The sequence below is a fragment of the Acomys russatus genome, chromosome 7, assembly GCF_903995435.1.
Source record: "Acomys russatus chromosome 7, mAcoRus1.1, whole genome shotgun sequence".
In the NCBI taxonomy this organism is placed as follows: domain Eukaryota; kingdom Metazoa; phylum Chordata; class Mammalia; order Rodentia; family Muridae; genus Acomys; species Acomys russatus.
Genome location: NC_067143.1, coordinates 68,326,806 through 68,448,701, shown reverse-complemented (window position 1 = coordinate 68,448,701; position 121,896 = coordinate 68,326,806). Strand labels below are relative to the sequence as shown.

At 48.4% G+C, this 121,896-nt stretch overlaps 2 protein-coding genes across 2 annotated transcripts; one reads left to right on the top strand and one right to left on the bottom strand.

The window, feature by feature from the left end:
• The first annotated feature begins 1,614 nt into the window (after positions 1–1,614).
• On the top strand, positions 1,615–11,840 carry Knop1 (lysine rich nucleolar protein 1). Its single transcript, XM_051149296.1, has 4 exons — positions 1,615–2,822; positions 4,912–4,980; positions 6,448–6,525; positions 10,422–11,840. Exons 1-4 carry the CDS (start codon positions 1,860–1,862, stop codon positions 10,734–10,736), a joined length of 1,425 nt encoding a protein of 474 aa, XP_051005253.1. The 5' UTR covers positions 1,615–1,859; the 3' UTR covers positions 10,737–11,840.
• A 3,137-nt stretch (positions 11,841–14,977) lies between these two features.
• On the bottom strand, positions 14,978–120,717 carry Vps35l (VPS35 endosomal protein sorting factor like). Its single transcript, XM_051149295.1, has 31 exons — positions 120,492–120,717; positions 117,094–117,193; positions 115,169–115,336; positions 112,083–112,205; positions 110,491–110,515; positions 106,210–106,286; positions 105,160–105,288; positions 98,260–98,344; positions 94,370–94,429; positions 87,542–87,638; positions 86,720–86,767; positions 85,415–85,508; positions 82,680–82,757; positions 82,121–82,243; positions 74,282–74,328; positions 72,665–72,776; positions 71,690–71,806; positions 71,047–71,100; positions 68,158–68,238; positions 65,072–65,134; positions 64,176–64,261; positions 60,193–60,273; positions 59,180–59,243; positions 56,116–56,214; positions 54,166–54,243; positions 52,583–52,697; positions 38,020–38,159; positions 24,320–24,485; positions 19,004–19,122; positions 15,796–15,942; positions 14,978–15,271 (listed from the first exon to the last, which is right to left on the bottom strand). Exons 1-31 carry the CDS (start codon positions 120,590–120,592, stop codon positions 15,173–15,175), a joined length of 2,976 nt encoding a protein of 991 aa, XP_051005252.1. The 5' UTR covers positions 120,593–120,717; the 3' UTR covers positions 14,978–15,172.
• Positions 120,718–121,896: the final 1,179 nt, after the last annotated feature.

The following is a 121,896-nucleotide window of genomic DNA, read 5'->3' as shown; positions in this document are numbered from 1 at the left end:
TGTGTTTGCAGGTGATGCAGTGTAGGTTCATTTCCACTTCCCGCAGGATTGGATACCTGCACAGTTAACAGGGATGGAAAAAGAGGCTGTTACAGGGTGCTGGATGAGTGGCAGAGCTGAGAAGAGGGTTAAGCTGACTCCTGGGGCTTTTTTATCCTGGTCATCCCTCTTGACCCACTCCCCGCAGTCCTGTAGCATGGTCTTACTTGACGCAGCCCTGTAGGGACTTGTATATTTCTCTCCTTTGTATGTCCCTTTCTTCTGTCATTCTAAAAGTCGGTATGTCTTGAGACCCAGTCTGTTCTCTTCCTAGTTACCATCCCCGGGGTCCTGTTTATGTCATCCACGTTGACCAAAGTCAGTCCTTTGCCTCAGACTTACACCTAACACCTGTTCAATGGGTTATTTCAAAGCCACTGGTTTTATCCAGCTGTCCTGTCACCTTCCACTCTTGTCTCAAGGGTTGACACCACCGTCCTGTTGCCCAAGCTGGGAAACCATGTTCAGACATTTTCTTGACAACTGGACACTGTTGGTTAGTTGTGTCGACTTGACACAAGTTAGAGTCATTTGGGAAGAGGAACTCCCAGTTGAGAAAATGCCTCCATAATATTGGTCTATATGCAAGTCTGTGGGGGCATTTTCTTGACTAACGATTGATGTGGAAGGGCCCAGAACTCTTCTGTGGCCCTAAAGTAAGGTGTGAATGGACTAGAACTATATAGCTCGGGCCTGGCCTAGATCACTGAAGCTGCCAGGAGTGAGCTGAGTCCTCTGTGAGCTCTGAAGCCAAGGAGGGGGTGCAGGATGGAGAAGCTCCAGGCCTCCTCCTTTCCACCTCCCCGCTTAGAAGCCTCCCATGTTTTGTCCGTAGTCCAGGAAGTAACAAGAAGCCATATTCTGCATTCCCTACCCGCTTGTCACAGTGCTTCTATTTTCCTGAGGGAAAGTAAGTAATCAAGGTCTCTATGTGTTACATTATGGGCACTCATTCATTCCTAGCAGTCACTTTGGAATTGAAGACAGGGAATTGGGCTTGCAGACTGAGGCAGCCCCCGACTTGTGTACCTTCTGCTTCATTTTTTTTTTTTTTCTCGGTTTTTCAAGGCAGGGTTTCTTTGGACAGCCCTGGCTGTCCTGGACTCGCTTTGTAGACCAGGCTGGCTTCAAACTCACAGAGATCTGCTTGCCTCTGCCTCCCTAGTGCTGGGATCAAAGGCGTGCACCACCACACTGGCTGTGCTTCAGCCTTTATGTGGATGATAAAACTGAGGTCCAGAGAAGCTAAGGGCAAGAAAAGAATGTACCAGTGTTTGCATTTGAGTCAAGTGTTTGGCGTTCTGGCTGGGGCTTGTTTCACTGCACTACCCTTTTAGGTGTCTTGGAATGGTAAAAGATGGGGGCAGGGTTCGTTTCTAGCTCTAGAGCAAGAACACCCTGCGGGTGAGCCAGGGAAGGCACAGAAGCCAGCTAATGGCGCGATCTCAGTTGCGCTTTGCAGTATTGGCTTGGGTAGGTGCTTGGTGAATATGTGTTGAATTTCAGTCTGGGGGTTTCAGGGAGATGGTGGACAAGGCACCAGCAGTGCTCAAAGCCTTTCCTGTAGATTCTCTTTGAGGATGGATGTGTTATTTCCTCCCAGAAAAAGAAACTGGCATTCAGAGAGGTTAAGTGATAGAGTCAAACTGAGTAGTTTGAGTTTGAATGTAGGGCCATCTGGATTTACACTTCCTGACATTTAATTGCCTTTCCTCTGCTCCCAAGGAATGGGAGCTATTCTCCCTTTCCCCTCCCCCACATGTCAGGCCACCACTCAGAGAAACTGAAGAAATTTGGGACCAGAGCCTGGACTGAGTAGAATGATAAATTGCATTATTATTTCTGTTTTCTCCTCAGGAATGGTCAGCAAGACTCAGAAAACAGACCTGGGTCTGAGGCTCCCAGAGAAGAAGAAGAAGAAGAAGAAAAAGAAGGTGGTTACAGAGGTCCCAGAACCAGAGACTCAATACTCAGTTTTAAATAGTAATGATTATTTTGTAGATGTTTCTCCTCCGAGGGTCACATCTCCCTTTAACAATGTGGGTGAAGGGCAGGTCTTCGAGGTGCCACTGGGCAAGAAAAAGAAGAAGAAAAGGTCCCCTGGCACTCACTTGGATGGGCACCTGGAGCCTGAGCCCACACGGGCAAGGCAGAGAAAGACATCCAGTCCTAGAAGGCAGGTCCTTGAGCAGTCAGCAGAATGCCTCATCAGAGAGCAGAAAAAGAAAAGGCGGAAGTCCTTACTACAGACCACCTCCCGAGCCTCTGGGCTGAAGACCTCCCCAGACCCCAAGCATCCCGAGGAGGTAAGCAAAGCTGGTAAGAAGTCAAAAAAACACAGGAAAGATAAAGCAGTTCCCCACATCACGGCCTTTGCCCCCCAGGACTCTTGGTTCCATGGGGCTGGGGATGCTCTGCACCCACACTCAGAGTGGGCAGAGGCTAAGGATCAGATGGCCTTGGGACAGAAAAGGAAGCAGGGGAGCCCCAGAGATCACAGCATGAAAAAGAAGAAGAAGAAGACACACCAGGAGGGAGACATCCTCCTGGTCAACTCCAAGCTCTCCATGGAGAACAGCCTGAGGAAAGGAAGTAAGAAGTCAGTCAAAAGTGAAGCTTTGGAGTTCATCCCGATAGACTGCCCAAAGGCCCCTGGGAAGAAGAAAGTAAAATCCAAGAAAAAGGTGGAGCAGCCAGTTGGTGAAGGGCTGGCTGTGAAAAGGAAGAAAAAGAAGAAGAGGAAAGAGAGCGGAGTAAAGGAAAACCCTTGGCAGGAGAAAGAGGTAGGTTTCCTTGGGGCCTGGGCGTGGGGTTACCATAAGGGTGCCTGCATACATGTTAGCACTTGTGCATTTAGTTGACAACCCAAGAGAGAGAGAGAGACAGACAGACAGTGAGAGAGTGTGTGTGTGTGTGTTTGTGTGTGTGTGTTAATATGTACTGGAAAAGGATAGGAGTCATCTATTGTCTAGGAAATGATTCAGGGCTCCTATGATGTCACCAGTAGTGCAGGTGTCCTCCACTATCCATAAGTGGGGATCATCTTTTACATAAATGCTTTATGACTTATGTTCTTTCTACTTGCTGTCTACCTCCCAGAAGCCTGATCGTCTGAGATAGCCTGGTATTTGTGGCTGTCAGCTATGGGATATAGGGATTACATAGTGTCCACCTGGTGTTCTGAGCTCTTAGCTTCACCCACAAATTTGGTGAAGAAGCTCTCCTGTTTCTCCCCAGCTCACAGACAAGGATAGCATGAGGCTGAACAGGACTTGTCTGAGGTCACCCAACTGGGACCAAGTAGAGTTGGAGCTCAAACCCAGGCAGTGTTGCTTCTGGCTCAGGAGATCCCTGAGTGTGTCAGGAGATGCCAGTGTGTCCTTTTCCAAAAGGCAACCCAAGAAATGACCATTTTCAAAGGGAACAAGACCTGGCCTCTCCAGCTGTATGCCAGCCATGGCACTGTGGCCCTCAGTGATGATGGACATTTATTAAGGAGTGCCTGTGGGAAATGGCGTCCATCAGGAAGATGTTGCTGGCGTGCATGTACTTTCCTAGGTGGGGTTGGGATGACAAAGATGGCTCCGTGTTGGGGCCTTCAAGGTGGCCGTGTTTGCTGGCATTCTCACAGCTTTGCTCTCATGCATTAGGCTCTGTTTCTCCACACACAGCCCCTATGTGGAAGTCAGAAGACAATTTGAGAGAGATCGGTCTCTCTTTCATAACGTGGATCCTGGGAAACTTAGGTCAGTCAGTCATGCTGGCAAGCTATCCCTATTCTTCTTTCTTCAGAAACTCAGAGCAAGGGAGGTGGTTCAGTGGGTAAGAGTACTTGCTCTGTAGGCATTGAGACCAGAGTTCAAATCCCCAGTAGTCACCTAAAAAGCTGTGCATGGCAATATGTGCCTGTGACCTTAGCACTGGTGGGGAGGGAGAGACAAATAAGATTCCAAGAGCTATGGGAGACCCCCATCTAAAGGCAGCGAAGAAGAGAGTGATGGAAGAAGCCACTACTTGCTTTCACCTATGTGAACCCCCTCCCCCCAGGTGCAACACACACAAAATTCAGAGCAAGATGAACCCAGAGGTGTAAAACTAGTTCCCATTCAATTTTAGGGCCTTTCCACCCCAGGAGACTAGGAAAGGTATCCCCTCCGCCTCACACCTTCCAGAGTCCCACAGGCCAGGAGTAATAGTGTAAGGAGGGGTAAGGAAAGAGCCCTCCCCATCTCAGGTGCACGTGCAGGACGCTGGAGCCAAGTACAGCATTCTAAGGAAAGAATGCACTGGGTGTGGAGGCGCACGCCTTTAATCCCAGCACTCTGGGAATCAGAGGCAGGCAGGTCTCTGTAAGTTCGAGGCCAGCCTGATCTACAAAGTGAGTCCAGGACAGCCATGGCTACATAGAGAATCCCTGTCTTGAAAAAAAGAAAAACAAAAAAGAAAAGAAAACAAAAGCTGTTGGCAGTTGTCCTTCGTGATGGACTAAGGGTATCTTAACAACCTGGTAAGAATGGTTAGGGAGACCCTGTTAGGACATCATCAGGCCAAGGGTAGCTCAGCTGCACACCAGCCATTGAGTCAGGAGACCTGGATTTAAGCTAGCCCTGTCACTGAGCTGCAGGATTATCTGGTTGTTTCCTTTACCTTTCTGAGCCTCAGCTTCTTTGTCATATGGCTTAGTGCCACCATTTGCTGGGAGATGCACGCATGGGAGAGTGGGCAAGGCTTTCTTGGCTGAGGTTCTGTCTGACTGTCAGAACCTAGTACTGCCATGTTCTTGGGCCTTTCTTGGACCAAATGACCTTGCTCAGTGGCTGCTGGGCTGGCGCTGTTCACGCTTGCCTGAGCTGCTATCTGTCTTCTTCGCAGGAGTCAGACACAGACTTGGAGGTGGTACTGGAAAAGAAAGGCAACATGGATGAGGCCTGCATAGATCAGGTATGCCCTGTGCCCTCCCTTACCCCTTGTCACCCCTAGATGCCCTCATCATCCATCAGACCACAAATCCTGGGGTCAGAGGGATCAGCATCTCTGTGAAGGCCTCCATTACACACCTCTAGGGGCAGGTAAACTCATGGCCCCCTGCACCTCTGGCCAGGGATCCCAAAGCTGCTGTGACTATTCTTGAGTGTCCTGACAGGCCCTCTAATGTCGCCCATTGCAGGGTGTTGGGAAGATGAGGGCCTGTGACCCTGTAACTAGAACAGGTGCGCGTGCCCAGCCGTGCCCGTGCGCATCACCACTAGTTCAGGAGCTTGAGAGAGATACCTTAGAGACCAGTTTCCACTCTGTCACGTGCAGATCCCTGTGTGAGATCTAGGCTTTGTGGAACAGAGATGTGTTTATGTTCCTTAACCCTAAGGGCCTGGCAGGACTGAAGAGCTGTGGGAACCTAGTGTTAGTCCGTGCTTTGCTGGCTGCTGACCCTTCTCTCTTGTGAATCAGCATGGGTCTTTACAGGCAGCCATGGTGATCAAGCCAGGCTTGTGTTAGAAGAAGTCACAGTCCCAGATAGATAGCAGCTGGTCCCCAGCGGTGCCTGCTGAGGTAGCCCTGAGATAGAGATTGGACAATCCTGCCTCACAGGTCCTCACGCCCACATTAGAAAAGAAGGGAAGACAGAGTGTTTAGAAGTGAGAGGGCCATCCAGAAGAGATGGTGATGTGCCAGACCTGCTGTGGGCGTGGGAGAACTGTACTTGGAGGGGGGTGATGCATTCTATAGGCAAGGGAAGGACCGGGGGAGTGATGTGCCAGGGCCTCTGCAGGGCGGGCCTGCACCACTGGCCTCCCGAGCTCCTAACCTTTGCTCTGTGATCCCTGGAGTGTTCATCTGCAGAGCGGGGTAGCTGGGAACCTTGAGGTCTAGGGAGAAGCAGCGCTGTCCTCAGGGAAGTGGCTGCAGCACACCCCGCACGAGTTCCACACGTCACTGTTACATGGTGTTCTCTTGGTAAAGGTGGATCACCCTCTGTTACAGGAAAATCACTTGCCATGAAATTGTGCCCATAAGCCAGGCACAGTGGCGCACACCTTTAATCCCAGCACTCGGGAGGCAGAAGCAGGCGGATCATTGTGAGTTCGAGCCCAGCCTGGTCTACAAAGCGATTCCAGGACAGCCAGGGCTACACACAGAAACCCTGTCTCCAAAAACCAAAAACCAAAACAAAAAACAACAAAAAAAGAAATTGTGCCCAAGACAAGTGTTTCAGGCCAGGGAACCAGCTATTGACCAGAGTGCCCTGTGTGCTCTGCATCAGAGTGAAGCTCTTGTTCTTCCGCCACCTCAGTAGAGAACGTCTGGGACTCATTATTCTCTCTCTCTCTCTCTCTCTCTCTCTCTCTCTCTCTCTCTCTCTCTCTCTCTCTCTCTCTCTCTCTCTCTCTCTTTTTTGTCCTTGCGTAGGTGAGACGGAAGGCCTTGCAAGAAGAGATTGATCGTGAGTCAGGCAAGACAGATGCTTTAGAACCCAAGAAGTGGACGGTGAGTTTGCTGTGGTGGCCTTGACATCCAGTCACAAAATTAGCCTGAGCCAGCTTGACCCCCTCTAAAGGGGTGCTGCCCTCTTTACTAAGAAGCTGGCTACTAAGATATGGCCCCTGACTTGATATCTTGTTGTGGACGATGGGGTGACTTGCAGAATAATCACAAGGGGGTCTTTGTAGCTGTGGGAAGTGCCCATGGAAGGCTGTTAGGAGCATGCAGGAGGTGTGGGGGGCGGGGCCGGGCCTCTTAAGACTCCATGGGAGAACATCCAGACCCAGTCTGAGAAGGTAGGCTAGGTAGGAGATGGCATAAGGGTCATGGACCTGGCTGTGTCACCTGGTATGCACTGCCCCTTTGTGCCTTCACTCAGCTTCATAACCCCATCGCCTCACTGGCCTCCACATGGGCTGGTACTGGGCTGTGTGTGGAGGTACACAAGACCCTCATCGTCACCTTCTGTGCCTAGAGGGTGAGTGTGAGCGTGGTGTTCTGCTGTACTAGATGATTAGAAGTAAGGCCTCTTGGGACAGCTGACACTTATCCTAAGACCCTGAGACTCCTGGCTCAGTTGTTGTCTGGGAGGCTTACTGCCTCCTCCTGCTAACCTAGGCCTAGTCCTTGCAGCCTCTAGCCTCCATACAATATAACCTGGGCCTGGAATGTTTTCAGCCTCTGAGACTTACTGCTTAATAAGCTCACCCTTACTTGTTCTTTCTGAGCTCTGGGCTGACTGGTTCAACTCAGTGGTTCTGCCTCAAACTCTTCTCCCAGCTGACTTATTTAATCTGGCTTCTCTCTGGGCCTGGAATTGCTCTGCTTGGCCTCAAACTAATTCAGCAATCTGCTCTAATCTGGCTTCTTCTTATTTTCTGGCTCATTCTGGCTTCATCTGAGTTTTCTCTCTGCAGCCCATCTATTACTATCCTGGTTAAGAACAAAAAAACAAAAACTGCCTCCTCTCTGTAGAACTACCACTTACATAGCTTCCCTTTCCTCTCTTTTAGGTGTATCTTATTCTGTTAAATCTTCTGATTCTTTACCTTTTCTGCCACTGAATTAGATATCACTCTCAAACATGGGTGCTTCCTTCTACAAACTAACTACCTTTGTTTGGAATTAAAAGCATGTAACACCACACCTGGATCTCAGCTTTTCTTTATCTACTAGTTGCTCTATACCAGGCTGGCCTTGAACTCAGATGTGTTTTGTCTCTGTCTCCTGGATTAAAGGAAGGTTTGTATTCCAGCTGGATAATACAGACCTAGAGGATCTTTGGATGTGGTCTCTTGCCAGAACAGCCATGTTCTGAATTAACATTCCTCTACACCTGAGAGTGGTGGTGCCAGTCCTTAGCAGACAGGGCACTGGCAAGTGCAGGGGCCACTCTAGACTCTTCTCCTTGGAGAGCCTCAGTTTCCGTTCCTGTGAAATGAGGCTCCTATTGTGGCCCCAGAGGACATGTTATAGTTCTGTGTGTTTAGATAAGGCCTCCTGTAGCCTCTCATACTCACTGTGTAGGCAAGCAATAACTTGAACTCCTAATCTTTCTGCCTCTACCTCCCAGGGGATGTAATTACATGTATGCATACTAGGCCCAGTTTATACATTGTGAGGGATAGAACCCAAGGCTTTGTGCATGGGAGACAAGTACTTTGCCACTGAGCCTCATCTCCAGCCCTGGATACATTTCACTGCATCCTTCCCTCAGGGTGTTTTTTCTCTCTCCTCTTAAGCTGAGCAGAGCTGATAGGACACAAGTTGGATAGTAGGACAAGAAACATGGCAGCATTATTCAGCCAGTGCTCCAGACACCATCCTCTAGTAACTTGGCTGCCGGGGCATGGGGATTGGGGCCAGCCAAGGGTACTCAGATGTCCTCATCTTCTAGGACCTTGGTCACCTGGGTACGGAGGCACTGGTGGGGATTCCAGACTGGCAGGACCAGCAGTCTTGAGTATATCACGCCTAATGGGCCCTTAGCTGTGGGCTTAGATCTACTTGGTGTCACAGGCAGCCCCTGCCTTAGAGACTGGAAGCCTAGAAACCAGGACTTACTCCTGCATGTGGGTCACATAAAGCTAGGAGAATGTTACCAGTTCATCTAGGGAAGCTGTAGTGGCAGCTGTTCTGATTGTTCCCCCAACATGGACCCAGAAATGAGTGCTAGGCTGGCGTCTGGCTCTCAGGCGGTTACCAGGTAGTTTGGAGGTCAGCTGTCAGGAGTACATTGTGGAACTAACATGTGCTGAGAATTGTATGCTGGGGCTTTGCCATAAGATATGACTCTGGGAGGCAGAGGCAGGCAGATCGCTGTGAGTTCGAGTTCAGCTTGGTCTACAAAGCGAATCCAGGACAGCCAAGGCTACACAGAGAAACCTTGTCTCAACCAAAAAAAAAAAAAAGTGGCTCAGTTCCTTCTGATGCCTTGTGGGGGTGCAGGCCCATCCTTTAGAGGAAGACTCTGAGGCTCAGAGAGAGAAGCTGTGACTTGACCAGCCACAGAGGTGGGGGCTTTATCCCAAGCTGCTTAACCTCAGGTCATAGTCGGGGGTGGGGGGGACGTGAGCCAATCTTACAGACCTGAGGTAGAATGGGTCTTGGTGAGCGCTCACATTTTCTAGCACGGGAGTTGCGGGGGTGGTGTTTGTATACTGGTGATAAACACAGCACCTCTGGTTCCTGACCCATCTCTTCTTGTCGAACTAGAGGAATAGCCAGCTGGCTGGTGACTGCCGTGTTGTGGGAAGGTTTGCTATGCTGAGGGTGATGGAAGGGTGGTGCTGACTCTACGCTATGGAGAGAAGGGTGAGGGAGGTGGCTCAGTGGATAAAGCACTTGCCACTCCACTAAGCATGAGGACCTGAATTTGAATCCCCAAAAGCAGCATGAAAGCCAGACACGTAGCACAAGTGTCTGTGATCCCAGCACTCCCATGAGGTGATGAGACTATTGTACGGCACTGATCTATGGAGGGACAACCAAACATCTGCCCACCTCATATAGGGAACCAGTGTCAGACCAAAGTAATGACACTACCAAAGTCAAGCTTGCTGAACAAATTAATATGTTAAAATTACAGGAGTATGGGTTACATAGAGTATGGATAACTGAAGGGCAGCTGCATTACCAAAAGTCCACCCGAGCACAAGTGAGAGCTCACGAAAGCTAGAACTTGCAGGCAGTTTAATAGGTCTACAGTCCTTACTGCTTAGGTACCCTTGAAGAGGGAGAGGCCTGTGAACCTGTTAATTTTCAGGGACAGCCTGAGACTCGTGAGTTGATTACTTCCTGGATCATCTCAGAATGAACTACTTAAGCTCAGAGGACCGCTACACAACACAGGCTATGTAGGAAGATCTCTGGAAGCTTCTGGCCAGCCAAGCATATGCAGAAGAAAAATCAGTAGAGCTCTTGTCTCAAATAAGGTGGAAGGCAACAACCAACAGCTGAGGTTGTTCTCTTACTTCCACATGTGTGCACACACATTGTATATGAACACACACACAAAAAAACAAAACATAAGTTGGACTGTGGAAAGGTTGAGATGTGTTACAAAGTCTGGTGAAGTGTCTTGTGTTTTGGGTATGGTGTGTGATATATGAAGTTCATGCTGTCACCGTGTGTTGGGAGAAAAGAGTAGAGTACGGAATAGCTTGGTGTGCAGTGGTATATTTGTTGGAAGCCAATGGTGGGCTCTCAGGCTGGTCATTCTTGAGTTGGGAGTCGTCTCCCACCCCCATTAAGCTGTAGGCCTCATTTCCTCAACTATAATGTGGCAATGAGTAGCTATCCCTCAGGGCTCTTTAGGATAGATGAAATGGCCCATTGCTTGGCTGAGGGTGAGGGAAGCATTTGTCTTCAAGGGCAATGACAGACTTTTACTCTCCACCCAGGGAACTCAGTTTGGCCAGTGGGACACTGCCAGCTTTGGAAATGAAGACCAGAAACTGAAATTCCTAAAGCTTATGGGTGGCTTTAAGCATCTGTCCCCGTCATTCAGCCATCCTCCCAGCATGACTAGCAGGTCCAACATGGCCCTGGACAAGAAGTCTTCGGACATGCTCCAGCAGAGTCTACAGCAGGACTATGACCGGGCCGTGAGCTGGAAGTACAGCCGCCGTGGGGCTGGCTTAGGCTTCCCCTCTGAGGCCCGCAAGGTCTTCTACATTGACCGCAACGCCTCCAAGTCTATCAAGTTGCAAGATTAAATTTTATTGTCCTGATGCTCAAACTGCATTTCTTGATCAGTTTTGCATCTGTCCAGTTGGCTTGAACCAGTCACCTGCAGCTATTGAGGACCATTCATGATGAGTTTTGGACAAGCTGGTGGAGGCTGCTGTGTGTCAGGAGCCAGTGTGAATGGCTAGAGCCTTAATATTTTCTGTGTTAAACCTCCCACCTCCTTGGGTGGCAGTGTTTTAATAGTAGCTAGCAGTTGTTGATGTGCACACATAGGGCCCTAACTAAAGTGTTTGCCTTGCATTGATGTACTTAAACCTGATTATGGAATGGGTGCTATTCTCATGTCCATCTTACAGATGCAGCAACTTAAAAGTTCAGGGATAAAGTGGTAAAACTGCCCAGGGTCACCCTCCACTAAGTGCCATCAAGAGCACTTCACCCAGAGTCACTCAATGATCAGTGAAAGGAGAAAGCAAGTGTTCGCCATGATCTGCGCTGGGACCAGCAAGTTTGTCTTCCTTTCCCCTTTCCAGGAGGCAGCCGAGGCCGAGCTCCTCTTTGGCAGATACACCTCTGAGCTAGCTTCTTTCCAGCTGCCATTCTTCCATATGACTGCTGTGCTTGGATTTCATGGTTCTGCATTGATTGGCTCTCAAACAAGGCATTTTGGGGTAATCCTGCATAGAGACACATGGCAGGTTCTCAGCAGCATGTTCCATATTTATGTTCACAAGAGAGAAGACGCTGGTGTGATGAAATCCAATGGAAGGAAGGATTGAGAGGAAGGTGCTTCGTCTGCTGCAGGCATCATCCCTGCCCTGAATTCCAGCAAGCTTCAGGGAGCTCCAGACACAGAGACCATGGGACAGAACCTTCTCTTCCACCAGCTTTTGGCAGTCTGGCATCAAGGTTCAGATAAGGACAATTTCTGATCTCTTGGCCTAGCACCTCACATAGACATCCCATTGCAGGCCTGATCTCACAGGCAGAAATACTGGCCAAGGGGTTGGGGCATGGAGGGATTGATGCTGCACTCATCCAGGACATTGATTCCCATCTTCAGGGTTGGTGTCGGCAAGCTGGTAGGAAGATGGCAGAGGCAATTCCAGGCTGCAAATGTCCTATAGCATTCCAGAGATGGGAGCAAACTCTCTGACCAAAGAAACTTAACAGCAGTCCCTTAGGATATGTTTTATGGCTTCATTCAACTCTGTAGTTGTTCTGTATGAGCCCCTTTGGTAAGGGAGATGCCCTCAGGCCAACCAGGGAGAGGCCAGCACAGATGAGGCTCTGCCTGAGGCAACTGCCTCTACTCTACCCTTTCCCCTGACCCACAGGCCTGGGCCAGTCACACTCTACAGGTGTGTCTGCCAGCAAAGACCAGTTTAAGCTATTTTTCTGAGATGAACTTGGCCTTTCATAGATTTAACCTCAAGATACAGAAAAGAAGATCACCTCCAGTCTCAGACGGCAGAACTCCTGTTAACTGTCATCAGAGTGAGGGCCAGGAATTTTTCTTAGCTGCTACACGTCTCGGTGCTAAAGGACTTGGTTTTCTAGCTTGGTACCCAGCACTGACCTAGGCTCCATTTGCTCACCCTTCTCAGTAAGTAAGAATTGAAGTCTGTAAGCAAAGAAAGCTGCAGAGCCTCCTCAGAGTGAGCACAGCCTCATGTTTCTCACAAGTGTGGGGCACCTAAAGCCTGTACTTCTAACTAGGTTCCTCTCTCCTAATAGTGGCTTGAGCTGCCCTATCCCCTTTTCCATGTCTTGTACCTCCCTAGAACTCGGCAGTCTTCTGCATGGTGTCCCCATGTAGAACACTGTCTCTTAGGCACTGAGGGTGCAGATATGGGAGGTAGATGACCCAACACAGGCCTTGAACTTCGTTGTTTCTCACTAGCATGGTAGTCTATAGTGTCCCACGGCCTTGTTCACAGTCAAGCTTCAACGGTCACCCAGAGCTCATGCATGGTTCCTACTACTCAGTTCTTGAGCTGATTTCTGTGCTGTGTCTACTTGAGCTTGTGAGGCTCTGAGGCCACCTTTTCCACAACTTGACTAACCTGTCAGAAGCATCTCCCAATCAGACACCGTGGTCCCTAAAGAAGGATATGCCTTCAGCTTCTCAAGCTGTTTGTCCTACTCAGGTATGGAAGGCAGCACCCACCTCCCCACACTGTTGGTAGAAGGGAGGTAAGGTTGCTAATCACATGATTTTTATTTTTTTGAGACAGGGTTTCTTAGTGTAGCCCTGGCTGTCTGGAACTCGCTCTGTATATCAGGCTGGCCTCAAAACTCAGAATCTGCCTGCCTCTGCCTCCCTGAGTGCTGGGCTTAGAGGCCTGTGTCACCACTGCCTGGCTGCATGCCACCAGCTATCAGACAAATTTGAAATAAGTTCCTGGATTACCTCAGTAGGCTCTTCACAACATTCCTTAACTGGTAGGTAGCGGAAGAGTTAGTGTGGAAGAGACTCGACAGCCACTTGGGAAGGGAAAGGCTACAAGCCAAGAACACAGCCTCTAGACGCTGTGTAACACTTCCACCAGTGCACCCCAAAGGGAGTTTAGTCTTGGTGACACCTTGACCTAACCCAGAGGGACCATTGAGTTATGACCAACAATTGTCAGTTGGTAAAATCACATGGAGCCACTAATAACTTGTTAAAGTAATAACCATCAACTTAAGGGCATGGAAGCATCCCTGGGGAGTAGATGCCACCTGTGGAGACTACAGAGACCAGCCCATCAGTAACAGACGATGGAAGCTGCTCCAGCCCACGCTTCTGCCCAGGTCAGCATGCTTCAGAAGCCCTGTAGTGTGCACCTAACGTGTCGCCAGCTGAGGTTAACATGGGAGCGCTGCTACTCTGGACCAATGCAGGGACCTTGGGCAGCCTTGAGGCAGGAGAATGACTTACAAAGCATTTATTTGTTTATTTGCCAGTTATTTTTCTTTTTGGTTTTTCGAGACAGGGTTTCTGTATAGCCTTAGCTGTCCTGGACTTGCTGTGTAGTTATTTTTCATAGAATTAGTAGAAACAATTTTGTAAAGTAAAGGCCACTTGGAAGTATTTTGAACAGTAAGTACCACAGTGCCTTCTGGTTTCTGGCATGTTCCCAACAGAAGTGTTCTTCAGCTTGTGTTTCTGTTTTGTTTTGAGACTAGGGCTCATATATCCCAGTCTAGCCTCAAAGCATGTAACTGGGAACCCTGAACTCCTGATCCTCCTGTCTGTACCTCCCAAGCACCGGGATTATAGACCTGTACCACCACACTCAGTTTTATGTGGGGCCTTGTGTGTGTCGGGCAAGCATTCCACCAACTGAGCCCCATCCTCTGGCTCATCTGCTCACTTTTTTAAAGACAATTTTCTCAGTTCCTTAGGGTGGAGGGGGACTGTCATCAGACTGGCCCCAAGTCTACAACAGTAACCCTGGTGTTAACACTAGTAAGCACACAGATTTGTATATAAATGATTTTAACTTCTACTTTATGAGATTAGTCATGTATAATGTTTCAGAATTAAAATAAAATAAAATCCATGCCTAAAACAAATAGTTTTGAGTGTGTGTTTTGCCCAGGCTTTGCTTCAAGCAATCCTGCCTCATCCTCCCCAGTAGCTGCAACTTGAAGTGTGTGCCACTAGGGCAGTCTAGCTGGGAGCACAGCTGAGCCAGTGACTGAAGTGCAGCCCAAAGCCACCAGCCATAAAGGGCAGCCAAACTCCCTGAGAAGCACTGCCATGGTGCCCAAAAGTGTGTGGGTCTGGATGTGCTCTCTAGGAGCCAGAAGTGATCAGCTAGCAGGCGGGGGCACAGCTGCTCCTTGAAGGTAATTTGCCCAGTTACAAGAAGGGCATTGCAGTCTTCATTGCCTAAGCTGGCATGAAACTTGTAGCATTATCCTCCACCTCTTCCTCTCTGAAGTGCTTGGGGTTACAGGTGGACACCTCCATGCTCCACTATTACAGGACATTTTTACTGAGACTACAGGAAGCCCCAGATGACCTCACTTTCTGCAGTATTCCAAGACCAGATGTACTACTTATGACTGGAAAGGAGTCCATGGGTAAACTGGTATTTATTAACCCTCAAGGTGTTTGTTTAAATGTGATGTGCAACCGGGGGCTGCTTTTCAGCAAATGGAAACACCCCAGAAAAGAAAGCCCTGTGTCCTTGGCTGCTCCCCTCTGAGTGCCCACAGGTCCCAGGCAGGGAACCCAAAGGCCTCTTGTGCCAACACACACCAAGACACTGCTCTCTGAAGAACAAGACTGGGTTTTAGTGCTCTGGCAGTCTCCCCTCTGCTGTCAGAATAGTCCAAAGCCAAAGATTAAAACAAATCTGTATAAAAGTAAAAATAACAAAGTCTCTACATTCCAGGAGGAGTTAACGGCAGCCAGGGGGGTCTTCCAGGATGTGGCACCAGGGCCCCCAGACCCCTAAAGGACAAGGACTCAGGTCCTGGTTTGCAGAGGAAGCCTCAGCGCCAGCTCGGTCAGATGGTTCATGTCAGGCTGTTTGCTTCGCTTCTTGATGTAGTCCAGAGTTTTCACCTAGAAAGAAAGAGCTCCATTTGGATTTGGCTTCACAGCCCTGACCCAGGAGCTGAGCCTCTTCTGAATCTGCCCTATGTGACCTTGCCCCTGCCTAGCTGAAAAACAAGGCATCATCTCAGGATACCACAAAACTCAGACGTGGGGCCTGGGAACATAGCTCAGTTGGCAGAGTGCTTACATGAACAAAGTCCTGGATTTATCTCTAGCACCACAAAAGCTAGGTAGACACAGAAGGACCACAAATTTCAAGGTCATCTTTGGTTATATAGCAACTTTAAGGATAGCCCACTTGTCTCAGAGGAAAGGAACCAAACTTGGCTGTGGCCAGAAGTGGGTGCATCTTCACGCATGTAGCTTTTCCTGAGAGGCAGTGACTGGGAATGCTTTCTAGTACTAGGAAGTCACTCAAAAAGAATTTTGGGGTCTGGTACCCATCTCAGGGGTGACAGGGCAGATTGAGGTGCTGCTGATGTTGTGTCAAGGTCAGTGCCACTCTGGTTGGCAGGGACCCTGATGCTTACCATGGTCCTTGTGTCTGCACAGCCGTGCCTCTGAGCCAGGTGCCACAGGTTGACGGACAGTTGGTTCAACTTGTTGTTTCGAAGGTCCCCATGGGCGAGGATGCTGTTGAAGAAGGAGAGGCCCAGCAAGCTCTGGCGCTTCAAGGCCTAGAAGAGAGAAGGGAGATTATGGCCTTGCCCTGGCACACTGGATGGGCTCAGTGTAGATGTCCTTGGTAGGGTGGTCATGGCAACTTTTCCATGTGTTTGCTGAGCCCACCCACCTGTAAAACAACAGTGAGAGCCATGACACATGGAATAGGTAAGGACAGAGCACACAGCACAAGTGCTAAGCTCTGCTGCTCACCTGGCCATCATTGTTGTTAGGAAAGGAAGTGAAGCCCAGCAGTGGCGAAAAGGCTGTGCTGCGACAAGTCAAGCTAGAGGCTGCAACATGGCTCTCTGCCATGGTTCAAGCTTTTGAAAGCTGTAGTCACTATTGTTCATCTTAACCAGCACAGCTCCTCAACCAGGGCCCAGATCCTGCCTTTACAAGACATACCTACTGTATGGCATGGTGGTGCACACCTAACCCCAACTCTCTGGAGGAGAGGCAGGAGGGTCAGGGGTTCAAAGTCATGTTTGGGTAAGTTTGAAGCCAGACTGAGGTATATGAGGCCCTGTCTCCAAAAAGAAAAAAGAACCTCCTGACACTGTAACACAAGGCCTTTCAGGACTCCTGCTTTGTTGGATGATCTGAGAGGCACTTAACCACACATGACCAGCTTTGAATGGAAGACACAATGGGGAAAAGAAATAGCACTGCTATGACAGCTTAGGTGAAAGGACACACTTTCACAAGGGGAAACAACACAGAGAGCCATGTCTACAGGTAGGCACATGCTGTTTCAGGACAGGTAGGCACATGCTGTTTCAGGAGGCCCATGGAACGAGGTGTCACTGGGTGCTGCTCACTGACATGCAGAGCTCTGCGGTCCCAAGGCTTTTGCTGTATAAAAGCCTAACAGTCCTGCCAAATACTGCTACCAGGGCAGCTAGTGGGTACTGAATACTAAGCATATGTTAGCACTTTTGCTCCACACTTCACATCTCTGTGGCAGGGACATTCACAGCCTATGCTAGGCAGCCTTCTAGAACTGTCCAATATCCTATCCTCTGGTTACATGTACAGTAATGCAGGTACTGCTGAAAGGGAAACAGCAGCTGAAAAGGAGGCATCTAGGTAGGCTCAATCTAGTGATGGAGCCCTTTAAGGGCAGAATAAAGGTCTGGCCAGAGTCAGAGACAAGCAGGGGAAGATGGTAAATGCCAGCAAGGCTGAGGGCACAGATTAGTAAAGGAACCTCAGTTGGATCCCCTGCACCCATAGAAAAATGTGATTTCAGCGGGGAGACAGCAGGATCCCAGGGCTCATTGGTCAATGACAATACCCCACCACAAAAAAAAAAAAAGTGAACAGCTCCAGAAGAATAACACCCACACTTGACCTTCAGCCTCCACCTGCACACGCACATACTTGCACATGCTTGCACACACATGGAGGTGAAAGGAAAAAAGGGGTGAAAGGGAGGTCAGGGGCTGGAGAGATGGCTCATTGGTTAAGAATATTGTCTGCTCTTCCAAAGGACGCGGGTTCAATTTCCCACCACTCACATGGCAGCTCACAACTGTCTGTAACTAATTCCAGGTGATCTGACACCTCCACACCAATGCACATAAAATTAAATTTTTAAAAAAAAGAAAAGGAGGTCAAACAGACTCAGAGCACAAGAACTTGACCCTCTTGACTTTGAGGATGGAAGAAGGTGGGGCCAAAAGCCCAGAAAAACAGGCAGCTTCTAGAAACTGCCTTGCTTGGTCAACATCCAACAAGGAAATGATCACAACGACAACTATATGAATGCAGGTTCTCCCAGTGCCTCGCAGTAAGAATCAAATCAGTTAACACCTTGTCTTTGGCCTCATGAAACAGAGACACTAGCCCAGCCAGGACTGACTTCGGACCCTGCCACATGACCTCAACCACAGATGGGTGGTGTGTGACACTTTAATAAGTGGTGGCCCTTGGTTGACATGGCAGTGGAGTACAAACACACCTGCTCTGCAGGCAAGCTATCTGAATTCAGGAGTCAGCTCAGAAGAAAGACCTGAGCTCAGAACTCACACTCGACCTGCAGCCCGCTCCATGCTCTGAGTGGCAGCATGGTGGGGAAGCACTGAGCCACTCAAGAACGTGGTGGAGGAGCAGGTCTTGCTGTGGGTGCCCAGGCACGTGAGGAGCAGAGGTATCATGGCAGGAAGAGCCACTAGCACCTCCTAGATCTGTCTTGGTGACTGGCCAGCTGTGGCCTGCACTGCTCTCATCGGGCCAAGTCCAGGCTGTTTCCTTTTGACACCCATTCCCCTCTGGTGCTTGAGGCAACAGAACAGTTGCTTTCTGCTTTGTTAAGAGAATTAAGGTCAGAAAATTCAACTTCAAACATCAGAGTCTCCCCTGAGGGAGGTCTTTTTTGTTTTGTTTTGTTTTGTTTTTTGAGACAGGGTTTCTCTGTGTAGCCTTGGCTGTCCTGGACTCACTTTTGTAGACCAGGCTGGCCTCGAACTCAGAGATCCACCTGCCTCTGCCTCCCAAATGCTGGGATTAAAGGCATGCGCTAGCACGCCCGGCTCCTGAGAGAGGTCTCACCACTACATTTCACTGAAGAGAATGAGGATTTTAAGCAGTCATACCACACAGACTCTAACTGGCTCTTTCTCCCTCATCTCCCCAATAATATTTTATCCTGAAACATTTAATTGGGGTTTCCAATGCCACAGCACATTATAAACAACATCAGTTGAGATTTGAAGGCTTTCGGGGGGCGGGGGGAGGGACAAGAAAAGACAGAATGGCAACTATGTTCAAGGGAAGCCGGATAGTGCCTTGCAGCTCCTAGGATCTCCACAGGTTTTTGAGAGGGGGTCGGGGAGGGAGAGACAGAGACAGACAGAGATGGGGGGGAGGGGAGGGAGAAGCCCTTGCACATTGAGAGCAGCCTCTTAGGTACCAGAGGCTGGAGTGAGCTAAAAAAGAAAGTTGAGTGTTGGGAAAGCACTGTGCAGGCAGAGAACAGCCAAGGCCAAGGGCCTGAAGTACTGGGAATCATGATTCACTCAGATTTGTATCCGCCCTACTGCGGGGCTTCCAGAGTGTGTGGCTAGTACCCACCTCGTCCTTGGCCAGGGTTTTCAGGTGCTCCAGGATCTGAGCCATCACCGCCTCACACAGCTTGCTGTTCTCAGCCAGGAATTTGGAGTCTCCCCCATACAGGCTGTCATTAGAATCAACTGGGTGAACAAACAAGAGCATCATGTCACATGAGATTGGCAGATGGCAGGAAGGCCTGCAGGGTGTATGGGAGCAGCTTTGGGATTCACTAAGCAAACACCTGGCCTGAGGCCAGCAGTGTGAAAGTTATTCTCCCATTGGCCACGCCTGGAGGGGACAGCAATAATCACAGTGGCCCTCTCAGCAGCTGCCAGGTGTTGTGGCAAGCACTCTCTCTGTTATGTAAGGATCCACAAAACCAGACCAAGAAAGGGATGGGATGTGTATCTTTAATGAGTGGGGAAACTGAGGCTTAGAAGCAGGCCTAACTAAGATGTTAAACTTATCCGCTGTACCCAGCTGCCTGCCCCAGGACCCTCAAAACCAACTGGCTCATGTTGCTGGATATTTGATCCCATTGTGAACCCTGAGAGTGTAAACTGTAAACACCTGTTTCTTGTTTAGTGTGACTCAGCCCTAACACACACCTTTAATCCATGAACTTTCTATTTATTGTAAACAGTACCTGATCATGGTGTGATCCAGCCCTAACACACACCTTTAATCCATAGGAGTTAATAAAGTTAACCCTAGGTCAAGAGGCAGAGCAAGAAACCAGCTGACAGGGATTAAGTAGGAAGAAGGGACTTGAGAGAAGAGCATTTAAGACAGTGTGGAGAAGTAAGAAGCTTTTTGGCTTTTACCTTTTTCCTCCTGGGCTGTGGGGTAAGCCAGCAAGTGTTTGGGCTTTGGGCCTTTTGGCTTTTGGGGCTTTTAGCTTTGAGTTTTGGGGCTTTTGGCTGTTTTCATCTGGGATGTGAGCTGAGCAGGAAAGGTCAGGTAGGTGCTTCCTCTGCCTCTCTGAGCCAGCAAGTTTTCACCCTCACATCTGGCTCCTGAGTCTTCATTGGTAAACCAAAAGATAAGATGTTCATTCTTTATAACAGACTAGCTGTGTAGTACTAGAAGATTCTATTTATACTACGAAGGGAAGACAAGTATTCATTCAACAATATTACCCAGATGTAAACCCTGAGAGCTGAAATAATGACTGAGACGCCCAGCAATGCCAACAGTGGCATGAACGCTAAGGGAGCAACCAGCCACTTTCTGATTGGATTTAAAGCCTGCTCCACAAGATGGCACTCATGTCTGTCATCAAATTCTGCAGTCCAAATTACTCCCAAAGCTTTTATGACTGACAGTGTCTCCTTCCTCTCTCATTAAGAAAGCATCTTTCTCTATGGTTCAAGCTGTCCTGTAAAACACTCTGAATCCAGGTTTGTTCTTAACTCACGGCACTCCTCCAGCCTCAGCCTCAGCCTCCAAGTGCTGGGACTACAGGTGTCAGGCACCATACCTAGCTCTTTAGCACAGTCTCAGCTTGTCCACCTTCTATGACAGCCACAGCCTAGAGAAAGATCAATTCAGCTAAGGATGGCCTGAGTACAGTTTTTTCTGCCCTCCCTCCCCCTCTTTCTTTCTTTCTTTCTTTTTTTTTTTTTTTTTTTTTTTTTTTTTTTTCCTTTTCCTTTGGTTTTTTGAGACAGGGTTTCTCTGTGTAGGTCTGGTTGTCCTGGACTCACCAGGCTGGCCTCAAACTTACAAAGACCTGCCAGCCTCTGCCTCCCAAGTGCTGGGACTAAAGGCATGTGTCAACACGCCTGGGTGCCCTCTCTCTTTCAAAGAGCCTGGTCTCTGCTGGGGAGAGGAGACACCATGCAGTCTGCTCTGGTCTGTTTGGATTTTCACTTAAATGATAAATCTTGGGCAATCTGAATCTCAGTGGAGGGACATCTCTGTGGCTTTGCCTGTGGTGGCTGGCACCCTCCCCTTCACAAGGCCCAGAAGAGTTCAGTCTCCACTGTGAACATGCCAGTTTGTTTTTGTTTCTGCAGGGCGGGAGGTGGAATCTGCATGTCAGGCAGGGCTCCAACACTGAGATCAATCTCAGAGACCAGAGATCAATCTTGAGTGTCACTTCTCAGGAACTGTTTGCCTTATTAAAAAAAAAAAAATAGATAGGGTCTTTCAGTGGCCTGGAAACCGCTTGTTAGTCTAGGCTAGCTGGCCAGGAAGCCTCAGGGATCACCTGTCTCTGCATTCCTAGAGGTCCTCATGCTTGAGTGGCCCAGTGCTCCACCAACTGAGCCATTGCCCAGGCCTTCCTCTTTGGTTGGCTTGCACCTGCCTTCACAAACAAAGACTACCCAGCTTTTGCGTTTCAGAGCTCATTCCTTCCCTCCATGCTCACACAGGCTTCGACTCCCATTTTCTCAACTAATCCTTTACCCTCTTTCATCCCAATGCCCAACACTGATGTCCCCACGGCTGGGTGCAGTGTTGTTAGGCCACGTGCCTAGGAGACAGGAAGCACGGACCAATGCCAGAAAGAGGGAAGTCTGTGGCGTCTAATGAATCAGGTGGCCATGCCCAGCCCTCTGTGGAGCACAGAACAGTAATCCAGTCATATTTAGGGAGGATAAAACTATCTGCTGGGTGGGCTGGAGAGATGGCTCAGTGGTTAAGAGCACCACCTGCTCTTCCAGAGGTCCTGAGTTCAATTCCCAGCAACCACATGGTGGCTCACAACCATCTAATGTAATCTGATACCCTCCTGCAGATAAAGCACTCATATGAAATAAATAAATCTTAAAAACAAAACTATCTGCTGGGATATAGTTGCCCTTCCCTGGTAGTCTTGTGTTACCACCTCTAAGGAACACCTGGGGAGGACCTCATGTCACCCACAGCTAAGAGGAGCAGTCATAAGAAACACAGAAGGGCCTCCAATGGGACCCCACTGTACAAATGAAGAACAGAAGAGTCCACCTGCAGATGGGGTAGGGGTGGGGTGGGAACGGGCGGTCCTATTCTGGGATATGTCATAATCTCTCAGTGACTGACCAGAAACAGTCTCTGGATGTGGGCTACAAAGATGGGACTGTTCAGGAGACACTTTCCAAGACCAAGGAAAGCCAGCCCTTGGAACTCTTAAGAAGTGACTCTTTGGACCTAGGTGTGGTGGTGCACACCTTTAATTCCAGTACTTGGGTGGCAGAGGCAAGATCCTGTGAGTTCAAGGCCAGCCTAGTTTACATAGTGAGTTCCAAGACAGCCCTGTCTAAAAAGAAAAAGAAGTCCCCTTCCAGAGCTGAGAAGATGACTTAATCAGTAAAGTGCCAGCAATGCAAGAATGAAACCCATATTTGGATCTTGATGTGAAAATTCCAGATGTGGTTGTACACATCTGCAACTGTAGTACAGGGACAAAAGGGGCAGAGACAGCTGGATCACCAGAGCTCACTGGCTGGCCAGCCAAGCCAACTGGAGCTCCAGGTTCAATGAGAGACCCTGTCTCAATAAGCAAAGCGGAGAGCGTAAAGACACTTGCTATTGACCCCTGTCCTCCACACACATATGCACATACCCATGTACACACTGTGTGCACTGAATGTACGCGCGCTCTCTCTCAAACACACACACACACACACACACACACACACACACACACACACACACTCTGTAGTGGAGCCCCTCCCTACACACAACAGGGTCATGTAGCTATGTGCAGTTCCTAATGTATAGCTTCCCAGGAACTGACTTTAAAAATCATACTCCTTTATTTTATGTATTCATTGTAGTTTGCTTGACTCTCCTGGGGAGGATGGGTGGATCTGCACATAATTAAGCTGGGAGAAAAGAGAACATCACGCATGCTTTATGTTCATCTCTGGGAGCTACTTCACAACAACAGAGCTTCATATTTTCCCCAGCTTTTGATTTAAAAGGACATCAGAAGAGTTCAATAAAACCCATGATGGGAAAGGGGGGGGGGCAGAGAGGCAGAGAGAAACAAAGGCAGAGACAAAGACAGAGAGAGAACTTATGATGGTGGAGACCTGCCTGCCTCTCTCACACACTCACCAACCCATACCCTTGGCCACCACGTGTGCCCTCAGCAGGCGCCCTTTCTACCTGTGAACACTAGTGTGTGTTCTCTGAACCACTTGAAGCCAGTGCAGTACAGACATGAGAAGGGGAACCATCGTGTGTGCTAGCCGGGAATGTGGCTGAACCATCACTGTGGCTGCCGCGAGGCCACCCACGCTCTGTAAGTAAACACAATAAATTCATTGCTTCCCCAGGCGAGCTTCAGTGAAATCATACTTTAGTTTGTTGTTGGGGTGTGTACAGAGCAGGGAGATGCATATGTCTCCCCAGAATAGCAGCTACTGAATGAGGTCCGCTCTGCACTAGTATCTGGGATAGGAGCTGAGGGCTCACTGGGGACACGGGTTACCTGGCGCACCCACACAGACACGCAAACAGGCCACGGCAGTAGCGAGGGCTTGGATGGGACAAAAGTAAAATGGCTGGGGGGGGGGGCTCACATGCTCACACATACTCAGAGGGCTGAGTTCTCACGCTCATGGCCCAGAGTTTGCACATATAAAGCCCTGGGTTTCCTTTTCTAGCACCACAAAAACTGATCCTACAACTCTCCAGGCCTCTTCCTGGGGATAGAAAGTGCCTTAGGAATACAGACTCTCAGGCTAAGAGGTAGATCAGCTGACAGAGGGCTTGACTAGCATGTGTGATGCTCCAACACCACATTGACTGTGCATGGTGATACACGCCTGTAATCCCAGCACTCTGCTTTTGGGCAGCAGGTATCAAGAGTTCAAGATCTAGGGACACAGAGGCAGCCAGGCCTACAGAGTAAGAACAAACAAAGAAAATGTTCAAGGTTATATTCAGCTATAAAGTGAGTCTGAGGCCAGACTACATGAGACCCTGGCTAGAGATACAGCTCAGTGGGTTAAGTGCTTGGGGCACAAGGATGAGGGCCAGAGTCTGTATCCCAAGCATCTACGTAATCCTGGACATGGCACATGTGCCTGTAACCCAGCACTGCAGGATCATGGTGGGCTTGCAGACTGGCAAGTCTTTGGAGCTCATTAGCCAGCCAGAACAGCTAGATTGGTGAGTGCCAGGTTCAGTGAGAAACCCTGTCTGAAAAATAGTGAAGAATAATTAAGGTAGATAACCAGTCCCAAGTTTGACCTCTACATACTTGCACTCCTGCGCGCGCGCGAACACACACACACATGTACACACAACTCATGCACACACAACACAAGAAGAGACGGTGAAACAGTCCCTTTGCTGTCCATGAAGTGGGGGCATGGCAAGGGCTGGTCAGGATGCAGCTACCTTTGTCTATGTGGTAAAGATAGCTGTCCTGGCTCATGGCAGAGAGCAGGTGCAGGACAGAGGTGTAGATTCGAATTTTTTCGTCGCTACTGTCGTCCCAGGTGTAGTCCTGGATCACATTGAGAAGTTCTCGAACCAGAAATAGGACTCCATGTTCTGGATGATCCTGGTGGAGAAAAAGACAGGACAGCTAAACCCAGATATGACACTGAGCAGTGAAGTGCCCACTGACCCAGGGCTTCCCTTAAGCAGGTGTAGAGATTATAATGCTGGATGCCTCATAGGGGTAGGGCCACTCATGAGCCTAGGCAAACAACATAGAGAAAAAGTGACAAGACGTAGCTCACCCACTGATCACACAGTTCAGGTTAGGACATGAACAACAGCCTCCCTGTTGGGTCCGAGGGACCACAAGCCGTCAACTGTCAGCTCTCAGGCCTGTGTCTCCATGACTGTGCCCTTAGTTCCCATGCACAGTGGTGGATGCAAGTCACATCTAATTACAAAAGGAAGACTGTGGGTCCTCTGCAGATGACATGGTGGAAGCCACTGCACTGACTTTAAATATGGCCCTGCTCTGGTTTCAATTCCGTTCCCGAAGTGTGGCTCTCCTGTTGAAACTGCCTAGAGTCCTTATTTGCAGGAAATTAATGTCCAGCTGACCCCACCAACCCTCACATAAAATCTCTGCTCACTGAGTCCAGCCACACCTCTCCTATTCCTAGGCCAGGCTCAGCACTGGGTCCTAGGAGAACACACTCAAACAGGTTAAGAAAAGAGGGAGCAAGAGAGGATTATTTGCACAGCTGGGGCCAGCATAAGGCTAGGCACCAGAGCCTGCAGCCAGCAGGACACTGTTATTATCCTAGACTGAAAGAGCAAGGTGCAGGTATGGGCACTGCTGAAACCCAAAGACCTGCAGCTGGAGGCTGCCCACCACAAGATGCAGCCTTGCATGGAGGGGTGTTGCTGTTATTTAAAAGTATGGTCTAATAATGTTCATTATTAAGCTTATAATTATTACGGCGGTATTAGCTAACCCACTGTCACAATCAGTACAGACACAGACACCTGATAGATTTTAGAACAGCCTTATTTCACCTGGGGCATGGCTGATATTACCTCCTGAACTATCCTTACCTCCCAAGGCCCCGTACCATGGCCCGTGCTTTAATAAATTCTATCTAGGCTATGTCCCACTCATAATTCCATAAATACTTGCTTATTCTCGGCTGCTTTCCTCCATCCACGCCGATCCGCCCATGTGTTTCTCTCTACGCTAACCCATCGTGGAAGTTCCTTCCTTCTTTCTTCCCAACACCTGTTTCTCCCCAGATCCTTCTCTCCCAAAGCCCAAGAACTTTCACCACGCCTGTCTTCCTCTGGCCCTGCCCAGGTATCGGCGTTCTACTGGTTAGAAAAGGTTTACACAACAAGGTCAGGTGTACTGACAATGTGCTCAATGTCCAGGGCAACAACTAGATCCTGGGATTCAGTAATTAGCATCAGAATACATATCTCAGACCAACCCCCAACACAGGGCCAAGGCCATTGGCAAATCATAGCTGGAGATCAGTTGTGAGGTGACAAGCTGAGCCTGGGTGTCCTCAAATACTTCAGTCTGCAGGTCGTGTCTGCTGTTGGCTGGACGAGTCGGAAGGCAGAAGAGTCTGCAGAAGCCGCTCTTCCTGGCACTGATGAGGGTACAAGATAACCAGCACCTCACAGCTCAACAGTAAAGAATGCGCCTCATATGAGTCCCAATCCATTATCAGTTAAAATGGTGACAGCTTTGCCAGTCAACAAGAACACGCTCTTCCATGGCTAGGAAGCCACTCTCCCTTAGAATTAGTTTATTTATTTACTTGGTGTGGGTGTGGGTGTGTCTGTATACACCATCATGCACATGCCAGGGCATATATGGAGGCCGGAGGATAACTTCAGGAAGTTGGTGGGTACAGGGGATCGAACTGTAGCCCCCAGGCTTGGTGGCAGGTGCCATCACCTGGTGAGCCATCTCACTGGCCCAGGAAGCCCTTTTTGTATTTCTTGAGACACTACGTTGCTCAAGAAGGCCTTGATCTTATGATGGTTGCCTCAGAAGTAACTGGGATTACAAGCCTGGGTCACTAGGCCCAGCTTCCTGTCTCTATTTTTCCCCCTGAGCCCATCTTGCTATCTCAAGCCATCTTGTTTACTGCTTCAGAGAGCTGCTCAGTCACATCTTGTGGCCTACATGTGTCCAGGGAGAAGGCAGGCACTACACCTACTGCATCTGCGTTTACCACACACTGCCAGACCTATTCACTTGCGGACTGGGATTCTGAGTTTTGTTTATTTGAATTGGTGTGTGTGTGTGTGTGTGTGTGTGTGTGTGTGTGTGTGGAGGGTACACATGGAAGCCAGATGTTGAAATTAGTTGTCTTCTTCAACTCTCCACCTTATGGGTTAAGACAGGCTCTCTCACTGAACCCGGAGCTCACCAATTGGCTAGACTGGCTAGACTGATCCCCCTGAGTGGGGATCTTCCTATGTCCGTTTTCCCAACTCTAGGATCACAGGCCTGCCACCACATCTGGCTATTCATGTGGATGCTGGGGATGTGGGATCAGGACTCAGGTCCACTTCTATGTGGCAAGCACTTTACTCACTGAGCCATGTTCCCAGCTGGAGGCATAACTCAGACTGGCCTCAAACTCATGATCCTCTGCCTCTGCCCCTTCAGCACTTCTATCACAATCAGCTAAGATCTCCGAGCAGTGCCTCCAGGAGTACACACTGGTATGTCCCTGCCCTGGCCCTGCCATAGGGAGTGGCATACGGTAGGCCATGAATCATGTGCATGGGTGGCTATTTAGAGTACAGGCTCAGAGCTTCCAGTCCTGTAGCTTAGGAGGGCAGTCCAGACAGCAGTGGCCTGATCTAGGATGAGGGCTTGGGCAGAAAAGACAGAGATGTGCACAAGCCGTTCGTATCTATGGGAACTGTTCCTACAGCATCAGCAAGAAAGAGGATGCATGATGCTCAGGATGCAAACAATTCGTGCTGCTCACATCTGAACCACCCAGGCAAGGCTGTTGGCTAGGTCAGTCCCAGCTGCAGCTCACTACTGCCTTCCTCGGCTGGCAGCTGGTTCTAACTAGGCTGTTTTCTCCAACTACGTGGATACTAAAATACATTTTTTTTTTTTAAACTTAGGGATCTGCCTTGGGAATAGGCCACAGTCTGATGAATGTTCCAGCTAATTCAAATCAGCAGTAATGTTCCCACCCTATGGGAGGCCAGTGAACACACATTCAGAGAGGTGGGGCCTTGTGTGATGGAATCCAGAGAATGGTTTGGGGTGAGACTTCTGCGGGCCTCAGCACCTGACCAAAAAGGTGACACCTTATGTCCATGGCGCTGTACAAGAATCCTACATACTTTCTGTGTCTCGGTGACTGAGACATATTTTTTAATATTTGAGGATGCTTCTATAGCTGAAGCCAGGCATAGGTAGATTTTTCTTTTTTCTTTTCTTTTCTTTTTTTTTTTTTAGCCAGTGTCTCTGGCTTCTCATTTTCCTGCCTCCACTTCTTGAGTGCTGGGATTACTTACTACTGCATCAAGTTTTCTGTGGTACTGGAGAAAGAACCCAGGGCTTTGTGCATGCTAGGCAAGTGGTCACTATAGCAACAACTGAGCCCCATTGCAGCCCAGCATCCTTTAAGGCAACATAGTGGTTTCTATTTGTGATTAATATTAAACTAGGAATTTGGTTGTTGTTTTGTATGTGTGGAGTATGTATTCTGTGTGTACACGTATGCGTGCTAATGCATTTACCTGTGTGAACCAGAGGTCAGCATTAAGTGGCTTCCTTGGCCACTCTCCACCTTGTTTTTTGAGGCAGGGTTTTCCACTAAACCTGGACCTCACCAAATTGGCCAGACTGGCTGGCCAGTGAGCTCTGGGAATTTGTCTATCTCTGTCCTGCAATCCCTTGATCTTTTTCACACTGGGTTTCATGGTTTTGCAGTCATTATAAAGCAGGGGCTGACCTTCAACTTTTTTTTGTTGTTGTTTGGTTTTGGTTTTGGTTTTTTTTTTTTTTTTTTTTTTTTTTTTTTGGTTTTTCCGAGACAGGGTTTTCTCTGTGTAACCTTTGTAGACCAGGTTGGCCTCAAACTCAGAGATCAGTCTCCCTAGTGCTGGGGTTAAAGGCGTGCCACCACCTCCCTGTGACTTTGAACCTTTGACCCTCCTGCCATCACTTCCTACAGATTATAGGCATGTACAATCTAACATAGTTTTATGAGGTACAGGTGATTGAACACAGGCCTTCATGCATGCTAAGCACTCTGCCAACTGAACTGAAATTTTTAATTTTAATTTAATTTTTAATTCATTCATTCATTCTTCTTCTTTTTCTTCTCTTCTCCTCTTCTTCTTCCCCAACCCCATGTCTGTGTGTCTGTACACGTTTCCTGGCAATGGAGGGTGCACACGTGTGCATGCCTGTATTTGGGCATGTGGAGGTCAGAGCAGGATAGATGTCTTCTGCACTGCTCTCTGACTTATACTGCCTTGAGAAATGACCTCTCAAAGCTGCCTGTTTTGGCCAGGATGGTGGGCCAGAGAGCCTGTTCCACTCTTCAGCCTGGGATTATAAGATTCATAGCCATGCCCTGTTTTTTATATGGGTGCTGGGAAATTAAGCTGAGGTCCTCATGCCTGCAGGGCAAGGGCTATTACCCACTGGGCCATCTCCCCATACTGTGTTGTACTTTAGAGGAAAAGGGCGTTGGATTGAGATGGCACTCTAGTGGGAAGATGCCTGGTGCCCTTGGCCAGCCTCCCTCCCACTTGGGAAAACTCAATGCCAATGAGGTGGTTCCTGAGAGTAGCCAGAAAGTAAGTCTTCCCTTCCACTGACCCAACAAGGCCTGGCACTGTCCCTCCCAAGTCATTGCTCTCAGGACTTCCTACTTCATCACAGACCCTGGGAGAAGGACCACATGAGAAGTGAATGCTGCTCCTCTCAGAAAGCTGAGCTTCAGGCAAAAGAGATGGCAGCAGCTCTTCTTTGGATCCTGGCAAGGTCACTTACTGGCCAGTGATCTTTCCCCTCTCTGGGCCTATTTATGAACTGTTGGCTGGTTCACCAGAAGACAGATGTCTGATTAAGTCAGGACTGGGTGCAAAGGAGCAGAACACCAACTGGCTGGGAGCATAGCAGGAAAGACAGGGCCCTGGGGTGGGAAAGTGAAACAGAGAGGGAGACACATGCCCAGCAGACAGGCGGCTGTCAGCGCAGGTGCCCATGTCTGTTCACTGCCCAGGGCATTTGCACAGCCTCATGATCCCGGGGGCTCTCCTCCAGCCCCTCTGTTGTGCACAGCACCCTGTCCTACCTCTAGGCCTTCATTCACACTGTGTTCCCTGTCATGGAACCCTCTCCTCTTACCCTGCACCAAGAGCTCAGTTTCCTTCTAATCTCAGCTGGAAAGGTATAGCTCTTGGGTATGGCTTCCCTAGTCACCTTTGCTTTTCGGGTAGAACCTCCCACTGTACCTACAAAGCCAATGGGCAGTGACCTGGAGTCTTTCTTGGTGACTCGTGTGTGTGTGTGTGTGTGTGTGTGTGTGTGTGTGTGTGTGTGTGTGTGTGTCCCCACAATGCCTAAAACCACAACAGTACCCAACCTCAACAGGTGAGGCATTCAGATCTCTCTGCAGTGCCGGTGCTTTTTACAGATGGAGCTAACTATGTGGAACTTAGTTAAGCCTGACTACTTCCATAGGGGCACCTCCTCAATTCTCAGATGAGTAGATAGTTATGGACTAGGACAATGAGTAGGGTGGCTCAGAATCTGGACTTCTTGCTGTCTCTACAGCTGCTTTTAATAGGAAAAGACAAGAAGACATACCTCGCCACTGCAGCCTCAATGATCAGGGCTAGAGAACAGAGCCTAACATTTCTAGTTCCTACAAATCCCAGCACAACATTGGGGCTCTGAAACCACAACACTGAATTTGATGTTGTACGTTACTCATCCTACCAAAGATTGCTGAATGAGACTGTCTGCTCCACTACATGGAGAAGGCGTCTACAGACAGCAGTTGAGGCATAGGGAATAGCTTAGCTACCTGGGACTCTACTTGGCTGTGCCTATATACACACCCCTCTTCTAATAATGCACTTAGCACGTCTGGAGACATGGCTCAGAGGTTAAGAGCACTGACTGCTCCTCCAGAGGGCCTGAGTTCAATTCCCAGCAGCTACATGGTGGGTCACAGCCATCTATAATGTGATCTGATGCCCTCTTCTGGCCTGCAGTTGTACGTGGGGGCAGAGCACTGTATACCTAATAATAAATAAATAAATCTTTTTTAAAAAACAACAAAACAAACAAAAACAATAATGCACTTAGCAACCCATTGGCAACCTAGGACACCCCCCCCACACACACCAACCTGCATGTACATCCAACTCCAAACAAATAAACCAATCTCTATTCCCCTGAAAACCATCAAAAAGTCCCCTTTTGGGAATAGTTTCTATCCAAGTATGGAAGGTAGGAGGCCAAACAAGCCCGAACTTGCTTGGTTGCATGCATGCAAAGTGGGCCAAACTCTGTCCCTTAAGTGAACTTTAGGAAAAATCTTCTATTTTTATCACTTTCTTCTGCCTATGCATATCAAGCATGCATATGATTAAAATAAGATGCATTCTGGGAAAGACGTGAGCAAAAGCTTACATAACCCAAGCCTGTCAACCAAATAGACAGCCACCTACTCTATATCTCTGAACAACTGAACTCCTCTTGAGCCCCATGAAATACTGGGCCCCCTGAGTACCCTTTGTCCTTGGCTTGCTGAAGCTACCGAATGACCTACCAGTACTGTCCGGGTATTTAGGTTCTGGAGGACATACTAGCATCCCTGTGTCTGTGGCAATACTGCTATAACGCTATAATTTCCACAGACGAATGAATAGGCAAAGAAGTCTGTGCACACGGTGGAAAGCCAGGGAACCCAAACAGGAAAGTCTGTAACACGGACAAAACGGTGAGGCTTGAAGACCACTGCTAAGTGAAACAGATTGCTCCTAAGGAGACGCGCTGCCGGAGTTCATCTAAAGAAATCTAAACCGTCTCGTTAATGGCTCCAGAGCGTGAACAGAAGGTGGGAAGGGGAAGGGGGAGTTAGGGACCAACGAGCATAAACTTCCAGTTAAGCAAACAAAAACACCCAAGCTCTACTGGATGCCAGTATACATAAGGTTAGCAACTCTGTGCAGCTCTTCTGAAAGCTGTCGGGAGCAGCACTTGTGTGACATGTTGCTGCCAAAGTGAAATAAAACTCTAAAACAGTGACCCCACCCCCACCCCTGCCCCAACCACAACACAAAGCTGTGACAAGAAAAGGAACCAATCTAAACAAGGTAAACACGGGGGGGGGGGGGGGGCAGTGGGGGGGGCAGGGGGGCAGGGGAGGGGGGTTTCATGCAAATCCATCCTGGTGTTGTGGCTCAGGTGGGGTGCCTCTGACCTCCTCTTGGCTGTGGCTACTCAGATGGAACCTCTCTGCTTACCTGAAGAGCAGACCATCAATCAAAAGTTCCTCTTCTTCCTCAGAGGGAACAGGTTTCTCTGCCTACAAGTCCAGGCTGTAGCACAGCACTGTGGGGAAGTCAAGGGCAGCAGAATGTGGGGCAGCTGGTCACAGCACAGCCGCAGTCAAGAGCAGATGGTGGTTAACCAGTGCAGATAGGGATCAGCTCAGGCTAGCCATCAGCTCAGGCTAGCCATCAGCTCAGGCTAGAGATCAGCTCAGGCTAGGAATCAGCTCAGGCTAGGCATCAGCTCAGGCTAGGGATCAGCTCAGGCTAGGCATCAGCTTAGGGTTTTCATTCTTGGTAAAGTCCAGGATTCCCTACTATGGAAAAGGTGCCACCCATAACAGTTGGGATAATTGGCTAGAGAGATGGCTCAGAGGTTAAGACCACTGGCTACTCTTCCAGAGGTCCTGAGTTCAATACCCAGCAACCACATGGTGGCGCACAACCATCTATGATAAGATCTAGTGCCCTCTTCTGCAAGGCAGGCACACATGCAGGCAGAACACTGTGTATATACTAAATAAATAAATCTTTTAAAACAAAACCAAATAAACTCGTCCCTTCCCAGAATGCATCATATTTTAATCATATGCATAGGCAAAAGAAAGTGATAAAAATAGAAAATATCACAGTTTCTTTATCCATTCTTCTACTGATGGACACTTAGGCTGTTTCCATGTTCTGGCTATTATGAATAAGGCTGCTATGAACATGGTTGAGCAAATTTTCTTGTTGTGTGCTGGAGCATCTTCTGGGTATATTCCAAGGAGTGGAATAGCTCAGTCTTGAGGAAGCCCTAGTCCCCCTTTGTGTGTGTGTGTGTGTGTGTGTGTGTGTGTGTGTGTGTGTGTGATTCTTTTTTTTTTTTTTTTTTTCCTACTTATTTTTTTTGGTGGCACTCAGAGGAAGGACAGCAGGTTACCAAGAAGAGACTTGATACCCTATGAGCACATACAGGGGGAGGTAATCCCCCTCAGGAACAGTCATAGGGGAGGGGAATAATGGGAAAATGGGAGGGAGGGAAGAATGGGAGGATACAAGGGATGGGATAACCATTGAGATGTAACAAGAATAAATTAATAAAAAAAATTTTTTTTAAAGTAGAAAATACAAGATTTTTCTTAAAGTTCACTTAGGGGACAGAGTTTGTCTCACTTTGCATGCACCCAAGCAAGTTCGGGCTTGTTTGGCCCCCTACCTTCCATACTTGGATAGAAACTATTCCCAAAAGGGGAGTTTTTGATGGTTTTCAGGGGAAAAGAGATTGATTTATTTGTTTGGAGTGGGATGTACACGCAGGTTGGTGGTGGTAGGGAGTGTCCTATGTTGCCAATGGGTTGCTAAGTGCATTATTATTTTTTGTTTGTTTTGTTGTTGTCCTGAGTTCATTTCTCAGCAACGACATGGCGCCTCACTACCATCTATTATGAGATCTGGTGCCCTCTTCTGCCTGCAGGTATAAATGCAGGCAAAACACTATACATAAATAAATAAATCTTTTTTAAAAAAAAAAAGTACTGTACTATTAAAAAAAAAGATAATTCCCCAAGACTCACCCCAAGGCCAACCTCATTAGACTGCATTCCCACATGCTTCTAGATTCTGTCAAGTTGACAATTAAACATAACCACTGCAGCTGGGCAGGGTGGCACACTGGGACACAGAGGCAGGAGGATCTCTATGAGTTCGAGGCCAGCCTGGTCTACAGAGTGAGTCTGAGACAGCCAAGGCTACACAGAGAAACCATGTCTCAAAAAACAAAACAACAACAATAATATCTAACCATCACAGTAAGAGACTAACAGTAATTGATGGTAAATTAAAATGAATTTAACAGCATATGGTAATAAAAATTAAGATGTTTTTCTTTTCTAATTGAGTTGAAAACTTGTACCTTTTCACAGAAAGAACCCAATCATTTTGGCAGATCCAAACAGCAGCATCACTATTCTGTGCTTTGTGCACTCACTGACAGTTGGCCTTAGAATGACAGAGCAGGTGGTACATACCGAAGGACCTACTGCACAGGGAAAAACTCACATCCTGGATGGGGTGACATGTCATGACACTATGCAGAATGGCACGTAGTTAAAAATGTCTGAGTTTCTGCAGAGTTCTGTTTAATATACTCAGACAGAGGTTGGATGCTGGCAACTGAAAACAGAACGTAAAGTAACAGGTAAGAGGTGTTTCTGCGTTAACACTACCTCTCCTGAGGAGGCGTGAGGAGGCGTGAGGAGGGATGAGCAAACAAAGCACATGGGAGACTCTCTAGGCTCACATCCTGGGAGGGACCCTGGAGGAGACAAATGCAGACTCAGATCCCTGCTCTGCTACCAAGTACCGGCACAGCCCCAGGCACAGCCTTTTCTAAAGTGCCAGGGAGGATTCTCAGGGTAAGTGCAGATGAAGTGCTTTGGCGTGGCGCCGAAGAAAAGCATGTTCCTGGGGCCAAAATTGGGAGACACCTCGGTAGGTAAAACACTTGTTATGCAAGAATGAGGAGCTGAGTTACATTGCCAGCACCCACAGAGAAGCCAGGAGCAGTGTACCTGTGCCTGTCCTCATGGTGCTGGGGAGGAGAGACAGGCAGATCCTGGGCTAGCTGCCCAACCATTCTATCCTAATCAGTGAACTCCTGGTTCACTGAGTGAGACCTTACCTCAAGAACTGAGGTACAGAAACAAGGAAGATACTGATGTTGACCTCTGACCCCCCTCCACTCCCCAAATTGCAGTTCCTTACCATTGCATAATCATTACTGGATCCCACCAAGTGCAGCCTGACACCAGGAAGAGCAACAAAGTCCTACTCATAGCTGAAGGTACTCTCTTGATGCCTATGTGCCAGGTTGGCGCCTGGAATGAGTTTTTACAATGTGTCCTTAGATGCGCAGGAGTGCTGGGGAGGATGCACACCCTGTGTGTTTAGGGCAGCTGCTCCCTAGATGTAGCTACCTGAACAAGTCATAAAATACCAGCCTGAACACCAGGAGCCAATTCCTCAAGAGAGCCACAAACCCATGTTTGCTTTAACAAGCTACCAAACTTTTAATATAGAAAACGTATTCCAAGTGCTTTCCATCGTCCCATAGGAAGCAAGTGTGACTGTGGGCTGGACTCTGCTCTCTGGCCACCGGCCTGTAACCCCAGCGAAGGGGGGTCTGGTTTACAACACACTTCCACAGGTCTGATGTCATTCAACCCACACAGCAGTCCTGGGAGGTGGGCATTTCGAGAACATGTTTGAAAGTTGACAGGTGAGACTGGGAGGATTACAGAACCATCTCCAAGGCCCAGAGCTATGAGGTCACTGGGTGAGGAATGAACCCTGGTTTGTGATTCTGAGAAGGCTTTCAGAGAGACTCCAGCAGTTTTCAGTACACGGGGAGCACCATGTGCAGGTGTCAAAGCACCTCCCTGAATCAACAATCAACACCAACTGCTCCACTGGAAAGTTGGGTTTTTCCTGGGGTCCTCTTACATGACAACCAGGTCAGATGCACGGGGCCCATAGAGCCCTGGGATCAAGCGTCCAGAAAAGGGACCCTGGGAGCCCCTGCAGCTCTGCCACTTGACCCTCCATCCCGCAGCAGGGTGCTGCCTACCCCAAAGAACAACAAAGCCTCCCCCAGAGCAGGTCTGTGGCTGGGCCTCCTGGCTCCCCTCTGAGAACTTGGAATCTGAACAGAGAGAGGACACTGCTGAGTCATTTTTCTTGTTTTCTCAGCTTGATGGAGAAACATAATCCACACAGGGAACAATTACCCATTCAGGACATACAAGTCAATGACTGTTCCTGCATTCAGAGTTGTGTGGCTGTCACAATTGACTGAAGAAATATTTCATCACCCCTAAAGAAATCTGGGACCCAACAAACGCTGAGTCACTTGCATATGCCAAACTCAGCATGACATTTCTCCAGGTCTGCTCCTGGGCGCACCCCCTCCTGAGCCGCAGAGGGCAATGACCTCCAAAGGGCCAGTTGCAGTCTACTGAGAGAGCCAACCCAGGGAGAACTCCAGGAATGTGTGATTAAAAGGGCAACCCTGACACAGCAGTCATATCAATGAAGGGTTTGGGGTTACTGTGTTGATATCTGGCTTGCAGCTTTTGTTTTTCCCCTGCCCTGGCTTCCCCCATGCGGAGAATGCAGGGGAGCACCACCACACCAACTGGCTGCGCCTGCTTTGTGCCCTCTCCTTGTGACAGCAATGTGAAGCCTATGGAGTCCTGGAGCTGCTACTTGTAACCAGTAAAGAAGGTCCCCCCCTAAAAAAAAGAAGGTCCCCAAGGCTTCAGGGGACATGACCACACCAGTGCAGTCATGTGGCTTTTTGTAAAAAATGCTTTTGTGAAAACCTATGGACTCTTTGTGGGGAGAGGTTATCGCTGTGATTTTTAAGGAAAGGAGAACATCAGCAGCCTGAACTCTCTTTCAGAAGCAAGGTGGGGTGCTGCGTGTAAGGCAGTGTGCTGCACGTCTGTAACCACAGTACTTGGGAGGGGGCTTTGCAGTAAAGCAGCATGCTACAATGGGGGACTGCAGTGTGCTGCATGTCTGTAACCACAGCACTTGGGGGGGTTGCAGTAAAGCACTGTACTGCATGGGAGGACAGCAGTGTGCTACATGGGAGGACTGCAGTGTGCTGCGTGTCTGTAACCACAGCACTTGGAAGGGCGTTGCAGTAAAGCACTGTACTGCATGGGAGGACAGCAGTGTGCTGCATGGGAGGACAGCAGTGTGCTGCATGGGAGGACTGCAGTGTGCTGCATGGGAGGACTGCAGTGTGCTGCATGGGAGGACAGCAGTGTGCTGCATGGGAGGACTGCAGTGTGCTGCATGTCTGTAATCACAACACTTGGGGGGTTGCAGTAAAGCATTGTGCTACATGGGAGGACTGCAGTAAGAGAATCTTGAGTTCCTACACAGCAGGATTCTCAGATAAAAGAAAAAAAAGAAATAGCCCAAAAGACTGATCAAAAAATATGGGATGAGACAAATGGGAAGGGAAGGGGAAAAGAAGAAGGAGGAAAGGAGAAAGGAGAGAACAAAAAAGAAAAGAAAAAAGGAATAGTCTTTGCACCTGAACTGTAACAACAGAATACCTGTTCGTGTCTCTTGGCAACAAAGCCCCAGCCCCAGCCATTGCCAAGGCCACTAAGGCCCAGTGGACTGCTCACAACCAGGTGAAAGGTGAGGGCACCCAGATACTTAAGAAAACAGCTGTCATTTTGTTTTCTTCATCTAAACTCATGTCAGGAAGCAGGTGGACTCCAAGTGAACGACCAGGGATGAGTAAGAGCCCGGCTATGGGAAGCCCCCAGGAATTCCTACTGCAGGATCCAGAAGGGCCCAGCTTCTTCTAGCCTGTGAATGACTGCTCATCACTCACAGCCACAAGGAGCCCAGTGTCCACTGTTCATTGTTCTAAAGAATCCGCTATCCAAGGACTTCACTATGTGGCTGTATTCTGTGCCCTCACTCGATCCTCAGCATAACACCGGGAGCTGGCACAAGACCACCCTCATTTTATGGGCAGGACACACACACGGGTAACTACCAAACCGACAGAGGCAAGAGGAGGAAGAGCTGCCTCCCGTTCTCCCCATCATGGTCCAGGGTCACTGAGCCCTTGCCTTAGCAGTGCGGACAGTGCACTGAACGTTGGTGCTCTTATGTTGAGGTCCCCACAATGTGAGGAACTATACTAAGGGTCACAGCATTAGGAAGGTGAGAACCCTGTGTTTCGATGTGGAACCTAAAGGAGGTAATAATTAGGCCCCAGAAGACTAGTTACCCAAAGGGACAAACAGCAACCTCAGTGTTCATGTGACCGTGTCTTAGGTAGAGGGCTGTCTGTGTCCTTAACAGGCCCTTCATCAGAGCCACGCTGGGCCCCTGACCTCAGACTCTCCGCCTCAGACCTGTGAGAATCACACATTTGCTACTGAAGCGATTCAGTTTCAGGAACTCTGTCACAGCAGCCCAGACTGACGACAATGACGACGACAGGGCCAGTTAACAGAGCCTGGCACGCTCAGGCACGCGGAACACTCAGGCAAGGTGAGTCAAGGCACCTGGGGCTGCTGGGAACATACCGGCACAATCAACAAGGTAGAGAAGAAGTTGCACAGGAACTCCAGGAGGAAGGGCTCCGACGGCCGCAACTTCCCGTCGATGCTTATCATCTTCGGAACTTCTGGAACAAGGCTGATGGCGGCTTTGAAAAAAGCATCCGCTGGAAGAGAAGAGTCCAGGATGAGAATTCTGACAAGTCCAGGCTCTTCCTTAGCCTGCCAAGGGTCAGGTACTGTTTAGCCAGTGAGCTCGGCACAACGTGTTTCAAGCCACCATGGATGAGGCGCTGCTGTTAGTACAGCAACCAGAAAAAACTGTTGCTAACCAGCCTTAGAATGAAGAACTAAAATGGAGGGGAGACTTTTATAGACAGTCTAGAGAAGGGACTGAGGAGACAGCTGAAGCTGCAAAGTGCCTGCTGCACATGCACAAGGGCTTGAGTTTGGATGCCCTGTACCCACACCAAAGCTGAGTGCAGCAGGGTGCACCTGTAACTCCAGCACCAGGAAGGAGAAAAGAAGAGGATCCCTAGGGCCTGATGGACAGCTGGTCTAGCCAATCAACGAGCTCCAGGTCCAGTGAAAGACCCATCTCAAAAGAAGGTAAAGAGTGGTGAAGAAACACACTCGCCACCAAACTCTGGCTCTGCTGAGTCTGGTCTGAGCCTCTTCTAGCATAAAGAAGCAACTACTGTGGCACAAACCTGTAACCCTATACTAAAGAGGGTAAGGCAGGAGGATGGGTGCTGTGGAGCAAACCTGAGATCCCATCATTAAGAGGGTAAAGTCTGAAGGAATGAACGCATGCCTACATATACATATGCATACACATATACACCTATGTGCACACACATGCACACGCACACATGCACACACACACACACACACACACACACACACACACACACACAGAGCTCTAGAGAGTTCTAACTATGTTAACGTTTCCAGAAAATTATTTGAAAGATGGAGATATGCAATAATCTGCAAAACAAAAGGACTTCCAAAGATGAGAGATAGGAGGGAGGGTGGGGCAGGAGGCAGTCCTGGGGAAGGTAGAGAGGAGACTTCTCTGTAGATCTGCCAAAGTATTGACTGTGAGAAAAAGCCTCAAGACAAAGCACTGGCCTGAGAAATAAACTCTTCCATGGCTCAGCAACATCAAACGTGTTCACGGACCAAGTCATTTACTTCCAATGACACGCAAGAATGCCACAGCAGGGTGCAGAACCCCAGGTTAAAGCAGGAACCCCAACTGCATGCCTGAGGGGCCGGCTGGACAGCAGATGTTAACTTCCCAAGGAACAAAGGGCCATGGTTAATAAGAAAATTGTGAGCCTGAACTTGAGGGGGTGGCTAACTCATCTTCTTTCTTCAAGGAAGCATGACCCACCATGGAGGGGCTCATTGTAGACCCTGTGAGGTGCGCTGAGCTCTGGAAGCTTCCCTGCCAGGCCGGCTTCCACACCACCTAATCAGAGCTACCAAGCAGTAGCAGCAGCTGCTGCAGCAGCACAGGACACTCCGGGGGGGTCCTGGGAACACAGAGCGAGAGCAAGAGCTGACGTCACAGAGGCGGCCGAGGGACCTATGAGCTAATTAGCACTGCTACACTGGCCAATTCAGTGTCCTGGTCTAGAGTGCAGGGAGCACCTGACCTCAATCATGTGGAGGACAGAGGTAATATGGGGCTAGAAAACCGGAAGGTACTTTTGAGTTCAGCCACTTCATCTTCTAGGTCTCTAAGGGAAACACTACTCTGTTAAAAAAAAAAAAAAATTTAGGCCCTTTCTGCCATTCTGCTAGGGTGGAGTGTCTAAGAAGGTTTTCAGCATATTATTTCTCCCAGCACCCTCAAGTTGAGGCCAGCAAGCACAGGAGGAAACAGCTCAGCTACCTGGGACAAACCAATCCCTCTTCTACTAACGCACCTGGCAGCCACGGCCCTCATCTGTGTGCACTGTGGGCATGCACACCTCTCTCGGAATGATGCACCTAGCAACAGACAGGTGCAGCCTCGAGCATCCACCTGCAGTAAGTTTCTCCTCCCCTTAAGGACATAGGGAGAGACTGTCCAGTCTTACCCTGGTTATGTTAGGTGGCCGAGTAGGAAGGTTGACCTGGCCTGCACTAATTTTAAGCACATAAGCAATAATGCAAACTGTGTCCTCATGGCCCACTTACCGGCCTATGCCTATGCATAACTGGGCATGCGAATGAAGTCAGGTGCATCGTGGGTGGAAAGGGATATATGCAATGGAGAATGGTTATATAACATAAGCTGTCAATCAAAACAGAGAGCCATTCAAACTAAGTTCCTCAGCAGCCAAACTCCTCCTCCTCTTGAACGTCATAACAGGAGGCACCAAGCAGCAACCTGGAGCACTGAGAATCTTCATTTATGTGGCTCCCTGTCAGTCTGACAGTGTATCCGTTCCAATCTGTACTGCCATTTTAAATAGTGTTCTTGCTGCTTTGTAATCTGCATGTACCTTTATTTCATCTTTTCTGCTCATTTTTATTGGTATTTTTGAGAATTTTATACAAAGCATTTTGAGCATATTCATCCCTTCCCCAATTTCTCCCAGATCCATCTCCCCATCCTTACCCACCCAGCTTGTGTCCTCTTTGTTTTCTAACCCATCCATATATGGGTCTTGTATATATGGCCTTCAGTGGAGCGTGCACAACCCACCAGGGGTCTCACCCTCATTTCCTTCCTAAATAAAATGCCAAGAATCTAGAAACACCCGGCTCAGACCCTGAAGGACCTGACATTATTTTACAACACTATGAATGTGCTTAACGTCACAGCAATGTACATTTAAAATATAAAATATAGTGAGATGGCTCAGTGTGAAAACACTGCAAGCCGGATGTCCTGACCTCCATTCCTGAAATCTGCATAGAGGAGGAAGGAGAGGAATACCCAAGGGCTGACATCTGACCTCCACACGTGGACTGTGGCACACACACATACCACAAACACGTACACAATAAAAATACATAAAATAAAATTGAATTTGAGGCTTGTTGCACAGGAAGGAATTTCATGTCTGGTACTATAATCCTGGCCAAAAGCCCACGGTGGGGGAGGTTATGGGCCCTATGGTAGACTCTGTTTTGTTAAATGATTATGCTGCCAAACTACCTTCTAAATATTTATCTTTATGGGTCTAGAGAGATGGCTCAGCAGTTAAGAGCACTGTCTATTCTTCCTGAGGTCCAGAGTTCAAGTCCCAACAGCCACATGGTGGCTCACAACCATCTATGCTGGGATCTGATGCCCTCTTCTGGCCTGCAGGTGTACGTGCAGTCAGAGCACCCATTGACCCCTCTCCTCCTTCCCCCTCCCACCAAAGCTCAGGCAACATCTTGGAAGAGGAGGCAGCACTAACTAGACTCAGTGAGCCACCAATACATAAACGGATAGATAAACAAATACATGAACTTGAGAGGGGGATCATATTGTGGGGGATAAGAGGAGAGCTGGAAGGGATAAATAGGGGCACTAGATATGATTATACTTCACTGTATACATGCATGAAATTATCAAAAATAGAGAAAAATTAAATATACAAGAAAATCTAGTCCAATTATTTAAATTTAAGTTTTAATGTTATGTAGACTTGGCCACAATAGAAAAGACAAAAGAACCAAAAATATCCCTGACAATTCCCCGCTTCCCAGCCCTCCCAGCAGAGGCAGGTACCTAGCCTCCACCATGTATGGCTGTCTCCCGTCAAGGGTCCATGCCTGGTAACACTGTTGCCCTGGAGAACCTTTCTGAAGATCTCGAGCAGCCTGCTTCACAGTGGGAACTAAATTTCTGCTCCAAACAACTTGGAGGATCTTTTCTATTTTTCTATCTGTGTGTTTGTTACCAAGCCACCCAGAGAATGTGTCTGTTATTATAACCCATTACAGTGGCAGCAGCTCTGTGCCTTGGCTCTTCTCCCCCACCCAGCTCTTTGCTAAAGGAGGAGCTCACAGTTATTTAAGGGCTAGGCACACATGGTTTAAAGGCAAATTCTTACGCTGTTTCCAGAGGGCGCACCCCATACAAAAGATGTCTGGGAGACTTCTTCAAGTTAGCTTAGTAAACAGAATTCAGTTAAAAAAATATGTGCAAGTGAAAACAGAGTTTAAATGATCCTGTTAACATCATATTTCCTCTCAAGAAACAAAACAAAACAAGGCAGTGGTGGCACACGCCTTGAATCCCAGAGGCAGGTGGATCGCTGTGAGTTCAAGGCCAACCTGGTCTACAAAGAGAGTCCAGGTCAGCCAAGGTTACACAGAAAACCCTGTCTCAAAACAAAACAAAAACAAAAACTGTAACACTTAAAACTACTAACAGACGGGAGTCTTCACTATGTTGACCAGATTGTATGCAAACTCCTAGGGCACAGCTATCCTCCTGCCTCAGCCTCCAGAGTAGCTGGGAATGCAGGTGTGAGCCACTGCACTCAGCTAATGTTGAAACTATGCAGCACTTTATCTGTAGCTATTAAAAGCCACAAAAGATGTCTTCAAGAGGAAACAGACTGCATGTGTTTTTAAAAAGGAAAAGATGAACGAATAAGAGGAGGCATGGGACTCTCATTCATAAAGAATGCTGTCCTGGGCTGGGGCATGGCTCAGTTCTTGGAGTGTTTACCCTGCCCATAGGAAGCTGTAGGTTCAATCCCCAGCACTGCATGAAAAAGGCATGGTGGCACATGCCTGTAATTCTAGCACCTAGGAGGTGGAAATAGGTGACATCTTGGGCTACAAACCAAGTATGAGGCCAGCTTGGGACACACAAGACCCTGGATCCTTGCCACCAACTCCCCCACTTCCTCCTCGGCTACATGGCCATGTGGTGAGTTCAAGGCGTGCCTGTGACACATGAGAACCTGTCCCCAAAAACAATTATCCTGGGCCCCTGCTGTCATAAGAGAGGCCATCCCAGTTCTTGGGTTAGGGAAGACGAGCCCTAAGCCCAGGGCATCACTCTCTACAGCGACTGAGCAGGATCTTGGTCTGCACTACAGCACTCATGTGCCCCAGAGGTCCTCTCTGTCTCACGACTTGAGAAGGTTTCACATGGTGCTCCACAGCCTCTCCTAGCTTCAGTATGTAACGAAGGGCATTCCTGGAGCATGTCTGCTCAGGGGTTCACTTCCTGTTTTGTAGCCATCCCCTAAATCTGTCTATGTAAACAACAGGATTCCATGTTCTAAGATAGTGGCTTTCAACCTTCCTAATGCTGCATCTCTTTAATATGGTTCTTCATGTTGTGGGGACTCCCAATCATAAAATAATCTCAGCAGAGGTAGGCAGAGCTCTGTGAGTTCAAGGCTATCATGGTCTACAGAGTGAATCCTAGTACAGCCAAGGCTACACAGAGAAGAAGCCCTGTCTTGAAAAAAAAATTGCTGCTACTTCCTAACTATAATTTTGCAACTGTTATGTATTGTAATGTAAACATCTGATATGTAGGATATCTGATCTGCAATCCTCCCCAAAAGAGGTTGAAACCTACAGATTAAGAACCATTGTTCTAGGCCGGATGCTGGTGGCGCACGCCTTTAATCCCAGCACTTGGGGCAGAGGCAGGCGGATCACTGTGAGTTCAAGGCCAGCCTGGTCTACAAAGTGAGTCCAGGACAGCCAAGATTACACAGAGAAACACTGTCTCAGAAGAAGAAAAAAAAGAACCATTGTTCTAGGAGACGGGACAAGTGTCCACACGCTTCAGGGTTTTGGAGGAATGGAGTAAGGAGATACAGTGAATATTACTGGAATCTCTTTTTTTTTTTTTTAAGAAAGATTTTTTAATGTATTTATTTTTATTTTATGTGCACTGGTTGGTGCTCTGCCTGTATGTATGTCTATGTGAGGTGTCAGATTCCCTGAAACTGGAGTTAGAGACAGCTGTGAACTCCTAGGTGGGTGCTGGGAATTGAACTGGGGGGTCCTTTGGAAGAACAGCCAGTGCTCTTAACTGCTGAGCCATCTCTCTAGCCCCTTTGTTTTGTTCTGGGTTTTGTTTTTTCAAGACAGAGTTTCTCTGTGTAGCCTTGGCTGTCCTAGAACACAATCTATAGCCAAGGCTGGCTTTCAACTCACAGAGATCCGCCTATCTCTGTCACCCTAAATGCTGGGGTTAAAGGCCTGAGCCACCACCACTTGGCCTTATTACTGAAATCTTTTCCGTCTTTTTGGCGGCACTGGCAGGCAAGGCATAGCTGTGACCACTGAGTTACAGATTTACTGGAGCCTAACTAGGTCCTATTGCTAGAACTCTTCCAGGTGAGCACTATCCAGACTTAAAGCCACAAGCTGCTGATGCTTTCACCAGGATGCGGGTGCACCCCCTGCACAGCCTCCAGACATGACGACATAGATTCAGACTTGACTGTGATGGGAGCATGTTCACTGCCCTTGCTGTTGCCAGTGAGGCCCGTGACTCAGTGCATGAGTCATGAGAGATGAGAGCCGACCTTTAGCTGCTGTTTGCTCTAACTTAAAGCATTAGGCCAGGGCTACAGAGAGACTTTACCACTGTCAGCCTCACAAACTCTGAGTTCAAACTCAGGCAACTCACTCCCAGACCTTCAAGCCATCAGATGTCCTCCTGGCTAAGCCCAGTGCAGAGACCAAGGAATGAAGGCATCACAGCGTGGTAAGATGGGACAGACCAAAAGGTTGAAGATCCCTACTCTGGAAAGTACTACATCAAAGTAGGGCTAGGACTACAAGAATAATTCACCCTCCCAAGGTCCACAGCCACTGCAAAACATCCCGAGTCTCCAGTATTTTCCATCTCCATCTGGGCTCAGGCACAACGACAGCATCAATATAATGGAAGCTAGTGAACAGAACCCAGAGTCAGCACAGTCAGCACAGTGCCTGATGCATACACATGAGGGCCTAAGGTGGATGCCCAGCAGCCATAGGAAAAGCCTGATGTGGCCATAGTCACTTGTAACCCTGGTGCTGGAGAGGCAAGGACAGGAGGATCCCTGCTGCTTGCTGCAGCCAATGAGTTAGTGAGACCTTGCCTCAAAAAATTAAGGTGATAGCTCTGGAGGAACAAAACCTGATATTGACATGGGACTCCACACGCAGGTGTACACAAAGGTGTACATACACACACACACACACACACACACACACACTCATATACAGGAGCATGTGCACATATGCAGATACACTCACACAGGTGTACACCAGATCCTGAAATTTTGATATGTTGCAGCCAAGACATAAAGATGACTTTGGCAAGGCCACACAGCACAGAGGCCAGCTGGCCATGGAGGTTTAATACTGTATTGCCAACCTGTGCTTCTGTGGCAGGAGTTTGAGGATACAAGGGCCACTATTTCAATGATGCCAAAACCAAGCAAGCTTTACCGAAGTACAAACGCCTGGGGACAATTAAGTGGCATATTCATTATGGCTTAATTGTTGCCAATGACAGCTTTATACAACCACATGGATTCGGCAACACGCCCTTTCCGTTCACACTGGACATCAGTATTTAATGTGATGGAATAATTTCCAATTTCATCAGCACCAACCAAAGTTCCAGGGTGTCTATCTGCGCTCTCTCTCTCTCTCTCTCTCTCTCTCTCTCTCTCTCTCTCTCTCTCTCTCTCTCTCTCTCTCTCTCTCTCTCTCATATCTCAGTGTCTAAGGCTCTGCACTGAGCCAGGCTTGCTCAGCTCACAAGTTACACCATTATTTGTGGGATCAGGGCAGAGGCAGCGGCTTTCCACCCTTCCTGCAAGCTGTCCAGGAGGCCTTTGCATAGCAAGTCTACTTTTCCCTAAGCACTAGGGATTAAATCGTCCCTTTTTCTTAATTTTGATTCATCATTTTTAACATATGCTTATGGAGCCACAGTATGGCAACTCATGCACACACAGTATGGCAGCTCATGCACACACTCTCAGCACTTGGGAGATGAGGCAGGAGGGTCTGGAGTTCACTGTCATTTTTGGCTATAGAGCAAGCTTGAGATCAGCTTAGGCTACTTGAGACTCTGTCTCAAGAAACCAAACCAAACAGAAAACAAACAACAACAAAAACCAAACAGGCCTAGGGAAATGACTCCTTAATAAAGTGTTCGTGTTGCAGTGTGAGGACCTGACTTCATATCCCTAGCATCCATATGGAGCCCAGCACAGTAGCTTGCTCTTATGTCAGTTGGCAAAAGACCCTACTCCAAAACAAGAATGCCCTCTGATCTCCACATATGCACCACGGCATGTATGCACTTGCACTCACACATAGATAGGCATGCATACAGATTTTTTTCCACAAGTGTATCAAATGGTCAATCTATGATAGCCATTATTTAGAACCATATGCATCTGGGACTTGGAAGAAAAGTGTGTGTTGATATGAAGGGACTGCCCTTAGCAGCACAGTGCTTTACAGACCCCACGTTAGATGAGGCCACATGGCAGGGTGCCATGGGCAAATCACATCCCCACATTCTTCTATAAATGAAGACAAGCAACCCACCTAGGAATACATGCAGAACAGAATGAGCTGTTTGCCATCTTCTAAATTCCATCTCCTCGCCCCTCGGGACTGTCCAGCCTCCGGGCCTCTAGGCCCCTCCTGTGCCATCCCTCCAGTTCTAGAATGTCCTTGTGTGCACTGTGGGTGCCCAGAGCACCCCTCCCTCCCAGGTTCTCAATGTCATCTCTTTTGTGACTCTTTGTGGCTCTTCTAAGATAATTCCTGCCTTTAGCTCTAGAATTGCCTGCGTGTATATGCTGAAGGACATTTTTCACACACCTCCCTGTGAACTCACTAACAGTCGAGAGACTGGCTCTCCCTCACTAACACTGGGGTTCTATGTTCACTCTGGTTCCCAGTACAGGGTTTTGCATATAGAAACGAGCAAGCAATGCCAGCAGGAGGACATGGCTGCAGTGAGAGGCTCATCTGTCTCTTTCTTGAGATTCCATCAAAAACTGTCACTCAACCCTGGTCGCCACACTCCCCCAGGCAGAAGTGTCCTCTCTGCTCAGATGTGACTGCACGCTTCATTGCCCCCCCCCCACAACTGTTTCAGCCATAATAACAGGCCAAAGAGGCCTCAAGATTGGGGAACATTGTCACATCCAACATACTCAATGATCTGCTGACAAGAGTTACAACTGTGGCCTGCACGCAGATGCTGAGAGGCTGGGGAGTAATAGGAAGCAGCTTTCTCCTTCAAAAGCTGCTTCTCACCTTCTAGAAGGGAGAAATGCATAAGTCCTCTTCCCACCTACTGCTGTGTGCCCCAGCGTCCGCAGCTGCCACGCACCACAGTGCACAGAAGTCACTGGCTCCCAACAGTGGCCCTGCGGCAGTGCCTGCTGTACGCTTCCCCAGGTTCCTCAGGCTGACCTGCAGGGCAGCGCCAGCCAATGTGCTCCTAAGTCTGAGCACATGATACGACCTACTGTGCTTTCTTTCACTTTAAGTATAAAACTAATTCACTCATAGAAGCCTTCAGTGGGGCTGTCTTCTTCATGGATACCGACATGTCCTCACTCTGAGAGTTTTCTGCCATTTGTCTTCACTGTTCCACAATGAGGGCTTGTTCTGTAGTCCAGGCTGTCCTGGAACTAGGACTGGGGTCACAGGCAGGACTACTGTGCCTGGCTCTTCTGTCACTACTACTACGAATTGAGGCTGGGAATGCAGTTCAGTTCTAGGAATACACAAAGTCCAGGACGCAATCCCCAGCACCATATGAACTGGGTGTGGCGGGCTTTGCCTATAATCTCAGCACTGGAAGGCAGGAGGAACAGAAATTCAAGTTCATCCTCAGCTACAAAGTGGGCTAGCCTAGGATTCTAAGATCCTGGGATATTTTTGGTTGTTTTGTTTGTTTTGTTTGGTGGTTGTTGTTGTTTACTCTTTTGAGACAGGGTTTCTCTGCGTGCCCTTGGCTATCCTGGACTCACTTTGTAGACCAGGCTGGCCTCGAACTCACAAATATCTGCCTGCCTCTGCCTCCCAAGTGCTGGGATTAAAGGCGTGCGTCACCACGCCTGGCACAGATCCTGGTTCTTAAAGAACAGATAAATAAGAAGAATTATCAACTATGTTATTATGCAGTTGCCACTCATCTGTGAAACACCTACAGATCACACAAGAGATGGATACAACGCCAAGAGCCCTGCTACCACAGCAAGCGGAAAGTCAGGCCTCTGGGCCTGGTCATCTTAAGGAAGCCGGGAAAAGGCTGGGCAGCAATGACCCAAACAATTGTGAGGAAGCAATGAAGAAAAAGTGAGAAGTCAAAGGAATGCCTTAAAGGTTAAGCTGGCCTCACTTTTTTTTTTCCCGGGATGGGTGAGGGGCCAGGTGAGAAAAAAAAAAAAAAAACATAAGTTCTAGCACCAAAAAATTTAAAAGCATATTAAAAAAAAAAAACAAACTTAAAAGAAGGGAGATGAGAGAGAGTGAGATTAGCAAAACAGAACGCACTATATACATGTATAAAATTGTCAAAGAACAACTTTAACTAATATAACTTTTGAAGAAAAATAAAAAGGGCAGAACTATAGAACCAAGGGCCTGTGGAGCAGGCTGAGTGCACCGATAATAGAATGCATCTTATTTTAATCAGATGCATGCTTGACATGCATAGGCAAAAGAAAGTGATAAAAATAGAAGATTTTTCCTGAAGTTCACTTAGGGGACAGAGTTTGTCTCACTTTGCATGCAACCAAGCAAGTTTGGGCTCGTTTGGGCCCCTACATTCCATACTTGGATAGAAATATTCTCAAAAGGGGAGTTTTTTTTATGGTTTTCAGGGGAAAAGAGATTGATTTATTTGTTTGGAGTGGGATGTACATGCAGGCTGGTGGGGGTGGGGGTGTCCTAGGTTGCCAATGGGTTGCTAAGTGCATTATTATTTTTGTTTGTTTTTTGTTTTGCTGGTTTTTTTTAAAGATTTATTTATTATTATTTACACAGTGCTCTGCCTGCATGTATAACTGTAGGCCAGAAGAGGGCATCAGATCACATTATAGATGGCTGTGACCCACCATGTAGCTGCTGGGAATTGAACTCAGGCCCTCTGGAGGAGCAGTCAGTGCTCTTAACCTCTGAGCCATGTCTCCAGACGTGCTAAGTGCATTATTAGAAGAGGGGTGTGTATATAGGCACAGCCAAGTAGAGTCCCAGGTAGCTAAGCTAATCCCTATGCCTCAACTGCTGTCTGTAGAAGCCTTCTCCATGTAGTGGAGCAGACAGTCTCATTCAGCAATCTTTGGTAAGATGAGTAACGTACAACATCAAGTTCAGTGTTGTGGTTTCAGTAACAGCCGTGCCACTATCAGTGGATACCTCTCTCTTAGCAATACTGCAGCATGCACAGTCCAGTGCTGGCCAGGACCACTGAGGCCCTTTCTCCTATAGCAGCCTACATAGACCCTCTGGCACTATGGAAGCTAGCCAACAAAGAGGAAGTCTCTGAATGAGTTTGAGATCAGTTTCTCTGTACACTCTACAGCCAAAGTGTGAGGTATCTTCAGCAACAAAGTCTCACCATGAAGTTATGATGGGTAATCAGGGGCAATGGCAAGAGCCTGTGTCATCTTAGAAACCTCTGGGGCCTCCCTGAACAGTAACTCTGAGCGAGCTATCCCAGGCCTTTGCAATGTGTTTTCATTAAATGACACAAATGTAAGAGCAATATTGTCCACCCATAGACCCAGGCTGTGCTCAGCTGTGGTCTGAGAAGCTCCCTCCTGCGGAGAGCAGCAGTCAAAACAGAGATGCAGAACTCGCCAGTGCTGAGAATGAGAGACTGGATGGAATACCTACATCAGTACCTCACCCCAAGGCTCAGGGATACTGAGGAAAAGGGGCAGAAAGAACAGAAGAAAACTGGCTTTCCCTCTCCCAGCAGCTCCCCAGGAAGGGGCGGGACTTCATGCCTGCCTCCCTTCTCTATGCTCAGTTTTCATGTAGCTTGGGCACATGCAGGCAGGTGCTGTGATGGTACTGAACTCTATGAACTCATATGTACACCTGCCCTGCTGTGTCTGGAAAACGCTTTCCTTGTATCACCCATCACATCTGACGTACACTATTCCTTACATCCTGCCCTCTCTTCCACAGTGATCCCAGTCTTGGGAACATGAATGGAATATATTACATCTACCACGGTCAGTGCATGGCCAGCCCTAACAGTACATGAGCAGCACAAACTGGACTTGGTAGGTTTAATAAAGTAAGAGACAGGGAGGGCATGAAGTTAGCTGGGAGCAAGGGGTGGATCTGTGAGGTGTTGAGGGAGGGGTGTGGATATAATTAAAATACACTGTACTATATTCTCAAATAACTAATAAAAATTCAAAGAGAAAAAAAGCAGAGGATACTAGATTTAAAATATACTAAGTTTTAAAAAGAATGCATTGGAGGAGTGTTGTGAGATGCTGTCATCCAGAGAGGACGTGGTGGGTTCCTATGCTCCAGCGGGGGTCCCCACACCCCCGCACACATATGGGCAGCACTAACTGGACCCAGTGGGCTGGGAGAGGGGCATGTTGTAGGAGGCATGGAGGGGTTGAAGGACGAGGAAGAGAGACACTGTCACTAGAGACGATAACAAACCGGCTGTGCACACTGCCCTGGTCTCTTGCTTTCTCACTGTGTTGCAGTGAACTACACATTCTCTGATTTGAAGCCCAATTCAGCCATTTCATCCTGAGATAGGTACTGGCTCTCCCACAGACTCAAGCGTACGTCTGTGCGAGATCAATCCGAGGTTGAGTGCGGAGGCACATGCCTATAACGCTATGACTTCGGAGGCTGAGGCAGGAGTTCACGAGTTTAAGGCCAGCCAGGACAGGACTACATAGCTGGATTGTTGAGAGAAGACCTAACACAGAGAAGGAGGCAGACAAAGGAGAGGAGGTGAGATAAAAGGGAAAAGAAGAGAGAAAGAGACAGTCAGCCAGAGAGAGTGAGTTGGGCCCTCAAAGCTCCAAAAGCACAGCACCGCCAACGTTAACTTCCTCAATGCCAGGTTACACTGTGGTTGTCCAGACAGCTGTGAAAGACTCCAGCTCTGCAGCTACCTTGAGCCAGTGGTCCAGTGCTCTCAGGGTATGACTTCATCTCTTCTCAACTGTGATGCTTTGTACATGCACAAATGGAAGCACAGAAAGGCCAACTCGTCCAAGGTCATCTATTTCCCTAAGTGGCAGAACCACACCCACTGTATCCTGGAGACTCCATCAGTCAGGGCCTCAGCGCAGCCTGCTGGTGGCCGAACACACCAGGTAATCCAGCGGACTTCTCCAGGCCTCTGCTCAGACCCTCGCTCCGTCCGTTCCTCTCCCCGTCCATGCTCTCCTTATAGACACAGGTTCTTTGGCGCCATTGACAAACAAGGACAAGAAGTTATCTGGAGTTGGTGTTTAAAGAAAAGGCAGCTAGGCCTGAGTGGGCCATCTCTAGGTGAGAAGCACTGCTGTGTGCGCCTGTTGTGGCTGGCTGCTCAGTGCTCCAGGGTAACAGGCAAGACTAGCTGCGTGAATGCCAGCGTGAGCTTCTCCACGTGTGGAGACTCTTGTGCACAGACAGGTGGAGCTAAGCCTTTTCTAGTGTCCCGAGAAGGCCTGCAGGGGGGTTCAAGATCCTGGACTCAGCCCTGGCAGAGGCACAGACTAAAAATGGAGACGTAATCAAGGTAGCATGAAGGCAAGCCAGGGACTAAACTCAGAGGAGGGTGGCACTTTAGACGCAGCTGAGATGGGAGGATGTTTGAGGATATAACAAAACCAGCCAACTCCCACGAGCTTCATATTTAGCTTTCCCCTCTCAGTAATGTGCTGCATTATTTATTTGGCCAGTAGCTGCTCTGTGTGGCTTTCAGAGCGTCAGTGATGGGCTTTTAAGGTTTAATTCAACTGCATTTAGACTCTAGCAAAATCATCAGATGAATTTTTAAACGTGAAGCAGACACCACACTGCTGTGCCCAGCAGTAGTTTAAGCTCAGGGCGAAGGCCCAGCAGCCCGGAGTTCCAACACTGTGGTGATGTTTTCATCCATGCGCAGTACTCAGGGCTGAGCCTGCACCCCTTCCTTCCCTGTCTCATCTCCCCACCACCCTTTTGGTGCTTAGAAGAAGCTCTCAGGTGAGCTACACAGAGAGAGTGGAATTGTCACCCCAATAGCAGGGTATGTGCTCTCCGAAGATTAGATTCCACTTCCGTGTGTCTGCTGTTCAAACACATGAACAAGCAGGAACAAAACCAACCCTGAACCTGCCGTGGCTAAGCAGCCCCCACTTCTCAGGCTCTCTGGGCATCCTAGTCCATGGTGTCCAGCTGCTGGCCTCGCCTGAGATGGGCTGGAGAACCTCAGGACAGAGAAACATCTGCATTCCTCCACCTGTCTCTGTGTTGTCTGACTCCCATGCTTCCTACTAGAGAAGCACTTAGAAACATTCACTGGCTACTGTGTTCTTTCCTCTTTCAAGGCACCGCTCAGTACATGCACACAGGGATGTATGTGGCTGGGTCAGACATCCAACGTTGCGAGAAGGCATCAAGGATAGGGAGACGGGCTTACCTTGGGAAAGGCACTGGTTGGCCAAGGCAACCTGACCAGAATGCAGGTAGAGGTTGAGGCGGGTAAAGATCCCCACCAGGGAGGGAATGGTGATGAAGCAGTAGGCAACACAGGCCTAGAGAAAAGAGAGATGTAGATGGTTAACCAGTGTGCTCCTGTCTACTCAGCATGTGTTCCCAAGGAGACATACACAGACACACACACAGATACACACACACATACACAAATACATACATAGACACACACACACATACATGGACACACACAAACACATACACAGACATACATACAAATACATACATACACACAAATACATACATACACACAAATACAGACACACACACAAATACATACACAGAAACACACACAGATACACACCCAGACACACACACAAACACAAATACAAATACAGACACAGACACACACATAGACACACACCCAGACATACACACACACAAAAGACACACACACAGACATACACATACACACAAGACAACACACACACACACAGAGACACAGACACAGTCAGTCTCTGTCTCTGTCGCTGTCTCTCTCTCTTCCCATTAATCCCAGTTCTGATGAGCCCTAGAAAGTTGGGGAAGGGAAAGGGAGGGAAACAGTTTGAAAAATAACTCTTCATCCTCACCACACCCAGAGCCAACACCTTTATGTGGGCAAAGGAGAAGTGAGTGCTCAGAGATGAGGAGCTAATGAGAAGCTGGCTGGGGAACTACAGTGTCTGATCGTGGCTGGCACTAAGGACAGAGGCAGGAGGTAAGGGGCTCTGTGGCCACCTCACTCTCACTATAATCATGTGGCTGTGGTTTCACTTAAAGATGAGGACACTGCTGCTCGCCTGTGTCTTGGAAAGGCAACTCAAGAAGCTGACATCAGATATAACTTTTGACATGGATATAATAACCCTGACGAAGAGCCAAAGCTATAATGGTTACAGGCAAGAAGGTACTATATGAAAACACTGCTGGAGAAAATGTTTGTATTCATATATTGGGGAAGATTCAAGGGAATGCAGCTGGCACACAGAGATACAAATGCATCTCAACCACCTCAGAACACGGGAGGGAGAGCATCCCTTATCCAAGGTGTTCCCGGTTTCAAAGTGTTTTGGATTTTGGAGTATTTGTATATATAACACACAGTGAGGTATCCTATAGAGGGGACCCCAAGTCTAAACACAGAATTTAATTAAGTTCCCTGTGTACTTTATACATGCAGCTTGAAGGTCAATTTCAATAACTTTACACATGAAGCACAGTCACAGTGTGATGCTGCCCATTTTTGGCATCACAACAAGTTTCAGATTTTGGAATGTTTTGGATCTTGAGATTGGAGATGTGTGGTTTATACTGAAATTTCGGTTTCTTGGACATTTGCTTTTGAAAACAACACAGAAGTTGATTAGCCCACCTATTCCCAGGGAATAACAAATCTGGGAGATCAGCACTAAGCCACTCTGATCATGACACACTTAGCTTTCCCTGGTAACAGCAACACCGCAATGTCAAGCTCGGCAACCCACAGCAAGCAGTTCCAAGGCTAGGGCCCTTGTCCTCAGAACATACCCGGACAAACGCAGCCGTCTTTCTGGAATGGTTTCCCTTCATGACTTTTCTTGTTTCCATTGCCAATCGGTTCACACTCTAGATGTGTAAAAAAATAATAAAACAGAAACGGTAATGAAATGATCACGACCCAGAGGTTAGGATGCGGGCGCCACAAACATCAATACAGACAAGCAAACATGGACCAAGCCTAACCCAGCTGGCCTCAGGGTGCTGAAATACTAAGATCAACTGGCAGGTTGGGTTGTGGCTTCAGCAAACGCCTCCAAGACAGTTCCTGAAAGGCACTCACTGTGTTAGCCCTACTTACTAATGAGCGTAACAGATTAGTATTTTCACTTTAATGAATAGCCAGGGTTTGTTTACCCCATTTCCAGAAGTTCCACACTCTAAGCATAAGATCTGAAAGAAACTCCCAGACCTGAGAGTAGACCCAGCAACGCAACCACATGATGCCACACCAGGAGCAGTAACCGCAGCCACGTTACTCAGCGGAGACACACCACCAGCTCATCTTAGGACCCTATGGGGTGGGTGCTATGGCCAACCCCTATTGTATAGATAAAGCCTCTAGGTTTAGGTCTTAGAGTGATTTATGCAAAATAACATACTAATGAAGAAATAATTACACATAAAGTATGCTCTTCTTTCACAGATATAAATTAATTAAAAAGAACGCTGAAGTTTTGTTTCCCAAACTGTGTACCATGGTATCCTCAGCATGCTGCAATCAAGGGCAGATTTTAAGGAGCAGCAACTGTTGAGCTCTGTGCAAAGTGATGGTGTGATGTAGCACGTGACTCAATACTGTGCTAACCTGTGTCCCTTGCAGCCACGCTGCATAACTGGATTTTTCGGCAGCTATGGTGATAAAAGCAAGTACTGTGCAAAGTTCAATGAGTGTGTGTGTGGGGGGGTGTGAGTGTGTGGTGTGTGTGTAAGTGTGTGTGGTGTGTGTGTGTAAGTGTGTGTGGTATGTGTGAGTGTGTGTGGTGTGTGTGGTGTGTGTGAGTGTGTGTGGTGTGTGTGGTGTGTGTGAGTGTGTATGGTGTGTGTGTGTGTGCAGGGTGATGGATGATGAACAGAAAATAACAGCAGTGGTGAGTGATCTGACTTCAAGGCTGGGACTGTGCAGTGCTGACAAGTATACACATTTCTTCAGGGAGTAACTATGGTTAGGCAAGTGGCAAACTTCCATGGTTTTGTGGACATGGGGATAGGATCCAGAGCCTCACAAATACTAGGCCCTGCCACTGTGCTCCACACCCAGTCTGTAACTACATTATCTAGAAATCATTTTTAAAAGAACAAAATAAAAATGCTGTTTTTCTGTCAATGTTTGTACATATTATTATTATTTTACTTTTTCTGAGTTTTTAAAAGCTGTTGGTTGTTTATTATTAAGCAGAACTGTCACTATTTCCCTCAACTCAGAGGTCACCAGATCGGTAGAATAATAACCCAAGAGAGCAGCAAACCTCGGGCTAGACAGGGCCTCAGCTACCTGCCCATCAGTGGGACTCAGTGCAGATCACTTTACTCTGCTCACCATGGTGCAGAAATGAAGCATGCAAATTTCTGAGAAAGGGGGTGGTTAACAAGAAGAAAAAAATCAATCACGCATAACAAGAAGGAAAAAATGACTAAGAATACTCAAAGACTTCAGCAAAGCTGTGGATCTGACTGTCTCCAAGAAACCACGCTCCCAGCCCAAGAACAGGAGGGTCTTGAAGAACCACAGACTGCGAGCTGGTCAGGCCCAGCACTCAGGGGCTGGGGTGAAAGGAGTGCTGTAGAGGCAGGATGGTCAGGAGTTCAAAGCCAGCTTCAGCTACATAATGAACTTGAGGCCAGCCTGGACTACATGAGACCTAGTCCCAGAGTGACCCAGGTGTGGCACACTGATAACCGACCAACAGTCACTGAGCGATCACATGACGAGACGCTTACATGGATCAACTGTACAAGAACAGGCTCCAGGTTGCAAAACATGGACCTCGACTCCACGTAAAAGCTGAGCTGCTGTTCAAAATCACGGCCGAAGGAGACCTAGAATTAGAGAGAGAGAGAGACACTAAGAGACGCAGCGCTGTTCTTGATGGGAAGACAAACGTGTACATGAGTGTGCACACACACACACACACACACACACACACACACACACACACACGCTCGCTCACTCTCCCTGATTACAAAGGTCACTTGTCACTTCAGCCCAAGCAGAACTGAAATACTGTTTGAACAGCCCAGCTCTGAGACAAGGACAGGAAGTCCAAAGGCACGAGACAGAAGCAGGGCAAAAATAGAACTTTCCAAATTTGGAAGGAAAGGAAGTCATGGAATTTTGTTTGTCAGCTGTTGCCTTTTCACAGAACATAAATTAGGTCCTTGGGGGCCATTTGTCACAGGGGCTTCCCTAACACAGGCCACACCTTCCTGTTTCCTGATGGGGACCTGACCTCAGCAGCGCCTAGTGGCTGCCAGGGCCACAAAGGAAGTTTCTCCCCCAGAACCCCTTGGCACCCGTTTCCTTGGCTTTGTGAGAAGCTGGACAGTGGGGCAGGGTTTGCTGCTCCTCAGATCAGTGTGTACGGCACTCTGCTGTTCCCACAGTAGGCGGGAGGCTCACGCCTTACTCCCCATGACTTACTGACCTTCAGACAAAGGCAGAAAAAGATAAATTGGCCCTGGTCAGCATGCTGTGCAAGCCAAAGATGAAGAGGGCCACTCAGTAAAGTCCCCAGACCCATTTTCTACCTGGGAACACAAAGCTGACTGTGAATTTTCATCAAAATGGATGGCACCCACAGAATCAGTGGGCGGCCTCACCCTGCTGTTGAAGGGTCACCGTTTCCTCAATGTTTTTACCTCAGTCAGTTTGGATTCTGCTGTTTTATTAAAATAGAGGATCCCACGCCAGGTGTGTGATGTGAAGCTATAATACTAGCTGCAGAGGCAGGAAGACCGCCTCGGTCCAGAAGTTCAAGGACAACCTGGGCCACACAGTAAGACCTCAGTAACACCCAGAATGGGTCAGGACAGCAAATGGCAGGATGCTTCCATGAATGACTGAAGCAACCCTTCCCACTGTGAGGTTTCCTTTGGCCCGCCCATCGGGAGCTGGGGTCTCTTCACCTCCTCCCCCTCACAGATGACCCTGTGTGACCCTTCACTTTGACCAACAGAACTAAGCAGCGTACAGCTGAGGGTCACTGTGAATCCAAAGCCTTGAGCTTCGAGTACCTTCGTGAAGGAGAGCATCATTTGAGACATAAGAACCAAAACTACTAGGTGACACGAGTGGACAGGAAGAGGGTACGTGGAGAGCTGGAGTCACCCAGCAACAGCCCGGGAAGGCAAGCAAGGCCATCTCGGACACTCCTGGAGAAGCCTGGATATGCAGCCAACCCGTACACGCACAAAGTAGAGAAAGCAGATGATGGCTGCTGAGGGATGGAGAGTCAGCTTTCATGGATGCGTGCCCATGTTCCAGTAAATAATCTCACGCCCATGCATATGCAACTAACACTAATGAAACTTGATGGGTCACAGAAAATTAAAATTAAAAAGCCATGAAAGTAAGAGACAGACTTGTAGGGAAAGGGTCCCGGGAGCTGGGGGATGAGAGAAGGCAATGGAGTGACATGATCAAAACACAGTATTTGTATATATAAAGTCATCAAATAAGAAATTGAAAATAAACTGGGTATGGTGGCACACGTCTGCAATCCCAGCACTCAGGGAGGGAGAGACAGGCGGATCGCTGTGAGTTCAAGGCCAGCCTGGTCTACAAAGTGAGTCCAGGACAGCCAGGGCTACCTAGAGAAATCCTGTCTCGAAAAACCAAAAATAAGTAAATAAATAATAAAAAATAAATTAAAACCCCAAAAAAGCAGCTATTCTACACCACCATGCTTCAGTTAAACATTTACACGCTGCAGTAGATGAATATAACGGGCATGGGTGTATGTGTGGCTCCCTGCCCAGGGACAGGTTTTGCCCCCTGACAATGCACTTAACAGCTTCTTCCTCTCCACTCTTAGTCTTCATGATTTGGGTCAGCAGGAGTCTCTCAGGCCTTGCAAGTTGTGATGGTTAATTAGTGTCAGCTTTACTGAGTTCAGGTGTCTACAGAGGACAGACTCTCCTGGAACGGGCATCAGAGACAGTTAGGAGCTGCCACATATGCTGGAACCGAACCTGGGCCTCCTGCTTTACTGAGCTTAGAATCACCAAGGAAACAGACCTCTGGGACGTTTATCAAGGATACCTTGACTGGGAAAATAAAGATAAAAAGATCCTCCACCCTAAATGTAGGTGGCACCTACATTCCTTGGGTTGGGGGCTCAGACTACATAAAAAGGAAAAATTGTGCTAAGCACACACACACACCCTCACCCCTCTCTGCCTGACTATGGACACAAAGAAATGTGTGGCCTCAAGTTCCTACTTTGGTGACATCTCCACCACTGTCGCCACCTTGACAGACTGTCCTCTCAAACTGTAAGCCAACACAAGCCCTTCCTTGCCTGTGTCACTTTCCTTAGGTATTTGATAACAGAAATGAGACGTGTAACTAATTCACAAGTTAATCCAAAAAGCTCCAGCCAGAAGCTGTGGGAGCCTATCTTGCTAGGCCATGGGGTCAGAGGTAAGCCAGTTCATGACAGGGTAATGGGAAAGAGGGTGGGACCAAAGATGACACAGCTGGGAGGTCCTGGTGGCAGAGGAGACCCCATGTCTAGCCACTTCCTCAGGAGCTTTCACCTACATTTTGTCCAATGAGCCAATGAATCTCTGTCCCACCCCTCCCCCTTGCCTGTTCCCACAGTCAGCTTATCCTGGCTCTCTCTGCCCCCAAGGGAGTCTTGGCAAATGGAAGAAATTTCTAATTCCATCTTATCTCAGTAAAAATGAAAAGCACTGGGGAATACGACGTGAGCCACTCTCAGCAGAGGGATAAGCATTACATCATGTTTCCAAGAGAACTGAAACTTCTTTCCCACAAACTTACCATTTTTATAAATCCATTGATCAAATGGGCCAGCATCCTTTTCTCATCCTCAAGAGTGAGAGCGCTAGAATCAATAATTGTGCATAATTAACACGAGGCACCAAATGTGGCTGTCGGACGAGAAAAGTACCAGAGGCAGGCAGTGTAACCAGTGAGGCTCCTGTGCCATTTCTGCATGCAGAGACTCCCAGCAGGCTGCCTGCCTATCTTTGAATAGAAGTGTTAGCCAAGGGAACATATGTCTCCTCCCTAAAGATGCTGTTCCTGCGGCGTGTTCATCAACAGCACATGAGAAGGCAACTTTCGCCTCTTTGGAATTCAGGCCTTTCTAGTGAACACCCACAACTGGCCGTCAGGCTCCGACCCTCGCCACAATGGACAGACACACTGTACATCAATCTCTGGATACACACACACACACACACACACACACACACACACACACACACACAGAGCTATTGTTTCTGTCAATTGTACCCACCTATTTTGGGGCAGGGTCTCACTGAACCTGGAGCGTCTCAATTCTGATAGGTAGGCTGGCTTGGCGGATCAGCCTGCCTCTGCCTCCCTACTGCTGAGGTACAGATCGGACTGTTATATGGGTGCCTGGGATCTGAACTCCTCTTGTTTGCACAACAGGTACATTACCAATCGAACCATCCCTGCAACTCCTTGTAGGAAAGTATCTTCTTTCATTTTTTTTCTAACGTATACGAGTGTGAATATGTATAAGTTCGTGTGCGCATGTGCATGGAGGAGCCTGCAGAGGTCAGAAGAGGCTGTCCCCTGGCACTGGAATTACAGGCAATTGTCAATTGTGAGCCAACATTCGGGTCCTGAGAATCAAACCCAGGTCCACTGCGAGAGCCTCAGCGCTCTGATTCTGTGCACTCCTTTCCAGCCCCAGTTTCCAGGACTCTAGACGAGATTGAGCTATTTGCAGCAGCTGCCTGCACATGTCACCCCCTAGTATACTCCAGTCACACTGCAGTTCAGGGTTAGGAGCAGCTTACTTCACAGAGTCGTGCATGGTCTTGCAGATGTGCAAAAGGGCATTCAGGATGACAGGGTCCTTGGTTGGCTCCTGCTGGTGCCTAGGAGACAGTAAGAGACAACTATAAAAGCTCTGTCCGTGGCCCTGCACGGTGGGCTGGGTTCTCAGCTGCACGTGTCTTGAGGACCCCACATGCTCTTCTGGCACTGCACACAGGCAGTGCATCCGTGGAGCACGCTCATCTGGATTTGCTCTCAGCTCCTCTGTAAATCACACAGTGATTTGACTGCTCATTTGACTGCTCCTGCTTGCAAAATCACAGTGAGCCATTGCCTGTGTCTGGCAAAGGCAAAGCCTGTCCTTTTACTGCAGTTAACACCTTCTACAGCTGCCCATGGCCTCTGCAAAAGTCAAGTGCCAAGCAAAACATGGCACAGCAGAACAAACTCTCAAAATTAATCTTCACGTATACTCCAAGTACACTAAAAACAAAGCAGTCAATATTAATCCTTAGGAAAAATTCATTTAAATTATGTTATTTATCATTATTGTGTGTATTTGTGTGGGTGGGTGCAGGCATGCCGCAGCAGGCATGTGAGGCCAGAGGACAGGTCTGGAGTCAGTTTTCCTTCCACTTTTGTGTGGGTTCTGGGTACTGAACTCAGGTTGCCAGGCTTGCACAATGAGTGCCCTACCCCATGAGCTACCTCACCAGCCCAGGAATTAATCTAGAAAGGTAAGAAAGAGGGCCAGGGCGGCTCAGTGGGCAAAGATTCTCGCCACTGCACCTGACAACCGATGTGGTGGGACGAGAAAATCAACTCTTGCTTCCACACTTGCACTGCGGCTATGCAAGCGCACACGCATGTGCACACACACACACACTCACACACACGCATGTGCATACACATAGGCATGCACACACATGTTGGGGGATGGTCTGATGTATTTTGATGCTAATTACTGCTTGCTGTCTTAATAAAAAGCCATCCCACCTGGGCAGGGCAGGAGATAGGTGGGGGCTAGGAGAGAGAGGAATTCTGCCAAGAAGAAAAGAAGAACACCCGCCAAGAGGAGAGAGGAGAGAGACCTGAAGTGAAGAGAGAAGGCCGCCATGGGTTAGCTGGAGGAGAAGCACATGGCTGGCGTGGATGGAGAATCCAGCCCAGATGAAGAACATGAGCAAGTATATGGGATTATGGATGGGAGGTAGCCTGAGATAGAAGTGATTAGAAGCAGATGGCATGGGACTGAGGCAGGGATCCCATGCGTGAGGCCCCACTATGCGAAGTAGTAGAGAGGACTGATATCTGCCCTGCCCCAGGTTAACTAAGGCTATTTTAAAATATAACAAATGTCTGTGTCTTGATTGATTGCTAGCCAGGCCTACAGGTAATACACACACACCTGCATTCTTGCACTCACATACACATGCACATATAGAGAAATAAATGTGATTAGAAACCTTTTTAAAATGAAAAAAAGATAAACTCTTAAAATATTTTGGAGTAATATCAAATTCAATTTTCCAAACTCAACTTTATTTATGTGCTTAGTATTTGGAGCAATTTTCATTTTACAATGTGACCTTAGCCTAAGAGAGCCAATGTGAGGTCACAGATGAACCGAATGAGCTAATGTCGTCTGCTATAATCAAAACTCAGCGTCTAACTGTAAGAACAGGTTTCCATTTTTGCCCAGACTGTCACTACCGTCTCACCTCTCCCACCTTTGTACACCACACACTCTCTCGTTTCATTTTCTTTATCTCACCCACATGACTACCTGAATTTATTAACTCTTTTCTTTTGGCATCCTCTCTTAGGAGGTAGAGGGGGCTTTATTCTTGAACATTTTGAGATAGAATCTGGTTACATTGACCAGGCTGATTTCAAATTCTAGGGCCTAAACAATCTTGCAGGGCTATAGACTTCCCAGTTCTTTTTTTTTTTTTTCCTTCCCCCTTCTGTTTTTCAAGACAGGGTTTCTCTGTGAAGCCTTGGCTCTCCTGGACTCACTTTGTAGCCCAGGCTGGTCTCAAACTCACAGCAATCTACTTGCCTCTGCCTCCCTGAGTGCTGGGATTAAAGGTGTGCACCACCAATCACAACTAAGATTTCCCAATTTTAACATTGTGTGTGTGTGTGTGTGTGTGTGTGTGTGTGTGTGTGTGTGTGTGTGTGTATGATACTTGCCTGTAACATTCTCCACTATTTGACAGGCATTTAATGCATCTCTGTTTGGATAATGATCTATCTAGAACACTACTTAGAATTTAAAAAAATTAAAAAACTAAATTAAATATCAAGTGCTGGAGAGACGGCTTAGCAGGTAAGAGTGCTTGCTGTGTAAGCATGAAGACCAGAGTTCAAATCCCTAGTACCCACGTAAAAAGTCAGACATGGCTGCGCATTGCCTCTACATGATTACATGGAACACTACTAGTAGGCAGTTTTAAGAAAGAAACATGGGCTTAGGTTTAGGTTGGAGAGATGGCTCAGAGGTTAAGAGTACTGACTGCTTTTCTAAAGGTCATGAGTTCAATTCCCAGCAACCACATGTTGGCTCATAACCATCTATAATGAGATCTGTATACATAATAAATAAATATTAAAAAAACAAAAGAAACATGGGCTTAAGAAAATGACAGGAATTACGTTAGAAAACAAGCATGAAGCAGTCCCTTATATAGCCAGCACTGAAGACAGAAGCTTTTTTGGCACCCGTCCCTTCTGCACATGCCTGTTTCCATCCTGTAAGCGCTGCTCTGCAAACAGTCCATGCATCTTTCAAAATGCATGCAGTGGCACACTGCTGCAACCCCAGTACTCCGGGTGGCTAAGACAGAACATTACTGCAAAGTTCAAGGCTACCCTGGGCCACACAGCAAGTGCCAGGGTAGTCATGGTTATTTAGGACCCTGACTGATGCAAAACAAGCAAGCAAGCAGCAACCCTAATGCAAAGACTCCTCCCAAAACCATGCTGACAGCGTGAAACTGGTGGCCAGCATTGTGTCACATACTTAGCCTTCTGTTTTCTTAACATTTATTTATTGGGGGAGGGGCGGTTGTTCCATGGCATACAGTGGAGCTGGTTCTCTCCTTCCATCATGTGAGTTCTGGGGACTGAACTCAGGTCATCAGACCTGGTGGCAAGCTCCTTCACCTGCTGGGCCATCTCTCCAGACCTTCTTTTGTTTCCTTAAGCATTAATTACTAACTTTCATCATGATGCCTGATATTTAAAAAATTATCACAGGGCTTAATTCCCAGCACCCACATGGTGCCTCACAGAACACCTATAATTCTAGTTCCAGGGGATTTGATGCCCTCTTCTGACCCCCATGGGCTCATGCATACATGTGGTACATATAACATACACTCAGGGACACACACACACATAAAAAATGTTAAGATTTATTCTATGTGTATGGGTGTTTTGCCTGCATGCATCTATGTGCACCATGTACATGCCTGATGCCTACAGAATTCACAAGAGAGCATCGGATCCCCTGGGCCTGGGGATAGGAGTGGTTTGAGCCATATGCGGGTGCTGGAAACCGAGCCCTGGTCCAGTGCAAAAGCAAGAAGTACTCTTAACTACCAACCTTTTTTTTTTTTATCCCCCAATAAGTGAAAAGCAATTCTTGTGGGGAAGGGGTTCATTTCAGCTTACAATTTACAGTCTGTCATGAACGGAACTCAAGGCAGGAACTGAAACAGAGACTTCAAAGTCTTCTGCCTTACTCCCCATGGAAACACACACACACACACACACACACACACACACACACACACACACACACACAACCATCCTCCTGCCTCAGCCTTCTGGCAATGGGATTATAGGAATTAGCCATCATGCCTGGCATTCCACCTGCTTGTGGTGTTTTAGGGATGAGGTATGCATGTGGCATCACTAGGCTTCAGAGTGCATGAACCACCAACACTTCACAAGATGCTAGCAATCATGGCTGCCAGTTGTGGGGTCTTGTACTCACTTGATAAAGGCTCCCATGATGCACTTGCAGACCTCCACCCGGACACTCTCTTTCTGGAACATGTCCAGGAATGGGAGAAACTTCTCCTGGGAAGAAAGGAAGCACTTGAGGTATAATTGACACAAATAACTAGAAAGGAAGACTTTGTGGGCCATTTTTTTTTTTTTGGTGGTGGGTGTCAAAAAAGCAGAAGGAACGTTCAGGAGTCCCCTGAGGGACCTGGCTTAGAGTCCTTTTTCTTTCTTTTTCGTGTGTGTGTGTGTGTGTGTGTGTGTGTGTGTTAATGATTACAGATTAAACACCCTTCATCCAAAATCTAAACTATAAAATATTTCCAATTCTGTAATTTTTGGTGCCAACATGATGCCCCAATTTTTATATCATGACATTCTTCTTGAGACTGTGGTTGCATTGTTTGGCAGTGTGGGCACAGAGCGTGTTGGGCAAGTGCTGCATGCGAGCTGTATCCTTAGTCCCTTGTACAGAATTGTTATACAGTATGAAACTCGAGCATGGGGTAACGGTGCATATGGAACACAAGTGAATTCTATGTTTAGATTTGAGTCCTAGCTCACGGTACTCGTTACACACATATGCACAGGCCCAAATCTAAGAACAAAACATCAAGTAGGAAGCACTTCTTGCCCTGAGCATTTGGACACGAGGTGCTCAGCCTGCAGTGTGTGAGGTGTGCACCCGAGGAGCTAGACAGAATCAGCATTTGTCTTTCAGTCTGTATTTCCTTATGGCGCTTAGGTCACTGGCGCATACTTGCTTGTTCAGCTGATGGGGCCTGTTTTACAAAAGGAACCGAGTGCTCCTGGCCTGGGTACCGTAAAAACATCACTGCAACGGAGGATACCCATCTCCAGAGGTCATTACGAGACGCTACTTACCACTGAGAAAAGAACTGAGAAATCGTGGAAGTGGGCGATGACTTTCTTAATTATTGACTGAAGCTGTGAAACAGAGCAAAAGAGCACAACTTGTTTAAGAAAACCTGTGTGTTTTTAAAAATGGCAGCCCTCCTTCATCACTCCCCCCTACAATAACAACGGAGTTAGCCTGGACTATGCAAGGAAGGAAACAGGCCAGGTTGGGCCCTTCTTCCGCCAGGAGTCCTGGGGACTGGCTTGGCCTCAGCCCTGCTGCAGAGCAGTGCCCACGATGGTAAGTAGGACTCCCCATGTGCTCAGGAAGAGCTTGTTCTGCAATGCTCTCTACTTACTTTCAAAATAAAAGGCAGCCCAGCATGGCTTGAGCACAGAATGTTGCCAGGGATAACTTGGAACTTCTAATCCCAACGCTGAGATTATGGGTGCGTGCCACTGTGCCTGTTTGATGCGGGTCTGGAGGACCTAATCCGGGGCTTTGTGCACACTAGGCAAGCACTCTACCAGCTGAGCGACATCCCCGGATCTCAGCCTCTGTTGCTAGTCCAGCTGATCACAACCAACCTAGGTCCACAGTCTCGAGTGACTACTCAAGGTACTACTGAGGCATGAAAACAACCAGATCCAGCATGGGAACAGGTGAGTGTCTGTGTGACAATAAAACTTTATTTACACAAACAGGTGATAGACTACAGTGGGTATGAGCCACGGACTGCCATCACCTATTATTGCCCATCAAGGTCCTGCATCTCTTTATTATTTCAGTGAGAGGAAGATGATGGAGTTTACCAGTGGGCTCAAGGGCTACTGATCCAAAGAATAGGCCAAACCTCAGAAATGCCCAGAGTATCGTGACTGCCGTCACCCTGAAGTATACAGAGTCTTGATCAAAAGGCTTGGTCTGAGAGAGCCAGAGAGATGCTTCTAAACAAAACGTAGTTCCTGGACTCTGTGTGCTCTCCAGAGCACCTGTGGACAAACACCTTGCTCATAGTAGGAACTGCTGCCATGTCATCTCTCAGGGCGTACAAGCACAGAAGTGGGAGCGTACGAGCTCACTTCTTAAGGAAGCAGCTGGCCAGGTCAGTTGAGGGAAAGACTAAAATAGGCTCAGGAGTCACAATAAGGTGGCAGGCAGGCACCTGTAGGCCCCGATCATCAGGGCACTGGAGGGAGGGTTCAAGGCCAGCCCAGCCAAGTATCAGAGACCTCATCTCCATACAATAACCAAACAAAAATTTTATGCCGAGCAATGTTCCAGGGCATTATAACATATTAGAATACTCTAACACAAAGCAACTAATCCCTTTGGGATAAAAACATTTTTAAATTTAAATTTATGGCTGGGCGTGGTGGCACACACTTTTAATCCTAGCATTCAGGAGGCAGAGGCAGGTGGATCGCTGTGAGTTCGAGGTCAGCCTGGTCTACAAAGCGAGTCCAGGACAGCCAAGGCTGCACAGAGAAACTCTGTCTTGGAAAAACAAAACCAAAAAAATTTTTTTTTATTTTTTAAAATTATTCACTTAGGCAGGCATTGCACTAGGGAGGCAGAGGCAGGTGGATCTCTGTGAATTCCAGGCCAGCCTGGTCTACAAAGAGAGTTCCAGGAGATCCAGGGCTATTACACAAAGAAACCCTGTCTTGGGGGGAAAAAAAGTTTATCCACTTTACATCCCAATCATAGCCCCTTCCCTCATCTCTTCCCAGTCCCACCCTCCCTCTCTCGTCCCCTCCCTGGAAAACAAAACAAAACAAAACATTTTTAAACACTTATGTGTAGCTACATGTATGTTATGGTTTTATAGATGGGGTTTCTCTTCAGTAACCTTTCATTATGACAATGCAGCCAACAGAAGACACTGCCCCACACCACTCATTCCTCAGGTGATGCTATGAAAACTAACATCTGTCTTCCCTCCCCAACCACTCATAATAATGGAATTTATAAACACAGCATGCATGTTTTAAAAATTGTTTTGTAATGATTCAAATTTACAGAAAATTTGAAAATATTACACTTAGAGCTCCTGCACATTCTTTACCCAAATTCAACAAATTTTACTAGTCTGACCAGTGTTTCTGCTTTGGTTTGAACAGGTGTCTCTCAAAGGTCCTGGTATTAAACTCTTGGTCTCCTGGACGGCACAGCTGGGAGAGCTTTGTCCATAGGTGCTGGGGATTCGAATTCAGGTCATTATCAAGGGCCTGACTCAGGCAGCTCCTTAGCTCTCCCCCAGCTTGTTTGGATGTTCAGACCAGAAGCCCAAGAAAGCTCAGCTGTGCTAGCTCATTCACACCCGTGAGTGTTTGATGGTGTCCTTATTTTCTGGCACACATTAAAATAAAAAATAAAAAAAAATGCTAGCCATGGAGAGGGCTCAGTAAGTAAACAAGCTTGACAGGCCTGACAACCCAGGTCTGATTCCCCAGGACCCACAGGGTGGGGCAGAGACTGACTTCCACAAAGTGTCCTTTGACCTGCACACGTGTGCTGTGGCTGCACACATGTACACTCCCCCACAGGCATGACCTGCACACGTGTGCTGTGGCTGCACACATGTACACTCCCCCACAGGCATGACCTGCACACGTGTGCTGTGGCTGCACACATGTACACTCCCCCACCGGCATGACCTGCACACGTGTGCTGTGGCTGCACACATGTACACTCCCCCACAGGCATGACCTGCACACGTGTGCTGTGGCTGCACACATGTACACTCCCCCACAGGCATGACCTGCACACGTGTGCTGTGGCTGCACACATGTACACTCCCCCACAGGCATGACCTGCACACGTGTGCTGTGGCTGCACACATGTACACTCCCCCACAGGCATGACCTGCACATGTGTGCTGTGGCTGCACACATGTACACTCCCCCACAGACAGACAGACAGACAGACATATGTATATGTCCCTGAGGATAGGGCTAACATTATGCCCATTCTTCAGGGGACAAAAATGAGGCCTGAGGCTAGTTTGTGACAGAGCCAAGATTAAACACAGGTGTCCTTTGGCCAGTACAGCATGAGTACTTCACCAACAGAACCAGATTCCCCTCAGTGGCAAGTGCAAACCTGTTACCTGGGGGTAGGAGTCCTCAAACGCTCGATCCGGAGTCATGTGCTTGATGACATCAGCCAGAACAGTGTTAACTTCCCGTTTCTATACAGGGAACACAAACCAAGTCTATTGTCAGGCTGGGACCACTGGTCAGTGTAATAATAGGCAGGCTGTGTTCCTGCGGGGAGCACTAATACATCCACGATGCACAGCTGGGTGGATAGCTTAGTGCACACCTGCTCAGCATGTGTAAGGCCCTGGGTTCACAAAGGACCAAAACCAGGCAAACAAACAAACAAAACACACCTTCCAGGAAAAGGTTTCAAACGTTCCGAAAGAATAAATATAAGGAAAGAAATCGTGCACGTGGCTTTGGTCTACTCTCACCCTAAGATGGCGACGTTACTCTACGTTAGTATTGAACACACAACTTTCTGCCTACGTGGCCCAGGTTCCAACCCCAGCACCTAGAAAGCAAGCAGTGAGGCACTGTGGGAAGGGCACAGACTCATCCCTTACAAGCCATCTCCCCTAACTGCTCACTTTAGCCATCTATGGCAGGGGTCAGCCATGCACAGCCCACATCCAGCCTACTGTTACACAGTCAGCAAGTGGACACTAGTTCCACATTCAACTCAGAAAGAGATAGTATTTCATGACAGCAAAATTTATGAGATTCAAATTTCAGTGTGCAATTATAGGAACCTGGCTGTGGCTCCTCATGCTAGAACAGAATACCGTAGGCCAGGCAGTTTAAAGATGGCAGGGGGTTCCTATTTGTGGTCCTAGAGGCTGGGGAGTCTCAGATCAGGGCAGCAGCAGACTCAGAGTCTGGAGACAGCCTGTCCTTCACAGACAGCTCCTTCTCACAGGGCCCTCTGATGACGGAAGGGGCCAACGGACTCTTTTGGGATTTTGTTGTTTTTTTTTTCTTTTAACTTCCTTTTTTCCAAAATTTTGTTTTACATATATATTTGTATTATTACACATATATACAATAAACTATCTACAGCAAGAAGAACCATGAAACAATCAGAAATTATATAAATGTTACATTCATAGTGTTTTGGCTATTTGTATTTGGCAGCCTTGAAGAAAACATCTTTCCTATCTTGGTGAGTCTAAAATTCTGAATGTAAATCAATATCTATCATATCTCATCATTATCAACTTAAAACATCTATCTAGACCGAACACTAATCCCATGCAGAGGAGCTCCACTCTCATGGCATGGTCCACCTTTTGAAAATTACACTGGCATCCTTGGGATGGTTAACAAGAAAGGGTGTGACTTATACAGGCAGATGCCTATGGCTCCACTTCTTAATAGTGACACAGCAGGAAACAGGTTCCAGCACTCACACAGGGCAGGGCGGGTGCAAATGTCCAAACCATAACCCTGCACTAACTTGCAAAAAACTTGGTGCTTAAACATGAGGACCTGACTCTGGATCCCTAGCACTCACATAAAAAGCCAGGAGTAGCTCTGTGCACCTATGGTGACTCCAGCCTAGCACCCACATAAAAAGCCAGGAGTAGCTCTGTGCACCTATGTGACTCCAGAACCCTGGAGAGAGAGCTAGGGACAGAGTAAGCAGAGGCAGGAGAACTGCCAGCCACCAGCCTACTCCACAAAATTTATTGTCTCAACCCTCCCACTTCCCAGTAGTAGTGGTGGTGGTGGTGGTGGTGGTGATGATGATGACAACGACGACGACGATGACGACGACGATGACGATGAAGATGACAATAATAATAATAATAATAATAATAATAATAATAATAATAATAATAATAAAAAAAGACAGATGGGTAGAGAAATGGCTCAGCAGTTAGGAGCACCTGTTATTCTATCAGGAGAACCAGAGTCTGAAAACAAATATCCACATCAGATAGCTCACAAAGGCCTACAGCTGAAGGGACCTGACTCTGAAACCTCTGGCTTCCCCAGGCAGATACATACATGCACGCATGTTCTGTCTCTCTGTGTCTGTCTCTCTCTATCACACAAACGCACACGCACACACACACGCACACACACACATGTGCACACACACGCACACACACACACACGCGCGCGCACACACGCGCACACACACACACACACGCACGCACGCACACGCGCGCACACACGCACACGCACGCGCGCGCGCACACACACACGCACGCACACACACGCACACGGGAAATAAACCTCTACAAAAGAGAGCTGGCTCTAGGGGATGAAGAGGTAGTAAGTGATAGGCACCTGGTGCTGGCCTCTGACCTCCACATGTGCTTGAGAGTACGCACATGCACACACCAAAATATTTTACAAATGTTTTAAAACAAGTTAACTTTGGTAAGAAGAACCCACCTCTACATGCTTCTAAAGTCCTTATTCTTTGTTGTGCCCAATATTCCCCAAACTATGGTTTTGCCTGCACTCAAAAGAAGACATATCTGTATTTTCTTGTGAGTGCAGGCTCTGAATGTTTGAAAATGCTAAACAACATTAAATAAAACAGATAAAATAATAATTAATATTAATAAATAATATCAAATAAGGAAAACACTGCCTACTAGACTCTCATGAAAATTTACAAAGTATTTTAGATTCTCAGTACCTGAGGGGCCACAGTTTAGCTCCACCCGAGGCAGCACTGGCCAGACTGATGCGCCAGTATGGGCCACAATGGCTGACAACACATGCTAACGCTCCTCACACCCTGACTCTTAAGACCTGGGCTTAGCGGCATGTGCCTACAACTCCAGCTACTCCTTGAGCCCAGGCCATTGAGACCCATCTGAACAACACATGAGGACCCATCTCAAATACCACGGCAACATTCCTAAGTGTCCAAACTCTGTTGCTATGGTAACTATTAAAGCCCAAAACCCTTTGGAAAACAACCCTAAAGTCATACGTACCGTGAAATGCCTGCAGGTATACTCTACCCAAACCTCAGCACAATTAATGTAGTCCTACGAAGAAAGAGTAAAAATAGCTTTAAGGTGAGTGGAACACTGCTTAACAGTCTCCACAATCTCATAGACAAACCCTCAAGGACAAGAAAGAACTACACATGACTAAAGCTCACTTCTTTTTTGTTTTTTTGTTTCTTTTCCCCAGACAGGGTTTCTCTGTGTAGCCTTGGCTGTCCTGGATTCGCTTTTTGACCAGACTGGCCTCGAACTCACAGCAATCCGCCTGTCTCTGCCTCCTGAGTGCTGGGATTAAAGGCGTGCACCACCACGCCCGGCACTTAAAGTTCACTTCTTTTAAAAACAAAAGATATGGAGCTAGAGAGGTGGCTCAGCAGTTAAGAACACTTGTTGCTCTTGCAGAGAGCTTAGGTTTGGTTCCCAGCACCCAGCACCCATTAGATGGCTTACCACCATGCATAACTTCAGTTCCAGGGGGCCCAATGTCCTCTAATGGCCTCCATGGTCAATGCACAGGTGGTGCACAGACATATATGCAGGCAAAACACCCATGCACATTTTAAAAATTAAGTGTATATTGAGCAACTTCTATAAAAACCGTGGATCTTAGGTCTAAATGGCCACTCACCTGAGGGTTCCTCAACTTGGTGATGACTTTCCAAGCTTCATTGAGAATCTGAAGGCCGTCACTCTCAGGAGGGTCAGCCAAGGCCAAGTTTAACCCCAGTGAACGAAAAAGGAGATGCTAACAAAGCAGGAAACGATTACATCACTGGAGATTTTAAGTCAAAACAATGAGGCTTAAACAGAGAAAGAAGAGGCTGCAGGGTTTCATCTGTCTCCAGGGAAATCTTCCTAAGACTCCGCTCTCAAGTTTTACAGATCTACCCAAACAACTCTGAGAAACTCAGAGCTGGTTATGGCGACTGAAGCATCTCAGGATTGAGCATGCGCTCAGCACTTGGCGTGTGTGAGAGCCTGAGCTCGGCTTCCAGCATGACCCAAAGTGAGCTAGCTTACAGTAGTGGTCTGATTGGAAGGTCATATACACTTCTGGACGGTGTTGTCACTAATGTGGAGGGGAGGGGGAAATGTGTGCATTTGTATATATGGTTATGTGTGTGTGAGGAGGCCAGAGAACAAACTTGAGTGTTGTTCCTCAGGAGCTGCCCACTTTGGTTTTTAAGACAAAGTCTCTTACTGGGACCTGGGAATCAATTAGGTTGACTAGCTGGCCAGGGATCCTCAGGGATCTGTCTGTTTCCACCTCCCCAGCCCCAGGATTACAAGCACATGAAACCATTCAGGGCTTTTTACATGGGCATCAAATTCAGGTTCTCATGCTTGTCCAACAAGTACTTTACTGACTGGACGACCTCAGGAAAGACCAAAGTCTTCCCTAAACATGGCAAGTCCACTCGCAGATCTGCATTCAAGGCTTGATGCACAGCAGTCACACAGTATTAACGATGCCGATCTCAGCCACCTTCCATCACATCCTTTGGAAACAGAGCCTTCACCTGTCTCCTCTAGGCATGTACTGGCCCCACTCCTGACTCCAGCCTCTGCCTCTTCTCCCATCACACAGTAAGTCAGAGCTTACCTTGGGGAAGCCAGACTCGTTGCACTCCTTAATCATGCCAATGAAGTCCATGGACCTGGTGGCAATGAACCCAGCCCTGAAAGCTGACATCACGGAGTTCAAAAGCAAAGCACTGCAAGACACAGATGCCACGTCACTCACAGCTTCCTTGGGTACAAGTCTTTTATTATGTCTGTATTTGATTTTTGTTTGTACGTTGAGAGCAAGTCTTTCTGTGTAGCCTAAGCTGGCAGTAAACATACAATCCTCCACACCTCAAATTCTGGGATTACAGGCAAGTGTCACTGTGCCTGGCTTGCAAGCCACGTTTAATGCTAGGATGTACGCTGCCAAGAAGGATGACTGGCAGCTTTTAATGAGACAATTAGAAAGAAAAAACAATCAACGCGGCAGACATAGTGAAGGGTGTCCCCTGAGGCGGAACTTGTGCATATTTGGAACTTGACAATGCTTGAATAACTAGGTGGGTGGACAAGAGAATCAGCTACTGTCCAGCCCACTTAAGTAGCAGTGAGCCTTCAACAGGCTGGCGCACTGACAAACCTGAGTACTCAATAACAGCATGGGTCCTTGCTACAAATATGTGTCTTTTATACAAGGAATTTCCAATGAAAGAGACCTTAAACTTTAGGTACTTGAGACAGAACAAACCCTCTCAAGGATGTATACGTATCTGTCACCAAGAGAGTAGCAAAAGGGAATCTCACATACCCAGGAGGCAGGAAAGGCAAGTGCATCCTGGCCCTACCACTTACCACAGCCCCATAAAGAAAAGCCTATTATTATCACCTCCGTTTTGCAGATGGGGAAGACTGAGGCACAGGGCAGTCAGGTAAGTGGCCTAAGATCACAAAGCTAAGTTAGCATGGAGCTGAGGTCTAAGACCAGGCAATTCCAACCCACTGTTCTGAATCTCCACACAGTCTAACCAGGCTCTCTGCTGGCCCTAAACCATATTAGGGGTGGAGGCTAAAAAAAAAAGAAGGAAAATAAAATAGAAGCAGGTGATGGCTGAGGGCATAATTCCATTTGCAAAGTGCTTCCTGCACCAACGAGGACCTAGGTTCGAATCTTCAGCACCAAGCCAGGCAATGGTAGCACACCCTTTGAATCCCAGCACTTGGGAGGCAGAGGCACTTGGGAGTTTTAGGCTAACCTGATCTACAGAGTGATTCCAGGACAGCCACGGCTACACACAGAAAAATCCTGTCTCAAAAAACTAAAACTAAAACTAAAACAAAACAAAACAAAATCTCCAGCACCCATATAAAGACCTGGGTGTGGTGGTGCTCATCTGTAACCCCTTGCAGGGAAGGAAGAGACAGGAGGTACCTAGGGCTTGCTGCCCCAGTCTAACTGAATCAACTCCAGTTCATGAGGCCCCCCCATACCCCCATCTCAAAAATTAAGGTGGAAGAGCTATAGAGAAAGATACCTAACACTCTGTACATGCACTCAGACACACAGATATACACACACACACATGCACACACACATGCACACACACATACACACAGACATACACGCACACGCACACACATGCATACAGACACACACACACATGAGCCACTGACTCCAATTTCAAGCACATGCCTTATGAGTCTTCAAAGTACTTACTTGTTGCCTAGTTTCTTACATCTTTCCATCATCTCCGTCAGCAAAGCCTAGAAGTGTAAGAGGAACAGCATCAGCTTGGAGGCTACAAAGCAACATCTCTAAGAGATTTTCAAAGTGTCAAACTCTAAACAATAGCCAATAATACAAATTCCCATACTCCTCTGTGCATGGCAAGAATGGGAAGAATAAGAAAGTAAAACAAGTCATTTTAAAGGCATCCAAAGAGATGGATGAAGAGCTGGGGCGGGCATCAGGCCTGGCCAGGGTCAGCCCAGCCTCACCAGCGACCGATGGCAAGACTTTGGTGAGAAACCGACTCTGCTGAGATGTGCCTCCCCACACTCACAAAGGACATGGGCCAGCATCCCACCCCACAGGGTCACTAAAGAAGGACGCATCTCTGGCTCCTAGACATGATCAATAAGTTTCTATGACACTCTGACGCGTTTGTCAAAGGGCCCATGGCTTGCTCAGCAAACGCCAGGCCACAGCTCAGTGCCCACCAGTCACAGAAGAAGAGCTTGCTCTCGTGTTCTTATCTCTCCCACTCAGGGGCTTTACTGCCCCCCCTCATTTCACAGATGAGAAACTGAGCCATGGCTCAGCAACAGACTTTAGCCAAGGTCACACAGCCAGCAACCAGGGCCAGCATGACCCCAAGTGGGCCTGCACCAGAGACAGTGTTCCTTGTCATGTGTCCTTCCCCGGGAAGGAGAACCGTTTACTCCTGTGCACTACTAATGGCTTTGGCGCTATCTTAAGACAATGACGTATCTTCAAAAAAAAAAAAGAGCTCACGGGTTTTTTGTTTTGTTTTGGAAAATCAATGCATGAGGCACCCTTCAGGACAGTGGTTTGGGAACAGTTTTGTATAGTTACAGACAAGGTCAAGCCTACGACAGAAGGGCTAATGCCAGCCGTCTAGACGCTGAGCACTTGACACGGACACTCACTGAGCCTCAGGTATTAGAATAACTCGCCTCCCTTCTGACACTGTTATGGGACTGAAGGCCGGGAACACATCAGACCCCCTGCACACATAGGCTACACAAGACAAGGCAGTTGCTTCCTCAGAAGGAGTAGAAATGAGGTCTGTATCTAAATCTGACCCTGAAGCCAAAGTAATTGTCAGTGCATTTTTGGGCTCCCCTTTTCAAATTCTGGGCCCTTTCCCACATCAAATTGGATCCTGTAATGGACTAAATCATGTGCTCCCACCCCTAAAATGTACCTGTAGAAACCCTACAGTCCAGTGAGACACTATGCAGACAGTGGGCCTTTGAGGAAGTACTAAGGTTAACTGAGGTCCTCAGGGTGGGGCCCCATCCTTATGAAGGAAGGCAGAGAGAGCAGGGAGGGCAGGATACAACGAGGATGCAGCCATCTGCATATGGAGGAGGGAGACCTCACCAGAGACCAGCTCCACTGGCACCCTGACCTTGGCGTCCAAGCCTCCAAAACTGAGGCAGTAGAGGTCTGTTGCTCAGGTCTCCCAGTCTGTGCTCCCTTGCTGGGGCCTGAGTTATCTAACAAATATCTAAGCACAACACTGCTGCCTCTCTTTGCCTTTCCTTGGACACGAGATCCACTTCTAGCTGCTGAGACAAGTTGGGAAGTCTTCTGAGGATTTTGAGGAAGAAAAAAAAAAAAAATCAAACTATGATGTAAGGGTTGGAGTGGCTGCAGACACCTCGCTCCTAGCAGGGGGCTGCAGAACAGAAGGACAGATGGAGGTTGCCTGGCCCAGAATGCCTTGCTACTTAAGGACATACTGAACTGTATTTGTCAGCCAGGCTTGTCAACTGTCGTTTTTCACGGCCAGAAGCATCCCCACTGCTGCTAAGATGCTGCCACATGGCTTCTGGACCCACTCAAGATACAGAGCTACTTGAAAAGCCGCTCTTGATGGCAAACACCAAATCATCTCAAAAAGCTGGAAAAAGGAAATTCTATACAACTGTGATACTGCACAGCACAAAAACACTGCTATGCTACTGAAGGAGCAATCTCAACATAATGACCAGTGTCTGGGGCACAGGGGAGAGGCAGGAAGGATGACAGGCAGGAGCTCATGTTTTTCTGAGTGCCATTCTCCCATATGCACACATGCACACAAGTGTACACACACACACACACTGGCCATTTTTCGGTTTTCGGACAGAGTCTTGCTATATAGCACAGCTGAACTGAACTGAAACTTGCTTTGTACCCCAGGGTGCCCTACAATCCTTACCCTTCCTGATTCAGCCTCTCAAGTGTTGGGCCACCACGCCTAACTCACTTAACGTTTCTGCAAAGATGAACCTGGGAAAATGCCTATCTACAGGAAAAAGAATCAGTTTTTCTAAAATATCTTTTTCAGGCTGGAGAGATGCTCAGCCAGTGAAGGGCCTGCTTCACAAGCATGACAAAGACCTGAGATAGGATCCTTGAAACCCAAGACAAAGCCAGGCAAGATGGTTTGCACCTCAGAACTGGAGGCTGAGGGAACCCTGAAGCTCACTGGCCGGCCAGCCCAGCCTAACCAACGAACTTCAAGTTCAGTGAAAGACTCTGTCTCCAGAAATATGGATAGATTGCTGGCAGCACGGCTCATCAAGTAAAGGCTCAAACCACACCAGGCTTGTGTGGCAAGTATCTTTACCCACTGAGCCCATCTCACTGGTTTCGTACCTTTCCATTTTTAAAATAAGGTCTTGTTATGTAGCCTAGGATGGCCTCAACCTCATATTCACTATGTAGCCCTGGCTGTCCTCAAACTTGAGGTGGCCCTCCTGCCTCAACCTCCCAACAACTGGGATAACAGGTGTGGGTCATCCTGCCTGCCCTCGGTTTCAAAATATTTAAGGAGTAATTTCCAGTAAGCATACTGGGATAAACAGACCCTGTGTCAGTCTATCAGGCCCTTAAGTCCCACCTCAAGGGCAGTGGTTAACAGGAGACACCCAGAAGGAAGAAGTAGAAAAACACGTGTTGTTTTCAGAGTTAGTGCCACTTAGATGGACTCCTTTTAGTGGTGTGATATCTAAGGCCATGCTGCCTCAACTCTAAAATGAAGGTGGGTAACAACATACAGAAGAATTTGGGTCATTCAAGCACAGAGACCCCCACAGATGTGGCACAGGGTGTGCCTCAACAAAGAAGTGGCTGTGTCACAGGCTCAAAGACTTCACTTGGCCTGTGACTCAGCTCCCTACTTCACAAGGTCACATAGCCTTCCACACACCTCCAGCCATGACTGATGGCCACAGAGTTCCCTGGGAGTTCACTGGGTAGCAGAGGTGGGGGCGGAGAAGCTTGTACTACAAGGCTAAGAAAGGGAAAGGCTTCAGAAATAAAGCATGAAAGTGACTCAAATAAGAAAAGAGATCACACACACACACACACACACGAGAAAGAGAGACAGAGGATGTGTGTGTGTGTGTGTGTGTGTGTGTGTGTGTGTGTGTGTGTGTGTGTGTGTGTGTGTGTGTGTGTGTACATATACACTAGATAGGATGGGAACAGACCCGAGCTAGAACATTGACAATCTATAGATGGCAGGATTTTGGGTTACTACTTTCCTTTCAACTTTTCTAAATTTTCTCTAACAATTCTGCACGTTGACTAGAACACGTATCCATCCTTCCTCCTGTCTTTGCATAGTGACCAACAGTTCTCCCTTCCCTGACCTGACCTGGTGCACTCTGCCATCTGCCATTCCTCAGAACACTGTTCTCCACAAACCATTTTCCTTTCCAAACTCCTTCAGGGCTCCCTGCCCTCAGCCACCTTTGCAGCTGGACCCGGTCTAACCCTGCCACTTCAGGTCACATCTCTCTTCAAACAATGCTGGGCCCTTACCATGCATGTAGCCTACCTATTAGCTTGGGTCCCCACCCTGCTAGCGCCCTGGTCTTCAATTGAGCTCAGGTTTCCATTTACTTCCACAAGGCCTGCCAGGACCACCCACAACAACAGATGCCACTTACATCATAGTCCCCAAACCACAGCCCTTAGAAGAAGGTTCACTAGGTCTGCTTTACAGACGCCAAGACTGAGATGCATGGAAGGCACAGCAGACCTACTGTGCACCTTGCAGGGCCAGCCTTTGTGTGAGGCTCTGCTGGATAAGGCTGAAGTTTGACTTCTGCAGATAGCCATTTTGTGCTCCGTCTGTGTTGGTGCACTCCCTTTTCTCAGCAGGGTTCTCACTCCACCTGATCTGGTAATCCCAGATTTTGTAAAGAGTGTCACATAGCCCTAAAGGAAAATTACAAGACTGACCCTTTCCTGATAAGGAACTTGTTCAAACACAGGGAACTCCTGGAAAGTACAACCCTATGCTGAGGAGATCCTAGCCTCCTGCAAACGACCTGTAATCATACCTAGAAGTCATACTCTCACACATAGAATAATTGTTTTCTCCTTCTTGTGATAGGGCGTCTTGAGTTAGAGTCTGTACATGAGGTACTGTACCACTGTATGTAAATGAAGTATCCTGGCACCCTTAGCGCTAGCGAATCAGACACACTCACCCTCAAAACTACTCCCCACTGGCCAAGGTTTATAAATAAGGGCTGGCTCCTGGGGTGCTCACTCGCTCTTGCTCACCATTCCTCCACCATGACCGTCAAGAGACTCCATTTATTCAAGGCGGGGGGGGGGGTGGGGGGGGAATGCCACTGGTCACCCAGTGGTCAGGCAGCAATGGTGGAACTGCCTTTACAGCTGCTGGGACCTGATCCACCATGCCTGTCTCACTAGATCTGCCTGCCAGTGGGTTTCAGACATCTGCCTCCTGCTGCGCTTGGCACAGCAGCTCAAACAAGGAGCTGTAACACTTGGTATCATCATGAGTTGAGGCGCTCCCAAGTCTCCACTGCCTTTTGAGACCTGCGGTCTCGTTCTGAAAGGAGCTAAACTGTAACACCCCTGTGGAAAACTCATTTTCCACCTCCCCCAGGAGGCTGGGAACCTGGCTTAGTGCCTAAAGTGCTCTAACTGCCACTGAGCAGGAATCGGGACCTTGGGACCTTTGACCTTGAGGTCCATCATTCTTGCCGGGAGGCAAGCAGCACCTGGACCTGCCCAAAGGACATGGGACCCAGGCCCCCCACCCACCTCCGGACACTGAATGACACCCTTGAGCTACAGTTTTCTCTCCTCCTTCACCATCTGTAAGCTGCACTGTGCAACTGAGCCAGGAATCCTGCCACTCTTTAAGAATCACCACTGAAGCTGGATTCAGCCCTTCTCCCTTTAACTCCCTCCTTCAGGCAAACAGCGGCACATAGTTTCTGGGGGAGGATTTATTCCCATCACCCACAGCAAGCTGTGTATGATGGCTACCCTTTCCTGAGCGTGGTGTGCCTGAAATGAAGTGGCAGTCTTTTACTTACTACAATCTCATTTTAGCTGCAGAAAGAAAGGAGAGGGAGAGAGAGAGAGAGAGAGAGAGAGAGAGAGAGAGAGAGAGAGAGAGAGAGAGAGAGAGAGAGAGATCTTGCCTTCAAACCCTAACAGGAAAAGTCTTTCTAGATAATCCCCCTTTCTTAGTTTTTTAATTTCTATCACCACCACCATCTTCATCATCGAGGCAGGTTCCTCCAATTTAGCCCAGGTTAGCCTCAAACTTATGATCCTCTTGCCTCATTTCTCACATGCTGGGATTACAGGCCTGCCGCAGCACATCTGGATGGGAATTTTTATTCCTATTTGCAACTTTAAAACTTAATTTACTCAGCCGGGCATAGTGGCACAGGCCTTTAATCCCAGCACTAGGGAGGCAGAGGCAGGTGGATCACTGTGAGTTTGAGTCCAGCCTGGTCTACAATGCAAATCCAAAACCGCTAAGAATACACAGAGAAACCCTGTCTGGAAAAAAAACAAAAAACAAAAAACTTAGATACTCACAGTTAACATCTCTCCCCTCCCTCACAACTGCCTAAGCTGTGTATACCAACTGCTGTGGTCAGACTTTACAACATCCTATTTGGAGGCTCGACTCAAAACAGGCAGCTCTGGCCTCGCCTTGTCTCACTCCCAGCTATCCAAGAGCTCTTAGCAGCAACCTGTCACAAGTCCCTTCAGCCCCACCTGCTATACTGACAGCGGTTCATCTACTATTTGGAAATAATTAACTTTCTTTTTTAACAAGATACTCCAAGTCCCTCACTAAGTGCCTCAGGAACACAGTTTATCACTATTTAGGTGCCCTAATTTTTCAGTCACTTCTACTGCAGGATGACTTCCTAGAGCAGCGCTCCCCCAAAGGTTCTATTCCCAGCCTTTGTCTCCTCTGAGATTCCTAAAGTTTCAAATAAAAGCCAGGGTGCCTTTTAACACCCACTTGCATTTTTTTAAATCTAATTTTGCCTTTCATTAAAATAAGAAAAAAAAAGCGTTCTCATTTTCAACATATTAATCCTGCCTGTAGGGGTATTTGGATCATTCAGAGGAAGGTAGCGAAGGGGCTCTGGTTCCACAAGTTTGTGGCACCTTTTCCCCAGGAAGGAACCCATGTGGTTGCTGAAGACCACACATGGCACCATCAGCTCTTCGAAGTACCTTCCCCTTAGACTAATCTGACATGAAATCAGATTACCAAATGATTAAAATAATTTCCACCAAAAACATTGTCTCCCCGCTCCCCATACTCTACACTCTGAGAAGTGAGAAAGGCAAAGGACACTCAGGTCAGACTGCCCCAAAGCTACCCAGGTGGCACAGGCTGTGACCCCAGCACTCAGGAGCCTGAGGCAGGAGGAGGGTTGGCTCTGAGCTAGCCTGGGCTACAAAGCAAGACCCCCCCCATCTGAACATAGGATAGAACTGTATGTAGGACGCCTTCTCAGCACAGGAAAAGCACTGTCCTGGTTTAGTTCAGCTACAGACTAGAGAACAGTTATTGTCACAGATAAAGACACAGTGCTCTCAGTGACTAGGGGCAAGTCAGGTGGCACCCAGTGCCCCAAAGAGCTGAGGGCAGACCCAATCACCCCAACCCCAAGGCCCTCACTCTGACACTAGGCTACTCTATGGCTTACAACCCATACAGCAATTGAGTACAGCTGCTGCTGTTTCTGCTCAGCTCTGAACAGCCTTATGCCAGCGCAGACAGGCACTCATGGGTTCCAAATGACCCCACCGCTTTCCACTAAACACACACAAGAATTCAACCCTGCTGGCTACCTCCAGTGCTATACCATTACAACCACAGGAACACAAGTGTTCATGGTTAGATGCTTACTCTCCAGGATCAACCCCTGGGAACGCTCAGTCAGAGCCCGTTCTTTTTGTTCCATTGGCTTCTGCTGGAAAACAGGCCCCTGCCTCTGAGCTGCATGGCTCACACTGCGTTTTACAGCAAGCTGCCTTTTAATTTCAGCCATTGAAAAGAAGGCCAGGAAAGCATCATCTATCACAGTCATGTCAGCGTGCGCTGGGAATCGTTGGGAAGAAACAATCATATTTCTGTTATCAGCTTAATTCCTGAGAGTGCAGCACTCAGAAGAGGAAGAAGGGGAGGGAAGGAGGAAGAGAGGGAGGGAGGGAGGGAGGGGAAGGAGCATTATGCAAGCAATGAGGAAAGGTCTACTTGCCCTTGCACGAAATAGGACGCTGCCACCTGCTACACAGCCCTTACTGAACGGAGATAAATACAAATGGGGCAGAGGGGAGAAAAACTCCCAACCCTGGAGGAGGATTTCAAAGGTTTCTCTCTGGCCACCTTTCCAGCCACAGGAATTTGGCCTCTTTGAGTGGCTCCTCTCCTCCCAGTGCCAGAAATGACACACTCTAGAAAGGCAAGCAGCACAGAGCTGAGCTGCTCCCCGGGGTGACCCCCACTGGCCTTACCTCGGGAGCATGGTAGGAGACACACTGGAAGATCCAGCCCATGGCGGGTGAGTACAGGGGGAGATAGGACACCAGCTCCACACCCTGGGCCACCAGCTGGTTCTGGACAGTGTCTCCATGAATCTACAGGAGACCAAAGGGACATCAGAAAGGAGGGCAGTCACATCACACAAGGCAGGCTGGTTTGGAAGTACATGGATGGATGCAGTGGGAGCAGCCTACTTCTCAGCAGTATTTACAAACAAAGCAGCATGTACAACTAGTTTCCCCAGTCACCCAGCTGCGTGTGTGGATGAACATGGATCAGCAGATGCCAGGAAGTATGGCTGAGCGGCTGGAGGCATTTCCTGTTCATATGTATGTGTTAACTCTCCCTCCACCCGACACAAGGTATGGCCAGCTGCAGACACTAGTGTCACTCAGCACACTGGCCAACTGCAGACACTAGTGTCACTCAGCACACTGGCCAGCTACAAGGACTCTGCGCTTGGCGAGCCCAATGGGTCTTGTGAATTTGCTCACATAACAAACAGTTCAGTGAGCCATGGTGCTCTCCTACCTGTTTAAAAGTAAGCAGGAAGTCAAAGAAGTTCTTATTGAGGCTCTCCTTGAGGTGCGGGGCCACTTCCATGCCCACCTGCAAGCAAACAAAGGAAGACAACCTTGACAGCAAAGAGCCAGTTGCAGATAAGATGGACCTCCTGGGGTTTTTCTTCTCTCTGACCCAGGGTCTCACTATGCCCTGACTTGGCCTTGCACCCGGTGATCCTTCTGCCTCGGTCTCTCAAGCGCTGGAATTACAAGTGTGTGCTGCATACCTAGCTATAGCACCATTTTGAAAACAAAACAAAAGAACTAAGATATAGCTCAATGGTAGAGTGTTTGCCTAGCACATACAGTGGCCTAGTCTCCGACTGCCAGCACCACAGCGCACACACACACGCACACACATGCACACGCGCACAGACAGGCAGAGGCACTTAGAGGAAAAGCCTACATCATTCTGCTTGCCTGTTTTCCCACTTAAAAAAAAGTATCAGTTTTACAAGAAAACCCACAGAAGCTATTTTTAAGGAGAAAAGGACATTTGTCATCATCTTTGAATTTCCCAAAGGCAATGTATATATTTCTAAACAAACCACCCAGAGAACAAATCAATAGAGTACAAAGGAAGGCTGTGCTCTCAAGATGGTGGGAACAATTTCCTCTTCTTTTCAAACACACAAGGTAATCAACACTCCTGGTTATGTTTGTTAGAGAAAGCAGGATCTTGGTAGGGGCGGGAGTGGCACGGTGGTGGTCCATGCACTTAGCACGCACACAAGGCCCAAGGTTCCTCCCAGCCTCTGCCTCTGCCCCGCAAAGCTTAGGTGTACAAGACAGTAGCTTCTACACCACTGCTAACAGCCATGTAGACTCATTCTTAACTAGGTGGTCATGGAAAAAGACACACTTTTAAATGTGTTTTATACCATTTTAATGCAACAAGCATGAAGCAAGCAAACGCCACTGTTGGTGGCTCAGCAGGTAGAGCACCTGCTGCCAAAACTAGCAATCTGAGCACACTCCTGGAACCCAACGGCAGAGAGAAGACTGACTCCATGCCTACACACACTAAGTGAATATAACAGTAATTATTTTCTTTAAAGCCATCATCCAAGGCAGGCATGGTGACATATGTCTTTAATCCTAGCACTCAGGAGGCAGTGGTAGGTAGATCTCTATGAGTGTCAGCCCAGCCTCGTTTATATAGAAAGTTTCAGGCCAGCCAAGGCTGCATAATGAGGTCTTGTCTCAAAAACAGAAAGAAAAAAAGCTCTGCTGGTCCAGATTCTGTCTTACCTTCCTCTTAGTAAGTGTATTAGGTGACAGGGAAGGCTGGCCCAGCAGGCAGGCAGCGGAGAGGAGGAGCTGAAGGGGCCACAGCTGGAGGAGGGCTACACAACCAGCCCTGCCTTTTGTTCCTTTTTTTTTTTTTTTAAATCTCTTCTCATCAAGCCAAAGCAACAGCTTAGAAGTCAGCCTGGTGCCTGGCTCTCCCAGCATTCCTCAGGCCCTACTGGCTATATGACCTCCTGGCTGGCATACGCCTCCCTCCACCCTGAACTCTCCAGCCAAGGGGCTGCTCTTCCCTATATAACCCAACCTTTGTGCTCCTGCTACTGTACCCAGTTCCCTCTGCTTCCCTCCCCCTTTCCCCACATGGTCAGGGGCATGTCCACTCTGGACTCTCTCAGATGGCTCTGCTTCTGGTTCTGCTTTCTCACATTACTACAATAAACCGTTTCCTCCACCATACCTAAGAACAATCACGTCCTTTCCTTTCCTTTCCTTTCTTTTTTTCTTTTCTTTCTTTCTTTTTAATTCACTCTCCATTTTCCATACAGTTTCTATCAGTTACTTCTCTCAAAGCCCGAGAAGACAACTTCAAAGAGGAAAGAATGATCTTCAGTCTGTTTCTGAATGTTCAGGCCAGGGTCATTTGATCCCATGAGGAAGGACAAAATATCATGTAGTGGGGGTGCTGGAGGCTCTCACACAATCAAATGCAAGAGAAAGAAAAATGAGGAACAGGAAAGAACCAGGGTGTGATGGCGCAGACCTTTAATCCCAGCATTCCGGAGGCAGAGTCAGGCAGATCTCTGTGAGTTGGAGGCTAGCCTGGTCTACAAAGGAGTCCAGGACAGCCAGACTACAAGAGAAACCCTGTCTCAAAAAACCAAAAAAGAAGAAAACGGAAAAGAAACACTAAGCTGCATTGCTTCAGACAGGCTAAGAGGGCCCCAGTCATCTCCCGTCCGTCCAGCACTGCAGCCCAAGCCTGTGTCAGGTCACAGGGACCGTGCTTCCTCCCAGGGCTTCTCCTGCTGACACCTAACCCAACTTTAACAGGAAGACAAAGACACAGACAGACAGACACACACACACACACACACACACACACACACACACACACACACGCATGTACGCACACACGCACGCACACACACCTCCCACCAAATAAACCCAGAGAATTCAACAGTAGGAAACCTCTGTCTCAAGTGACTGAAAAGGAGCCTGGAGCCTGGAGCCTCCTTCCCAGCTGGAACTGAGAAAATTAATCCAGAAAAGCAGTTCACTTGGGTGAAGATGACCTTAAACCTCCCCTAATTAGAACTGTGGGAAGTCGGTCTACTTCAAAATTAACTTTTAGGAGCAGGCCTGCAGCTCTGTGGAAGAGCTGTGTGCTACAGCCAGCAGCTAACAGAGCAGAGGGGTGGAGGAGAAGGAGCCATGGCTGTGGGCTCAGCATACCCGACACAGGTAGGCCCGGGCGTACACGGACACCAGCGGATCCCCAATCCCTCTGATCATGCAGGTCAGTCGGGGCAGGCACTCTGAAATCCCCCTGCAGAGAAAGGAGGACAGAGTTACGCTCTCCCTGCTCTTCACTTCCATGATAAGGCTACATTTCCCTAAATGAAGGGGAGAGAAACACAACTTGTAATAACCAGTGGAGGTCACAGTTGCAGCTTGCCAAGGCAGTGTAAGCAGTTTTCTCTGTGATACGGTTTCTAAGGCTTCCCCATACAATGCCTGACTGAGGTCAGACGTGCTTTATGAGTTGATTTCTTTGGCGTATCTGAGACAGAGTCTCACCATACAGCCCAGACTTCTCCTGTGCTAGCAGTGATGGGACTGCATGTGTGTGCTACTACCTGGCCCTACTTTACTAATTTTAACCATTTTATCCCTCGCCTGGCTTTCCATCAACTGCTAGCCTCCTGATCTTCTATATGGATCTACACAGATCATTGCTTGGCCCTGGTTCAGTGCCCCTGGTCCCATCTCTTTCTACCACCTCAGGGTGGCAGCAGACAGCCACCCCAGCCCCCACCAGTGTGACCTAGGACTCACTTCTGTGACAGGTCTTCCCTCTTGGCTATGCTCCTTGCCAGACTGGTGAGGCAAAAATACCTATTTCTTCAGCACCCATAAACCATCCTGTCACCCTTAGCTCTAAATTAAATAATTCTCTGTGGAAGGTCCCCGGCTGACACGGCTGCCAGGTTTGACTCTGCATGCCACTGGCTTCCTCAGGCTCTGCAAATGGCTCTCAGAATTACATTTGTGAGAAATCGCAGCAGCATGCTGCTGCCGGGGAGGGGGGGGGCACGACCAGGAACATCAGCTTTACCGTCACCGCCACTGTGCGGCCCCCATAGTGTGGTGCAGGCCAGGTCTGCTCTCATGCTTCCTAGTGCTGTGTGCAGTTCAGGGCCCGCACAGATGCAGGTTCATGTTCAGCAGAGGGCACTGAGGCTCGGGATCTAAATAACTCACTGGAGACCTGCAAGGTCAAATCCAGGGGAGGATGGACCTCCTGCAAGCTACAGACGGTTCCACCCTCATGCTTGACTTCTCCTCTCTGTTCATTATATAGGGATTAAAATGCCATCTCCACTTCATTAAGCTTCTACACGATAGGTGGAAAAAATACACAGGTGATCAGCATTGACACTACAAACTCATGAATAGCTGCTGTCACACCACTGCGTCTGTGCAGATGTGTAAGGGCTTTGCAGAAATTCTATAGCTGCAGATGAAGAAAGGCCTTACGTTTTGGAGAGGAATTTGTTACACTTCAGGATGGATGCTTCCACATAACTACAGAAACGTCTGTTAAGGAAGGCATGGTCCAGACAGCCTGTTTCCTGCCAGACAAAGATGATTCCAGAAGGAAATCAAAAGCAAGTAAGTCTTAGGCACAAGGCAGCTGTGATGGACTGCGACAGTAGAGAGAACTGAGTCAGCAGCTGCCGTGTTCTCTGTGGGGCTCCCCAAGCCCTGCACCTATTTAAGTTCTGGAAACCGTTTGCCTGTTGGTTTATGGCTTTAAGCCTTCCAATCAAAGCCCCAAGGGGAGTGTGGACCTGAGATAGCTAAGATACAATGTGTGTAGGTGAGAGTCTCCATGCTTCAATACTGGGGTCCTGGTGCAGAAGATGAGGACCCTAGGCCCTCAAAATGGCTCATCAGGATGCCACCAAGAAGGAGGACCGAAAGAGTTTGGTTCCCAGAATCCTCAGGGTGACTCACAACCACCTGTAAACTCAGCTCCAAGCTATCCAATGCCTCTGGCCTCCAAGAATATGCGCATGCACACACACACACACACAGTAAAAAACAAAATAAATCTTTTCTTAAATGAGGCATTTCAATAGAGATAGCAAGGGAAGGTTCCTCAAAGAAACAGAAGCCTGATTCATGCATTGTATTCAAACTAACAAACAAGGAAACTACCAGGAAAGAGTGGGATTCCTGCAACGCCCTCTCCAGTGCAGCCAGGTGTCATGGGAACTTTAGGGCGGCCCAGCCATGGCTGCTGCTACCAGCACCACTCTTTCCACCCACCATTAAAACAGGACAAGAAAAGGATACAATCTTGGAATGAGTTCCCGGATGGAAGCAATCTTGAAAAACCAATTCAGGCATGTTTCCTTGGCGGTGTCATTCACGTTCTCTGGAGAAAAGTGATCTGCAATGCAAACCATCTGTGTTGGTTCCCAAACACGCTAGATTTTTTTTGTGTGTGTGTGAGATAGGGGCTCACTATGTGGGCCTAGCTGGCCTGGAACTCTTAGAAATTTGCCTGCCTCCAAGCACTGGGATTAAAGGCACACGCCACCACAGCTGGCCTGTTCCTGGATCTTTCTAACTCCTCCAAGTCCAGGAGCAGAAAATGAGGAAGTGGAGTCCCTCCAAGTCTTACTAAGAAACAGTGACAGAAATGACACCGCTGCACACATGTGTTTTGGAAGAGCCAGGCACTGTGCAGCATGTTTCAGCAACACTAGCTAGATCCACACAGTAGCTCTCTACCTACTTCCAGAGTTGGGAGCACAGAGAAGTCCAGTGACTTGCCCAGGACACACAGCAAGCCATTAGAGCATGGTAACAAGCCAGGGCAGCCTAGCTCCACAGCCTGCATCCTTTGCCACCACACGTTCCTGAACCAAAGTTCCTTGAGTGTGGAACAGTCACTGTAGCAAAAGCTGAAGAGTCACAGATGGATGATGCAGCAGGAAATGTTAACAGCGCTTTTACCTTAAAGAGCCAACACTGAGGTAAGTCAAGGCCTCAGCCGGAGCCAAACAGCCGGCTCAGTGTGGCTCCAACACTTCGGTCTCCTGTGGTCATATGGCCAACTTATTCCAGCATCTGTTTTTTTCCCTCTTTAATAATAGAACTCTGATTTCCCAGCTGGCTAATCTGCCATTCTTGTGCTAGGTATGATCATATGACTGAGTTTGGGCCCCCGAATACAAATGAAAGGGCAATTTCTGTGAAACATCTTTAAGAAGAGGACATGTCCCTTGCTCCCACCAGCCTGATTGGCAGACAATACGACAAGCTAGAATCTCCGTAGCTACCCTGACCCAGAGCAGCATGAAGGTAGCCGAATGGAGATGCCTGGCATTGTCACCGTCTGCCCATCAGCCTTTACCTTCCTTAGTGGTACCCGTCAGCCTCTGCAGCTAATACTAATCTTTTTTTTTTTTTTTTTTGCCAATCCTAATCTTGATATACAGTCTTTGTATCATTAACACAAAGTCACTTTCTTACAGTTCTGGACATGGCATACATGTTCATAAGGAGTGGAAGGCTAAGACAGGAGGGTCACAAGTTCAAGGCCATACAGCAAAATCCTGACACACACAAAGAAGACTAGAATCTTAGAAGTCATACAAGAAACACAGACGCATATGTACACACACACAGACACATATGCAAACATAAACATACAGAGACATACACACAGAAACGTACATGCACACATAAACATACAGAAACACATACATACACACATACATACATACATACAAATATACAGACACATATACACAAGATACACATAAACATACACATATACAAATACATACATACATACATACAAAATACATAAGACATATATACACACAAAACATACATGTACACATATGTGCACATAGACACACATATGGCAATCTCACACAATGACAGATACTACCTCCAGGTCAAGAGAGAATTAAGAAACAGACTATGTTACACAAGACTTCAACACAGCACAGAAAACTAAATGATACTAACCAAAAGAGTCCTCAACTTCATTTGCTCATCAAAAAGGCCTTTAAAAGCCAGCTACAGACAGATAGTGTTTACGCTTTCAGATGGTGCACAGGGCAGACCGTGCCCCAGGAAGTGTCCCAGCGGTGGAGACAAACAGCTAACAGAAAACAGGTAAAGTACTAAGGTATCAGGTAATCAGAACCTGAAAAGACAGAAAACCAGACGGACAAGCTGTGCAGAGGCTGCAGGAAGATAAAGGAATCAAGAAAGATTCCTGCACAGGAGGTACCTGAGCCACACCCTGAGCCACAAGAGGAAGCCACCATGCTTAGATAGGAAGGCAATGCATCCTAGAAAGAGAACAAGGGCAAAGGCCCTGAGTCAAAGCCCAGAAAGCCAAGCCCTGTGATGAGCTGGCAGGGAAGCGGTCTCCTCAGCACGCCGGGCGGAGGCATTGCCCTCAAGGCTCTGGGCAGAGGAGAGGCGCAGGTGACACACTTCACAGTTACCATGGGAGTTGAGACATACGGAAGGACCCAGGATTTGGACATCAATGCAGAAGAACCTTCCACATAACAGAGGACAGAAATTTTCCCCCCACACTTTTTCTTTTAAGTATTTCATTTTTCAACTCTGAACTTTTGCAGATGTTTTAGGAACAAGACCAATTAGTCTAGTTCTCTTTCATTGCCATGTTTACTGAGGTTCCCGAGGTTTCTGGTTGGCCCCAGTCAGCCTTCAGGACAATCCAAAGACGGGGTTGCTGAGGTGATGAGGCAAGAACCACAATACAACCAAGTGCTAGGATGTCTCCCAGTAGGAACCAGAGTGCATGGTTTCCTTATACATGCACTGGATTAAGAAGGGAGAGAGGGAGTTTGAGATGGTTCAGTGGGTAGAGGTGCTTGCAGCCAAGCCTGATGACCTGAGTTCAATTCCTAGGACTCACACAGTGGAAGGAGAGAACTGCCTCCCAGAAATGGCCCTATAACCTTCATGTTTGCTACAGCGTGGGACTAGGAGTTAGGCAGACAGACAGGGAGAGGGGCCATGACTAGGAAATGAAGATGGTGAACTTCCGAGATGGCTGGTTTCTGCCTCACCCTCCTGTCAAAAGTCTGACGTATACAAGAAAGGCCTTGGGTGCTTCTTCTTCGGCCAGCAGGTCCCTGCTGGTGAACTAGCTCAGGAAGTTCAGGGGACATTTTTACACAATAGTTGTATAGCTCTCTTCAAACTGACCACCCAAATTAGTGGAAGATGACTCTTCAAGGACTTAAAAAACCCACGCTTTAAGGATAGGCTGGGCTTCAGGCTCCTGGGGTCTGGTCTGCTTTGGGTCTTTTTCTGTGTGTGCCTGTTTCCTCACCCCCAAAAGCCTTTCTTCAGCCGCTGACTCTATTTGGTCCTCTTTGTTCAAGATTTCTCTGCTGCTACCTGCCATGCTTGAGATTTTTTTCTGCCTTTAAGTTTTTAAAAAATTTATTTATTTAGGCCGGGCATGGTAGCGCACGCCTTTAATCCCAGCACTCGGGAAGCAGAGGCAGGCAGATCTCTGAGTTCAAGGCCAGCCTGGTCTACAAAGCAAGTCCAGGACAGCCAAGGCTACACAGAGAAACTCTGTCTCGAAAAATATATATATATATTTATTTTTATTTTATGTGCACTGGTGTTTTAGGTGTTTTACCTACACGTATATCTGTGTGAAGGTGTCAGATCTTGGAGTTACAGACAGTTGTGAGCTGCCATGTGGATGTTGAACCTGGGTCCTTTGGAAGAGTAGTAGTCAGTGCTCTTAAGCACTAAGCCATCTCTCCAGGCCCATGCCCTTAAGTTTTTAACTGGGAGTAACAGTAGCACGTGTGTGTCCCTCTCTTCCTTCACATAATAGATAATTGCTAAAAAAAAGTACTTTTTACAGAAATATAGAGGAGTGACTACACATAGTAACGTGCACTTCTTCAATTTTTCTCTTTTTTTTCTTTCTGTCCTGCTCCACCTTCTTTTCCTCCTTCTCCTCCTCCTCTTCTTTTTTAAAATCAAGACAATCTCTCACCAAGGAGTCCAGGCTAGCCAAGAATCCATGATCCTCCTAAGTGCTGGGATTAGCAGTGTGAGCCACCACACTGGCTTGGTGTGTACTTGTCCAAACTCACAAGAGCCACAGTTCGAGCTCCTGAGGGCAACGTTCTGAGAGTTAGAGTCTCCAGTCTGAGAACCTGATGCAAATGGAAAGAATGAGTGCAAGCGTCAGCAGCTTCCTTGCTTGACAGAATCCTTCAGGCAGAATTGTACCGGGAAACTTCAAAGTTGTTGTCCTAATTTCAGTTGAGAGTCATTTCCTGGACCCCTCACAACTGTGGCCAAATCTGGTCTCTTAGAACCAGAGAAAAGCACCCAAGTGAAGATTTAACAGAAAGGAAAAGAAAATGAGCAAATCAATTGCAAGAAAACAAAAGCCTGGGCCAGCCTGGGCAACATAGCAAGCCCTGCATCAAAACAAAAACTCATCAAACCCTGATCAGTATTGCTATCAGTATTGCTCTCAGCTGAAGTAAAACATTTAAGTTTAAACTGCCAGCTCGCATCCTCAGATAACTGGCAGCTCTCGTACTCAGATAAGGGGAACAGCCTGTGACGCTGTCTTTGATGAAGGGAACAGCCTCTGACGCTGTACTTGAAGAGGCTGAGTAGGGCCAATTAGTGACGTTTCCTTACTTGGCCCTAACATGTTGTTTGGGAAAACGTCTGCAGGAGACACAAAGTCATACGTCTGTGGGGATCAGGCAGCCCATACAAACAAACTTGTTATTTTTGGAAAAGGTCCTGATAAGTTAGCCCAGGCTAACCTATATCCTGCCTTGTTCTAGAGTGCTGGGCCTACAGGTGCCATTGCTAGCCAGGCTTATTCTTAAAAAGCTGCATAGGAACCAATATAAGAAGCAGAAAGGCGTGGTGGCCACACCTGTGGTCCCAGCGCATGGCAGGTGAGGCAGAAGAGCCAGAAGTTCAAGGTCACCCTCAGCTAAGGCGAGTCTGAGCAAGCCAGAAAAAGGTGTTAGATGCCCTCAAACTAGTTACAGCTGGTTGTGAGGCACCCTATGTGGGTGCTGGGAAACAAATCTGGGTCCTCTGCAAGTGCTCTTGGCAGTTGACTCATCTCTCCAAACTCCCCAGCCTCACCCCAAACAGGATTTTAAAACATTGCTAGTCAGGCTGGACAGACGGCTCAACTGTCAGAAGCTATTCCTACGAAGGACCCGAATTGTTTCCCAGCACCCACATGAAGCAGCTCACAACCACCCATGACTCCAGATCCACCCACACCCTCTTTAGGCCTCCAAAGGCTACCAGCACACAAGCAGTGCACAGAAATACACACCAGAAAATCCACTGTTGCCCAAGAAAACACACAAGTTTACTTCTGGCAGTCAGCTCAGGTTTGATGCTAATGCCCACCACAGAGATGTGTCCATGAGCCACAAGTTGAACATACGTTTCAATAAATAAATTTGGATTTCCCAGATCCCTGGCCAGCAGAGATAATCTTCCCATGGGACTGGCCTCTGCACACCTTTCCAGGCTCCTAAACTTACCAGGAGGCACCACTAAAAACTTGACTACAGTGTAAGGGGTGGGTGGGAGCCACAAGAGCAACACCAGCCACAGAAAGCAAGTACAGCGAACTACACTACTGTGCTGAAGCCCAGTTCATCTGGAGTACCATTGTAACCTGGGCCAGTCTCAAAGTTATCAGTGGCTTCTATCACTTTTGATTCACATTAAGTCTTATAATCCGGTGTCTTTCGTCATTTCTTTTTGTCTTTCCTTCTCCTTTCTGCAGTGCTGGAATGACGTCTTGCACATGTTAGGGAAGCACTCCACCACTGAGCTATAGCCTCAGCCCTTGGGGTTGAGAGACAGGAGTCCACCATGGATCCCAGGCTAACTTTGAGCTCACAGTCTTGCTCAGTCTCCAGAGTGATGGCACATGCCGAATTCCAGGCAGGAACCTCCAGCCCAGGCTATTGAGTATCTTTTCTTTTTGCACTCAAAACTCATTTCAGTTTGTCGGCCACATCGCAAGTACCAGGAGCAACACGGGGCTGGTGGCCACTGGACCAGACGGTGCAGTCATAGCTCTGATGCTGCTCCACTGGGCTTGCCTTTCTAGGACGAGACCAGGCACTCCTGAGGGCTCATAAAGACCTAAAGCTATGTACAGCTGTGCTTCTTTCTGAGAAATGTTCACATCAAAGAGTTTTAGAAAGATGGATGGATAAATGGGTGAGCAGTGGGAAGACAGATGGAGGTGGAGCAAGAGGGTCAAAGGGCAGAGAAGGGCATAGGTGAGAGGTAGGTGATGGATGGGTAGAGGATGGGTGGGAGGGAGGATGGATGGATGGGCAAGGAGGGCCAGAGAGGGGAAAAAAGAAAAGAGTTATGAAAGAAAAGGGAATGGGGCAGGGAAGAAAAAAGGCAATAGGTCAAATTATGGGTTACTGACACTATCACAGTCTTGTGGTCCCCAGGCAAGAGCCACTGCCAAGAGAAGAGAGGAGGGTGAACCAATGGCCCAGGCTGCCGCTGCAGCTTGTGTGAACAGGCAGGTTTCAGCAGCAAAGCTTGGTTGTTAAACAGGGAAAAGGAAAGGGATCTGCACCCGAGGGTGCTGCATCTAAATACACTGTCATTCATGTGACGACAGAAGTCCATCATCCACCTGTCCCATTAGAACCTCCTGGGAGCGTAAAATTGATTGGCAATGAATTTAACATCAGCATCACTTATGTATAGACCGAGGAGTCAGGGCATCTGCTGCTATTGATTTATTTGGCAACCTTTCATACATACACAGTTTTTATTTAAGCAAATTGCTGCTTGGGAAGAAAGACACATATGAAACAGGAGCATGGCTTTGGGCAATGGAGGAGGAAAGCTGGTGGCAGCCAGGTCTAATTCCACCCCCTTCCAGTTTGTGCATTCTAATGACTTGCCTGTTTGCCAGCCTTCTGATGGCTTTGGACGACTGAGACAATCAGAGCTCAAACATAATTCTTTCAGCACGTTAAATTAAAAACCTTATCTGTTTTCAATAAATCCTGACCTGATTAAAAACCTCCTAACTGTGGTTTAAGGCAGACTGGTGCATGACATTACCTGGCAAGGCACCACGGCTGTCCACACACATTGAGTAGATGCGTTCATAGACCAGCTTTCCTAGGAGAAAAAGACATACGGTATTGACATCACACACCACAGGAGCAAACACTAAATAAATGTTGCTAATTAGAGACAGGAAAATGTCACCTGGCAGCAGGCATTAACTCATGAGGGCATACTGCCACCTAGTGGTACATATTTTAGCTTTGGGATTGTTTTGTTTGTTTTTCAGTGAGACAAGGAAAAGAGCAGACCACACTTGCAGACACATCCTGGGAGAAGCTGGTTCTTTCACATGAATTCACTGTGTTTACCTAGAGTAATTAAGTTAAAAAAATGTTACAGGATGTTGTGGCCCTTCTCTGATCCGATTGACAGAGTTCAGACCACTGGCTGCTTATTTGCATCTCCTGGCCTAAGCTGGGATGGCTGGAGCGAGAGTCCAGTGTAGAGCGCTCTCTGCTGAGTGCATGAGGACCCTCAGGCCACTGTGGCCCTGAGTTCAGCTTCTTTTCCTCATCTGGCTCAGCTGCTGATTGCCTCTAGCAGTGCGGTAGCTGGGAACGCACAGGCCTGGGCCGGTCTCGGAGCTTTGAAAGACAGAGACGTAGGGATTGTGACTAGAATGTGGACCTTGAACCACACTGCTGGGAAACCCTTATGCACCCTCACACTCAGGTGTGAGAGGCACTAATGCACTAGTGGACAGAATATCTGGAAATGGTCCCAGTGCCCCATGTGCCCTACACTGGTACTTCTCAGACCCCGCACCCAGGCAGAGCACCCGGAGCTCCTGAAGCCCCCATCCAACGTGAAGTCTGTGTCCATCCCCAGAGCCTCCCACAGAATCGGTCTGGGAGTAAGTGTAAGAGCCCAGTGACAGTGAAGGTGAGAAGCCCAGCTTGGAACCCCAACCCCCAAGCCGCCCACACAAACACACACGCGCGCGCGCACACACACACACACACACATGCGCACACACTTCAGAGAACGGGCTCCAGCAGCAGTGCCAGTGCCTCCACTCCATGTGCCCCTCTTCCTTCTTGTGCTTTCATAACCCAGGGTCATTCTGGTGAAGAGAGAGGCACTCCCTCCCTGCCACAGGGATGGGGCCGTTAGGTCATCCTGAAGAGAACTGCTTGCCCCTGTGTGCACTGAGGAACAGCTTACCCAGGAAGTAGTACAAATCCCTTTACTTCCTATGCAAACCTGCCACCTCTCTAGAACCTGCCTTCGGAAAATACAACTGTTTTTTATATTCCAGCCTCACAGTGTAAGCAGCTATAAATGTCATCATTTCTGGCCAAATAAGCTGTGTTTCTTTTGTTCAGGCAGTGGGTACTGTTTTGTTTTGGTTTTCTGAGACAGTTTCTCTGTGTAGCCTTGGCTGTCCTGGTCTCACTTTGTAGACCAGGCTGGCCTTGAACTCACAGCAATCTGCCTACCTCTGCCTCCCAAGTGCTGGGATTACAGACGTGCGGCACCGTGCCTGGCTGTGCGCATTGTTTTGGGAAATAATAATCATTTCTTATGCGTGTGGGAGGGGCAGTACATGAGTGCATTGCTTAGCCATGTGCAGATATGAAGGCCAGAGGAGGATTTCAGTGTTCTCCTCTCTGACTCCGCCGTTGTTCTTTTGAATCAGGATTCTGATCATGCCTGGAGCTAGGCTGGAAGCCACCAAGCTCCAACGATCTTTCCAGCTCTGCCTCCCACAGTGGTGGTGTGCAGGCACACACATAGCTAGCTCTGCCCATCTCCAGTGCGGATTCTGAGGATCTGAGCACAGGTCCTCACGCTTACACAAGGACCTCTCACTTGCTGAGCTGCCTCTCCAAGTCTTACTTAGTTCTTTTCCTCACTCACTTTCTGACATATCAAAGACACAGCAACTGAAAACCACAGTGGTGACAATAAACACGTTCTGAGCAGGTGTTCTATGCCCAACCCTATCCATAATTATTTACCACAGCCCAGCCAGCATCTCTTAGGAGAGGAAAAGTGTTTGTGCTCCTTACTCACCCACTCAGGTGTCCTCTCCAGAAAGTTTGGCAGACGCCATCTTCCCCTATGTACCATTTCACAGGTGAAAAAACTGAATCTCAAACACGTGGCTCTGAAGGAGCAACATCAGCCTGGGAAGTCAGCTACCCACTGACACCTGTGGTCTCTACCGAGATGCTAACCAAAGCCGGCCATGTGTCTGCCCTGTGCATGCATCTCCAGATGCCTGGGCCATGTCTATAGTCCTGCACTGCAAGACCTTCTAACCCTCAGTCATCATGCTAAAGGCAAGAGGTAGGTTTGTTAGGACAGCACATGACAAGACTGACCACAGACCTCAGGATTCATGCCCAGGCTAGGCGGGGCTGTACTCCCATTAAACACTGGAGACTTACAAACGCCAAGCATGCCCAGAGCCCACTCCTCTTTCTTTCAACAACAGCAGTGCATGTTTGTGGGTAATCAACCCAGGCCCTGGAAATCAGTCTCTTGTTGCCAGACGTCATGCCCTCTGACATGACCCAAGCCAGGCAAGAGAGTAACATTCAAAGGCTTTTGTTGGGCTGTTGGGGAAGGGGGATTAATAGCCCTGCCCTCGCTCGGCGACCATCAGCAACAAAGCTGATGGAAGTGGAGAAACACAGTGTGAATCTTGAGAATTAAGTCATCCCAAGAGAAAGTACCAGAAAAAAACATAAAATCTTAAGACTCCAAGCCCAGCTTTACCTGAGGGCAGAACCCACTCTTGGATCTTCAGCTGGAAGATCTGTTGTTGGAAGGGTTACAGACAGGACCTGCCATGCTGTAAGCAAATGGACCCCTCTTTGGTAAGAGAGTGAATGCTTCTGTCTGACCTCCAGCTCTCAGAAGGAAGTGTCTGCAAGTCCCTTTGGGGTGCCTCCACTCTGTGTATACAGCCTGGAGTGTTGCCCGGTTCAGGCTCAACCACCCACTGCTATGCTCCAGTCCTCGGGGCTCCTGCACCTTCAGACTAGTCTCTTCATCTGGAACTTTCCACTGAGCTGTAAAAGATGTTGCTGTCTCCTACATGAAGTATGGAACCAGGGTAATCCCAAGGAGCGATACAGATAGACGTCAGAGGCACTATGACTGACATGCAGCCAAGACAGAACAGTAGTGACTAAAGACATAGGAAAATGGACAAGCTGGGGAGAGCGTCAGGGGTGCATGCAGAAGAACACGTCTAGGTGCCCAGCTGAGGAAAGTGGCGTATGGCAGTGCCAGCTCCCAAGACAGACACACTCCAGGGCAGGGAGAGTGCAGGGAAGAGAGGCTGAGCTCCTGGGCCAAGGCCCACATATGAAAGGTGCGTGCTCCAGCAGCAGTCTTGGGAGGTGTGGCCCCTTTAAGAGGTGGAGCCTAGCGGCAAGTATTTACGCCACCTAGAGCTACCCCTGGACACCTCTGCCTCTTCTGCTTCTTGTCCATAGAGTGGAACTGCATGTCACGCATTCCTGCCAAGCTGTGCTGCCTTGCCACTGGCCGGATTCACGAATGGAAACTCTAGAACTGTGAGGCCAGGTAAACCGTTCCTTATGTACCAGTGATGCTGACTACCACACACTGTACACCTGTGCTGGAATGCCACACTGTGTCCTCCAAATACGGATAAGTTCCACATGGCAATCAAAATAAAAACATCATCTGTCACTTTGTTAAGATAAAATATATGTAACATACAATCCTATATATAGAACCCTTTGACTTGATTTTAAACAGGAGAAAAAAAAAATCTCAGACTGCTGTCCCTCTGACTTACCAAAGAGGACCGAAGCCACGGTAGAACCCACCCTGAGCACCCTGTAGCCACATTCTGACAAAACAGATATATTTCCTGGATACCAGAGGGCTATGGTACTTACCAAACGTATCAAGGATGTCGGTGATAAGGACAAATTTGCTGGGGTAAAACTGAATAACGCTCGTGTCTGACAGCAGCTTTGAACACTGGAAGGAGAGAATGGTAGAGGGTATTCACTCTAGTGTGCCTGAAAGACCCTCTAATGACTCTATAAACAACTTAACACACTGATGAGTGCCAAACCTGCGTTAGCCACTCCCATGGAGGACAATGATAATAAAAACCTTTTCTTATTTTATTTAGTTGTTAGACTTCATATGTATGGGTGTTTTGTCTACATGTGTGTACATGCACCATGTATGTGCCTACTGCCACCAGAGGTCAGAAAAAGGTGGGGAATCTCCTGGAATCTGGGCTATAGATGGTCATAAATTATCATGGAGGTGCTGGGAATCAAACCCTAGTCCTCTGGAAGAGCAGCCAGTGCCTTTGAATACGGAGCCATCTCTGTAGCTACACCTGTACTTTTTCTTTGTGCAGTATGCATGTGTGCATACAGGCATACACCCATGTGTGCACATATGGAAGTCTAAGGAAGCAGTCAACTGTCCCTCTCCATTGATCTCCACCTTGTTCCCTTGGGACAGGGTCTCCTACTGGGTCTGAAGCTATCATTTTTGGCTAGGCTGGCTGGCTTACTGGGCAGCAATCTCCTGGAATCTGCCTGTCTCTACCCCGTAGCGCCAGGGTTATAAGAAAGCTCGCCATGTCCAGTTTTTCTCAGGAGTGCTGGAGATTCAAACTCAAGTCCTCTCATCTGCATGGCAAGTGCTTTTTCCCAGTCAGCCATCTCCCAGACCATCACTCGCTTTTGACAAAAGGAACCAGAATGCTTACAGAGCCTCCTACAGAATGTTCTGGAAAGCACGGCTCTGAGAAGGTCACAGGTTCAAGATTGAGGAAGACTGTTCTAGAAGGATCCTCCTTATCTACTGAAACAGAAAGGGGGAATCTCTGAGTTCAAGGCCAGCCTGGCCTACATAGTGAGTTCCAGGATAGCCAGGGCCACACAGAGAAACTAGGTCTTGAAGTGATGATGATGATAAAAAATAAAAAGTAGCAGAGGAAGACAGTGGACACCCGCCTGAGGGTTCTGCATAAGCATGTCCATGCCTCACAAATGTGCACAATTGTTACATATTCACAAATAATAAGTAAATTGGACATTAAAGAAATGATCCATGAACATGCATTTCCGGTAAGCAGGGCATGCATGCGCTAGTCAGGACATCCTGCAAGCTGAGTACCCTGGGCTCCTATTTTCACTCTGGGTCTCCAGCATCTAACCCGCGAGCGTGACCGAGTTTCTCCTCTGCATGACATGCCTATGCATAAACACTGTGTCTGACCACTAGAAACCCTCTCACAGGGGCAGGGAGACATGAGCTGCTAAAACAAGGATCCTGACACGTGTGGCATCTGGACGCATATGGAATTCTAGCCCCTGCTGTCTTGCCCTGTGATGTCCACAGGCCTTTGTGAGAGTTCCCAACTTAAACAATCGCTCATGGAGATTTTAGGGCTCAGAAGAAAAAAAAAAAAAAAAAGAAACCCAAACACCAACGACCCCAAATCCTAGAGACTGTTTACAGTCCACACCCCACGGTTCCTAGGAACAGGACATCTGCTGATCTTCTCCACCACCACTGCAATGCAGAGCCCCTCGGCCACAGCTCAGGCAAGACAGCGGTCCAGCAAAAGACTAAAATTCAGGCCAGATGGGCCGCCCCACACAGCTGTGCTGATTCTCCCTCTGAGCTGTTCCCACGGACATGTATTTTAGAAAGCATGAGAAAGGCTAACATAGAGAGACTAAACCAAAAGAAGAAAAAGAAAAAAGAAAAGAAAGGATGAGAAAAAACACTATTTTAGTCCAAAGTTAAAGTCATAATAACCTTTTCTGATTGTCTGTTTTTGTTTTTCAAGACAGAGTTTCTCTGTGTAGCCTTGGCTGTCTTGGACTCGCTTTGTGGACTACGCTGGTCTTGAACTCACAGAGATCTGCTTCCCTTGCCTCCCCAAGTGCTGGGATTCTAGGTGTGTGCTATTGCACCCAGTCATAATAACCTCTAGAGATAAAATTACTTTCTAAAATACCATTTTGAAGATACTATGGTTTTAAGGGTCATGGTGCTATTTCCTAAAACTTTTCTGATAAGTCCTGGGTACTCTGGAAAGGGTGTTTAAAAGAGACAATTTGGGATGGGGAATGGTGGTGCATGCCTTTAATCACAACACTTGGAAGGCAGAGGCAGTCAGATCTCTGTGAGTTCAAGGCCAGCCTGGTCTACAAAGTGAGTCCAGGTCAGCAAGGGTGACACAGAGAAACCCTGTCTCAGAAAAGAAAAATAGACAATCTCAAAGGACACCATAGTCTCAAGACTGCCTAAACATGAGCTGCACAAGAACAGCAACAGATGTGCTAGTGTGGACAGAGACCGCTCACCAGAGAACACTCCCCAGGCTCCAACCTACACAAAGAGCCACAGGCAATTAAGGCATGCAGAGAGAGGGAGAAATAGTCTTCCCCAAGGAAGACACAGCATCTGGTTCTCCAATACCAAATAGTCGGCCCCAAAACCATGCATAAAAGTAACATTATACAGACCGAGCAGCTTATATTTAGGTATATGTATATGTATACACATAGGCAAGTAACAACAATTAACGGAAGAAGAGGCAATGAATTTGAAAAGAAGCAAGGAGGGGTATGTGGGAAGGTCTAGGGCAAAACGAGGAAGGGAGAAATAATTTCAAACTAAAAAGAAATATTTTTCCCCAGCACTTGGGAGGCAGAGGCAGACAATTGGCTCTGAGTTCAAAGCCAGTCTGGTTTACAGAGTGAATCTAGGACAGCCAAAGCCATACAGAGAAACCCTGTCTCAAAAAAACAAACAAACAAAATCAATAAATAAAATAAAAAAAGAAACATACAAACATGAGGCCCTGAGTTTGGATGCCTAGCACTCCTGTAAAAAGCCAGGCTGGGGGCGTGCCACACATGCCAGCACTGGTGGGCAGGGTTAAAGAAGGTTCGATGAGAGACCTGCCTCTCAAAATAAGGGGAGAGCAACAGAGGAAGATATCCAAGCAACATTAACCTCTGGTCTCTACATGCACATAAATGTACCCCCTGACACATGTATGTATAACACACACACACACACACACACACACACACACACACACACACACACACACACACGGATAAAGAATCTCCAGCCGACACACCAAAGAAGCAGTATTTTTAACCCAGGCTCTGTGAGACTCTTACATCAAAACACAAGTGTGCAGCACCCTGAGATGCTAAGGAAAGCAGGCTGGGTGCAGGTTGGACAGGGTCGCACACCTGCATCAGCACTTGAGACACACTGCTGTTCCCTGGTTGATTACTGACATGTTACTGAGGCTGGGGTACCTGCCGTCAAACTCATCATTACTGGAAAAACACTGACATGGCGGTGGGTATTTTGCTGTGTTTGCAATGACAGTATAATACTAGCTGTGTGCCAGGAAGGTGGCTCAGTGGGTAACGCCGAGGGCAAAGCTAAATCTGAAGGCCCTACAGCAAGACTGTAGGCAGCACAAGAATCCCCAGGGCTTGGGTCAGCTAGCCAAGCATCAGAACCCAGCGCAGTAAGAGACCTTGTCAGAAACAAAGCTGAAGGTAAGGACTGACACCCAAGGCTGTCGGTCCTCTAACCTCCACACACGGGCCAGGGCACACCCGACTAGGGCACCGGGGACAGACTAGTACCCTTAGCTCTGCTGCTGGGAACGTAAAGGGGCAGCCATTTTCAAAAGCAGTTTGGTAGTTTCTAAATAATCGAAACAGAAACCCACCAGGGCTGCTCCCAGGAATCTACCCAGAAGACAGGAAGGTGATGTTAAATCCACAAGCAGCATTCAGAGGGCAGAGCCAACTGGACATCATCAACTGTTCATGGGTACACAAACTGTGGTTACACATGCCATGGAATACTATCCAGAGAGACACGGCACCAACACACAACACAACACACATGAACCTCAAAATATTCAGCTAAGTGAAAGAAGCCAGACACAAGAGATTGTGTTCAGAATGAGCCGTTCCCGTGGCGCCCAGGGATGGCATGCGTGCGGCAGAAGGCAGGCTGCGGGATTCTGGGGGGAGCATGGTGGGGTCTGATTGCAGTTAGGTTGGAGGGAGTTTGGGTGATGAAGATATGTTCTAAAACTAGACTGTGTGGGCGGCTTACACAGCTCTAAATGTACTGAAAGTCACGGTATTTCTTTTCTTTGGGGAAGTAGGGCTTGGTTTGATTTGGTCATTTGAGACAGGGTTTCTCTGTGTAGTCCTGGCTGTCCTGGAACTCACTCTGTAGACCAGGCTGGCCTCGAACTCACAGAGATCCAACTGCCTCTGCCTCGCAAGAGCTGGGATTAAGGGAGTGCGCCACCACTGCCTGACTGGTAGGGTCTTAATATATAGCCCAGACTAACAATGAACTAGCTACCCTCCAGACCACCCACTCCAGTGCTGGGATTAGAAGTGTGCACCACCAAGCCAGGCTCAAAGTCACTAAATTCTAGGCTTAAGCATGTAATAATTATGTGCTGAAAATTACTTTGGTTGAGGATTTCACTTCATTCTTGGGACAGAATCCAGGTTCTCCAGGTAGATAAATAAGTACTCTACCGAAAAAGAAAAAAGAAAGACAAAAGGCCAGTCACAGGGGAAACAGGGAAACTTGCTTATTTCCCAACATGCCTTTGTCATTTCCTTGTGATAACCTTCAAAAGGACTTGAGGGCCCAGCAGGTACGGACTGATCAATCAGACACTGTTTGGTGACCTCGGATTGAGTCCTAAGTTCCAGGCTGCAGTCGCTCCACAGTGCAAACACCTGCAGCTATCTGAACTTGAAGTTGCCTTGGTTTGCAAGCAGGATGAGAGGCTCTTTATCCAGGAGTATTTACTCTATAAATAACGGGATGAGAGGAAACAGCACAGCTTTCCTTGAGTCATGAAACCCCAGGAAAGACCACCCTGCTGCACACAGATTCAACTTCAAACACTTCAAGAGCACGTGCATTCCCCCCAGTGAGAAGAAAAATGTCCCATTACCAAGACAAGAAGTGAAGATGAAAGTCCCTCTGAACTGAAATGGCTTTCAGACACACTCTAAATACAGTAACATGGTGCATGCAAATTCTCTCTTTGACCATGACCTGAGCACTCCTCTCATTTTTCTTAATTTTTTAAAATATGTATTTACTTCTTTTCTGTGTATGAGAGGGAACGTGCCACTGTGTGCCACTGTGTGCCACTGTGTGCCACTGTGCACCACTGTGTGCCACTGTGTGCCACTGTGTGCCACTGTGCCACTGTGCGCCACGGTGCACATGTAGAAGTCAGACAACAACTTGCAGGGTTAGTTCTCTTCTTCCACTGAGGGTTCTGAGGATCCAATTCAGGTCATCAGGTTAACTCCTCCGAGGGCCTCACTGTCTCTACTGTTTTGGTTTTAAGTTTGCATTACTATATTATTACTATTACTATTTTTATTGTTGTTGTTATTTTGTGGCAGGTGTCCTCCAGCAGGCTTACGTGGGCAAGGATGACCTTGCTCTTCCTGCTTCCACCTCTTAAGTACTGAGTCTGCTCCCATCTGACAACACATCAAGGTTATACAGAGCAGCGGACCAAACCTGGGCCTTCCTGCATACAAGGCAAACACTCCACTAACTCACCCACATACCCAGCCCCTGACCAAAGTACTTTTTGCCAGGAGAGGAGAGTCTTCAGGGCCAAAGGGGAGAAAACAACCTTTTCCTGGGGATGGAGAGGTAATGCTCTAGGTAAGAGCACTGCCTGTGATTCCCGCTCCTGAGGGCCTGACTCCCTCACAACAGCCAGCCCACACTGCCTGTGATTCCCGCTCCTGAGGGCCTGACTCCCTCACAACAGCCAGCCCACACTGCCTGTGATTCCCGCTCCTGAGGGCCTGACTCCCTCACAACAGCCAGCCCACACTGCCTGTGATTCCGCTCCTGAGGGCCTGACTCCCTCACAACAGCCAGCCCACACTGCCTGTGATTCCCGCTCCTGAGGGCCTGACTCCCTCACAACAGCCAGCCCACACTGCCTGTGATTCCCGCTCCTGAGAGCCTGACTCCCTCTTCTGGCCTCCATGGGAACCCACACACACAAAAAGACTTCTGCACATATGCATAAATACAAATAAAAACAGTTGGGCAGTGGTGGTACACACCTTTAACCCCAGCACTCATGAGGCAGAGGCAGGCAAATCTCTGAATTCAAGGCCAGGCTGAACTACAGAGTGAGTTCCAAGACAGCCAAGGCTACACAGAGAAACCCTATCTTTAAAAATAAATAAATAAATAAATAAATAAAATAAAAAATAAATCTTTACAAAGACACCAAAAATCTTTTCCTTGTAGAACTGATTCCACAAGCAATCAGCAAATCAACAAATTCACCAAGACGATTTGCTGAACACACTTTTTACAGTATGACTGTATTTTCCTTATATGACTGTATTTAAACTGTATAAAGGGACATTCATCTCAGATTCCAAGCTAATCAGTCTGCTTGAGGCAACCTGGAAGACAGTTACTCAAGCCTTAGTGTGCACAAATCACAAATACGGCAGCACTTGTCCCAAGGCCTGTGCACTGCACGGCGCTGGGCAATTCATGAATTCTGTCACCTAGGGCAACAGTGGTTCCAGTGGCCCGAGGACACATTCATAATCACAGCTTCTCAAAGGACATCTGTGAGTATAGAACTGATGAATAAGGGAAAGACCCTGAGGGAAGACTCTGAAAAACAAAATTAAGTGGTGTTTTACACAGAAAACTTAAGAAATGAAAAACCACAAAACCTCCCACGGCCTGACCTGGATGACAATTTTCAGAGCCTTCACTTTCTGGTCAGAGGCCCAGGCATCCTTCAGGGACTGGTTGAGCTCCTCGATGCGGTTCACGTAGTCCTGCTGGGTCAGGTTCAGCAGCTCCTTCTGGGATCCCTGTCGGCAGAAGGCAGGGCGGTGAGCGCAGGAGGAAAAGGAAAAGCCTTTGACCACCACCTCCACACAGACAGCTGGGCACCTCAGTGTCCCCCATCTGCACCCCAGCCTGCTGATGACAAAGCCAAGCTCCTGACCAGGCAATGGTGCTGCACAGGATACCAGGACTCATATCCTGAGGACCTACTGTGTGCCCGGCTTGGTACCAGAAGCTCTGGCATAAAGACTTGGGGTTAGAGAGATGGCTCAGCAGTTAACAGCACTCACCGACCTGGCAGAGAACCGGGATTCAGCTCCCAGAACCCACGTGGCAGCTCACAACCAGCTGTCACCCCAGTTCCAGGGGACACAATGCCCTCTTCTGCTCCTTCAGCGATGTAAGAGGTCTGCATACATACATGCAGACGACACACCGGGCTTTTTATGTGGGCGCTGGGAATCAAACTCAGGTCTTCATGCTTGTACAAGAAGCACTTAACCGAGTCACCTCCCCAGCTCCAAACTTGCCAGATCTTAAGAGTTGGCAAACGGGACAGTTTTTCAAAGCACACACAAGCAATTACAGGGGTCTCATGGGCCACATCCAACAGGCAGAGAAGCCCTAGTAAACAATGCTTTGAGGAGGAATCTTTGCACCACATAAAGCTGTTGCATTGGGAGTGAATCCACACGGATTTTACTGCTGACAATGCCCCCAGATGACAGAGGAATTGCTCCCACATCACAAAGTGAAAAGAGGCCTCCAGAAGAGCCAGTTCACATCAGGTTCACCGGTGACTGGCCATTCGCCCCAGCATCTTTCTCTGCACTAAGTCAGAGCCGCGGGAGGCCTAGCGCAGGGAACAGCCACCCAGCCTGGCATCACTTGGCAAAGAGCTGGAGAGCACCCCATTCACTGGGCCTCATAAGAGGCCTGCTCACCTCCTCAAAGTCATCCAGCTCTTCCAGACGCGTCCGAACCTTCTCTGACATGGCAGAAGCCGCCGCCCCAGCTCTGCCTACATGGGAGACATAACAGTCACACAAGCAGTTTTCTCTTGCACCCATACCCAGCATGAATGGCATCTTTCGCATGAACATGAACATGCCAGGAAATAAATTCACCTCAGAAGGCTGAGGTGCTGAAAGCAGTTTCAGCTTCCTCATGGGCTCAAGTTCTAGCAGGAGCTTTTCCCACCAGCAGCTGCCTCCAGGTGGTCCAGGAAAGGTGAAGCCTGCCTGTGGTATTTATAACCACGCCCCACTGTTTGCTTACTCCTGAAGGAACAATGAAAAACTCTGCCATGCCATTGTTAGCCTTGAACTGAAGTGCCTCTCAGGCAGGCAGAGCATTACCAGGCATACACACACACACACACACACACACACACACACACACACACACACACACACACACACACACACACACACACACATATCCCCCTCTCCATCTGTCCAAAGTGAGAAGACTATGTCAAATGCCTCTTCCGAGGCAAACAGGCATGGCTGTCTCAACCAGCAGCTGTCAACACCATCCCCAATACTGGCAGGAGACAATGGATGCAGATGATGGACTCAAAGTCACATGCAGACAAAGGCCAAAGGGATCTGTCCAGACCACTGCTGCCGCCCAAGCCCACCAATTTCAGAATCATGTCCTCATTTTCAAAGGGATGCTTATGATGGTACCGGGGGTCATGTGACTCACTTAGCCCTTGCTCTTTCTACCAAATGAATACAGGATGAAATTGGAATGTCCCTCAAAGGCCCATGTATTGAAGGCTTGGTCGCAAGCTCATGGTGCCAGTGGGAAGTGGAGCTAGTGTCAGAAAGTTAGGCCATTGAGAATGTGCCCATAGGAGACCAGGCCTCCTCTGGCAAGTGCTCCCACTACACTGGACTGTGCCAGCACAGGCCCAAAGCCACAGAACCAAGAGCCGTGGACTGGAACCTCTGAAACTGTAAGCCAAAATGTGCCTTTCCTCCTTTTCAGTGGTCATCTGAGGTACTCTGTTACAGTGGCAGAATGCCAGCTCACACACCACACTGTTCATACTCTCTTGTGGGCTGTAGGGAGTCTGTTACTGGTTAACAGCATGGCAACTCGATTTAATTACCAAGAACTACACTGTGACCAACTTGCACAGCAGTAACAGTTTAAGGGAGAACTGTTTAGTGATTGTCCCAGCTCAGGGCTTTAAAGGGTTTGAGTCCACAGATGTGGGAAGTCATGGGAAAGCAGCTCAACTCACAGCTGCTGGGGACAAGGTAAAGTGTGGGGAGCAAGCGTACCCCTGTAAGATGCGCATTCATGCATGAGCGTGGCCATGTCCAGGATCCCGATGCCTTAGACCCATGGAAAGAGCTGGGCTTTCCCTTGGTCTGAGTATGGATGGTGACAGCTGTGTACAGAGTACCAACCCCAGGTCTCCCCTCCTGTAACCTGAACCTCCTCTTGATTCTGCCCTAATGTAGCCTTCTCATTCCACAGCGGGTTTCCAGCTGGTGGTCTGTCTCCATCAGGCACACGGGCCACAATCCCAGCCTTTCTGTGATCAGGCACACGGGCCACCATCCCAGCCTTTCTGTGATCAGGCACACGGGCCACCATCCCAGCCTTTCTGTGATCAGGCACACGGGCCACCATCCCAGCCTTTCTGTGATCAGGCACACGGGCCACCATCCCAGCCTTTCTGTGATCAGGGCACACGGGCCACCATCCCAGCCTTTCTGTGATCAGGGCACACGGGCCACCATCCCAGCCTTTCTGTGATCAGGGCACACGGGCCACCATCCCAGCCTTTCTGTGATCAGGCACACGGGCCACCATCCCAGCCTTTCTGTGATCAGGGCACACGGGCCACCATCCCAGCCTTTCTGTGATCAGGCACACGGGCCACCATCCCAGGCTTTCTGTGATCAGGGCACACGGGCCACCATCCCAGCCTTTCTGTGATCAGGGCACACGGGCCACCATCCCAGCCTTTCTGTGATCAGGGCACACGGGCCACCATCCCAGCCTTTCTGTGATCAGGGCACACGGGCCACCATCCCAGCCTTTCTGTGATCAGGGCACACGGGCCACCATCCCAGCCTTTCTGTGATCAGGCACACGGGCCACCATCCCAGCCTTTCTGTGATCAGGCACACGGGCCACCATCCCAGCCTTTCTGTGATCAGGGCACACGGGCCACCATCCCAGCCTTTCTGTGATCAGGCACACGGGCCACCATCCCAGCCTTTCTGTGATCAGGCACACGGGCCACCATCCCAGCCTTTCTGTGCACTTGCCTATTGTTTCCTCACTTCCCCCCACCCCAGTCAGGCCAATCCCAAAGCTGTGAAGGTCATGGCAGTGCAGGCTACTCATCCGAGGACAGAAGAGGAGCAGGAAGCAGGGTCAGGACCAGAGGTTAGTTATAACAATCAAACCACTAGCGAGCTACGTCTATGAGTTCCACCCTCAAAAGATCCCAGCCTCCCAAAATAGCCCGATGAGCACTCCAGACACTGACTGCCCTGGGAATATAGAAATGGCTCCATGGGTAAAAGGCCTTCATAATCTGAGTTTAAATTCTCAGAAGCATGGAAAACACCAGAGGGACCGAGCAAGCACTGTTACCCCCGTGCTGTTAGGGCAGACAGGAGGACAACCGGGCCTTGCTGGCCACCAGCCTAGCTAGCTCCGAACTCAGGGAGTGACACTGTCTCAAAGGAATAAATGACACAGAAGGACACTCAATGTCCTCCTCCTCCGGCTTCTGCACATCCATGTCTGGGCATGCACACAGCACATACATATACACACATACCACACACACACACCCAATACAAATATGACCTCATAGAGAACACTTCATACGCAAACTATTACAGCTACAGTAGCAAGGATTCGAACTAATTTGCCTATTTTAGCTTCTTTCTCCCTGTTCCCATTTATAAGGGCTTCACATGCACAACGAATACTATTATTACCTTACTTGTTCGATTTAAAAAGAAAACAAAACAGAGTATCACACAGCCCAGGCTGGCCTTGAACTTGCTATGGGACCAAAGGCCAGTAAGTCTGAGCACATGTGCTTTCCCCCCAAAGAACAAATAGCTAAGGCAGCAGTTCTCAGTGAGAACTCCACAACTACAGTGGTCACCTAAGAACATCGGAAAACAGAGATTTTTACATTATGATTCATAATAGTAACAAAATTATAGTTCTGAAGTAGCAATGAAAATAATTTTAAGGTTGGGGGTCACCACAATATGAGGGCATGTGTTAAAGGGTCGCAGCATTGGGAAAGTTGAGAACCGTTGCTCTAAGCCAAAGGAAAGGGTTAGGGTTGGAGACCATGCCACTCAGTCAGTAACACATTGACACTTGGGCATGAGGACCTGAGTCTGGGTCCCTGGAGCTTGCCTGCCTGCCAGCCAGCCAGTCAAGCTAAGTCAGTGAGCTAAAAGTTAGTGAGACTCTGTCTCAAAAAATAAGGTGAAAGAGCCGGGCAAGGTGGCGCAAACCTGTAATCCCAGCACTCGGGAGACAGAAGCAGACATACCTCTGTGAGTTCGAGGGTAGCCTGGTCTACAGGGTGTAGAGTTCCAGGGCAGCCAGGGCTACATAGTAAGACCTTGTATCAATAAATAAGGTGAAGAGCAATTGAGAAAGACACATAATGTTGACCTCTAACCTCCACACGGACATGAGTGCATGCACACCTACACACGCAGGAAAAGGAACACCTGTACACAGAAGCAGAGGTTAGGGTAGGGTCTAAAGCTATCCATAGCTGGTGGGGATGAAAATGACTTCCTAAATGTTAACCAGGAAGCTTGCCTTTTACTCCTGGGGAGCTCCTTTGGTCTCTCTTTTATTTATTTTTTTAATTTTTATTATTTATACAGTATTCTGCCCGCATGTGCATCTTCCCGGCACAGGAAGGCAATGGATCTCATTATAGATGGTAGTGAGCCACCCTGTGGTTGCTGGGAATTGAACTCAGGACCTTTGGAAGAGCAACAGTGCTCTTAACCTCTGAGCCATCTCTCCAGCCCTCCTTGCCCTCTTTTTACTAAAGCTCTATGCACGCATTTCTGTAGAGCATCCATCAGCCCAGCCGTCAACTGTACAAACACCGTGGCAGCTGAGTGACATAAGCGTCCCCTCCCTGTGAGTGCGGCTGAAGCACTGAGGGCTCGGGCAGAATTTACCAATCAAAACACTCATCTTACCTTTTTCTGATCCCATAAACAGATTCTGCAAAGACAAACAAACAAACAAAAACAGTAATTAATGCTTTTCTTCTTTTTAATTTCTTTAATTTGTGGGCGGGAAGGAATTATGTACATGTTGAGTGTTGGCACCCTCCGGGCCAGAGGTGTGGGGTCCTCTGAAGCTGGGTTACAGTCAGTTGTGAACTGCCTGGTAAAGACGCTAGGAATTGAACTCAAGTCCTGTGGAAAGCTGCTAAAACCACCTAAAAGTTGAATTTCAACTCGTGTGAGGGCTCTCCAAGCGAAACAACAAATTGCAAGAGTTGTGATATGCCAGCAGCACTGAGTGATAGAACCATTTCAGACATCCTTAAGTCAAAGCTCTCCACCATCATGCTCCTGCCTCTGTGGCTTGTACAGCTTCACTCTGGGAGGTCTAGCCTATGCTCTGTGGACTTTTGCAGCCTCACTGGGCTCCACCCACAAGATGCCAAGCAACCCCTGAAATTCTAACAGCCAAAATAGCTGTAGACATTTCCAAATGACCCTCAGGTGTTGAAAGGGCCGATGCTTGAGAAATGCTTCTATGAATTAACCTACGCGTTCAAGGAAATAGAAGAAAAAGTGTTCCATAGCCAATCAGCCAGCACTTGGGAGGCAGAGGCAGGTGGATTGCTGTGAGTTCGAGGCCAGCCTGGTCTACAAAGTGAGTCCAGGGCAGCCAAGATAACATAGAGAAACCCTGTCTCGAAAAGGAAAAAAAGAAGAAAAAGCAGCCAATCAGTTCTTCCTGCCATGCTCTTCAGCATGCCCTGTGGAAAGGGAGCAGAAAGAAGTGCATGAGGGAGAAGCTCCCTGAGTCAGACGGCCATGAGCCCACACTGTCCAGCCAGCCTCCCTTGCAGCTATATACATACCATCCACAGCCACTTCCAAAAGCACAGAAACTGGGGTGCTGAAGGGACTGCCAGGAGTCCCCCTGAGATGGGAGGGGCCACACCTTTCTTTTACTTTCCCTCTGTCAACTTACAATGAGGCAACACTAGAATCAGCAGAGGAGTGAGACGGATGGACCTGAAACCTGATCCTAGAAGCTGTCACCCCAGCCCTGGACTCCCCACCTCTGGACCTGCCTTAGAGTAAGGAGAGACATAAAGTTCTTAACACCGGCGAAAGGGAAAACTTGGGCTATAAGCACTGAGCCTGACCTTTACTACCACAGTACTACTTGCCCCAGGAGGGCACTGCTTATCTGAGGAGTAACTTGCCTGGGGCAAAGAGAAGACCTACCCCACACATTCCCCGGACACAGCCAACTACCTCATGCACTAAGCCAACCGAGAGCAAGCTTCCAGCTCCAAGGGGCACATGGGGAGGGAGGTGCAGCCTGCCCTCCTCTCCTAGGTATTCTCTTCCCTTCTTCACTCACCCTCCCCCAAGGGGGCCATGTTGCCAAGTCCTTCTCTGAACTGAGCTGCACCTCTAAATCTTAACAAAGAAAGTTTTAGAAGCCAACAGCACACTCTCTCCCAAGTAACACTGACATAGTAGAGGAAACTCTAGGACGCGGGAGCTGGGCCTCTAAGGCTGGCATGCAGCTGGGCACTCACGATAGACAGCTTCTCCGTAGTCGTGTACCGGGCAAGGATTTCAACCCGTTTGTTGGCCCAGGGCTCAAAATCAGGTCCCACGAAGGAGCTGTCATCCTTATCACGTTTCTTTCTGGAGCTGTCCTACAGAGGGAAAGACAACCTCCTTAGGACAGAAGCTCTTGTTGGCATTGTTGGTTCTGTTTCTCAGGACCCTGAGCATGCCAGGCAAGCCCTTTACCACCCAGCTACAGTCCAGCCACAACAATATTGTTTTCTTTCTTCTTATTTTTTTGTTTTTTAAGACAGGAGTTTTCTGTGTAGGCCTGGCTATCCTGGAACCAGCCTGCATCTGCCTCTCAGGTGCTGGAGTTAAAGGCGTGTGCCATAATGGTTTGGCTTGGGTGAGTTGGAGAACCCTGCTGTCCACCTTGCCCAGACTGCTCTGGTACTCAGCATGAAACAGAGGGCTCCCTCCCCCAACAGGGCCTCCTATTCTATGCAGACCTTGTCTGGACAGCATCTCTATGCACAGATGCCTAACCGTGTCTGGCGTATCACCATTGAAACACTTCCCTGAAAACGCTCTCCTCCTGCCACCCACAGGATAATTAGGTCTTATGCTCCTGTTCCTATGGCAGGATCATGCTGCCAGAATGCACATAAAGCACACTGTAGGCACCTATCAGGCGAAGCCTGGATTACCACCCTGTCCTATTTCCTGTCTGCATTTCCCTTGAATAGAGTTGAGCTATCTCACTGAGGCTGTTCCCAGAAGTCATTCCATCATACTCACGGCCATCGGAAGCCTGCTCACCACTTCTGCTCCCTTTTTCCTCAGGGGCCAGTGGCCAATGTCCCCCGAGAAAGGAGAGACCCACAGGGACGTGTGCACCAAAAGTCAACCTCAGATGTCATTCCTCAGGCAGTCTTTGAGGCCTGGTACTTTACCTATTGGGCCAATTTAACTGGCCAAGCAAGCCCCATGGATCCACCTCTTCCCTCCACCCCCCCCCCACTGAGATTGTAAGAATGCACCACTCTGTCTAACTTTTTTTTGTTTTTGTTTTTGTTTGTTTGTTTGTTTTTGAGACAGGGTCTCTGTGAAACAGCTCTGGCTGTCCTGGAACTCGCTTTATAGACCACGCTGGCCTCAAACTCATGAAGATCCACCTCCCTCTGCCTCCCACGTGCTGGGATTAAAGGCGTGCACCACACCGCGCATTCTTAGGGTCAAACTCAGGTCCTCGTGTTCGCAAGATGTGAGGGTGAAGATGGGATCCCTGGAGCAATTTAGCTAGGTAGGCTAGCCAAATCTGGTTTGAAGTAAGATTCTTCCTCAATATAGCAATATAAGGTGGAGAACAATCCAGAGAGACACCTGACGTCGACCTCTGACCCCCAAACACAAGCAAGTGCGCACTTACCCCCATCCCCCCACACACACGCAAACACACATATACATATAAAATTTTAAATTAAAACACAGAATTAAAAGCACCTGAGGGGCTACAGAGACGACTCAGTGGTTAAGAGCACATACTGTTCTCGCAGAAAACCTACACGGCAGCTCACAACCATCTGTAATTTCAACACCAGTCAATAGTGCCCTCCTCTGTCCTCCACATGCATATACGCAAGGCATATATACACATGCCGCCAAACAATCATGCACATAAAATAAAACAAATAAATCAAAAGAAATTTTGTTAAGTACACTGAAAAAACAAAAAACTTTCCCAACAATCCAAATAGCAGAAAATTAAAATAACTGCTAATAGTCAGTCAGGGAAACAGGTAAGACATAGCACGGCTGGCAGGAATGCAGAGCACTAAGCCTTTGAGGCAATGGCTCAGTGGCAGCACCATGTCCAGACAGCTCACCCAAGCCCAGCGCTAGATGGGGACTCCCTAAGCACAGATGTCTCTAACTGTATCAGGACTATGTCTGACACAGCTCCCTGCTAACACACTCCCCACTGCTGCCCTGAGGATAATTAGGTACTGTGTTCCTGCTCATATGACTGGACCATGCTGCCAAATGCAAGTAAAGCATCCCTGGCACTCCTGGCCCCAGCCAATAGCGTACACCTACCCCAGGGACCCCACACCCACTCCCCAAGAACCATGTTCACCCCAAACTCGCCAAAGCTGGTCCCAGAGGTCATTCCTTCCTGCTCACAGCCATCTAAATCCTGCCTCTCTGGCCCCCTCCAAGCCCTGCCCCCGCCCCCGACACCTCTAATCTCTTTGTCCTCAGGAACCCATGGCAGAGAGTCCTGGGAAAAATGGGAGTCCTACAGTGTCCCTGCACACAGGCATCAAAAGTTACATATTTAAGAGACATGAACCGCTAGACTCCAAGGGTGGCAGCAAAGGAGTCAGAATACAGTGCAGCCATGCAAAATAAGGTCACAGCATGGAAAGTTCTCTAAGACATATTGTGAGGTCAAAAAAAAGCTTTTTTTTTTAATGCAGAGGGGCTGGGGAACCTAGGGATGTGGCTCAGTTGGTAGAGTGCTTGCCTAGCATGCAAAGGCCCGGGTTCAGTCTCCAGCACTGAACAAACTGGGAGTGGCGGCTCATATTAGTAAATCCAGCCCTTGGGAGGTGGAGCTAGAGAATCAGAAGTTCAAGGTCATCTCACACAGGCCAGTGTGCACTGCATGAAACCCTGTCTTGCAGAGAGGTGCTGGCGACGCCTTTAATCCCAGCACCTAGGAGGCACAGGCAGGTGGATCACTGTAAGTTAGAGGCTAGCCTCGTCTACAAAGCAAGTCCAGGACAACCAAGGCTACACAGAGAAACCCTGTCTCAAAAGAAAAAAGAAAGAAAGAAAGAAACCCTGTCTTCAATAATAATAATAATAATAATAATAATAATAATAATAATAATAATAATAATAATAATAATAAAATATAGAGGCCTCACAGATTTCCCCAGGCCCTTTCAGTCAACAGCCCCAATCAAAATCCTGGAGGTGTGTGGATGCCCTGAATTGTCACAATCCGAATGCCCCAACACATTATCTGTGACCCTTCAAACCACCATCCCAGCAGGTAAGGACCCAACACCCGAGAGGCCTGCTGCTCGCCAGGCTGCCTTACCATGGCTGTCACTGTGGCAGCAGAGTCCGAGGTGGCTGCAAACATGGAGAGGGGGTCGGTGCCATCAAGCACGCTGCTCAGAGGGTCAATCACGGAGCTGGAAGAGGAGGAGGACGTGGATGACGTACTTCCTTTCCGGCTCACCTTCTTTGTCTTTGACTCGGTGACCTGTGGAAAAAGTTGTGCAGCAGGGGTCACCCGGGACCTGCACCAAGTGACAGTCAACCAAGTGGCTAGCTGCATCTTGCTGTAGAAGCTGGATTTGTCCCAGCCTCCAGGGAGGACAAAGCCAGCAATGGAGTTAAAAGCCATCAGCTTAACCATTGAGAGCTTTCTCCCATGTTTAATCCCTTATGGAAGGCACCTGAGGAGCACCTGTGATGAAGGTGGCAGGAGGGCTACCTGAGGGGCAGAGAATCTCCGGGTCATCCCATACATGTCTCCTGGACACTCTACCTCCAGCTGGCAAGTGGGTTCCTACGAGGAACCCACAGTGTCCCACCAGGAGGGCTTCCCTGAGCTCTGCACAGAGTCTCAGCAAATTAACAGACACCAAGGAAGGACAGCAAGACCCCAATCTATGGGGGTCAGAGGCACAGGGGACACTCCAGACATGGCCCAGGTAACTGAAGTGGGGTCTGGTGGTAGCTAGTCCTAAGTAGGGTCAGTCCCAAAGTGTCCCCCATGGCTGGTGTCTGCTGAAGAATGGCTTGCTGCTATCTGACACGTGGGGTCACAGAAGTGTTACGTATGGACTGCGGGTAGAGAGCAGGATGCAGGCTTTTGCTGTTGGAACACCCTCAGGATCAGCTGGATGGTCACCCAGAAACTGCTGGACATGCAGACCAACCAGCTTGTGGCAGACTGAGAATGTAGAAAAGATTCCTTCCCACTGTAGGAGTAGGCATAGCTATGGTCTCAGGTTTGGTTGTTTGCTCATCTTATTTAAGACAGGAGCTCACTAGACCAGACTAGCCTAGTGCTCTCTATGCGGCCAGAGCGCCACCACAGGCCTGTCTTGCTGTCTTTCCTTGGAACCTGGGATCTCTCCTACAGGAGCGCTTACCCGAGAAGCTCTCTTTCCAGCCCTGGAAATCTGCATTCCAGCAAGGCCACCAAGGCATCTGCCTGGCAGCAGGGGTCTAGGTAGGACCACGACATGACTGGCACTCAGCGTCCAAGGTTCTATGACTGCATATTCAATAAAAATCCCTGCACATGTCTTGGGGCATGTGTCTCAGTGGCAGATCACCTGACTAGCAAAACAGTGTCGATTCATCGGAGCAGACCAGTACAGACTGTCACTTCCTAAACTACACAAGGTAACAGCCCTTGACACTGTGGTGGCACAGTGCTGGTCATTATGAGTAACACAAACAGTATATTTATTTACTTACTTACTTACTTTGAGACAGTTTCTCATAGTAGGGCTGACCTTGAACTTGCTGTATAACCAAGATGACCTTGAACTCTTGCTCCTCCTACCCTCACCTCCTGAGTGGGAGGGTGGCAGGTGTGCACCACCACACTGGCCCACACGTGGGAGGGTGTACAAAGGTTATATACAAACTTTACATCAGAACCTTGGGAGGGTTTTGGTATCTCGGGGTACCTGAGGCCAATCTCTCCAGGACACCAAGGGACAAGAGGCAGCTGCACTTGTTAATAAGTGCTAACAGTAGAGGAGGGCCAACAGGTCTCTTGTCCAATGCTCTTCAGGACAGCTCCACCCAGCACCTCACCCACACCCACACCCACTCCCCACCCTGACCCCACCATATCAGGAAGCCTCCAAATCAGGAGTCCTCACCCAAGGCAACTTTAAAGACATGAGAAGGTGGAGTGCAAAGGTGACAGAAGTTAACCTAATGAGAGGGGATGAAAAGCAGTCGCCACTAGCACCAAGGCAGCCTGCCAGGACTCACAGTGATGGGCTTCAGCGGGTGGTAGTCCCCACACTCCAGAGGCACTGTCTCCAACCTGCAAGACGCCAGCTCCGCCTTGTAGTTCCTGTTCCGGGAGTGCCTGTGAACAGCAAGACACTTGGCAAATCAGAAAGGTGACATCAGACTGCTACCCATTGACAGGGGAGCAATCTGAAGCACATAATGTTGCCAGCAAGAACAATACAAAACACCAAATAAGGAACATAAAAATGATTATTTCATTTATTTGAAATCACTATAGTCAAGGCTAGCCCGAATCTCACTAGGTCCTCACACCTCCTCCACCTTCCAAGCCTTGGAATTACAGGCATGCTCCATCACACCCTGTTTAAACCATGCTAGGGATGAAACCCAAAACTCTGTGCACTAGGCGAGGACTCCAAGTAAGCTATAAAAAGCTATTTGAAGGTACAAACTCTGCTAATAAATCAGAGAGGCCAGATGCAGTGCACAGGGGAGCTTACCAAGAGGGCCCAGTTTCCCCAGCCCTGTTTCCAGTGTGTACTGACTCAGGGTGTGAAGCAAGCAACGGCTGCTGTTGAGGCCAGGCAGCCATAGCACGGACAAAACCTCCCGGGGCTGGACAGACACAGCGGGGCTCAGGGGACCCACCCCCGCCCCTGCCCCCAGAGCTGGACAGACACAGCAGGGCTCAGGGTCCACAGCCACAGCTTGGAGAAGGTGCCCGAGGAGATTAAGTTCAGAGAAGTGAGAAGCCCAGGCTGGGCATTTTGAAAAGACAGGGAAGGAAAAAAAGAAGAAGGAGGAGGAGGAAGAGGAGGAAATGGCAAATATATCTTCATAGGCCGGGCGCAGTGGCACACACTTGTAATCCCAGCACTTAGGAGGCAGAGACAGGTGGATCTCTGTGAGTTCGAGGCCAGCCTGGTCTACAAAGTGAGTCCAGGACAGGCAAGGCTACACAGAGAAAGCTTGTCTCAAAAAGGAAAAGAAAAAAGTATCTTCATCAGCTTAGGGTTAAGACAAAGGGTCAGTGAGAGGGAGGAGTCAGAACGAAGGGCAGAGGACAGTCCTAGAGGGGCTTGGAGAAAAGGCCACACACACTTAAACTGAACCTGTTCCAATGGGGAGGAGGGGAAGAGAGATGTCACCGCTTTAGGGTCGCCCCAGGACACACATCTGATCACTAGGCCTGCCTTCAGGGAGAACCACCAGGTGGCCTTACCCACGATGTCCTTTGTAACTTCCTGCTTCCCTTTGCTTTTCTGTCCCATTCACTGTGTGTGCAGCCCATGCTCTCTCCTACAGCACACTCAGCAACCCACTGCCAAACACGCCATCTCACAGTTCCAGTAGTTTCCAAAACTCAGCTTTTCTCTAACAAAGATACAGACACCTCCCATTCGTACAACCCAGAAACAGTTTTGGGTTTTGTTTGTTTTGCTTTGCCCTTTGGGTGTTGTTGTTGTTGTTGTTGTTTTTAGGTTGTTTGTTTGTTTGTTTGTTTCGGAGACAGGGTTTCTCTGTGTAGCCTTGGCTGTCCTGGAACTCACCCTGTAGATCAGGCTGGCCTCGAACTCACAGCAATCCACCTGCCTCTGCCTCCCTAGTGCTTGGGATTAAAGGTGTGCTCCACCACTGGCCAGCTGGAAACAGTTTTTTTCTGGTTACACAGGCCAATCCCCATCTCTACTTTCCCTCCTCTGGGGAAACAGCAAACTCCAAGAGGCCAGTAACCTTCCTCGGCTTCCAAATCCCTTGAATTCACCTGGCGGTTGCATGACTTTAGGCCAACTCTCACTCCATATTCTCAAGTGAAAATCGGAGTTGGAGTATTAAATAAGATGCTGTGGGGAAAATATGCTGCATGCTGGGCACTTAGCACATCCCTTGAGAAATGTGAGCAGACGAACACATCTCTTGGGCCTCCTCAGTTCCCTCATTCATCAACAGGAACTACAGCGTGCCTACATTCACCAGGAAGATGGACATGATTCTGTCTTTTTCATTAAGGAACACGAAGTAAGTGGGCAAAACTGAGAGATGAGCATGCAGCACCACACAGAGCAATGTTTAGCGCCTGCCCCACAGGGGAAGACTACAAAGAGCCTAGGACTAGCAGAGCCGTGGCCCCATCAGTGTGTATCATGAAAACACCAAAGGGAAAACTGTAGTGAGGAGGCCTACTAAGAGCATCTTCCTGTAGTCATTTATTAAGCAGTCCAAAGGAGTTCACTGAAACCAGATGATTCTCACTCATTGGCCTCTTTGGTCTAATGTTTTCTAAAGGTTTATTTATTATTATGTATAGAGAGCTCTGCCTGCATGTACACCTGAAGGCCAGAAGAGGGCATCAGATCACATTATAGATGGTTGTGAGCCATCATGTGGTTGCTGGGAATTGAACTCAGGACCTCTGGAAGAGCAGGCAGTGCTCTTAACCTCTGAGCCATCTCTCCAGCCCCAAGTCATTCTACTTTTCAAAGGGGCCTTTTGGCTAAACCAGCATGAGGTGAAAGAAGCCCAGGGTGTGGTCTAAGAGGCCCACGGCACCCACGCTTGTGTGCTGTGCCCTGGAGTGGTCTCTTAAGTCTGCAGGATTGAATGAGGTAAATGTGGGGCCAACGTAAAGCCAGAGGGTTGATGCTGGTCCAGTTCAAGACCTAAGACTGCAACTTTCTCTCCTGCTCGTACTCAGGCATCATGGGCCACCTCTCGTTAACTGAAGAGAAAAGCCAGAAAATTAGCTGCTGAGAATGCAAGATCTCCAATCCTCAACCACCTTATCATCTGCTTATCTTGTGTAGGTTCCTTGGTGACACAAATCACCTGCTGCAACCCGCCTCACTTCCAAGCACAAAAAGTGTATGCCCGTCACTTGTGCACACGCTATTCCTTCCTGCTTGGTGGGTTCCTATTCTTCCTGCAAGACCCAGTTGAAAGCTCTTCTCTGCAGTCAGTCTTCCCGTGCCGCCAGTGGGGTTGACTGACTGCTCCCTCCTTCGGGCCCACCCTCTCTTCTGTGTTCTATTACACTGACCGTTCCTTGAGGACAAGAAACACGTCTGAGGGCACTACACAGAGGAAGATGCATGCCCCCACTTCACAGATGGGGAAAGCTAACGCAGGAATCAAACTACCAATGCTCCTGGGTGCGCAGACTCGGGGCCGCTTCAGCCCCTTCCCCAGAACCCCCAGGACCTGCCAACTTCTCCCAGGGAGGCGGAAGCCTAGGACGGAGTAGGCATGATGGAAGGGGCCGCGGGATCGTGGGGAGGAGCAGAGGACTGACAGCGGTTCTGCTCTTCCGTAGTCCTGACAACCCGGGCTGGGATGGAGGCCATCGATTTGCCCACCCACGCAGAGAGACGCTAAGGGCGGCCCCTCCCCGAGCCCACTCCCGGGTTCTTCCTTACCAGGGAAAGACAGCCATCTTCCCAGTCACATGATCCCTTGTTCTCGGCGGCCAGCCCCTTTTCTCGCAACTCGAGAAGCTTGGCCCCGCCCTGGCCGCCATGATTGTGAAGGGCAGCTTCCGTTCTGAAGATCCTGAGCTCCGTCATCCACCATGATTGTGAGGGGCAACTTCCCCCGGGTTCCGGTCCTCCAATGGCCTCGCAAAACCCAAGTTCCGTCATCCGCCTTGATTTGCTTTGTTTTTTAATTTTGATAATAGGAATTATTTATCCCTGCCTTCCGAATGAGGGGGATTAAAAACCTGCATCACCACACCTGACTTAAATTTATGTGTGTGTAGATGGGCCACGGTGCACGTTAGGGGGTGGGGGTTGAGGAGAATAACCGACAGGTATTGGTCCTTCCTTCGCTTGAACTCAGGTCCTCAGTAGATACCATTACTCTCTGAGCTCCCCCACTGACTGGCCAGGATGGCCAGGGGCAGAACTCCGCTGGCTGCTTGCCCGCCTGCGCCCTCTAGTGACAGGGAGGAGTGTGCACACCCATCCCTGCTGAGAGCCAGAATTCTGAAGGGAATTCGCTGTTCAGCATGGGTTCTCTCCACGCTTCCTAGGAGTGAGGACTTCGGGCGTTTTTTTCCTCACGACTAACAACATAAGTCGGAATATGGACAAGCAATCCTGACCACAGAACTTTGGCTGCTCCTATGTTGTGTTTCCTTTCCTTTTCTTTCTTCTTTTTCTTGGATTGTTTGTTTTGGGTTTTCCAAGACAGTTTCACTGTGTGTAGTGTGTAGCCTTGGCAGTCCCAGATTTGCTTTGTAGACCAGGCTGGCCTCAAACTCAGAGATCCTCCTGTCTCTGTTCTCTCTCTCTCTCTCTCTCTCTCTCTCTCTCTCTCTCTCTCTCTCTCTCTCTCTCTCTCTCTCTCTCTCTCTCTCTCGCTCTCTCTCTCTCTCGCTCTCTCGCTCTCTCGCTCTCTCTCATGATTTACCACACTGTAGTAACAGATAACTTTATTCAACACACTTTGCACACTCCCTTTTCAATAGAAACCTCTGGAGCTCAAAGCTAGTGAGTACCCGAGCTTGAGATTCAAACAACTCAAGTAAGAATGGGTTTAGACTGGGAAATACCGGACAGCAGTGACTCCTCACGCCTTCCCCATCCTACTTCCAAGTCGGGCTGTCCTTTGCTCTCAAAGCCTGTCTTCCTGCAGTGCTGACCCTGGTCTGTAACAGAGCAGGGCATCCACTTCAAATGGGCACACCACTCACCTCTTGCCTGGGGACTGTAGAACAATAGCTCTACAGTTATGGGGATGGTAGTGTGGACATTTCTAGGGGACACTGCTACTGCTGGTTCCTTTGCAAGAATGGTAGCAGTTTGGGGTGCTAAGAGGCAA

What these genes read in the sequence shown, in the direction of transcription:
- Knop1 (XM_051149296.1), top strand. Translation starts at nt 1,860, where the DNA reads ATGATAAATTGCATTATTATTTCTGTTTTCTCCTCAGGAATGGTCAGC. An exon ending in ACCCTTGGCAGGAGAAAGAG is followed by an intron (nt 2,823 to 4,911) that starts GTAGGTTTCCTT and finishes TCTTCTTCGCAG; the next exon opens with GAGTCAGACACAGACTTGGA. An exon ending in ATGAGGCCTGCATAGATCAG is followed by an intron (nt 4,981 to 6,447) that starts GTATGCCCTGTG and finishes GTCCTTGCGTAG; the next exon opens with GTGAGACGGAAGGCCTTGCA.
- Vps35l (XM_051149295.1), bottom strand. Translation starts at nt 120,592, where the DNA reads ATGGCGGCCAGGGCGGGGCCAAGCTTCTCGAGTTGCGAGAAAAGGGGC. An exon ending in CTACGGAGAAGCTGTCTATC is followed by an intron (nt 110,516 to 112,082) that starts GTGAGTGCCCAG and finishes TTGTCTTTGCAG; the next exon opens with AATCTGTTTATGGGATCAGA. An exon ending in TGTAAGAAACTAGGCAACAA is followed by an intron (nt 72,777 to 74,281) that starts GTAAGTACTTTG and finishes TGTGTCTTGCAG; the next exon opens with TGCTTTGCTTTTGAACTCCG.